At 34.0% G+C, this 144,179-nt stretch overlaps 4 protein-coding genes across 5 annotated transcripts; 1 reads left to right on the top strand and 3 right to left on the bottom strand.

Moving 5' to 3' along the window:
• Positions 1 to 31,665: 31,665 nt before the first annotated feature.
• Positions 31,666 to 35,844, bottom strand: LOC147063808 (uncharacterized). The gene is made up of 4 exons (XM_085958816.1): positions 35,728 to 35,844; positions 33,660 to 33,824; positions 32,830 to 32,946; positions 31,666 to 31,919 (listed from the first exon to the last, which is right to left on the bottom strand). The coding sequence occupies exons 1-4, from the start codon at positions 35,780 to 35,782 to the stop codon at positions 31,687 to 31,689; spliced, it is 570 nt and encodes a 189-aa protein (XP_085814942.1). The 5' UTR covers positions 35,783 to 35,844; the 3' UTR covers positions 31,666 to 31,686.
• A 17,312-nt stretch (positions 35,845 to 53,156) lies between these two features.
• Spase22-23 (Signal peptidase complex subunit Spase22-23) lies at positions 53,157 to 59,281 on the top strand. The gene is made up of 3 exons (XM_085958817.1): positions 53,157 to 53,394; positions 57,698 to 57,964; positions 59,004 to 59,281. Exons 1-3 carry the CDS (start codon positions 53,252 to 53,254, stop codon positions 59,131 to 59,133), a joined length of 540 nt encoding a protein of 179 aa, XP_085814943.1. The 5' UTR covers positions 53,157 to 53,251; the 3' UTR covers positions 59,134 to 59,281.
• A 5,698-nt stretch (positions 59,282 to 64,979) lies between these two features.
• Positions 64,980 to 76,026, bottom strand: LOC147063806 (FGFR1 oncogene partner 2 homolog). 2 transcript variants are annotated; one of them, XM_085958815.1, is made up of 5 exons: positions 75,911 to 76,026; positions 75,584 to 75,718; positions 70,695 to 70,943; positions 70,108 to 70,236; positions 64,980 to 67,922 (listed from the first exon to the last, which is right to left on the bottom strand). In XM_085958815.1, exons 2-5 carry the CDS (start codon positions 75,716 to 75,718, stop codon positions 67,788 to 67,790), a joined length of 648 nt encoding a protein of 215 aa, XP_085814941.1. In that variant the 5' UTR covers positions 75,911 to 76,026; the 3' UTR covers positions 64,980 to 67,787. The 2 variants fall into 2 exon arrangements, with proteins under 2 accessions (XP_085814941.1, XP_085814940.1); XM_085958814.1 differs by having other exon boundaries at positions 75,819 to 75,930.
• Positions 76,027 to 86,455: 10,429 nt separating this feature from the next.
• LOC147063805 (epoxide hydrolase 4-like) lies at positions 86,456 to 122,252 on the bottom strand. The gene is made up of 6 exons (XM_085958813.1): positions 121,439 to 122,252; positions 101,728 to 101,852; positions 100,937 to 101,049; positions 97,271 to 97,439; positions 93,533 to 93,690; positions 86,456 to 86,972 (listed from the first exon to the last, which is right to left on the bottom strand). The coding sequence occupies exons 1-6, from the start codon at positions 121,637 to 121,639 to the stop codon at positions 86,704 to 86,706; spliced, it is 1,035 nt and encodes a 344-aa protein (XP_085814939.1). The 5' UTR covers positions 121,640 to 122,252; the 3' UTR covers positions 86,456 to 86,703.
• Positions 122,253 to 144,179: the final 21,927 nt, after the last annotated feature.

The raw sequence follows: 144,179 nt of genomic DNA, 5'->3' as shown, positions 1-144,179 counted from the left end.
TGCCCTCCCAATTGGCATCACAAATAGCAGGTTAGTTCTGCTCCTCGGGATAACAAACAACTGATGCTCCCGATTTCTAAGATGGTTATCAGGGACACACAAGTCAATACTACCAAGAATGGCAGAGTTCTCATTTACACCACGTATAAGTCGAAAAAAATACGTGGCCAAATATTGATATCTTCTAGCACTTAAACTACAGTATGTAAGCATACCTAAGAGAAAGTCAGTTGGATAAAGCCACGGATAGTATCCATATAACCTCAAATAAAGGTAATAAAATATGTACAGTACATACCTACAAATACAGTAGATACCACGGTAATTATTTTTCAGTTAAACATTTTAAACACTCACCACCTAAGATTCTTAAATTCCTTAGTAATTTATAACGTAGGAATAATATATTTTTAAGATGTTTGAACATGTTACAGTAGGTAACTCTAGAAAGTAATTCAAATTAGATTAATGATTAGTTATTTTTTGGATTCGTTTAATCCCCGGTAGATTTTTAGTTTGTATTTAATTATATTGATAAGGTAACATTGCTTATAGTTTCAGTACGAATAGGAGAAGTCTCATAATTATATCTTACTAACTTCGCTTCTTTTAATAATTAAGAACTTAAAACCTGAAGCAGTATGGCATTAAATTTGTTCGACGGACTAATGCCACAACAACAAACCTTTATATGGATACATTTTACTAACCTAAATAATTCATCGTATAATACAAAAGGATGTCAATGCGACTAAACAAAGAGTTGCGTATTTTTAAAACTCGCTATAATAATTAGTTATAATCATAATACATTTCACCATTTATAATTCAGATTAAGAATTCCCATAATTTTATAGGTGACCTAATAAACTTTTATAGAATAACACCTATTTGTTTTTCAAGGTTCTTAGGCCCGTTTCAGAAGGGACACCGGTGTCGCGTTCGATATAATATAGGAGGCCTTTGTATTCGAATAAAGGGGCATTTGTATTATGTTTATGAACGCCTCAAAGCTAATGAGTCAACGCATAATTTCGCGTTATAAATTAGAACATAAAACTGGTTGCGGTAATAAAAACAAGTGTATCAGCGGCTTGAAAATGTAGCGGCCGACGGAAAAGAGTATCGGACACGCGTTGACTCATTAGCTCTGTGGTGTTTATAAACATAATACAAAGGCCCCGTCATTCGAATACAAAGGATTCCTTATTATATACGAGCGCGACACCGCAACGGGCCTTATACTCCGTTTTCATGGCTACCTGTATTACCAAGGAAGGATACGTCCATCAAAGATACGGCGAAAAATGACCACATTAAAGGAGTTAAGTATAAGAAAATTTTAAACAATGACGACATGACATACCGTCGGCTACCTGTATTACCAAGGAAGGATACGTCCATCAAAGATACGGCGAAAAATGACCACATTAAAGGAGTTAAGTATAAGAAAATTTTAAACAATGACGACGGACATACCGTCCCCACCAACGACGCGTCTTCGCTCAAAGAATCCTTTCTGGAGTACAAGAGAGGAGTTGTTTCAAATTGAGAGCAAGCAAGAGGATGCCTGGCAACGTGACTGACTAGCATCCAACTCCAGTCTATTTTTGAATCCGCAGGTCGAGCTTCAGAGTCATTAAAGGTTTTAGATTTCCACCTGTATGATACATATTATGACATTTCAAGTGTGCTTAAATTATGCATAAGTGTGGCTTGAAAAAGTCCCCACTTTGCGAGTGTGATGAGATTCAGATCATGTAATCATGTTAATACATCGTGGATTCATATAACATGTATGCCTTTCCCAAAGGAATTTCAGCCATGGAAACCATGCCAAACCGTATGCTATTGCACGGATTAATGCTTTACTGGTTATACTATGACCTGTTATGTGATTTGGTTTATCAATGACGGATAACAGACTAATTTCTTATTTAAACGCCTCTTGTTGATATTTTAACAATTTCACTTAGATTTGTGTAGGTACTACAGAAATCTCTTAAATGTAGTCAATTTAAATCAAGCATATTCTTAAATACATTCACATTTACGAGATATTAATATATCATTTACGAAATTTTGTATTCTATCCTACAATACACTTTTTTCATATTTTTCCATAAATTTATCACAAATTAATTGTAATGTCATTCTTTATACTCGATTTATCAAAAAGCATAACCCTTATTCTTGAAAACTATTTAAATCTTTAAACAGGGTAGTGGTGGACAAAAAAAAATAAAAGAAATATTTGCATATTTCCACACTAATTCCTAGAAAAATATCATTACTGCACTGCTAATTATATGCCAGAGTCATGTGTTCATTCAACTGTTTATTTTCTGTGAGAAGTTTTCATAATAAATATTCACAATTTAAAAATAACTAATCGTTTTCCCTTCAAGTATAATATAGCCCCCCACAGAGAGGAAGTTAAATTGTATTAAAAATACATTTTAGTAGAAATAGTTGTTAGCATTTGATTAATCCACTGGATTGTCGAAGTCATCCAATCATCTAAAATTAAATGTATTTTTTACTGCAAAAAACAAAATAATCCTCGATTATCTTATAAACAAGAGAAAAAATAATGTCAGATTGAAATATTTAATTTTTAGAAGTATCCTTCTAATGTAACCTAAAATATATATAAAAGATATATCGATATTCATCATATTCATTAGCCTTGACCAATTAACTGCTGAATGAATGCTTTTCAAGCTGATTCACTGCTATATTGAATAATTGCCGACTAGCGAGATAGCTGCCCGTAACCACCAGCTGACTGCGCTTGTATTATTATTATTAAATATATTGCATATATTTCCGCTTAAAGGAAATTTATTTTTTATCACAAGGTTATTTAGTTTATTTAGTAACGGAGAGTTTCACATGGATATAAAAGCAACTCGTAGTTGAGTAAACAAGGTTTGAGAATTGAGGAATTCTCACCCGGAGTTAGGCGGGGAATTATATTACATGAGAGAGAGAGGTCTTCTCACGATTCTCAAATCACATCGCAAGCCTCTCCTCCACCAAATTGGCAAATTATTATTTTACCAACATCACATTAAACTCTGTTCAATTAGAGTCTCTGGGAGACGCGAAATGTTTAGCAACCTGTTGCTTCAGTATGACATTTCGAAGAAGGCCTAATATAAATCATTTGTTACAACAAAATATTTCAGAAGTAAAGACGGTTTTTGTGTTCCGAAATTTTAAGGTGTTTTTTTTAATGTAACATTTTTACTTGATACACCGATTACTTATTTTTAAGCACGTAAGGCTTTTTAATGACAAATTTTCCTCATTTAGTAGTTGAATTGGTGTCGAATGGTTCGAATTGCTTGAATAAATTAAATAATAATCAATCAGTAGTGTGGGGGTCATGTATGGTAGATGATGAGGTCGAGATTTGGTGGTTGCTCAGCCGGTACAAGAGTATGTTACAGTTAGTAGTTATGTTACAATACTTATGAGTTATGATACTGTTCCGAGGTCAAAATCTCGGTAGGACGAGATGTTGTGCGGAGCAATACTGAGACTGAAATACTAACAGACCGGGAACGTATATTCGAGTGACATATCCGATGAAATATGATCCGCTATTTATTGACGTACTCACAATCAAAATAATACCTTGAAAAGAATATATTTAGGAAATAATTATTATAATGGAGTCATCTGCTATATGGAGTTTGCTTCATCGGATATAGCTGACAATGTGGGAAAATGGATATATATCAGTAAGCTATTTACTGAGTTTTCCATAATTTAACACTACGGGAAATGGATGTTAAAGAATTTGTAATTGCGGTAATGTATTTAATATCGCGATTGAGTTTATCCCTATAGTAGTATGGCTGAGATCGGTCGTCGCTTGACTGATAAACCAGGTGCGTTCCATTCAACCGAGTACCTTAAAGAATAAGCATATAGAACCAAAGAGGTACAGTTGCTTTTTTTGGGTACATTTGAGGTATCCAGGGGACTGAAAGATATATTTTATACTCATTCACTGTTATTTTGTTTAACTATTTTATTGCTATTATTACCTATGTATCTGTATATTGGTTCTCACATTATATAATTCTCTCTGAAATATATTATTTTTTTTAATCAAATTCAGAGATTCGAAATAAAGGAACAAGTATTAATTTCAAATTCTCTTTTGCAATTTTTCTGACATACTGCTCTTGGTGAACCGAAGAATTAAGAAAATTGGTAGTCTTGAATAACGGATTCACGGAATCCGAATAAAAAGGAACTGCGCCGGTGCATTAACCTGACAAATGAAGAAACTTACTGGGGACAGCATTAACTTCACTATGAGAAAAGGTAGAGTACCGCATCCAATGGAGAGACATTTCAGAGTGGTCGCGATCCTAAGCCATGAGGAAACAACTACTTAAAACTCGCATAATCGAATTTCATATTTAAATGGTTATATCACTATGTTGACAAAGTATATGATGTAAGAGAACAAAATAAAGACCTTACCAATCATTGGTGGGGGATAATAATAATGTGTTCAATCAAATCGCTTCAGGTATTGATTATGTTCAACATAAAAATGAGTTTAGGTAAGAAAGCATAGTTGGTCAATAAGAAACACTTTATGTTTCAATGTGTATTTGATCCATTGCGAGGATCCAATGTGAGATCTGATACGCCCATATTCTCCATTTAGAATCAACCATGGTAAGAAATTAATATAATTTTTCATCGATATCATTATATTATTTAGTTTTCTGAATAAGTTTTTCTTCACGTTGTTGACGTATTGAACTTGTAATTCGTAATGTTCTTATAAGTTTATAAATTAATTAATTTAACTTATCCTAAATTTAAATGACCAACATGTAAAATCCTCTGGGACATGCACATATTGTATCAAGCTCAGTAAACTATAATATGAGAAGTTACATTCATTTTAGTGTTATGCGTGTAATTTTGAATTGATAAGAGGAATTGTGTGAATGACTTATAAACAACTCTCGTAAATAGCACTTTTATTAAGCATGAGCATCACGTTTTTGCTGCTATAATAAGATAACATTTTTTATAGTTTATTACTCAACTTTGTAGGTATACCTACACCTATCTTTGCTTTGTATGTAATAATAATAGCGAAATATTAGAAAATACAATTGATTTTTATTTAAAGTTAATCTTGCCAAATATAGTATGTTGGTTTTCGCCATTTCGGTCAACTTTATTAACATTTCATAAACGTTGACAGTTCAAATGTAAAATCATATTATATAATATACAATAAATAATACACACACCTAATGCGTAGGCCTATGTTAATCCCTTTCCATACACTTTGCATATAGGTACTGATTATATCTATGTAGGCGTTTTCTACTAACCTTCTATTAAATTAAACTGTTTATTATACACAATAATTATATCGTTCCGTAAAACTGACAATGGCGTTTTCACTCACAAATTGTTTTGCATTATTGCAATAAACACCCTAAAAACGCTGGATTCGGGAAAAAAATATAAATTCTCAGTGGCCATATCGGTAACTGAACCTGTAGGTGAAACCAGTGGCCATTTCATGACTTTCTTATTGGACTACAAGTCATATTGCTCATTTATCTTGGGTTCTCTAATTAATAGTAAATCTGGAATACCACAATCTTATATTATCAGTTTTTTTAAGTGACATAAGGTTGATATGAAATTAGGGTGTTTTGACGGAGTTAACCACGTATTTTCAAAAATACGCATTGCATTAGGTATAACATAGTTGTGGGTGGTGGGAAGAAAATGTGATTTTATATTTTTTTAAAACACAGTTTTTTCAATATAAAATACATTAATATGAGTGGAATAATTTTATTCTGGCAAATAGCTATAGACTTGCAAGTATAGACACTCCTAATAATAAATTCACGAAGCTCCTCTGCAAACAAGGCTGCACTTAAGTAGGTATATCTAATGTCTTTGCGTGACAAACTTTTGTTCATTTGGCAAGACAAATTGATGATAATAATTAAATATTTAAACTAAATAAATCAACATAAAATACATTAAAAAAATTACATCTTTTAAAAAAGAGGTGGGGATACGGCGTATGACTAAAAAAGCACTGACGCAATGTCCGAAGAAACATCCCGTATCTATGACGATAGATTATACATTTTTATTTAACTCATAATAGGATCGTAATTTTATTTTCATTGAGCAGAATAAAATAATTAATATATAGAAAATGTTTGTATTAAAAAAAAAGTCACCAACAAAAAATAACAATAATATTTAAAAATAATCTTATATAGAATTGATGCATTATTGAATACCTAATCCTGTCTGAATCCACAATCAATATTTGAATCGAATTCACAGCATTAAACAAATAATATTGTTTGTAAAATCGTCAAGTCATTGAACCGATTGCAATTTTTGAACTTAATAATTTAAGGTTATGCACGACTTTCAACTTTTTTTAATACAAGAATGACACCCGATGCGGAGAAAACTTTTATTTACTGCAGGTACGTACCCTTATTTGGTTACTTCTCAGGCGTGATATTGTGCTATTTCGACACTTGGCCAAATATCATTTTATGTGTAGAATGACGTAAACAATATCGGTTCACCATATTTCATATTATATTTTTAAGATAAATCTTTTGGCTTGTATTTTGGAAACATGTTTGTCATACTGTCATCCGTTGAAGTTCTCTAGCACGTGATAACTTGTCTTTACAAACCATATTTTATAACCATTAAATGTAGTAAATTTTATTTCCGCATTTAATTTCGTAGGCAGCTATATTATATTTTATAAATTCAAAATAATTAATTATTATCAAATAAACAATATGTACCACGCTTCCGAAGTTTCATCGTGTTTTCAGTTCAGTATTATTCTCTTCGCAATTGCCAAGTGATATTGTGTCCGCTTGTGCAATCATGGGTCTCGCGTTCAAGCCCGAATCTACCAAATTAATATACCATTTGTTTTGCATAGTATGGATCTAATATGGTGATCAATTTGATAAAATTATTTTTTTGTATAAAAGAAACCTCGATCTCGATTTTAGACGCATCCCGATCTAAAATCGAGATCGGAATGTGGAACCCCAAAACTCCCCCAATTTTGAGCGACACACAGCTGCGACTTATACATGTGTTTGAGAACATTAGTGAACTGAAATACGTATGCCTTGGTATTTAGTAGGATGGAAGACCTCGGTATATGTAATTGTAAAGTTCTTCAACAGTTTTGGAATGAAGGCCCGAACAACGGATCCTCATTCAGAAAAATAATGTGTATATAATAACGGGTATCGGAATAGCGTTTTTCTTATTCCAGTGTATTTTAGTCTCCTCCAGGGCTCGAAATGGAAGATTTTACGAACCGGAGTGCTTGATAATTTTCTGAAAATATTTACACATAATAATAATATAGTAATAATAATTATGGTATGTATTATATAGAAATACTATAACTGCCTGGCTCAGACGGTTAAATGGGGTATCTAACTGTTTTTAAACTTATGGCATGCAAGATTGGAGCATAATTTAATGGTGTTACAGACAAAAATCGAGGTTTTCTTCACGTCATTAATATGTTCTTTTACTTTGATATCGTATCATTTTTTTTAAATATATAAAGTAAATTAATATTATTACATTTTAATAGTTCACATACCGGAACGCAATGTTTCATCAACGAGAAGGAACGATAATTTCGGGAATTTCACAAACAGGAGCTGCGCTCCGGAGCATTCCGGTCCATTTCGAGCGCTGGACTCACTCTCAATAAAGTATATTCCTTTCGGCCTCTGACTAGTTCTGCATGCCAAGAGATATTAAATAATTTTGTTAAGTCATCAAGAAAATATTATATTTTTGTTCGTTGAGGTACTTATATGTAGGTATATAAATTAAATGTTCCGTCAAAATTCCAAATAATCTTATTTTATGGCAATAACAAAATCATGTCCGCAAAACACTGACAATAAACGGTGTTGAATATTAAATTCAATTTATTCTAATTATTTTGTGAACAAGGAAAGATCATAATATAATATGCATTTATTTTCTTAGAACAGCCAGTCATAATATTATTATTATCGATCGAGCAGGTGTTGGATGAATAATGCAGCCCTGGTTTTTTTAATAATGTAAAATATGTCCCTCAAATTATGGCTATAGTAGATCAATTGTTTATCAAATTTTTAAATATTTTTTGTACCACAGAGGCGTGCAAATAATTCACTGTATATTTTGACAGTTTTTTTTATACAAACCATGCGCTGTAATTCAAATGCGATTTTTTCACTCCTTACCCCCACATAAAAGTTTCCAAATAACAAGGTGATAAATTGATAATTGTCGATCGAATAATTTTAATAATTTAGAAGTTAAAAAAAATTACACGCAGTAAGTTAAACATGTGTTATATTTATCGTTTTTTTTAAGTGAATTGAAAAAAATATCGTGAATTGTTTAATGTCTTTTCCTGTCATGCTATTATAATATTTTGACAATCTATGAATATATTATTATAAATCAATATAGTAATAAAATCAAATTTGAAAAAAAAATACCTTTTTGTGGTAAGGTAACATTGACATTTCATTTTGAAACGTTTTATCTTCAATAAATATTTATTTATCTATCTAATTTTTAACTTTACCATGTCTAAATCAATATTTATTTATTTATTTAAGAATACAAAACATTGTGGACATAACAAATCTAAATTCAAGACGTACACAACATTAGATTTACATTATAAGACAAACATAACCCTCACAAGAGAGAATAGAATATAGAAAAAGAAATATATATATATAATAACAATAATAACAAAAAAAAAAAAATTATCAAGACATACGTAAGTACAATTTAGTACAGAAAAATATAATTTTTGAGAACGAAAAACATACAATTTTATACAGAAAAATAAAGTTTCAAAAACAAAATGCAAAGTACATCATTGAAAATGTCTATGTCTTTAGGGAGCGCATTTACTAATCTTGCACCCCTCGCTAATGGTGCCTGATAGGCTTGACACGAGGAAACGGTTCCAATCCAGAATAAATCATGGCTGCGACCACGTAGGTAATTGACAGATTACCATTATTAGATTAGAATTATATCTCGGAATACTGATATAATATACTAATGTAAGTATTCCACTTCGTGATGATGAGTTTGGGTAAGCGTTGTTATATACATTCTTAAGATAGGGTCGGGTCTACTTAACTCATGTTGGTCTACTTCCGAGTAAGTCATTTTAAAGGTTTTTGTATTTACTCCCTCTACATGATTACATTTTTTCATGTCACGTAACGTCTTAAATTTTATATGTATGGTGTAAATTTCACTGTGTTTTACATACCTGCACTACAATTTATTTTAATTTGCATATACTTATAATTTAATTATCTCTTGTTTTCACTCCACCAAGAATCTCTGTAGCTTTTTAGACTTCTTTCATCTTCCCAGATTATGTTGGCATCCCATTGTTCTATTGTATAATCCATGTGAATAATATTTATCGACATTCCATTACGCCGGGATCCTGTTGGCCGAGCCTGGTTTAGCGTTACTTCTTCACTTTCTATATGACGAGAGGTTACATAGTCAGCTCTCCTAAATCTCCTCGATACTTTTAAAATTATTCTAGTATACTGCAGTATTATCGCAAGGCTCTGTTATCGAAGCTCAGTATACCAACATTTTGAGCCTTCATAAGATGGCACGCCTCTTTAGTATTTACTATAAAACAGCACCGTCAAAATATAACGGTCAAATATGTGACATTTGGTTTTACCGATTTCAACCGGAAGTCCCAGAAATTCCATATCAAATTGAACGTTGCTCCATCTTTTAGCATTCGGATAGCAAACTTTTGAATTTATCTCATGAAAATAACGAAGGCTGCATCATAATTGATGACACTTTCACAGAATGGTTTCGGGTCGCAACTGGAGGCAGACAGGATTGTATTCTTGCTCCGTTTTTATTCATTAACTTTGACCCCATATTATGAATCAATACCTCCTGACCGAGGCATATTTGACACCCTCACAGCTATGCGACCTAGAGTAAGTCAATGACACTATCAACAACTCTGTGGCATTCAAGAGGACATTTCTGGGGGTGGATAAATCATGGAAGATGGTAAGTACTTTGCAAAAATGGTCGCTTTCCGAATATTATTATATACAAGTATTTATTTTATGTAAAAAAATCAAATCAAAATTCCACACATAGAATTATTGAAAAAAATCTAAATACTCATCATAATCACATTCACAATTTTGCGTCAAGGCTGTATATAGATAAACATAATATAATAATAAATTATGATATACTATAGAGCTTTTAAACCACCGTTTTGAAGCACACGAGATCATTTTTCAGTCACAGGGTATGTTTTCTCGAGATTATAACAGAAGAAAAATGTACCCAATAATTTGAAACGGAACAAGTATCACTCACAACATCGACAGGAATATCTGTCACACTAAACCCTTCATTCTGCCGCGCGAAAGATAGACGAAAATTGGCGGGAAGTTATATTTTGTGATCATGTAGGTATTAAGTGTATCAGAGTACTTAAATAAATTATTAGAAGCATTAAGATTATCCACAAACAGCGCTGATGTGATAACAAAGCCACGTGTTATATTATGGGGATACGCGTACCGGCGTACATAATATTGTATACACCTCCTGTATCGAATTATGTGTATCTATACGATACTACAAGATCGCAAAAGTACATTATTCCTAATTTAAAATATAACCCAACAATTGAGAAATTTTGTATGAGAATTTCAACCTGGCTTGCCTACCCAACCAAATTCCAACGTCCTCGAAGGCCGTTAAATATATTATAGAGTGTATACGGTGGAGCTACAAGATGCTGATTTGACCTGGAACGATGCAAGAAGACTGGCGAGCGACGAGTATTCTTAGAGGCGACTCGTGGTTTCCATAATATGCTACAACTAAGGGGCGGATATGGCCGAAGAAAAAGGAGAAGAAGCGATTTTGTGTATCAAAATAGGTTTGTGTATAAAAACAGATTTTTGTTTTATACAATAAATGAGTGTTAACCAGTTGCTCAAGTTGTTAGCTCCATTCTCTGGGTCCAAACACAAATTGAAAAATAACATGTTAATTTTGCCAGACCTGGGAATCACATCCGGGACCCTCGTCATTATAAGCCAACTAAAATGCTGAACACAATATTTTTTAACTAAGATATTTTAATACTTAGGAATAATGCACTTTCACGATTCTTTAATTTAGTGTGTTGATTTTTTTTTCAACCATGTCCGATCCTAATAAGATCATATGGGTCTCCACTTAGTGAAGGTTTGTATTAACAGATTTTGTCTTTACGAGAAATGGATTTCAGCCACTTACTCAACCTATTAGGTCCATACCTTGACACATAGACAAATTGAAAAACAATACGTGTACTTGCCACACCCAGGATTCGCACCTGAGACCCACCTGAGGCCATCGTGGGAATAACTTATTTAAACATTTCAATCATTTCCAACATAACAATCATAATATAAATATTTTTTTATATCAGTTATCCTTTCGCAGTTGATTGTGCACGAAAACGCTGAAATGCGAAACCCAAGTTGCAGAAACGATTCAAATACGCGGGATTTAATACTATTTACAAGTTTTCATCCCCCGCACAGTCCTCACACAAAAATATTGTAAAAGAAAGTTTCTTTTGACAGATTTTAGTTTTGCTCGAATGCACGAAACCATCACATGCACAATTCTTCGACTCATTTCTCGGAAGGCGAAGGTGAAGTGCGACTAACGCGAGCACGCAAGTGAAATTTTACGTTGAGCGGGATCACTATATCCGTCCCGTTCTATCGCAGTGCCAAAGTATACGAAAAGAAGATATGTATTTTAGTGTTTATCAATGACCACCTCGGGAGCATCAGTTGTTTGTTCTCCCGAGGAGCAGAACTAACCTGCCATTGGTGTTGCCAATTGGGAGGGCAATAACTCTGTTCAACCAAATCGCTTCGGATATTGATATATTCCATCTACGTGAGGTTGAGTATAGGTGGACGTTGTTTTATAAATTCTTAAAATATGGTCTGCTTAACTCATCCGGTGTACTTTCTAGTACCTAGGTATATACTTAATATTTACATAATTACAGTAGTACATAATACTATTTTAATAATATTTATTTGTTTCTAAATGTCATGTGGTGAACGTCTTAAACTTATAATTTGTAATGTCTACAATATGTAAAATAAATTGAAATTGAAATTTCAACCTGCAAGTAACTTGAGTGACACCAACCCCTAGTTACGCCACTACTCGGATGCGGTGATGATCCGCACACACGATAGAAAAATTAGAGGGAACGTTGGTCATAGGTACCTATATTTTTTATGGTGAGTTCCACATATAAGAGAATAGCACTCAATGCGATTTGGATACTGTAATATCATAGGAAGAATAAGATGATTTATACATAATAGATATTATATAGATATCGTGTACATATTTGTTTAATATAATATAAGTACTATATTATTATAAATAATTTAATTATCAACATAATACCTTATACACTGACTTGTGTTAGTAAGCATGCGTAGTATTAGATTAAAAAAAAATTGATGTACGAGTAAATAATAATTAAAACCTTGATTGTAAGTGATATCATGAATGAACCGTATAAAAAATGTTTAATACGTAGGTATTATTAGTATCCATCTATTAATACGTTTCTAAAGATGTACAAACAAGTTAAGTCACTTCAAACTACAATACATGTATTAACTATTGTTGAGACGTCAAAATATATCCACTACTTATATGGAAGAAGTATTTTCGAATAGGTGGGTAGATAGATATTGAAACTGGATGTAAATTCATATGGTGGGTATGTCAATAACACATTGGAAAAGTTTATCTAAAGCCCCTTCATCAAACTGAGCACCATTATGCAAATACGTTCTATTCTGTCCCACTTTTAGATTCCTTTCCTCACAAACTGACACAATGGCGTACCAAAAATTCATATAAATAGGGTAAAAATTTACTACGATTTAAATAATATTTTATTAATCTACTTGTTCGCTTCTGTCTCTTGCCATTCTTCTCCAGTGTCCAGGCATTCCTTTATAGTTAGAATCTTCTTCTACAACCTCGGCAATTTCCTCCGAGCATTGTTCAAATTAAATCATTTTCTCAACACACTAAGGTTTACTTACATAGAACCTATCAGTATATTACAATATTAGAAGTAAGTAGGTACCTACTAATAATAATTATTCGCGGTTGTAATTAAAACACTAACTAAACTTTGAAATATACCTATTACTTCTTTTTTTAAGGACATGCTTAGATTTAAATACATTGCCTTTATTCAACATTTCTTTTATTCAGCAGGTTCAAGTCTAGTCGGGCGTCGTTTTTTTTTCAAATTATATATAGGTTTTCAATATAAAGAATTTTAAATTCTCAAATTGTGAATTATTTGTTAAATAAGAAAAATATTTTATTAAAATTATTAGAAAGTGCAAGTACGTTATAACTAAAATGTGGAGCGATCCGGGCGTCGGTTAGTAATTAGGGCACTCAATTGATACATTGATTTAAAATACAAAAACCGATAGCCAATATTAATGCAATTTGACAAACATTTCATGTAAAAACTACTAGTTAACTTCGTCGTAATTGAGTAGGACATCCGTAGCTTAAAATTGGTAAATCACATTGGCACAATGTATTTTCTTTGAGAATGTTGTCTATTATCTATGGTCTGCAGGTTGTGTTCTGTTATCTATGAATGTCATGCCGCATGTATTTTAACGTACGCACACGTAGAAACTGTAAAAATGAATTGAAATTAGCATGAATAATTCAAATTACTAATACATTATAGTAGGCACTCTTCGTCAGTGTCATTATTCAGTAAATTTACGAGATGGTGCACGTTCAAAATATTCTGCAAAATGACGAAACCATAGACATTTTTATCGCCGTGAGTTCACGTGATAGTCCGCGACATGCACCTCAATGTGGTTCTCGCTTCAATGACAACTGTTGCATTTCCGTTTGCGTTATTGTCTACCACGGTCTATCAATGATCATGACAACAACATCGCAGTTGTAGAGTTATATACAAAACCTCTACACATCATTGCCGAAAACAAAATGTACCCACTGAAAATGGTAGATATTGTATATTACCTAATAATTGTATTGGATAAAAATGCTTTCGGACATAATTTATAAGACGTGTTTTCGTACAATTTACCTGACATAGATATTATCTTAATCGAAAATATGTCCTGTCACTGTCCAAATTATGTGATACTGCGAATGGTAGAATCAATGCGATCGGATTTAATCCGTCAATCAGCTTCCGATGACGATCCGATAAAACGGAATAAGCTTCAAACTGAACAAACAAATAATATTAAGTAAACCGGTTCAAGGCTGTCGCGAAACCGTTTCACAACTCAACATAACTCAACATTGCGAATTTTATCACTATCTGCCAGGGGAACGTTTCTCTAAAAATATTAATGGCTCTTTAAAAAATAATAATTATTAATTCAGCGAATCACTCTTATCACGTGTATCATCAAATAATATAGGTATTATAGTATGATGATATAACGCTAGCCTAGCCCAGTTTTTCTATTACTTACTAAAATGTAGATACATTTGTTGGAAGAAAGAAAATGAGTTTTAATTGAAAACAATAGTATGAATGAACAGGCACACTTGTTCATCTGTACGGTTATGTATGATGTAATGTAAATATATGCAAATATATGTAAAAAATTCTAGTCACCCTTCACAAAAATATCTCTCAAGCCTTACAAAAACTATCATAAAATTATTAGTCATAAAGTTGTAAATATTATATTATTTACACATTCAAAAAAAAAGATTTCAGCGCATCTATTATAATATACACAAGACTGCTTTCGGCCGCTACGGCAGCTATCTAGGGTAGGTTTTTATCGAAGTATTAGCACGTATTGTAACAATACAATAAATTAGTTGTAATGGTTACAATAAGTGCTATGCTTTAACAACACCTCTCTTGGCTATGCTAAATTTTAGAGCGAGTTTTGACGGTTTAGACGACTAACTTACATAATTGTTACAATAAGTGCTAATACTTCGATACAAACCTATCTTAGATAGCTGCCGTAGCAGCTGAAAGCAGTCTTGTGTATAGAATAGATGCGCAGGTAGGTATATCGACTAAGCTCACTTTCACCACCCCTATACCAACCCATATACTATTTTAGTTTGAAACTACATTTTACAATACCTACCATCTATAATAATTAAGTATACCGATCTATCGATCGATCGCGACCTTTTTTGCGAAAAATAAGGAAAGAAAAAATAGACAATATTTTACAGAATAAAGAAATAAACTGATTCGATTCTTTTTGAATCAATGAGTTAGATAATGGTTGGATCTAGGCGTCAGTCTTTCCATTTTAGCCACATACATCATTGTCACACTCGAGTAAGCCCGCATGATTAACATCGGTTAGAATCTAACCTAACCTCAGAGAGAGCGCCTATTGTTCAGCAAAATGAAGCCGTGTTTCTTGCATATAACGCACAGTAGAACCTCGATTTTATTATTATCAACTTAACTATGAAACGTTATACCAACGTGTTGCTTCTCAGAACAGCTACCAAATTTAAACACAACATAGTTAACCATATTATGTTCTACCGAAATAACTAAAAATAATTACAACTTACTTTATATTAAACACAAAAACAATAAATTTCAGCAACACGTGCTCACAGTTTTTAAATTAATGTAAAAAGTCAAATCTATAATATTTACCAACGACGTTTACAAAAAATATTTAATTCAGCCGTAGATATTCTATCTTACTCTAACGCATAGTGCGGATATACAAGCATGCCGAATGCTTACTCACTCGCACTTATGGTTCGTACCTTGAACCTAACTAACCTTTAGTACCCTACGTCTCCCGGGCCTCACGACACCAACCCACCATACCGTTCGTTATTTTCAAAAAGTTTGTTTAAGTTATAACTCTAGTAAATTGGCACCAACAATGTATATATACCTACCTATTGTATTCGTCCAGTAGTTTTTAACGTAATAAAAAAACAGACAGACAATATGAAATTTAAGGAAGGTATGTCGTGCTTAGGTATACTTTGCAGTGGCAAAGGGTGGTGGTAGGCTGTTGATATCAGATAAAAATAGTGCACACTAAATTTTGTCAGTCACACGTATTTCCTTAATTTTGGTTAATTTTTTAAATTCATTGAGCTCTGCCTAAACCAAACAATAATAGATAAAAAATATTAATAAATCTATAAAATATCCAACATTATATATGATTTAATGGCATAGTTTTAGATATTTTATAGAATATTTTTTGACTATTATCTAATAATGGCTTGGTCTACGCCGGTTAGAATTAAATTTAAAAACTAATCAATACTATCTGGTTATTGTAGTTTTAGTTCAATGAAAAAAAATATGTATGACTATCAAAGTGTCCGATCTTAACAGCCTACTTTCAACCTTCGCCAGTGCTAGTCAATACTTTAGTTAAAATGTAAATGGTTCGAGATCGCTAACAGATTATTAATATAAATTTCAAATTAATCTTCAAAACTTATTGGATAAACCGCAAAATCTTTAAATATGAATAGCAATATTCAAATTACGTCTTTATGAAATATAAAAAAATATATAACTAATATAATATTATTATTATAGGATTAAACTACTCGCACTCCTTCAATTTCATGTAAGTATAATATTAAATCATAGACCATTGTTTGCAAGATACAACATCAACCAGTTACGTGATCTGATATCCATCGTGGAGCTTTATTGTTTGCACTAATGAGTGCTTAAAATACTTTGCAAAACATATTCAGTTACCCGCCCCAAGCCACGCATTATTTCTCCGCTATATTATTTTTGCTTTCATTAATATTGTTGGGAGGTAAATACCTTATCACTATATACTACATAATAATATATGTGCTTCTTGAACTGAAAGGATATCTTCGTCTATGTAGCTGTGATATATTTCAATCAAAATAAATAATCGCTAAGTATTTGTTCATCAAAAAGTAACACGGTTAAAAACCACAGTACCTAACTTGTTAGTAAATTTTACATGTCATAGTACCTAGTGGAAAGTGTAATGGGTGGAGATTCCAAATTTAAATTAAATGACCAAATAATGGAAAAAACATACAACAGAACTCCATAAATAAAAGGTAGATATTGTATAACAGGCTGTTTTTCGCAAAAATAAACTGACTTACAACGCATCTATTCTATACACAAGACTGCAATAGGCCGCTATCGGCAGCTGTCGAGTGTAGTTTTTCATTTTTTGTATCGAAGTGTTAGCACTATTATTGTACCAATTACATTAAGTTGGTTGTAATTGTTACAATAAGTGCTATGTTTTAACAGCACCTCTTTCGGCTGTATTAAAATTTAGAATGAGATAGACAGTTTTGACTGTTTAGACGGCTAACTTATTGTAATTGTTACAATAAGTGCTAATACTTCAATACAAAAAATAAAAAACTACCCTCGATAGCTGCCGATAGCGGCCTATTAGCAATCTTGTGTATAGAATAGACCCGTTGGATCGCTTTCGGCCGTTTGAATAGTAGTTTTCAAAAGTGACCTCCCAGTGTTTAAAGAACATTGCAGTAGCGAAGGGTGGAGGTAAGCTGTTGAGATCCGACATAAATAGTACACACTAAACGTATCTATGACTACGTATTTATTTTCATTGAACTAAGTCTATATTATATAGTAGTAGATAATGTTGTTTAGTTTTTAAAATTCACTTAACCCATGCGTAACCAAGCCATAATAGATAATAGTCAAAAATATTCATATATCAATAAATTATCTAAAATTATGCAATAAAAGCATATTATTTATCGTGTATAGTTTGGTTTAGACAGGGCTTAATGAATTTTAAAAAACTAACCAACTCCATCGGTAATAATATGTATTCTTAATTCAACGAAGACCAATAAGTGTGACTGAAAAAGTGCGCACTATTTTTATGAGATCGCCCAAAGCATACCTAAAATATTATTGTTTGGCTTAGAGGCAGTGTTGAATTGAATTTTAAAAACTAACCAGCACCATCTGCAATTCGTATTTTTAGTTCAATACAAATAAATAAGTATGACTGACAAAGTTGATACAGCCTACTTCCACCCCTCGTCACTGTTATATCGTAAAAAAGGGTTTAAATGAATCGTTAAATATACGAAATTACAAAATATTTAATTTCATATTTGCCACTTTGTTTTAAACAATAAGTATTACCTACCCTTCTATATAATATGTACCAACTTCATTATTTTTAATAATAACAGTCAGTCCTCGATTTTCCTTGTACGGCCTCTCTACCGTTTACGTTGTCAATTACTTTCTATTCACGTGGTTGGTTGAAATTTTGTAAGGCTGCGCTGCTCGAAATCCTCACAAAAGAGTCCAAGGTATTTACGGTACGTGATGCAGCAAATTTCCCACAAAATAATATATATCGTTGTGAGGAAGTTTTTTGGTTTCTGCTGGATGGTCTACTCTGCCTTTCTTTTTTCCATCAAAGCATAACGTGGGTATTAAAAATTCAATTTATGAAACTGTGTGTTCTTTTTATTGTTAACAACAAGTTTTCGTGTATTATTTCTATAGTACTATAATATTGTAATTGTCTGCCTTCACACCTATGAAAACAAATGACTTTTAAAATAAAATCAAACTGTCTTTATCATACATAGGGATTGCAATACCGGTATTTCAAAACCGGTATTCAAGTATTTATCAATACCAGAAACCACACTAGTTTACGTTTTTGACGATGAATTTAATGTTATTTCTTCATTAGTTTGTACTATAATATTTCCTATTCAATTGATTGTATAAGTTATGTGCTGATAAAATGCAAAATATTGACTCAATCTAACATAGGTAAATAATAATAAAACACAATTCATTAACTATACCCATTTATAAAATTGTCTCGATAAATTAACCTACTGATATTACTTCAAAATAAAAAACATCCGTGACAAATGTTCAATTATTCTATACCATTATTGATGATTGTAGAAGTGTTGAATTGAAGAAGCTTTTCCTGCAGCCGCGTTTATTTACACTTAATGAACTAACCTTTTTGAGGGCTTTAGTTGAAATTATCAATATGTTCAAATTATATTTTGTAAAAATCACCAATTCTACAATATTGCGATAAATACATATTTTTAAATGTCACCATAATAAATGTAGATCTGGTAGGTTTTTTTATATAAAATAATGTTTTAAAGAGATTGCAATAGCTATATAAGTACTTATGCTTTAACAAATACCGGTATTCAAGAAGAAATACCGAAAAACCGGTAGTGATATTTTCATTCGGTATTGCTATTCCTAACCATACATACCTAAATTCGTATCCGGAAATTTGTACGTATGCAGTTCGCCGTATCACACTTCACCGTGAAATGTTGTACCTATCGGAAATATATGGTCGTATATTAAAGAGCGCCCAACCACTTAGAGTCATATAGTACTGAGATAAAATTCATGTCTGAATAAAACACGGTTCTTGTAAGTTTACAAGAAACCAGCGATAAAAAAGCCGATATACTGGATTATATTTGTTAGATTGGGTAAGGTTAGGTTGTGTCCGGAAACTTGTACGTATACAGTTCGCCGTATCACACTTCACCATGAAATGTTATATCGGACATATAAAAGACCACCTAACCTCTATGGGTCGTATAGTACTGACATCAAATTCATGTCTAAATAAAACACGGTACATTGTCGGCTTACACTTTACAGGAAGCCAGCAGCAAACAAATTTTGAAAATAGCCGTTATTCTGGATTATTTGTTAGGTTAGGTTAGGTTTTCATTCTTGAATTCATGAATTTTGCCAAAATCAGCTATGAAAATTGAATTAGTCTTAATTGAATCTAATACAATTGGAGGCCGTATATTATACGGTCATCCCTTTCTGAAACTTACGGCGAACTGTGCCACGGTGAAATATTTTACGTATAATTCACATGTAACCACCCACATTAGGCCAAGATGCCAAGGGTTGTAGGGCCAGAAATGATGATGAATAAAAAATATGTTCAGTTGCTGATAGTAACATTAAATTAGCAATCATAATAAACACTATTGATTCTATGTAGCTGGTATGTAACTCACCTTGAAAACAGAAGATTTTTTGATATTTTAATAATATGTATTGAGTCTACAATAATTCGACATTGTTAACAATTATTGTTAACATAGGAATATGCTAATAACTACACACTGTTGCTTGTAGTAGAGACGATGTACTAAACACACAATATGTTCAACGATTATTTTGAATTCTCCCCGGGGCATACAAGTAGGCTGACATCTTAAATAAATTAAATAATTATAAATAAGTAATATAATGATTAAGCTAATTTCGCTGAATAAAAATATCATTTTATATTACTAATCTTATTTATTTTGCATACTTTAATATCCTGTTGACCTCGCATAACTCAAAAGAATCTAAATACCTACTCATATTGTTTGATTGACGTTCGCCTTTGCTATTGTATTAAAACAGCGGCTCTTAACACTTTTAATCGCCAGATCCCTCTGCACAACTAATTGAACTGCATTCGTCACTCTGGGTATGTAAAAGTAAAATTATGTACCTACCTAACTACTACCTTTTTTTTTTTTTTCTAGATGCCTTCATGGATACCTCGCATTTACTATCGAGGTTTCTTAAGGACTTTGGCACGCAAACTACTCTACTTGATGCTAGTCAAATGAAAATTGTGCCGGCTGAGAGAATATGCCTTATTGAAAACTGTTCTTCTACCCGCATCGGGTATTGCTAATTTAAATTCGGCCAGGGCCTATGAAACCGCCTTGCAAAAACCCTGGAAAATTCTTAGTAGCGCAAGGCGGAGGTGATTCTGATGAATATTTTGTCGTATTCATTGGGAACTGAGGACTGCGATTTGTAGTCGAGTTTTTTTTTTTTTTTTACCCCGTGGTAAAAGAAATGTCGCATAGGACTGATATTTTGAGCATATACTTATCCTATCTTATATGATTGCAGTCACTGGATCTGAAAGGCATGAATCGTCTTTACATGTCACCATTTATTATTTTACCTACATATTATAATATTTAGATAACTAATAAAGATTTTTTACACACATCTTACAATTCAGTGACTTAGTTGTGAAATATCGCGCACTTATATAAAAAATCTCCAAAATCAAAGTACTTAGTCCAATTCTTCCTTGCAAAATTTTCTCCGATTTAATTGGTTATACCACCCATTTTTTCTGTCCAATTCAATGCCCAAAGTGTTCCTTTATATTTAGCTTTATTTCTAATAATTGTTTTTCGTATTTCCTTGCGATTTATGTTTAATCTACATATGCAAACGAAGTCCCTGGTAATACGGAACTGGTTTGAAAAAATCAATATTCCTACTGTTATATTTCTAAAATGAATCTATTACACGGTATAAAATTTCAAGAAAGCCAAATGAAAAATAAAGCGATTATTAATTACTTACCTGTTGTTGTGTAGAATAGAATACCTACATAATCAATCACAATCACGTGTCTACACCCAGAACTAAAAGTGGAACTGAAACCGAACCCAAAGAACCCCTAAATTATTTTGCAACCAGAACCGGGACCGGAAATTTTAATTCCTAATCTTCAGAACCCCAAACTGTAATAATTAATTATCAATCCCTTAGAAATATCGGCCATACACATACTTTTTGAGTTTTAAGGCTATACCTCAGTTGAGGCATGGTCTAAAAAGATCATGGCTAGGCGATGCGCGGATTGCGGGTCGCGGGTGCAAATGACGCATGCCGAACGAAATATAATTTGTCATATAAATCCAACATACGTCCATTTAATGTTCTGTTTATTTACGGACTCACAAAACGGGGCTACTAAGGTTGCTCAAGCAATCCAAAGAGTGAAAGAATTACTCTCCGGCGACGGAAATATCCCCGCATCGACAATTAAGGCGATAACAATGGAACTGGAGGCAGTCGTCGCGGAAACTTGGTCTCTCGCAATCAAGCTTGAATCCAGCAAAGCCATACTGGAAGATCGTGCCTCCTACATAAACGCGGTTGCCGCTGCCACTGGTGACGCAGTCAGTGAAGGAACCAAGTATTCTTGGAGCGACGTCACTCGAAAAGGCGCCAAGCCGGTCAGACAGACTTCTCCGGAATGGCCAATTGTGCCACCAACAACCGCCGCAAGGCCCGGCGTGTTCTTTTTTCCTACACAAGAAGGAATGGAGTCTCCGGCCACTAAAGAGGTCGTCAAGAAAGCCATCGTGCCCGCGGAACTAAAAGTCCAAATAACGGGCTTGAGAATGGTACGTGGAGGTGGGGTAATCATTCACCCCAGAACCGAGGAAGAGGCCAAACGACTGGCCGCCGCTCCTGGTCTAAAGGAGGCCGGTCTCCGGGCTGAAATCGCAGGAAAAAGGCTCCCGCGGATAATTGTATTCAACGTGCCGGTCAAGACGACGGAGGACGACCTTAAGGAAGCCATTAAGGCCAACACTCAAGAGGTCACGGGTCTCCCCTCGGAGGCATACCGCCATGTTAAACTGAGCCACAGGGCAGGCCCCAGAATCGGAAAATGTCACATGGTGATATCGGTCCCGGCAAAGGTGAGGGAAGCGCTCATCAATGACGGGCGCATATATATGGGATGGGAATCCTTCCCAACCAAAGACTTTTGTGGCGTCGTCAAGTGCACAAGGTGTCACTTATACGGCCACATGGCAAAGAATTGTTCGGCGAGAAGCGCCACATGCGGCCATTGCACCGAGGAAGGACACGATAGGGCTGAATGCCCTAATATTAAGGCCCCCGGAAAGTGCCCGGCCTGCGCCAGGCACAAGAAGCCGCATCAACATGCAGCGATCGACCCTGATTGCCCAGCGCGCAAGTACGCAATGGCACAGGAGCGGAACCGAACGGATTATTCGATTCAATGATTCGGTTCGGTCAGTTAAATGCGGGCAAAGGGAAGGCTATAACGGCGGAGCTGATCAAGACGGTTCGGGAAATGGACATCGATTTGGTTCTCGTGCAGGAGCCTTACTCCTACGGCCCCAACCTGGGTTTCAGTGGGGGTCGGGTAATGCACCACGGCCTGGGGTCCATGGCCTGCATCTTCGTTGCAAATCCTACCCTAGTGGTGCTACACCTTGCCCACTTGTCGAGCGAACTCTTTGCCGTAGCGGAGGTCTCCGACCGATCGGGGAACTCCATTGTGGTGGTCTCTTCTTACTTTAAATTCAGCGTAAACATCCTGAAATGCGTCGAGCAGCTCGGTAAAATTCTGGTTGCATGCCGCGGCAAACAGATTATAGTGGGAGCGGACGTCAACGTTCAATCATGGCTGTGGGCCCCCCGGGGGCCGCGGTCTGGCCGGGACAGTCCGGCGCCCCTGGAGGAACTCGTGGCAACTCACGACCTGACGGTGCTGAATAACTCTAATGGTCCAACCACATTCTCTACCAACAATGGGGAATCTCACATTGATGTCACTTTGATATCCACTGGTTCTGCCGGACGCGTCGTGAACTGGACTGTCCATTTGGAAGCGTCAGCAAGCGACCACCGTCTGATCACGTTCGCCTACAGGACCGAGAGAGGCCACGCGTCTCTCGCTCCACTTGTGAGCGAGTCACTGACCAAGGGAACCGACTGGGTACGTTTTGACCGCGAGTTTGCTGAGGGTCTGGACAGGATGGCCTCGCGCCCTCCGCCAAAGGACATGCACGCTGCGGCTGAGGACCTCACGAATCTCATGATTGAAAAAGCGGAGGGCACTATCGGAAGGACGACCCCGAGACCATTGAAGTTAAAGTCCCTCCACCAAACCCGCCCCGTACCACCCTCGGTCTTAATCGAGAGTACCCCGAGACCGCCGAACCTCGCACCCTGGTGGAAGCCGAGACTGACAAGACTGAGAGACGCGATGAGGAGGGCCAGAATGGCCTTACAAGCAGCGCGAAGATCGCTGGAGGGGCCGCTGCACGCGGACCATCCGCTTGCGGTCACCTACAGGACCACTAGACTCAAGTTCAAAAAGGCAATCAGTAAGGCTAAGAAGGTGCACTGGAGAGAGTTCGTCACTGAAATGGGTGGCAATGATCCGTGGGGCCCCTCCTTCCGCGTGATGAAGCTGGGCTCACGGCCCGGAAAAGTCATGTCGGCGGTACGGCGCCCCGACGGATCGTTCACCAATAGCTCTGAAGAGTCCGCCACAGTCCTGTTGGATGCTCTTATCCCGCAGGACAACGAGTCGCTCGACATTGACAACGACCGATTTCAGCAGCTTCGCGTCTATGCGCTGCTCCCCTTAAGCACTCCGCGATCCGCAGCCACTACCATGTCTGAACTAGGGATCCTGTTTGCCAGCCTCCCGATTGGCAAAGCCCCGGGGCTTGACTGCATAGATAACGCGCTAGCGAGAAGGGCGTGGTCTCTTGCCTCACACGAGATCACGCAACTCTACAAAGAATGCATGAGTAGTGGCATATTCCCCGAGTGCTGGAAAAAGGGTCATCTCACGGTGACCCCCAAAGCCGGCAGTCGCCCTCCTTGTGACCCGAAAGCGTATAGACCGATTACGCTCCTTCCCGTCTTCGGGAAGATATTGGAAAGATTGATAAACAGCAGGATTGAGTCCCACCTGTCGGAAAACTGTCCAATCTCGCAAAGACAATTTGGGTTTAGACCCGGAAAGTCCACCGAGGATGCGATTCGCTTTGTGATCGATTCTGTGGAGAGCTCTGGCAAGGACCTCGTTGCCGGGATTTTTCTCGACATCGCGGGCGCGTTTGATACTGCGTGGTGGCCCTTGGTTCTGGCAAAGCTTAGGCTGAAACAGATCCCTGGGGACCTCTTTGCCTTAGTTCAAAGCTACTTCAGCAATAGGGAGATAACCTACGACTCCGGCCCCAGCCTGATTCATAGAAGGACCACCATGGGGCGTCCCCAGGGCTCCGTCCTGGGACCCCTTCTGTGGAACATTCTGTTTGATGACGTTCTGTCCCTGCCACTGCCTCCGGGCTGCACGCTCGTTGCGTACGCCGACGACTTGCTCCTGCTTGTTGGGGCGACGAGCCGACCGGCACTTGAGCGTGCAGCCACGGACGCCTTGGGCAGAATCCTTACTTGGGGGTTGCTGAACAAGCTGACCTTTGCCCCGAGCAAGACGGAAGCTGTCCTCCTCAGGGGTAGTTCTCGGGTCAACAAACTCGACGCCCACGGTTCGTTTTGGCCAGACCTCAGTGCGTTTCTCCGAAAGGGTTACGTATCTGGGAGTAATTCTTGATGACAAGCTGTCTTTCGTTCACCACGCCAAGACGGCCGTCTCTAAGGCCAATTCGGCCTATCAGAGAATGGCCCGAATGGCGGGCAGCAATTGGGGACTTAAGCCTAGAGCCCTTAAGGTTGCATACGGCGCAATTTTCATGGGAATTGCCGGTTACGCCTCCAGCATTTGGCATTCCCGAGTAAACTCTTTAACTCTCGTGAGACGCGCACTACTAAGCGGGCAGCGACTTGCGCTGATCTCGCTTACCAAAGCCTACCGCACAACTTCTACTGACGCGCTTGCCGTACTCGCGGGGGTGCTACCCCTCGATCTGCACGTCCAAGTCAGAGGATCGATCACCCTCCTCTTGAGGGGGATCAGCACAATACTCGCCGGTGTCCATCTGACACCACCGCAGAGATCCGAGGACGTTCCTTACAGGAAGACTGTAAGTGACATTGTGTACAAGACCGCATTTGCGGCATGGCAGGCGAGGTGGACCGCCTCCCCCAAGGGGCGGCACACTTACCGTTTTTTTCCAGACGTATTCTGCAGGCACCAAACTAGAAGACTCCAACCTTCGCACTGGATTAGCCAGTTCCTCACCGGCCATGGCAATTTCGCCGCCAGACTCCACGAGTTTGGCTTGATAGTAGATGGGCCGGGTTGTACCTGCGGGCATGACCACCAAGATGTTGAACACATCCTCTGGGATTGCCCGCTTATGGAATTCGAACGAGCGGAGCTGTTTGCCAGGGTCCGTCCTCACACGGGCCCAATTGGTCATGGAGATCTGGTAGCAACCGAGGCCAACTTTGCGGCATTTGAGAAATTTGCAGCGTCGTATGGGGAGCGGGATAGTCCCGACTCTTCTGTAGACTCATCCATTTCAATTCTTGACACTCAGTATGCGGGTACACAAAGCGCTTAATACTTTGGACGCGGAAGACGCACACGGTGCGTAATGACCAGGCGGCCGATCGATGTAATTAACGTGCATTTTAAAGGTGGCAATTAAAATCTCATTATCTATTCAGCAGCGAAAGCGTTAACGTCAGCGGACAGCAGAGCCAGTCCAAAAACAAACATTTTCTTTCTTAACTTTCTTCTTTAAGCACTACGGTGCATGGTTGCAGCATCAGTCCCGTGCGGCTCCGTCTCGGGACGGAATGAGCACTTAAAATCACTTCTTTCAGACACGTTTAAAGCGTCATAGAAAGCGGCCGTGCATATCCACGGTTGTGCATATATGACGGGTGGTGGTGGGCACTTTAACGTAATGTTCTATTAGTAACAATAGTAATATATTCATTGACATGTTTTCTTTTTCAATTAAATGAGTAACGTTTTTAGTCACCTTTACACGATTTAAGAATTAATTAATACCCCCGTCGCCATCACGAAACAAATTGACGTATTGACACCTCGACATTCGCTCTCCGAATGCCAGCGAGTCCAAAATTTCGTCGCGCCTATAGTTGAAAATTATTTGCCGTTTCACTGATGTATCGTCTTAATCTTAAAATTATAAATCCGGCATATTTTATGTACCTATAATATACATGTATATTATGTATAACTAGGTAAGTAGGTATAAGTAGGTAATTTGATTGATTGGGAGACATTTGAGAGTTGGAACCGAATCCTATAACCAGGGTTTCAATTCTTGGTGTGACGGAATTAAACCTGAAACCAAAAAAATGGGGTTCTACCTTATACGATCTCTATAAATTATAGGTAGGTATTCAAGGGAGGTGATTACTTATTAGGTCAAATTTAATAGTAGTCTAATAGTTTTAATTTTCATGAACTATGGATGCCACAGTACTTATAATAATAATTATCATTAATATTATGTATCTACACATAATAATTTGGCCAATTTTCATCCATATACTGACATCTAGGAAGAAACTCTTAAAACTCTACGACGACCTGTTAGCAGAAAATTTCAACCGGTAACAAACACATCTCATAATTTTATTTATCTGCTTGGATAATATTATGATAATATGATAGTTTTTGTCTCTCATTTTTCGTTCAACAATATTTTTAAATTGTATTATATAATAATAAATCTATATTTAAAAAATTCAATTCTATTAGAATTATAGAAAATCCTTGTAAATAAAAAAAAATATTTTGGTAAAAAACTCATATTATTATGTACCTAATTAAAATTTTGTGAATTTTTATTCACTCTAATAACATACTATGTATGTACAATTGAGGGGTATAAAAGCATAACCGCCACTATCCACAAATGCAAATTGCTCAGTATTTTAAAAAAAACTATTTTAATGTCCTGTTTTCACATTTTTGAGTGTTTTTGAATTTTTTTGTATTCACATCCTATTAGATTTGTTCTTAGATTCGCAATTCAAAATCAAGCAATTTTAGTTCTGTTACTGCAAAAAAAACAATTATTTTTTTAATAGTGGAGGTTTTGCATCTCATCTTTTCAAAGTGGCCCTTTTGTTATTGAATGTTTGTGGTAGTGGCTGATTTGCACTTCAACATACTTTTACTAATGACTTAACCATTTCGAGACCAGAACTACGAAATAAAACTAATATGTATGATTAATTTGTTTTTATTTTATTTTCTTCATAGGGTACAAAAAATGAACAGGTAAAAATATTTGCAAATAGCAATGATAAAATATTGTTAAATAATATTTACAGGCTAACAAAACCCAAAAAATTTGTCAATTATTTAAATTTATTGAATTTGACACGTTATTATGACAGGATAATACGCTACCTCTGCATTTATATGGAAATACATAATTTATTTGTTTTTGTTTTTTTAAGGAAATATCGAAAACGCATAAAAAAGGATACAAAAATTTTAAACGATCAAAATATAATTGTAAGATACTTACTTAAAATAAAGGATACAATTGTAATAATTAAAATGTAATTATGTATAACTGAAATGTGAGATATTAATAATATATTTTTTTAAACTAAACAGTTCAGAAAGATTCGTCAACTACACCGATTGTCCAATTTCTTCTGGGTAATAGGCACACAACATATTTTCATCCTCAGGTTCATGACTTTCTACAATGTTTTTTCTTTCAATTATATCGTCGTTGGTGTCGTCGAGGCAATTTCACTTTAAAAAATTTCTAAATGAATAAATTTTGATATACTTTTTCATGTTTTGCATAGAAGGCACTGTGAAATTTTCTGATGTCTTGCGGTCCTATTTCATTGCACTTCATCTTTATGTGTTTTATATGACGACAATTCCCAATTACTAACCGATTCGGTAAAATTTTTGATTTGTATCTGTAAAAAAAATTATTTATTAATAATCGATCCAGTCCTCCGGCCCATAAAGTGTTAACATGTGACAGTAAAAAGCAGTATTTTAATGTGAATAATAATCACCTATTTCGCTTTTGTAGGATCCGTTTCCACTGATCCCTGTTGACTTGGCGCTTTCTAGCACTAGTACTATTCACAGATGATACATAAAGATCCATTTTTAAAGTTAATTTTTAAATAATAAACAAAGCAAACACAACAGTTTTGTATGGTAACGGAGCACGGCGGCCATATTAGATTTGCGATGTTTATGTGTTTACTGGTTCGTGATTGGTGCATTTAGGTTGTGGCGCTTTTGAACTTCACTTATAATGTAAGAGAGGCGGTTATGCATTTGATCGCCGTTTTTGATGGCGATTTTAAATGGCTTAGAGGCATTTCTGCGTCGGTTTCATTAATCAATCATTATCTCAAAAATTATAAAGTATGGATAGTGGCGGTTATGCTTTTATACGCCTCAATTAATTACTGATAATGTTGTATAGTAGCTACATCAACTACCACTCCACCTAACACAGGCATCTGGCGAAAAAATACGAAGCTTGTAATTGAAACATTTTTTTTGAAAAACTGGTTTTTCAAAATATTTATTTTCTATAATAAAGAATCTAACATTCTTAAACCTTATGTAAGTAGGTATATTCGGTAGTTATTAAAAAATAATAGTACCTACCTACATAATAATATCTAAAAACGTTATAAAGAAAAATATTTCTAAAAGATTTTGATAGTTTACTCTGCATTCCTGTTATAGTCAAAGAATAAAATCGTCCAAAATCTTATCGCTGTGGTCAATGATTCAATTTATTTAATTATAATGTTTGATAAAACTTTAGATATAAATAATTAGGTATAATAATAACAAACTTTTGGCATCATTCTTTTTAATCGGAATGCTATATTTTGACAATGAAGTTTCCTATAAGAAAACCATAAATAAATGGTCTTACAAACCTTTTGAGGTACAGATATTTGTTAAAGTTTGGTAAGTGTCAAGTTACAAATTTTTCCCTGACTATCTAAAATCAGCAGTTACAAACTTTTATCAAGAATATGACTACCTGAAAAGGTATCCCATGGTCAGATCAAATAAGTTTTGGGCATAGATATTCATCTGAATAAACACGATAAATGATCATTAACTCAAAATACCTCAAATGTCAACTTGGTACCAACTTTTGGCACCACCTCCACGAATATCTTGACACCAATCTATTAAAAGACAAAGCAAAAATTCACTGATTGTAGTCTAAGAGCCGCATGCAGAATCTAAGAAATCGTTCTTAAGGATAAGTCGCCGAAAAGGATGACTTAACTTTAGACAATCCTGAGTATAGAGTTAAGGAATCCTTAACCATAGACTACTTTTGTTATGAACACGCCCCCTTCCGTATTACGCATGAGTGCAGGACCGTAACAAAAATATCGATATTTTGAAGTATCAATACTTTATGATATGATATTTTGCTATTGATAATTTCTTTCGATAACGATGGATATATAATAAAATTATAAATAATCCTTCGCAAACAACCATAATTTGACAACGATATTTACAAACATGTCCCCTGCAAGGCGGGGGGCTAACAGGGCTCTAGCCTGGGGGTCAATCAGATAAGTGAGATAAACACACATCACAAATTTGCTCTAATACTAAAAAAGTCGCCTGCGCACTATTTATTTCAACGATTTTAACAATAGTAGTACGATGAATTTTTTTTATAATCGTATGTCGCGATACTTGACAACTCCGCAATTCAAATAGATATAAATTCTAATGGTTTTAAGTTTTGTACTATTCCATTTGAATCGTTTTTTGCGACACGGGTATCGCCTTTCGGTATCTTCGGGCACTATGCACACTCACCAATGGTAAATACAATTGACACACCGACCCGGGTCGTATAAAAATGACCCCACTAAAAATACAGTGAATATCCTTCATTTTACCTCGAACACCATTTGAATGCTGTATTTCGAAAACGTTGCTTGACACGTCATTTTAAAAAACAGTGACATAAGTTGCAAAAATCTTCATATTACCTAAATACACAAATGTTAGTAGTTTTTTTTAAAGACAACGGTTAACATTTGCTATAAAATAGTATATTTTACATCTACCTACCTATTTATTTTTATACCTATAGGATTGTTTTCACTATGTTGACTAAAACACAATAGTGACTTATAACGTTTTCAAAATACAGCATTCATTTTGAAAACTCTAATATTGAGTGTCACATTGCTTTTAACCCTAAGTAAACTTAAAAATCCTGGCCTGGGGAGTGGGGGCCCGGTTCAGGTTGTGTGGGCCATCCTTTCCTTAAAGGACGACACTTTCTTTCGATACGATACCCATTCCATGTATCGATACTTTTTCATTCTTATTCTCCCCCTCTCTACTTATGTTCGCAAGAAACAAGAGTGTTACCATGTTAAAAAAATATCTTGCGGTGCCTGTAGAATCACGTATAATGACTTACAACGGAAACATTAGAGTATTATAATTAAATATTAATGTGTATTTATAGTTATTGCATTTATAAAGTGCAGTTGTCATATTTTTGTCATCGTTTAACAATTATAAAATAATTTACCTAAACTATAGGAAAGAGAATTTTTCAATATGGTATTATTTTCAATAGAAAAAACGACCGAAGCCTTAGACGAGGTGAACCATAGACAACATGATCTTAGCTAAGGACGATGTTTGTGCATAGTGTTTTGTCCTGAGGAAATCTTAGTTAAGACAAATGTTTCTGCATCAGGCTCTAATTCCGAGGAAAATACTAATATCGTAACCTACAAATTTAAAATTCTGGTAGGAATTTATTGTAATTCCTAGTAGGCATACAACACATACATTAAATGCAGATAAATAAAAAATGTCAGGTACTGAAAAACAAAATATTTTATTAAGAAATCATTTGGTATATTGTCCTCACTACAAATGCAATAATCATAGCTTGTATGGAAAATGGCGGAGAAAAACTGCCAAGTGCTGAATTGCACGGGGGGGCGTTAGGAAATGAGCGGCAAATGTTGACTCGGACTTCTCTGCTTCCTTGGACCATAGACAGACCTCCTGAACTTATCATGGATCCATCTTCTTCGACCACTCTTGTGCACATGTATGTCACGTTTTCAACTGGAATTAAATGACACCATCTTGTTAAATGTTCTCTTACTATCTGTCAATACGTTCAGCGCCCAATTAAAAAATGAGCCAATGTCTAATACACAATAATATCTTATTAATAAACGTTGTTGTGAAATCTGGAATTAGATGGCTTTAATTAATAATATCACTGATTTAAAGTCATCAGTTTGAAAGGTTTAAAAATTCAAACTTTCAAATTCTCTCCAGAGGTAACGTTTTGTACTCGCAGGCACCAATATGTTTAGTAGAAGCAAAGAACGAAATCCTGTTATTATTTTCTTGCGTCGGCTTGACAATATAGTCACAAAACCAAATCCTGATTCAATATAAATAGAAAAAATTGCTAGTAATAGACATTTTTATTTTCTAGAAAAATCAATGTTATTTTATTAATATTATAATTTCATTAATATTCTTGGAACTCTGTTATTGAAAAATCACTTTGACACATTCGAAAGAATTTATCAAACTTCATCTAACAAGTGAAAAGCTTTCAACAATGCAGTGAATGTAATCAAGCATGCAATCACAGTGATGTGTGAATTTGAAAAAAAAGTTTAATTATCTTTTTAACGATTTTAGATACCTACCAATGCATTGATCAATAAATAAAAGTAGGTACCTACTTTTAAATGTAAATTACCAGTGATTTGTATTAAAGTTAATGCTTCATTATTCTTGCACTAGATGTCCTTAGTTAGTAGAAGTAAAATAGCACTGCACTTCGATTAATATGAATTGTAATATAGGTAGGTACTTACTACCTACGCTACATACATATTATTAAGGATATGCTCACTTTTATTACAATTAGCGTTACACACTCAAAGCAATATAATTTTGTATTGTACTTATGATCAGAACATACCTAATAAATAAAAAAATTAAATAGTCTTACCGAATCCCTTAATTAAGTGCGTGTACGATACACACACATCGCCTTCTGTCAGTAAGCATGAAACTTGTGAATCATAATTTTCCCACAAATATTTTAAATCTGGGAGCGTGCCGTCATCTGCAAAGTTAATAATGTTTTAATAGCAGAAATATAAAGACTTAATCTTGCTACAACTTTCCTACTCAATTGATAGAATACCGAAGATCAATTATCTATATTTTCTTACACTTCTAAACTAATAAATAATGTATGTAATGTAATAATGTGTCTGATTGTGATGTCAAAATATTTAGAATATTTTACATGCTACCTAGGTATGCACAAAATACAGTTTTATGACGATAATAATGCGCAGGATATTTTTTAGACGGACAAAACAGAACAGTGATAAAACAAAACAGCCAGGGGAAAAATGAAACATTAATTTTTGTGGAATCTATTTAGGTTAGGTTAGGTTAGGTCATTATTTCGTTGTACCTAGTCACCCAATTATTTTGAACATAATATATTGATTAAGATGAGATATCCTAAGCTTGCCGGCAAAGTCCCGTTTATTTGAGGCTTTCTAGCGATTAGGAATGCAGATATTAGGTATATAATTTGATTTATTATGGCGTTTTGAAAATCTTTGCTATTAAAAATCTATCAACATAATAGAGATAGGACAATTTCAATATTAAATTTATATTTTTCCTGAAGGGTCATAGGTATATTTATCGTTGTTCTGTTTTGTCACTGTTCTGTTTTGTCATGTTCTGTTTTGTCGTGTTCTGTTTTGTCATGTTCTGTTTTGTCATGGAACCCTTATTAATTAATTTAGGATAACTTACATGTGACAACGAGGGGTTCCCTGCAGGCTACATTTTTGGCCAGATTCGTAATTTCATCGCATGTTTTGTTTTCAAAGTTACTCGAGTTTGTATACTTTGGACCGAGCCATGAAAAATTGAAACAATAACTACTATTTGGACTTATGACCTGCGTATGCACTGCTACTGAAAAAAAAAAAGTTTATTTATTAAATTACAGAAAAAAATTATTTGTCTATCGATCAGTTTTATCTTTCATAATGTAATAATCACAAATAATGCTCTTAAAACATATTATTATATTACTACATAGAATATGTTCTTTAATTTTGTATTATTCATACAAAGGTATGTACAGATAAACCACGTTGATCACGAGAAAATAAGTTTTGAACACAATCGTAATAAGTGAAATTTCACAATCAATATGAACAAAACTTTTTAAAATATGAATTACGTTCATTTTGTTCCACGTTGCAAAAGATATTCTACATAATTTACCCTGCTTGACTTGTCTACACTTATTATGTATGTAAATATTTTCGATAATGAACTGAACACATTTCCATCACGACACTTCCTGTCATTTTTGCTGTCACGCTGAGATAGAGATAGAAACGTTAAGATAGAAATCGTGATTCACTATCTCTACCGAAACGTTTCTATCTCTATCTAAGGGGGACAGCATCTGAAGTGATGGTAATGTGTTAAGTCCATAACAGTCAAACATTCCACTCATTATGATGATTCCTAGCACATGGTACATCTCAAAACAAGTGTGAAAGCAAAAAAATATTAAAAAAATCATCATTCATGATAATATACGCACTCGGGTTTGCACTCGCCGGAGTCACGATGAATGAAGGTTACCTGTACAATACATGTTGGATGACCCTCTTAACCCAGTCACACATTGAAAATTGTCTCATCCGGGATAATAGTCATAAATCAAAACTGAGCGCAACATGCCACTTTCTATATATATGTGCGTATAGTAAGGCCTTGCGAGAACAATGACGTCACTCACCAAGCCAAAATGAATGACGAAGTGTGACATTTTGGGATTATACCTGCTCTGCATGTCAGGTGAAAATAGTTGCACGTGTCTCCAGAAGTTTTTTTCAAACTAAAAAGTTGCATTCGACCAATCTGCGGAGCTCCATTTGGCAACGTTCATTTTGTGAATAATAATGACGTCACATTGACGTATTCGACATATTACAAGCGAGACGAGTTTTGATGTGAGAGCCGGCTAATGAAGACTGTGCTTCCTACGCTCATGCATGCATGCGAAACCTGGTCCATTTGATAACAAAGAAATCCAGAACCTAAGACTTGCATAACATGAGATGGAGAGGTGTATGTTAGGCATCACACATAAAAACATAACAATGATCGAAAGGATACGTGATAAAACTAGAGTGAGTGACGCAATTAAGTATGCCAAACCCTTAAATGGAAACGAACAGGACACTTGGCTTAATCCCGAGGAAAATCTATAAAACAACTGAAAGGCTACTACAAGCTATGCTAAATTGATAGAGTATTAATGAAGGTTAAGAAACCGAGAAGAGCAGAATAAATTTCAGGTAGGCCTCCATCATCATAACTACCCCTAAACCCCACAACACGTCTTGGCATCCTCCAGGAAACTTCTTCATTATCAACTGTGTGCCAAAAGTTACCCCGCCACCTACAAATGTTTTTTTTTCTTCTAGTATATTCGGAACTTCCCACTTTCTCAAAGAGATGTAAGTTTTTGACATCCTTGAGAAATTACCTGCACATTAGAATAATATAAATAATATGTATTAATTTCATTGCTGTGCTTTCCTCGCCATATTGTACCATGTTCACATTCGACAATGGTGTTCTACAATAAACAGAATGCTTTTCTAAGTGCCCATACGCACTTGCGGCTAGCCGCGGCGGCCTGCCGCCTATCGTTTTTTGTATGCCGACTAACCGCAGCGGCCTGGCGCATATCGCACTTTGCATACAAAAAACGATAGGCGGCCTGCCACAAGTGCGTATGGGCACTAATATTGAAAATTATTGGTAATTATTATTACATATTGAAAATACTTACATGCTCCAAAAGCTAACACAAAAATAGCAATTATATAAACTTTGCCTTCACCCATTTTAAACAATTTTCACTCTATTGTGTACAAGATCACTCTATTTTTAAATCAACATTTTTCGTATGTGCGTCATGTAATTATTAATTTAATTTGTCACTCTAGGTATTATCTTTGACTTAAAATTATATTTTATCTTTTAGAGATTAGTATATTGATACTGTTATATTCTCTTATCATCTTTATCAATAATAATGTCAGTCATTATCTTAACTCTTTTTTAGATAATACATTAATAATCTTAGTAGTTATCCACCAAGGAAATAAAACTACATTAATCATCATTACTGGTCATTTATATGACGTTTACTGCCTGGTTTCAAATTGGTAATAATTGATTATAATAAATTATTTCGATATTGTTCTTGTATTCAATGTTAAGCAAACATATTAATAATTAAGACATAAATTATAGGTACCTAGGTAATTTTACATTACAAAGACATTATCATGCTGTTTCTTCAACATGTGCGTGCTACCTGTGCTCCTATAAAGTTCTGAAATATGGCATCTTACCAGGGCTCAAAGGTATCGGCTTTTAAGATTCGAGAATCAATGTTTCCGCCAAATATTCCCAGTACATTAGTGCGACCACATTACAAACCCTCGAGTTTGTAAGCAAACATGTCAGCCCTCATTGATTGGAGTCGTCACGACAAAAATAAAAAACAAATATAAATACATACATACATATTATGTAATAAAGAAAGACATTTGATTTGAATTTGTATTTTATCCATGCATTATTATTTTCATAAGTAGCTTTAAAATGGCAATGAAATGATAAAAAATCAACTGAGAATCAAAGCCTGAACAAAAACGAACCATAAGTGCGAGTGAGTAAGCATTCGGCACGCTTATATCTCCGCTCTATGCGTTAGAGTAAGATAGAATTTCTACGGCTGAATTTTAAAAATTTCGAAACGTCGCCGGTAAAAATTGATTTGGCTGATTACATGCATTTAAAAACTGCGAGCATGTGTTGCTGAAATTTATTGTTTTTGTATTAAATACAAAGTTAGTGGTAATTATTTTTAGTTATTTTAATAAAACATAATATGGTCAACTATGCTGTGTTTAAATTTAGTAGTCGTACTGAGAAACAACATGATGGTATAATGTTTCATAGTCAAGTTAATAATAAAATCGTTGTTCCACTGTGCGTTACACGCTAGAAACACGGCTTCATTTTGTCTAAAAATAGGCACTCTATATATATTATCATAACTACGAGCTGAGAATACTTTTTCTTTTTTATTAGTGTCTTTAAGCACGGCATATGGTATCACACTCGACTAAGCCCAAGCCATCGACAATGGTCGTATGTAGATATGACGTGTCCATCTGCCTGAACTCCTATCTGACCTACTCGTATAGCGATCCACAGTGAATTGTTATGTGCTTAGTACCTACGTTAGTTTCCAGAAGTTTGATCTTGTAACTTCGGAACCATGAATTTTAAGATATTTACATAAAAACCCTTCTAATCTATCTTATTGTGCCATCCCCTAGCGGAGGTCGGCCACCATCAAGGCGATCTTATCTTTGTCGTCTGATACCCGGAACAGTTCAGTGGAGCTGCACTCGTACCAATCACGGAGGTTCTTAAACCACGAAATGCGGCGCCTTCCTCTGCTACGCTTCCCATTGATCTTTCCTTGAATGACAAGTTGGGGAATGCCGTATTTTTGTCCTCTCATAATGTGGCCGAGGTACTGTAGTTTCCTGGTTTTGATACTACGTAGAACTTCCCGGTCCTTCCCCATTCGATTGAGAACTTCAACATTTGTCACCCGGTCAGTCCAAGGAATTTTGAGGATGCGTCTATACAGCCACATCTCGAAAGCTTCAAGTCACCGTGACATCTCTTGGTTTAGCGTCCATACTTCCATATTCTAATCTATACAAAAAATAATTATAATGTATGTATGATCTGTGCAATAATTTTCATCCATATTCATTTCATTTTAGTTATAACTGAATAAACAGACAAACAAACAAAATCAAAACTATATTAATAATTTTATAGGTTAAATAATCAATAATACTCCATTGACAAAAATGTCCGGGATATTAACCAAACCGCCTTACATAAAAATAAAAACTTTAAATGAAACTGAGAGTGAAGAGACAACGTTGGACCTGGCTCGGCCATGTGCTGCAGATGCCAGAAGAGACCCTTAACTTGGCTTGCCTGTTCTTCAAGCTGACCGGATTCTGACGTCCTGGAGGCCAATTATTGAACGAAGCACTATCACACGGAGTAAAAAACCTAGTACCCAGCTTCAAATGAAGTATAGCGCTACGAACGGTGTCCAATAATGCAATGAAATTGTCGGGTGTACATTTATGATCGCAAGAGTTTGCATTATATTTTTGTCTATGCTCACATGACAGCGGGATTTACCATGCGAAAAGTTTTATAGTTAATGATAATTACAATTAATTCACAGATACCTCGGGATGCTTTGGCACGTATTGGTGCCGTTGAGTACCCCGGCAGATAGTGCACCCCGCAACCCCTCCTTCAAACACTGAGTCAATATGTCGAGTGACATATTCCGAGACATGATGATGGAAGCCCCCGAATGTGTAATCTGTGTGCGACACCACGGGTGACGGCTGGAACTGTTGCATAGGAAGACAGTGCCTCCTTCACAAGGGCCCATACTGCTACACGTGAAGGCAGCACTGTCTTCCCAGCAACAATGAGAGCCCGCACTATCCGTGCCCGGCTCCCATTGTACTAAACTTCTGTGGCAACACAGACGATGGGTCCGGTGCCCCTGGTGAATACCACCCTAGAGTTGGTGGCCCTCAATGTTGCTACCAGGTCAGAGTTGAGCGCACAAATGATAATGCTCGGTGAAAAAATCAATAATCTGGGCAATAATGCACCGTAATCACTCCTTTGGGGTGGTTGTTGCTATTTCAGGGGTTTCACTGAATCATAATTACCGTGTTGAGCCGAATATAAAATAAGATTTTACAGCATCGTGTATCTCAATATAAGTGATCCCATCTTATATCAGAATTTATGTTTAATTTATATGGTGATATTAAGCTTGTTCACTTGTAACATTTTGAACCATGAATGATTTCACCTGTTTATAATCAACTGTGAAACATTATCTTATATTCATCTCAAAAGAATTCCATTTCAAAGTATACATTCGTGTCAGTATCCTTACATTTCATTTTACAACCTTTTACAATGCCTTAAACCAATAATTATTTGTTTAATTCTGTTTCAATGCAATGATTAATTTAAATGTAATTGTTTAATGGGTATTTAAGAGTCTGCATCTGTGATGTTTCCATGGTGTAAATAATTGTTTGTTATTATGTCTTGAAAATGTTATACAAATCTATATCTTTAATGATTTTGTGTCTATTTGTAAATAACATTATTGATTGTATAATTGTATAATCGGTGTACATAAAACATTTTTTGAGAGACATGAAGAAATAAAATTCCACAGTATATTGAAACAATCATTTTTTTATTGCTTTCATATTTCACAGAATATTCAAATATTTTAAAAATAAGAAATGACCACGAAAATTAATACAACACCCAATATTTTGAAACCACTAGAGAAGCTACACATGTGGCTGCCCATCGTGAATCTCAAAACATTCCTAGTTTATTCAAGTAATACCTACCTAGCATTAAGTTGAACCTACAATGTAAACGATATTATTTATGTACCCTTCATCAAATCATGTTTCTTTTTGCTTCAGACGCAAGTCTGCAGATTCTTTATCAAATCGCTTAAGGGGGGGACATGCTCAGCGTACGTCAAAATGGAGCTTTTATGCTATTTTCAAAGCATGATCCTGGACATTCCTTAAACGTTGTAGATAATCTATTTACATAATTTTGAAGCCTTATTATCCTTTATATTTATTTTAAACATTTGATGACTGCATAAAGTATTTTTATTACATAAAATAGTATTCTTTTAAACCTCTCGCTCTAATGTTTTAGAATATAGTCATATTTCAGTACGTTCATGTGAAGTGGTGTTAAGTATTTATTAATTTTTAAAAGCATTTATAAAACCATTAGTAAAATTTATGTTGACATCATTATAGTGAAATATTTACAATAAAAAATTATATTGATAATCTCTGTTTGTTGATCGATGTTGAGCAATGTATGTTTAATCCAGATTAACTACCATCCTCATAAAAAGTCCGATAATATTAACCTCCATATGCTCCGCTGAGGAGATAATGGTATTTTAAGTACATTACCTAATTTATTATGTTATATACTAACCTCTAATTTGTTATTATTTTTCTTTATTATTTAGTTATTATTTTATTTTTTTTATTTTTCAGCCAAAAAAAAGTGTTTGCCATTTAAAAATTAATTGCGCATAACACGTATTCCACGTTCCCCGGTGCCAATGAGTGCCGCAAACGCATTATTATAGATACCTACCTACGTCTTATTTAAATGTAATAAATCAAACATTTAAAAAAATATATTTTAGTGGACAACCCTCATGCAATGTGTCATAATGGAGTGTGCGTTGGCTGCTGACAAAAAAATATTAATACATTTTAAAATCATGGAAAAATGAACTCTACTCACATTGTAGCGAACAGTGAAATTTGCAAGCGCATTAATTTTTATACCATTGAGGCCGGCCAGGTGTTATTCACCTCATTAAAATATCAAGTCATTCAAATGTTTTTTCATGTACTATAGGGAATTTATAATATATATTGTCCGAAGTTAGAAGAGGATTTGTATCCGAATTTGTTATTAAGTGTAATATGTGTGACTGCAATACCGGTATTCCAGTATTTATCAATACCGAAATACCGGTTTTAAAAAAAAAGAAAGCACACTCGTTTACATTTTTTTGAAAATGAATTTATAAGTTATATGCTGCTAAAATGCAAATATATTTAGTGAATCCAACAGAAGTGAAAAAATAATAAAACAAATTTCATCAAATATATTTATACAAGTAAATGTCACGATGAATTATCATAATATTATTTTGAAATAGAAAACATCGGTGACAAAAATGTTCAATTATTCTATAAGCGTTGAATTTAAGAAGCTTTTACTGCAGCCGGACTTTGCACTTGATGAACTTTTGAGGGCTTTGGTTAAAATTATCAATATATTCAAATTATTTGTAAAAAATCACTAGTTCTACAATTATGATATTATATACAATTATAATACATATTTTTATATGTCAACATAATAAATATGTAGGTATGTAGGTTAGACTTTATCTCGTATTTTCGACCAAACTAGAAGAGACACTTGTGGATAATATGCTTTAAAAATTAGTTAAACCTTTAGGTAGACATATCAGGCAACAGATCATAAAAATGTCAAGTAAAACACAAGGAAATATATTTTTGAAAAGAACACTCGTTATTCAGTCATTTGAATCGCGCGCCATTGCGAAGACGGGTGTACTCGATGCGTCACCAGGGTTATCAAAACAAAACATTGGTCATGCATCGAAAAGTGTGCACCGATATTATTTTTATTTACCTTTTAATTAATTATTACGATTACGTTAGTGTTATGTATTTTTTCTTAGTGATTTGTGATCTCGATAGAAACATTTTGACAATTTGTTTTTAGTATTTTTTGTCATTATAAATATATGTGAAATAATTATTTCACCCGCCAAAATGTCACTACCACATAATATTATCCAGCTTTCCAGTAAATTTGTATGGCTTTGTTCATTGTTCTACGAAGAACATTATTTTAAGGCGACGAAAATAAATACAGGTTCATAATTTGAATCGGTAATAAAATTTGAATTTACAACTTACTAAATGCGATAACATAACCCACTGATCATTCCACAAGTGTGATTTTAATTTAGTAATATATCTGTCATAGACTGTAACGAACTCTGGCAGCATGTACTCAGCCCTGTGTATTACAAAAAATACGAACGCGGCGGAGCGCTCGCTAGTATGTGTTAAAATTCGTGTATGTGACATTGGACGGCCGCCATACTGACCGCGCGGCCAAAGCTTGGATATTTTTTAGCATCTTCATTTTCTTCGATTTTTTTAGTGAGAATGTCAAGAATATAGTTTATTTCTTGGTATATTTGGAATAACTAATATATAGTTCATCTAGTAATCTATTTTTTAATTTTAAAATCGATCTGTTTTAGCTGTAGTGACCGTTTTAACAGATCAGTTGACTGAAAATAAATTCCCGCGAAAATGGCTCGCGTCGAAAGGGTTAATAGCTATATTTATTGATAAGCACCTACTTCTATTTTTTTTAATGTTAAAGAAATACCGGTATTGAATAAGAAATTCCGAAAAACTGGTATTGATATTTTTATTCGGTATTGCAATCCCTAGGATGAACCTAAAGCAAAGCAATTAAATCATGAAATTGTATCGGGCATTATGAGCACTGGCTGTGAATATTCAGGGTTGGTTGAAATGTTGTCTGCCATAAATATTCCACGCATGTCGTTTAAGTTTTACGCTAAAATTCACGCAGATTGCTGTGAATCATAACTGACAAGATTCTACATGAATTGTGTATTGCCTGAACTCGTTGATCCTAGACTAACACGGTTGATAGATATAAGAAACCCTCAATATATATTAGATGCTATCAATAGAAAAGAAAATAAAATTATAAAAAAAAAACAATTTATAATAGTTATTCTAATACATTACATACCGTTAAGCCTAGACACTAATAAAGGAATCAATTATTAATTTTCTATACACTGATGTTCCGAAATCCTCTGCGGCGACCAAAACGTAGTGCCGTTAAATGCACGATCAGTAAAACCTCGTTATTACGAATTCGAACCGACCGAAAATCGAAAAAAATTCGAATTACGAAATATGCAATGTATGGGGGGGAAATATTAAAATTTTGATTTTTATTAATTTCGTTTCCGATCATAGATGTGCCTACCGAATTGGGTCATAAAATGTCAGGATTATTTTTATTACCTTCACAATTTTCAATGATTGGCTCATGAAATAGTGTACTTCATTACGATTTATTGAATATTTTTATATGCCAGGGACTCTGAAATCATTTTGAATTACGAAATTCAAATTAAAGGTGAGGTTTTATATGACAATAATGTTCAAGGGACTTTTTTTTCAGGAAAATTTCGAATTACGGCAAATTTCGAATTATCAGTGTTCTTACTTACGAAGTTTTACTGTATAATATTGGTTTCTTAAATCTTAATTTTTGTGTACCAAATTTTAAAAAAATTGTGGCTCGACAAATATTCATTGAATAATTGCTTTCTTTTTTGAGTCATGTTTTTATAATTTAATAAAACCGCAATAACAGAATTTTTTCAAGCCATCTTGTGAATGTTTTAAACTTATAATTTGTAACGTTATCTCATGAAAATTAATAAAATTATATCTGTTCACACTTTCGTGTTTTTTTGAATTCATACATACCAAATTTAATAATTATAAATAATAAATAAATAATATAATATAAAAAATTATTATTTATTAATTACTTTCAAAACCTCTGATTACGTCTCCAACTCGGTCGGTGTGTGGCTTTGCGGCAGGCAAAATGCGCTTCGCTTATAAACCAAATATGTAACATGTTTATTTGTTCTGTGTCGCTTATATCAAATTTGATTCTTGTGAATCAGCAACACGCCTTAAATGTTATTATGATAAATATGACTTACATTTCACTAATGTTTCTCCCTAAGTAAAGAATTGCCAGACAAAGACGAAACCCATTGCGCTTTTTTGTATTAACCCGGCACCTGCCTCAAAAATCGTATGACGCACCATAACTACGCATGAATTTCATTATCGTCTTTGTTCTATACTAAGAAAAGCAATAAAAAATATGTCACAGCTCCAGTCGAGAACCCAAAGCCATTAAGATAATTTCGACACACTAAAAAACCGTAATAAATCAGTTATAATATCAGAAACACTCGAACCAACGAATGCTATCCAAATTTGAAAGAACTTACCGCAAGACGCCATTTTGTAGCCAATAGTTAGAGCTCTGCGCGGTGTGCACTATTTCGACACTTGTGCATACGTTCCCACGAATTGGAGCGTTACTAATTTTCAAGTGCATATCGATAAATCACATATCGATGTCTTCGGGTTGAGTCGTAAACAAATATAAAGGGGACCCTTTTAATATATAAATTACACAAACACTTAACTTATTGAATATTATTGATAAATTAACACGAACTCACATATTAAAAAAAAAACAAATACAATAATAAACCTATTTTAAAATTCTTTTGATGTGTGATATATTTTAAAGCAAGGTGACAGACATAACGCAACATCACACGTTGGGCACATATAGCGTACGAAACATCTTCTTCTAGGCTTATCGGTATTTTGTGTCGGTAAAATGTATTCTGGCAAATGTCCTGTTGCACTTTTGGGCAATAATCGTACGGGATTATCGCTAGTTGACGCTGTCGGCTTGGGCAGGGGTGCATTTGAAATTCTCACACAATATTTGTCCACTAGTTGTTTTATTACACAGAGTTGAAAATCGCCCAATGTTTTTTTGTCACATTTAATAAATTTATATAAATAAAAAGCATTTAATAAATATAAGTCGATCACTCTATAATTGAACTCTATAACAACATCCCAAAAATGTTATTCTATTTTTCTCCTAAATCAATATAATATTCATTAAGTAAACCAATCACAAAGACTAAAATTACATCAGTATCCATGAATTTTATGTTTTAAAATATCAGATTACTTTAAAACCATAAATGCATTAAATAAATAAAATAATATACAGTCGAACTTTGTTATTACGAAGAAGATGGGACCGACTGAATTTGCTCATTATAAGCGTTACTCGTTATATCAAATAGGTATTTTTAAATGAGCAGTCACATAACACAAAAAGTCGCAATTCAAACAAGGTAAGTACGAGGGTGGGTCAATAAGTCCTTAGAAAAGCCGACAGGTGGCGCGACTAGTACTGTAAGCGGTTTGTTTTCATGCAGCGGCACTACCGATTCAGTATGCTGCGAAGTTTCAATCAGATTGGTCAGGTTGTTGTGTGTTTCTCGTACATTTAAAAAAAAAAATTGCTTGTTTACAAAAAATGGAGAAAATTGAGTTTAGAGCTGTTATTAAACATTTTAATATAAAAGGGTTAACAGCAAAGGAAATAAAAAATGAGTTGGATTTAGTTCACGGCATATCTGCTCCTTCACTTGCAACTATTTATAACTGGTTAAATGAATTTAAACGTGGTCGTACATCAACAAAGGATGAACCACGCTCAGGACGTCCTGTAGAGGTGACTACACCAGAAATGATCAATAAAATCCACGATATGGCAGTGGCGAAGGGTGGAGGTAGGCTGTTAAGATCCGCTATAAATAGTGCACATTAAACTTTTTCAGACATACATATTTGTTTTCATTGAAATAAGACTACAATTTACAGATAGTGTTGGTTAGTTTTTAAAATTCAATGAAACCCTGAGAAACCAAGCCATAATAGATAATAATCAAAAAATACATGTCTATCTATAAAATATCTAAAATTATACAATTAAATCATACATAACTCTGAATATTTTATAAATAGAATAATATTTTTTATTTATTATAGTTTGGTTTAGTCAGGGCTTAATGAATTAAAAAAATTAACCAACAATATGTGTAATATGTATATTTAATCCAACGAAAACAAATAACTATGAATGAAAAAGTACCCACAATTTTGTCGTATTCCCCAAATTAGACCAAAACTATTATGGTTTCGTTTAGGCATGGTTTAATTGATTTTTAAAAACTAACTAACACCATCTGTAAATTGTAGTCTTAGTTCAATAAAAACAAATACATATGACTAAAAAAGTTTAGTGTGCACTATTTATAGCGAATCTTAACAGCCTACCTCCACCCTTCGCCACTGCGATATGGTGTTAAGTGACCGAAGATTAAAGTTGAGTGAGATAATTGAGGTTACAGGGATCTCAAAAGGTAGCGTCATTTCTATTTTACATGACAAATTGGGCATGAAAAATATTTCTGCAAGATGGGTGCCGCGTTTGCTCACAGTCGACAATAAACGCAATAGGGTGGTGGCCTCTAAAGCCCTGTTGTCGCTCATGCAACGCAATCCGGATGAATTTTTTCGTCGCTTTGTGACTGTAGATGAAACATGGATACACCACTATACTCCCGAGACGAAAGAACAGTCAAAGCAGTGGATTGCGAAGGCAAACCATGTCCAAAGAAGGCGAAAACCGTAAAATCAGCTGGTAAGGTTATGGCTACTGTATTTTGGGATGCACGTGAAATTATTTTCGTTGACTATTTGGAAAAAGGAAAAACAATAACAGGGGATTATTATGCATCTTTATTGGACCAGCTAAAAAACAAAATTGAAGAAAAACGGCCTCATTTAAACAGGAAAAAAATCCTCTTTCATCAGGACAATGCCCGTGTTCACACATGTTTACGATCAATGGCTAAAATTGAAGAATTGAAGTTCGAATTGGTCGACCACCCACCGTATTCGCCAGATTTAGCCCCCAGTGACTTTTTCCTTTTCCCAAACTTAAAAAAATGGCTAAGTGGACAACGTTTTTTTTCAAATGAAGAAGTCATCGATCGGACAAATGCTTATTTTGAGGACCTTCCGAAAACTTATTTTTCTGACGGTTTAAAAAAAATTGAGAAACGTCTAACCAAGTGTATTGAGCTCCAAGGAGATTATGTTGAGAAATAAAAAAAAAATACAAAAATAAAAACCGTTTTAATGCTTTTTTCTAAGGAATTATTGACCCACCCTCGTACCTAGTGACTTTACAAACCTTGGATTTTTTACATGCAATTTCAACCATATGCGTGTATACTTTTTCAAAATTGTCGGCGAAAACACCAATTAGGTAGGTACTTATAAACTTAACTAGTGTCATAAACGTAATCTGATTCCGGCGGCATCCTGTCCCGTCGGATTTTATTGCTTAGAGTCGAAATATTTTTACAAGATTGACACATTAACAATTTTAAGAAAATTTTTGACCATATTTTAGCTCAGTATAACCGATAGGTAGCTCGTTATAAAAGTGAATAAATGTATGGAGAAAATCATAAACTAAAATGTCAACGAATGTTTCCTCGTTACATCTGAGATCTCGCTATATCCGTGATCATAATAACTGAGTGCGACTGTATCTACAATATTTTTTCATACAATTAACATTATTTTTAATTGTTCCCAATTAGACAACCACAATTTTCCATTTTTATTTTAAATAACAATAATTATAGCCTAGATTTATGTTAAACAAGTAAAGTTTAAATTTAATTTTCCCAACAATGACCAAACCAGAATTATCTAGTTGTAGTATTGAGGTGACAATATATATTTAATGTTGGTTAAACATTACACGCTTACATATCTATACAAACTATTAATTGAATGTAAGTTGATTATTTTCTTAAACATTTATACTCCGTAAGTTCATCATATGAACACCACATGGCACCTCCAAGAATCCCCGTAGTTGCCAATCTTCTTGCAGCATCACGTGGGTTTTACGAACCATATGTCCTCATTTCTCACTTATGAACGCCATTGAGACCTCAACCTTAGGACGACAGCGAGCTCTGTGAACTGTAAGTTTATAATGATTAGTAAAATAATCAAGCCTAGTTATGACGTATCAATTAAGTTGAATTTGGGACACATTATGAAAAAATATCAAAATTATTCCTGGCAAGTAATATTGATTGAAACTTTTAATGATATTAAGTTATTGTGACAACCCCGTATGGTCCCCATTTGGGGAAGTCTTTGTGTATCTTGAGAGGCCCGAATCGGTATCGAAGCCAACAAATAATAACGGCTGATTGCGAAAATAATTGAACAATATGAACAATATCTGACCGGCAACATTGTCCAAAAAAAAATACGAATGGCAACGTCGCATTTGGCACGGCTCAGAAAAGGTAACCGTTTTTGTTTGAGCGGGAGAAGCTTCCTGCTGGGCAAATCGCGAACACGCCGATTTCGTCCTCTAAAAAATTTAATTATAAAAATGTAAAGATTATAATATTAACGTAAATAAACTCGCCGCTTTCCATCATAATTCCGGTGTGTCAATTATCTACCTCCAAATCCTAAAACGCAGACGATAAACCAGAAACTAAAAATAAAAGTGACAGTTGAGAAATTTTCACCCACAAAATGGAGGGGAGTGATAAGTGGCCCCAGTCAACGTGGGACTACGCTTCTTGATTTTGATCGTCTGGAATCAAGAAGCAGGTGGAATTTCTTTCACCCGGACACACCCTGAGATCCAAACACCGGAATAGGAAACGGCGAGGAAGAAACATCCAGAGGCTTGCCCTCTGGTGGCGCTCAACAAAGTATATTAAAAAGCAGTAGAAAGAGGATGCTGCCAAAGCCAAGCCAGTGAAGAAAAGAGCAGAAACACCCGGATTGCGAAGTCATGGCTCCCGATGTACTTCCGACCAACTGCATCCGCCAGCGAACTTGGCCCACGGACGAGTGTATCGGGCAAGACCCTGGCTCCAACGAGGGAAAACGGCATCAAATGCCCTGCATCATCAGCCGCTTGAGCCCTCTTCGTCAACAGCAGCGTGTCTGTGAGCCTTGCAATCAGCCCTGGCCCAGATGCACCATGATGAAGAGAGCTACAAAGCGGCCTTCTTCAGCTGAGCAAAGCAGCCTCCATCAGCGGAAAGCAGCCAAGCAGCATCCTCAGCCATTAGCATCATAGATTAGTTAGTTTTAAGTGTTTTGTGTTTGGAAGCGATGTATAATAAGTTATTTCAGTGCTCGAAGTGGAAAATTTTACAACCCGGAGCGGTTGTATGAGGCAGAATGGCGTTCCGGTCCATTTCGGGCCCTGATATATTTTAAAATTATTTTTATGAACTTTAAAGCCATTTTAAGTATTTAATTAAGTTTTCTGCATATTATATTAGTATAATATCAGTGCAGTGCGTGTAATTCGATAGCCGCGGCAGGGCAAGCGAGCAAAAAAGGGGGTCGAGTAATGCGCCGGTATGCATTTTCGTGAGGGATCGACTGATTTTCGGACGGTCGCTGTTGGGAAGGCTGGGTGCGACGTCCTCTCTCAGCATCCGCCCGTACGGTAGACATGGGGAGCCGCGAACCACTACGCCCACAAAGCGGCGTAGTGCTGCATCCGAAACTCTCCGGTTGCCGACGGTCCGAGGGTGTTGAGAGGGCTGGGCGCGACGCCCTCCTCTCTCAGCAGCTTTACGGTAGGCCTGGGAACCGCGAACCACTATGCTACAGTGATGCATCCGAGTCTCTCCAGCCGCCGACGTACCGGGAGGGCTTCGATCCTTCAACGTCTAGAGACGCAACCACCCCTTATCAAGCCGCCGCACTGTCCAGTTACACGCGCTATCGTAATCAGCCCTTAGTTGGCCCGATCCCCATTCGGGCCTTTCCGGAGAGGTGCGCTTGTGACAACCCCGTATGGTCCCCATTTGGGGAAGTCTTTGTGTATCTTGAGAGGCCCGAATCGGTATCGAAGCCAACAAATAATAACGGCTGATTGCGAAAATAATTGAACAATATGAACAATATCTGACCGGCAACATTGTCCAAAAAAAAATACGAATGGCAACGTCGCATTTGGCACGGCTCAGAAAAGGTAACCGTTTTTGTTTGAGCGGGAGAAGCTTCCTGCTGGGCAAATCGCGAACACACCGATTTCGTCCTCTAAAAAATTTTATTATAAAAATGTAAAGATTATAATATTAACGTAAATAAACTCGCCGCTTTCCATCATAATTCCGGTGTGTCAATTATCTACCTCCAAATCCTAAAACGCAGACGATAAACCAGAAACTAAAAATAAAAGTGACAGTTGAGAAATTTTCACCCACAAAATGGAGGGGAGTGATATTATACCTAATAATTAATAATTCATTGGAATCAAATTAAACATTTCCCCAAAAACATTTGAATTGAATTATGCTAGGTTATCAAAAACAATATTATTCTACGTACATTTCTTAGCGCATGTACCGCTGCATTATCCGCTCTCTGATAGCCCTCGCCTCATTCTGCAAGCGGTTTCTCGATGAGCCTTGTGAGCCTTGCATCTCTTCAGGCTGGATTTCCAGAGACTCTTCATGGTCGTCCGTGTAGATGGGATGTGCTGGCAAAGTGACTCCATAATTTATGCACATATTGTGCAAGACAACACAACTTGTTACAATTTTTATCGCCTTCAGAGGAGTGTAATGAAGCGCTCGGTGTTTAAGCAAGCACCTCCATCTTGCTTTGAGTACTCCATTACACCTCTCCACGCAACATCTGGCTGAAGCATGCACCCTATTGTAATTTTGCTCCATTTGGTTTCTAGGGCTACGGATTGGGGTCATAAGCCATGGCTGATGGGGATAACCACTGTCACCTGAAATATATAATAGGTAGATGTAGAAATAATCACTTTCCGTGGCCAACATAGCATATGATGTGGGGATAACGTAAGAAACTGTTTTGTGGGAACCGATGATCAAATAGATGGGTAATTGAATACAGGCAGCAGTCAGCAAACTCGCAAAACACCTTTTTTATTGTGGCTTCCAAAATAAATATAGATAAATATATTACTTACCGAGCAGCCACGTCTTTGGACTTTGCTTATGGACAAATTCCATGGCCATCCCAATTTGAGACATTCTCCAGATATGTTCGTCGTCAGAACTACCCGGAAACAGTGCATTGACATTTAAAATCTGCAACTTTGCATCACACACCTAACGAGAAAGGATATGAAATAGGATTAGACAAGTTTATACGATATTTTGATTTATATAATATGTTAATATTTTAAGATTTATATAATATCGAGGGTATACTGACAGAACGCATTATTTCAGTTATTGCTGTTTTTCTGTTTTAAATGCCAAAATGTATACAATTTTATGCTCTACGTCCTGGTAAAACGCACAAAGGCATAGGATATAATGGTGAGAAAATAGAAACATTATTATATCATATTGTTATTTTTTTATTCTAATAGAAAGCATGATAATGACCTAATGCGTTCTGCGTATACAAAATACAGGACTTGTAACATGTCGTATATTGTGTTTGCCATAAAGGTTAGTCTTTATAATGTAGAAAAAATGTTTTTAAATCATAAAAAAATCTACACGGGAGAACGCTTTGAAAAAAAAATTAAAGTCCTTTTTGCGATTATCTCAGAACTTGTTTTAATGAGTTAATGCTTTCTGTCAGTATACCCTCCTCGATATATTATATATTAATTTGAATAGTTAACTTACCAACTGCACTTTGATTGAGTGATACAGTTTCTTGTTTAGATAAATATACTCCGGGCGAAGCAAATCATTTGCATGTGGAGGTACGATTGCCACATGCATACACTCAATAACTCCACATACACCCGGGAATCCGTATTTGTTGTAAAATCTGAAAAAAAGTAAGCATTCATTTTTTTTAAATTTGCCACAAATCATAATTTAAGTGTGGATTATTAATTAATTAATACACTCACTCTCGTTTTATGGGCCCCATATTGTCAGCACGAAATACCACCCATTCGTTCACCAAATGATGACTAATGGCCGTCGTCACTTCTTCAACGGCCCTACTGACGGATGATTGGCTAATCAGAACTGTATCCTCATCGCCAACACTCGTTTGGTAATCACCAGTTGCCATGAACCGGAGGGTGGCTAAAACCTACACATAAAAACAATGTTAAGGGACAAACATTTAATATTTTTTTTCATTAAGTATATGAATAGATAGACATCAAAGTCCACCACTCACCTTAGTTTCGATGCTTAATGCCGATGATCTGGTTGGACGTGTCATTAACTCTTCCAACCTAGAAATTAACATGTCTGCCAATGGTTTCGATAACCGGAATTGTTCCACAAATGCATCGTCGGTCATTATGAAAGCATCTGACCGGTTACCAAATCTTGGCGGCGCGTCAATCACTTCCATTTTGGGGACGTAAAATAACCTAAAATATGGTAACGACATCATATTTAATCAGTACTTATCTGTTAACGTTGCATTATTAAATGATTCATCGTACATTCAAGTACATAGCTAATTAATCCAAAGAAACTAAGTACATAGAAGGTACATATTTTTTTTTTCTTTTAAGCTACGAAGTCTCAATTGAGTCTTATTTGGCTAGAAGGTACATATATAATATAATTATTATCGTATTCCTATGTTGTAATTCAAAATTACCCAAATTAAGAAAACTTTTACACTGGGTAACATTGAATAATTTTCAATGTTACCCCGATACGCGATCATTTTGAGAATAAAGCCGCGTTGACACAATCCAAGTTGACTTGGACCGAGCGCACTCGTATGAGACATCTTCATACTAATTATTCCTATCCAAGCTAGCTTGGATGAGTAGGACGCGGTCCAAGTAGCTTGGATAGGAGTAATTTGTATGAAGATGTCCCGTACGAGTGCGCTTGGATGGCGATCGGTCCAAGTGTACTTGGATCGTACTTAGACCGTGTAAACGCAGCTTCAGGTAATTTTTCAATGACTTTTAATAAAATAAATAAATGTGCCGCAGATCCCGTCATGAGATTTTATAACTTTCTTTTTAGACCAAACCAAACCAAACCTACCCCAACCTAATATAATCTTAGTTTGTGATAATGATGCATCAAAATGTATGAAAATTTCAAATAATAAATTAACAATAATTATTGGATCGAAAAGTCTATGCGCCCACAGAAAAGGGTATTTATTATAATCGTCTACATGGAATAAACTGTTTTCGTAAAAAAAAAAAAGCTCATGACTGCATCTGGGGCACAATTACCATAAAAACATATAAAATTACAAATTCTTTAACTCTTATAGTAATAAAGGATGATAGAAAGCAATGAGAGTAATAGCTTACCGTAAACACAAGTTCTGCTACTAAATAAATGTATGTAATTGAAAACACACACATAAATGACTCGATCAAACATCAAACAATTCAGTACTTTTTTCAATAAGCGGGAAATCTCTTCTGTTTGACAGCTATGTTATTCTTTCGTTTATGGTACATAGTGCGTTCAAAATATTTGGATCAAAAATTTAGTATATACCACACCAGTTATTGGGGAAATAAAAAATGTTGAATGAAATATTTCGACTTTATTCAATGTTACCCAAATATTCAAAGTTACCCAGGTTGACTGTACCTATCTATTTTTAAATGAATTTGGCAAATGGTAGAAAAATTTTTTTTTTTCCATAGAGGTATTATTTAAGACATTATTTATCTCTATTATTGTTTCTGCTACTTTTCATGATATTATTGTCTTTGGTACAAATTGAGTTTTGACAAGCAGCTTTCCTGACGTGTCCAAACTCCAAAAGTGGAAACAGTTTGCCGGCGTGGATATAATTCAAACCGCTTATCGCTTAAAAATGCATACATTTTTAACTCGGGGCAATGGCATCCTGGCATATACACTGAGTGTTTTAGCTTGCTTAACGTTTTTTTGTTTTATAACAACAGTTTTTATCGATTACAGAACTGAAGCGACTATGAATATAGCTAAGGTAGTTGTGTAAGTGCTGTTGTTTTATCTAAGATTACATTATTAATTTGTCCGCAAGAATGTTTGGATGTTGATTCTTCACCTTCCCACGTTGACAAGAAAAGTTAATTTTACTTTAGGAGCCGGAGAAGATGTTGACACCTTCCTTGACTGCTATGTCCAACTCTATTCCGGTCGCCTTTAAAGAATTTACCTGCCAGTGGCGAAGGGTGCCTCTCGGAAAGAGGTAGGCTGTGGAGATCTGATAAAAAGACCACACTTGTCAGGTATACTCACAAGAAATAAGAAGATAATACGATAGTACTACTAACGAATAGGTACACACTGATTTAATGAAACTTCAAAAACTCACAGACGACATTAAGTTAAGCGATCAGTTTAAATTAAGTACGTATTTTTTCAAAACATTTAGGTATACACATCAAAAATCATTAGATAAAAGTTCTTTTTATTTAAAAAAACAGTATATTTATTAATATTCGATTAAACAACATAGAATTTTTTTTTTAATTAGGATCTAATTATTAATTATTTAGTTTTAGGCTCTGCGATCGGAGCTACCCTTAGTTCATACGATTCTGTAGACTGGGCGGGGCTACGTGATGTAAAGTCCGTATGAAAAAAATTGAGAATTATCTGAAACATAATCTGACCTTTATTTACGTCAAGACAGATGGCGCGCTGTGGTATATTTTTTAAAACCTTTGCAGATTGTATTGTAAATATCTGTGTAATACATTCCTACACATACGCAGCGCTCGACAAATTTTCTGAAGATATTTACATAGTCATCAAATCTTATGTGTATTTTATAAAAATAAGTGTGTCAGATTTTCTATTCTATGGACTATCTAGCTCAGACGGTCAACATATTTTTTCCACGAGACGGAGTGATAATTTTACAAATTTCACGAGCCGGAACGGCGCTCCGGTGCGTTCCGTTCCATTTCGAGCCCTGCACATACGGCATCTGTCGTTGGAAAAATAAATTATTCTATAGAATATTTAATCAAATGATTATATAAATAAGTCAATATGCAATTAAAAAATATTTTTCTTAAGAAGGTAGGCTTTAAATAATCGCCTAGCAGTGGCGAAGGCTCCATACTAGGCGATTATTTAAAGCCTACCCTCTTAAGAAAAATAATTTCTATTTTCATGTTGACGTATTTATATAATCACAAATAATAATATATTCAATATGCCCAAAGACATCTATCGTATAATTGTCATAATTTTACGATATTTTCCCATATTTCAATAAGCACCATCTATGGCATCTATCGAAAATATAGAACACACCGCGTTTCGCTTCACATATTGTATAGGATTATTTTCGCGTGAACCGACGGGTTTTTCAATATGAAGTTTTTTTCTCATTATTTCAAAATGTCTGGCGTCCCGCATACAAATGTACAAGCTGTTTCGTTAGCGCTTACGTCGCGAGAGCACATTTATTCAAAATAATTAATAAGAAGATAATTTAAAAAATAATATCTATAGGATTCAATCACATAAATAAATATGTATTGATTGTTGTTAAAAATATAAAATAATTTATCTCGTGATTTTTATTTATTTATTAGTTCACTCATTAGACAATTTAGATATCTGATATTGTACCTACATAAGTCTGTGTTTTAAATATAGAAGTATTTTAAAATGTCTAGTTTTACGGGTTAAATTATAAATTGTTATGGAACATAATATATATACAACAACGGATATTTTCATAGATATAGGTAATATATTTCGAGCGTATGTTACGTTTATAAATGTTAAGGAAAATACATAAGTAATTCAAACTAATAGCTTATTTTTATGAACTAATTATAACAAACCAATTAAGCTTTTGAAATTTCTTCGTTTTAGCGTACCTATTCATCAGTAGTAATATGGGTTATCTTCTTATTTCCCGCAAATATATCTGACAAGCATGGTTACTCCCACAGCCTACCTCTTTCAAAAAGTCACCCTTCGCCACTGTCGCCTAGTATGGAGTATTCGCCACTGGTACCTACTACATTCATATCTCTAACTAGACATACTCAATTTTATAAGTTACCGAATGCTATTAGGATAGAGGATTATCTTAATTAAGATTAAAACGTACGCCAGTAGTCAACGTCATTTTCTGTCACTATAAAGGCCCCATACACGCATAGGCCAAACTGAACAAGTGTAACTGCTTCAGTTTGGGCTGAACAAATGCGTGGACATACACGATCCAATCGTGTCAGTTCTAATTGTTCGAACGCAAGGAGTGAATGCGCAAGAAGGTATATCTTCTTACCACAAGGCAGTGATCGCCAAACGGTCGCTCGCAAGCTACCGGTAGCTCGCGTAGGATATTTTACCATATTTATAAATTTGCCTCAAATTTTATTATTGGACTCCGAAATGAAATATTTCTTGTGGGTATTAATTACTATCAATGGTGCTCGAGCTTTTTGTGATGTCAACAATGGCTTCATTTCCTTATGCAAGAAAGATGAAATGTTTCCACCCTTTTTATCTTATCACTGCATTATTCACCAGCAGGCACTGTGTGCAAAATACCTAAAATTCAACGAGGTAATGAAACTTGTTAAAATTATTAACCAGGTGAGGGCTCATGCTCTCCAAAGACACTTGTTCAAGGCACACAGATGTACATCTTGATAATTGCATTCGGCTGGGAGTAACAAGGTACTCACCGAGAATTGAAAAAATTGTGGAGGAAAGTCAATGCCATTCTTTTCACTAATTATTTTTACTTTTACTCACACTAATTTCAAGATATTTTTCAATTATTTTGTTTATAAATAAACAATTAAAGTATGCATTTTATGGTTTATTGGAAGTCCGATGTCCTAATTTATTTATAAGTAATATAATAATATTATGTATGGTACGATAAAGGACGATGATAAAAAATTATAAAGGAATCTATTATTATCCTAAGAGATTTTAGCTCTGCTCTGCTCATTTAAGCGACGTTTTATTAATATTTTTAAATCTTTACTTGATTTGTCCGCCACCGAATTACCTATTGATTGAGTTGAACAGATTTGAGAAATATCCGATGATTTTACAGAAACGTGACATTTAAAATCCACATTTTATTACATATCGTATTCGATTCGCCATATTACTGTTCAAGTACATCAGAATGACGTTTTAGTCGCTTAAGACCCTCTAACCCTTATTGACAAATGGAACGATTATTTTAATTCAAATATCGTAGTGTACGCATTGGTGCACTTATTTTTTTTCTGGTGAGAAAACCACACTCTCGGTACAATTTTCACTACGTACATATATATCGTCTGACAGCGCTGTCACTGGTTTAATTCCATAGATAACGTAAAATTTATATTGGCAGTGACAACTTGCAAATCGTAAAACTGCAAAATATCAAACTGTCTGAAGTGAATGAAAATCCATCCCGAAGGGAAAACTATGGCGCCGTCTATGCATACTTCACAATTATATTAAAATCCAACATTATGTCATTAGGACGCCAAGCTGTCTGCAAGACCTAGCGAGACAGACTGGCGACCGCCAGCTGGCTCTGCTAGTATGTATAAGTAGCTCACGAGACAAATTTTAATTTCTGAAAATAGCTCACATCTTATTGAGTTTGGAGACCACTGCCATAAAGCAAACCAAACCATATTATAAAGTGTAAAAATGTTCTTCGCAAACAATATTTCGTTTGTACTCGTGCTAGAATGTGAAACTATCAATTATTTACGTTTTGGAACATGCCTGAAATTCTTTTGAGTTTGTAGTTTTAATTATTACCTTTTTGACAATAATTGTTGTACTTCTATTTATTTCCCAACTAAATTTTGTTTCACCCAGTCGAAACCTGAAGATTATTTTCTCTTTAAAAACATATTTTGCTGCAAGCCTGTTTGCTGTAAGCTGAAGCCAGGCGGGAACAGCGGCAATTTTCATAGCAGATTTTGGTAAAATTCAAAAATGATAACCTAACCTATAATCCAGTATATCGGCTAATTTTAAAATTTGTTTGCCGCTGAACAGTCCACTAAACAGACAACAACCCATATTTTTATATTTAACCAATTTTGTTTGGATTACAAAGGCCAGTATCATAATCATGACATTAACTCATTTAGTGCTAACACCGCGACTGGCGCGGTTTGGAACAGTTGGTCATTCAATATAATTATTTAAATGTGGTAATTAAAATGTAATTAAAATTTCAGCAGTGATTGTTCACTAAAGTTGGCTATGGTTTATCATCCTCTATTATAATTAACAATGCATATTTAATTACACCATTTGTCTATGTTATATCTTCCAGAAAGAATGTGCCAGACTACGGTGCGTCAAGAGAGAAAAATGACTTAGGATTTTTGACATTCGACTTGAAAACCGACTTAACTCACCTATTCAATTGGAATGTGAAACAATTGTTCTTGTATCTCACTGCTGAATACAGTACACCGAGTAATGATCTCAATCAAGTTGTTCTTTGGGATAAAATTATTCTCAGGGGAGAAAATGCATTGTTGGATTTCAAGAACATGAACACAAAATACTATTTCTGGGATGATGGCAACGGTCTCAAGTAAGTTCACTTTACACATTATCCAGGTCATTTTTCTAATTATATTATAATAAATGCTGAATAGGTAGGTACAACTCACTTGTCTAGTGGCCGTTGTGTGCCTATAATTCGACTGGAAAGCAAAAGGGCGTAATCCACTTGAATCAAATTTTACAGGAGGCACAAAAGCGTTAAATATAAAATAGACATCAACTTATTAAAAAGGATGATAATTAATAATTTGGTTTTTATATTCCTGATCTGATATTAATTAAAGTTAATTAAACAAAACATCAACAAAAATGATGGATAAATCGTTTTTCCCATGACACTTCCTTCTTTTTTAAAAATTGTTAGCTAAATTCAGATAATACATCGGCATTTGCAGCTTACATCCTTTGGACACGTGCATTTAGTTGTCTACAATATTATTATGCAATAAAACCTATTTTGAAAAAACTGAGGGGTACGCCCTTTTTCCTTTCTACCGTCGAATTATCATTAACCTGATCCGTGCCACGCACGAATTAACTCGCCAAATCATGCATGTTGCATCAGGCCACGGACGAATATATTCGCGGGTTCTTGTAAACGTCATAACTTCTGAATAAACATTCTGTGTATATTTTCTAAACAATATTTATCATTTTAGTGTGAAAATATTCACGATAAACATGTTGTGTTGCTAAGTTTTCAAAAATATGTATCATTCCGTTCCTATTTTATATTTTTTAAAGGATTTATTTTATTCCGAAAATAGCTGGCCTACAAGTGTCCACCTAGTAAAAATTGGCTGGCAGTGATAAGGTTAAAGAATCAATTATGTCACTATTGTATATCAACTCAAGTCACCAACTGTGAAACTATAAACATGACATAACTTTGGCGTATTACTGTATGGTAGTGTGTAGTATTCTACCAGAGATAATAATAATTATACCGATGACTCCAAAACCTTTAGTATTGCTCATTGATGAATTGAAGATATTATAGGCAGCTTTCGATCAGTGGAAATGGCAATTACCATATATTATATACTGAGACTACTGACTTTTTTCAGGGGCCACAAAAATGTGACTTTGACATTATCATGGAACATCGTACCGAATGCCGGATTACTGCCGAGCGTGTTTGCTCTGGGCCAACATTCCTTCAGTTTCCCAATGGAGTACACTCACTCCAGGGTGTGATCAGTTCTTACCTAACTAAAATTGCATAATATTTTGTTAATTTTGTTTGTAAACTTATTAATATTATGAACTCTGTGGTGTAAACTTACAATTAATTTATCCAATAAATGTGAAATAACTGATACATCATCAAAAAGCATAATATGAATTGCTTTTGTTTCTGTTTTAACAAAAAGTGTTGCCAAAATATACTTCCAAGAAAATATCGATCTGAAGGTACTTAACGCCATGCCGCATTCCTACATTTAACGCTTTCGCTGCTGAATAGATAATGAGATTTTAATTGCCCCCTTTAAAATGCACGTTAATTACATCGATTGGCCGCCTGGTCATTACGCACCGTGTGCGTCTTCCGCGTCCAAAGTATTAACTGTGATAATTTTGGTCGTAAGTGAACATTTAGTAGAGAAAATAAAGACATCCTTAAAATTAAACCATTGTCCACTTTTCACACATAATAATAAAACTAAAGCTACTTCCAATAAAACTATCATATCTTAAAATAAATCCACGTCCTATCAGTGGTAATAAAACCAGTGTTTCCTCTAAGCTTCTAAGCTGTGCACATATAAATCTTTATAGGAGCACACATGATAAATTGATTGCCATTCAATCAAATTAATAGCATTACAGGGGAGATAGTGCAACCAATCCTTTTAAAACCTTCATATTTACATGCATAATTGACACTGATTTGCCAAAAGAAATTCAAATACTCCACGAAATAGGTCAAATTATTTGTGAAAACAAATCTATATTTTAGCGAGGGACGGTGTATCGGAGAATTACCTCTGCAGAAATACTCCCGGAACCAATCTTAAGCAATCCGAAACAGAGTACTAGCAATCTTTGAATCCCGATCGCGCACTTATAACTAGTTATACTCTTAAGGTCAGTACCGACTTGGGCAAAATTGCACGCACAAATTGTTTAGGCATACAAACATTCGTGCAAATTAAAATTTTTGTACGCATACACAAATTTGACCTTGTACAGACATGGGCAAATTTGCGTGCTTAATATCCGTGTGCACAAATTTGCTCAAGTCAGTACCGACCTTTACATATTCTTCGTTGCGTTCTTTAGGGATTTACTTGACTCATTATTTCTTATTGTAAGCCAAAAGTTTTAGATATAAAAATGTACCCTCTTTCGGACTAGGCATTTTTAAATTTTTGACAGTATTTTTTTTAATGTACGGACATTTAGTGCTTTGTGCCATTTTACGTGACATAACATGATATTAATATGTGGCATGTGCATATTATATCACACACCTGGCGGCAGTGGCAAAGGGTGGGGGTAAGTAAGCTGTTAAAGCGTCAATTACACTGAGCTACTTTACGAGCTGTTTGTTGGCGAATTTACAATCTGCCTGTAAAGTCGCCCAGTGTAATCATCGAACAAGCTAACAAGCAGATTGTAAACATTCTACCGAGAAAAGTTGAAAGCCGGTCAACTTTACACTGCGAAGTAGCAACCTCCCGGTAAAAAAACGAACTACGTTTTGTCAAAATAGTCGCTGGCTTGTGGCTTCTCAGCGAATGGAAAGTTTTGTGTCATCATCATAATCGCAGTAGCTGAATCGCCCGCTATTAAATTCGCCAACAAACAGCTCGTAAAGTAGCTTAATGTAATTGACGCTTAAGATTCGACATAAATTGTAGTGCACACTAAACTTTGTTAGACATACGTATTTGAGTAGCTTAGTATCAAAGTGGGACATAAGCCATTTACAAAATTTTACAGGAGACTCACAAACATGTGTGAAAAGTGTCCGTTTTTCATATAACATACCAACTTTAAACTCAAAAATCTCTATGAAACTACCGTTTTTGATACTTTTGGTGGATTTTTTGAAAAGAGCATCACTTGCACTACCATAATCAATTAAAACATGAATTTAGTGGGAGGTGGCGTTTGTCCCACTTTGATACCAAGGTACTCATTTGTTTTCATTGAACTAAGCTACAATTTACAGATGGTGAATATTTAAAATTCAATTAAACCCTGCGAAACCAAGCCATAATAGATAATAGTCAAAAAATACTATCTATAAAAATATCTAAAATTATGACATTTTATAGACAATAATATTTTTTATCTATTAGGCTTCGGCCACATAGGTAGGTGCTTCGCTAGTTCTGAGCTAGGTGCTATGCTTGTCTACTAAAAACACTACTGCCACATTTCACGCTGCGTCCTTAGATACAAATTCATTTGACATTTGGGAGCGCTCAAATCAACAACGATATGTCACTCTCAAAACTAACCAGAAAGCAACTTCTCAGAGAATTTAACGAAAGTCTCAAATTCGAACTTGTTGGGTGCATAATGTCAATTCATCCCATGCGTCATTATTCATAACCTCAAAATATATAGTGTTTGTCATACTGAAGAAACATCCGCCATCTTGCAAAATCACTAGGTGATACAATAAAAATAACCAACCCGTTTGTTCGCCGGGAGACTCACGAGGTGACTAATAATCATGTAGCCACCAAGCAAGGCACCTGCCTTTTATGGTTTGGGCAGGGTTCAATGAATTTAAAAAAATTAACCAGAAAATAAATAGTACAAATGATATAGTGTGCACAATTTTATCGTATCACCCAAAGTATACTAAAACTATTATGGTTTGGTTGGGCAGGGTTTAATTAATTTTTAAAAACTAACCAACACCACCTGTGAATTATAGTTTTAGTTCAATAAAAACAAATACGTATGACTAACAAATTTTAATGTACACTATTGATGTCTCATCTTAACAGTTTACCTCCACCCTTCGCTACTGGTATATTATATTTATATATCATCACAATTAAAGTATACTTAATTTATATAAACCTCTGCAGAGCTACTCTAAACAGTTATCACGGCAACACGTTTCTGTTATTTTTATTGGTCCAAATGAACACAAAAGCAATTTTCATAAACAATGCTTTACCTATAATAATTATTGGTAACACAGTGAAAATTTAAGTTGGCACGCATATCACGTGAAATGTCTCTTGTGAAGCTCGGTTAAACTTGTTTGCGCTCGTATATGCGTATCTACAGCTTACCGACCCAAAGCAAAATTTTGTGTATAAACATCAAACGATAATCAAACATAACCTACAATCTTTGAGATCTCGTGGGTGCGGCGCCCACGCCAGTAGTGACGTACGTATTATTAATTTTTAAAATAGTCTCATCCCAATACGTAATTGAAGTACTCTATCTCGCTCTAAAAGTTAACAGGGTCAAGATGTTTTTTTTGGGATTCTAGCGAGGCTTTGACTAAAACTCGCTGTCATATTGCCTCTTCCTGAAAGAAGATCCGGCGATCAGACCCTCACTCCAATTAATTCTGTTAAAGAACTTTCATCGCAGAGCTGCGAATCGCTTCTTCCCATGAGAACATCAAATCTTTTACCCATTGTGTGTATGCTCAGTTCTCTTCAAAGGAGACTCCACAAACCAGGGCACCGAACTTGAGGATGGTACAATGGACTTATTCCATTCCCCCTTTTCTAGTATTAAAAGATAGCATATTAAATTTGACAGTTAATTTCCCGTGATAATTAACTGCCTGAATACATAAAGTGATATATTTATCACTTTTTGGGAGTTAAGTGATATGTTAGAATAGCCTCGCTGATGTAATGTAGACCATAATACCTGTTGATATAATTAATGTAGTTTTCACATCGGAGCTATTACAAATAATTGATATACAAATACATAATGAGCTCTCCACTACTTGTTATTTAGATAAATCAAGTTATTAACAGAGTCCACTTTTATGTTTGTGCTTCCAATGCAGTTTGCAACTATACAAAACGTTTTAGTGTACTGAAGTTTGATTGCAATATCTTACACTTCACTTCAAAATGCAATATCTTTCAGTTTTAATTAAGTATCGGTTTGTTTTTTAATCAATTCCTATTTTACAAATGTGATTAAATCAATGTACATTATGTGTGGAGAGAAATATTTAAGAATAATCCTTTTATCGTGATGACAGTTAGTACTTCAATGTCTTTTATTAAACTGGTTCTCAAACATTTTCATTTCATAGCGGCCATAATTTGCAGTTTTTCACAATGTAACAAAAATTACTAATCAGTAGGCTGAGCCCATCATTGTACAGTACATTCAGTTTCTTTAAAATGTATGTTAAATGATAGTGGTATTTAAAAACACCACTGTTTTCTGACATGGCACGGTGAAAGGTGTTAGTCAGTGATAGCTTGTAGAACACTGTGAGACAGAAGTAAAGTCACATCCTATTTAAACTTTATGTGTTTGTGATAAAAGAACAGCAGTATACTGCGAGACTTAGTAATCACCTGAAGAAATCAGCCACCGATGCATTGAATTAAGATTGCTAGTTTGTTCAATTTTTAAATATGATGCGGGGTACCCCTGGGAATTAATTGAGGCTGACACAACTTCTCTATTAAATGGTTGACATGTTTGATTTCATTCCTGCACGTCGTCCGGTACTATTCAATACGAGGTCTGTTAAAAAGTTTTTGTTTTTCTGCTGTAACAAATGAAGCACGGGCGTCTCCTGTGCATGTGTTAATTTTGTTCCACCCTGAAAGAAAGTCATTTGCCGGCACTTAACAATTAAGTGAGTGATTGTACTCAGCACTCATCAAGCTTAGCGATACCAGAGTAGAAGCCATTCGGAAGATTCAGCAGGCTTTCGGCGACGATGCCATAGGTATCACACAATTTAACTAGTGATAGAAACTGGCCAAAGTGCAGCACATCGGTGGAGAGTGCCTCAAGTTCCGGTAGCCAATTTTCGTCATGCAAGACCATCATGTCACAGTTTGAGAATTCGCATGTGAGGTAGGTACTAGTTCAGTAAATTCCATTTCGAATAAGGTATTAGCCTTGCGGACAACGCCTCAGCTCGTCCATTACATCCAATTCAGACTTTCTTGGCTCAACACAACACTCCTGTAATTCATCAGGTACTCTATTCCCCCGACACAGTTCCTCATGATTTTTGGCTGTTATCCGAACTGAAAATGCTGCTGAAAATTACGCGGAACACAGCCCAGATGTGAGTGAGGTGACCCAGAAATGCTTTCCACAATGGCGGGACCGTTGGGAGAAGTTTGTGCATTTCCGCGCAGTTTAGGATTTCAGATCTCCATGTGAGTGATTGTATTTTTCCCGGTCAAAGATCTTATGAGGGAACCCCATTCAGCCCTCGGTCCCCGGAGGAGTCAGGTGGATAATGAACGTCAAGAGGGAAGCGGAGAGGCCGAGTGTGACAGATTGGAGAGAGCTTTGGATAGAAATGCAAAAAACTGGTGGACGGTCGTGTCGCGGCCGTGGATCTGAACGGTCGGTAGATTAAAGGTCGAAACTTTTGTTGAACAGACCTAATAATTATATTCAATCAACAAATCCAGTCCACACAGCTTTTTTTGATACCATCTTCATCATTGAGAAGTGAGTTTCAGTGTAAAATATACTTTAATAACACAAAGCAATTCAAGTTTTTCCTAAGACTGATTTTACATTATTATATTATTATATACATTGAGATACATTTTGAACTTTCACTAAAGTTAATAATCATCAATTTTTTTTTATCCATTAAAAATCAAATCAACTTAAGTAAATTATAAAATGGAAAATACAAAACAGAATCAAAATGTATTATTAATGACTGCTAATAAAGAAAGGTATGTATGTGTTTTTTTTAAGTTCTCTCCAATTTTGTTAATATACAAATTGAAATAAAAATATAAATGAAACCACCTAAAATAATATTACATATATTATGTACCATTGTTTTGTTTTGTCCCTCAAATGTGGTATTAACTTGAAATAAAAAAGAGAAATTGTTGATTTATTATAAAAACGAGTTTTTAACTAGTTTATTGTACAAGTAAATCTACATTACGGCTATTTAGTATTTAATTCATTTAACAGAGAGCTTTCTTCTCACGGGGAATAAATTTCATCACGTTTAATACAGTATAACCTCGTTAATACGAATTCCATGGGACCGAAAATGGAAAAAAAATTCGAATTACGAATTACGAAATGTATGGTAGAAAAATTAAAAAAAAAAAATTTTTTTGGATTTTCATTAATTTTGTTTTGGATCATAGATGTGCCTACAAAATTTCCGATACAATTCTTTAAAATTAAAATCTGCAAATACCATGTGTCATTAATCCATAAATTGAAGTAACCAAGTACCTACTTAGCTAGAATTATAGAAAAATACTAAATATTTTTTATTTTTCCAATTTCTCAACACAATTGTTTGGCATTGGTTCTCAGTAAAACTATGTGACAATAAAACAATCGACAATTAAATACCTACAGCCCTGAAACATGTGAATTATTGTTTTTCCTTTGAGTGGAGTGCAGTTGTGCCTCTAAAGTTTGTCACAATCTTCAATGACTGGCTCATGAAATAGTGTACTTTATTACGATTTATTGAATATTTTTATATGCCAGGACTCTGAAATCATTTCGAATTATGGAATTCGAATTAAAGGTATGGTTTTATATGAAAATAATGTTCAAGGGACTTTTTTTTCGCGAAAATTTCGAATTACGGCGAATTTCGAATTATCAGTGTTCTTACTAACGAGGTTTTACTGTATTTATGTAGTATTAATACTAGTAGTGAATTTCAAAGAAAAGTCTTCAATACAAAAGAGCCCGAATTAAATTAATCTCATTATATTTCGGTCGTTGACATTATAAAGTTTATCACATAAGTTGGTAAAACATTAAAGCAGAACCGATACTGCCGATTTGATCATACTGTTAATAGGTAATAATTATTAATGGTTCTTATTAATACATAGTAAACAATACGCAATATGTATAGACGAAGAGTTAAATCTATCATTTTTACGAATTCAGTATTGCTATATATTTCGCAATCATAATATTATGATGTCAGTTTATAAATTTATAAAAGTCGCAAGAATAATATGATATTACTAATAAACGTTAAGCAAAGTTATTCATTTTTGTTTTGTTTTTTAGTGATTTTAGTAAAATGTTACGCTAATATTATGTATCGTATATTATAATATAAATTCTGGTTCTTTTATGAAATCCCTCCGGATGAGCTATATTTAGGAATGATACAAAAAAAAACTATTCATATCTACGTAATTTTAATTCTAAGTAGAAATCCATATAACCAGATCCGCTTAAAAAAACTTATTTTTTATTGGTTATCGACACAAGAGACACTTTGCATCTCGTGTTTTTTCTTCTATGATGTACAGATTTGCTAATAGAAGCTATGTATAATTTAGTGTTAGGGGTCGTTCATATATGATGTCACACCTTAATGGAGAGAGGGGGTCAGATATAATGCGATAATTAGTGATGGAGAAGATAGGATTTATTGACTATTTTTGTATCCCAGGAGTCTGAAATCATTTCGAATTATGAAATTCGAATTAAAGGTATGGTATTATTTGAAAATAATGTTCAACGGACTTTTTTTGCGAAAATTTCGAATCACGGCAAATTTCGAATTATCCGTGTTCTTAATAAAGAGGTTTTACTGTATACAAAATAATTATAAAATATAAACTTGTTTTTTTCCGAGAACATTATACTGAAATCAATCCTGACAGATTTTTTTTAACAAATGGGGGGCGAGTTAAAAAATGTTACGTAATTTAGACAGGAGGATCAAATATTTTGTAACAATGGGGGTGGGGTCAAAAATACCAAAAATTATGTGATGTCATCGATGAACGACCCCTTCGACCTCGGCACTCAGGACAATTTGTATTACACTCTAATTTGCCATGTTTCCTTGATGTCAATAATTATTTAATTGGATAACTTTGCACAGCGAGATTGGAATTGATCAAAATCGGATTGATACGCTCCACCATCACAATAAGCCAGACTCGATTAAGTTTGAATTAATTGTACAAGCCGATAATATTATGGATAATGAGATTCGCCTTCGGCACAAAATATTGCAAATATTTTCAATTCCCAATAATTTCAAATATTTTTTTTATATACTTCAAGAATTTACTTTTTAACAAATTTAATCATTGCTTTATGTACATTAATAACAGGCCTTAGTGTGACTAATTTTCAATATTCAGTATAAAAAATATGCTGAAAGTTGAGAAGATGTAACTCATTTAAGAATCTGTGTAAGGTAAGGTAACTTAACTTCAGTTTTCTACTGTAAACTGATTATTAATATAATTATTATGAGCTACATATGTAAACTTTAATATTTTTATAAAGCTTGAAACGCAATGCAGCTACGATCACTATTTATGAAATATACACTGACATCGGAATATTCCGTCACACGGTTTCTAATCCCGAAACAATACAGAAACAAAACCGAATCAAACAATCTGTCGCTTTACTGCGAAATTTACACGAGTCAACAATGAAGAAACAACTTGGTCTTTAAAAATACAAAATGACAACCGTTCGATTGATTAATAATCTCGACGGAGATCTCGAGGTCTCGTCTCAGCATCGCCGAAAGAAAAATCCCATCGGTGAACGATAAAAAAAATGTACAACACTCAAGAAGGCGTTTGCAGTTTTCACAATTCGAACGGGAGCGAGGGGTAATCGCGCGTCCTATTCTAAAGTTGACAGGAGCTAGGGGAGTTGTGTTTGCGTCATGTGCTCGCGTTGGCACTGCTGTTACTCGTCGCTACATCCGTCTGCACGTCCTTGTCCTCCGTCAGGATCGGCGATTTCACAACAATTTCATTGCCAAACCTTCGAGATATCCCTAGCATTTCTCTAAGTCCCTGGAAATAAATAAAAATCTCATTTACAATCCAATACCGTTAACAATGTTTGAAGGAAGATCATAAATCGAAATTTTGTTGTAACTGCTTGTGGAGATAATCGTACAGATTACACTGTCAGTTTTGACTGCAAAGTTAGCTGCATAAAATCTCATAGGATGCACTCAAATGGACGAAATCAACATCATTCTTAAGGATCAAAAAATAAACGCATAAATCCTATTCAAAATCAGCTAACAAAACAACCCTACACATAATATTATTATATCAATGATGGCTATCTTACAAGTGAAATTCATCTTTCAGCATAAATATACTTATTCAATATATAATATTTATGTTATATAATTATAATATACTGAATAAATATTATGTACATATAACACATTAATTTTTGATGTAAAAAAATGAAAATGAAACAATATATAATTATCTCAAGTAGGTACTAATGTTTTTTCATAATATTATGAGCCATATAATGTTTGAGACATTCACGCGGTGGAAACCCAAGAATCTATTACGATTATGAGCCATCTATACCATATATATAGCCTTATGAGCCATCTATACTATATTCCAGATAATATTATGTATGTCCCCTATGTGGTTAAAATGTAATAAAACGTTTATTATACATACATATTATTTTATATGTAATTTCTCACAATATATTTTAATGATCTATAACTTCCAAAACTCATCAAAATAATACAATTTTTTTTTTAGAAGTCCATGACTTGTAGAAACCAATAAATTATAAACATGTAAATGAAGCAGTAGCAGCATGTCCCTTTTTATTTTGCTTATTCATATATATTTATGGAGTTTAGATTATCAGCTAATAAAACTGGGCATATCAATTGAATGTAAAAATACAATACGATGGCAAAGAGAAATTGCGTAGCATAAAAACATATCGGGTTTTGGAAATGGACGCATCATTATGACATACGTTTAGGATCAAAAGACAATGTACGTAAAACCATGAGTGTCAACCAAATTCCTTCCATGAGGACACTCAATCTATCAAATGTAGCCATAAAAAATGTAGAGGTAAAAAAATATAGATAAAGAATACTTCCTATCAATGATCACATATGGCACGGTATTGCCGAAGAGTGGAGATGCAATGCATTCGCAAAGAGATGTAGGAATGCCTGATAATATATTCATAGGTAAATGTTATTCAGGATATTTATATAGCACCTAGAGATAAATACCTCGGTTGTACAAGACGTCTATAATTGAGGATTTTTTGATAGAATCAAATGTCTTTTCAATTAAACACAGGTAGAGTGTTAGTCTAGATTTTTGATATCGTTCTATAACCTGAATAACATATTCATACACATGGTCAAGGCGACATGATCTCATCCAAATTATTCACCGCTACTCTGGAAGATATATTCAGACGACTTGACTTGAGAACCGTGAAATCGCTACCAAAGGCAAATACCCCAATCACTTGCGCTTCGCAAACGACAGTGTCGTCTTTGCGAACGCCCCAGAAGACCTTCAAAACAGGATAAAGGAGCTTGCAAATGAAAGCCGCAAAGTAGGTTTAAAGATTAATGTCTCGAAGACGAGAGTGATGATAAACTGATTTGTTGAAACAAAGGCGATCCTCATTAATGGCACTCAAATCGAGTGAGTCAATCACTAAATCCATCTTGGACAAAAGATCTCAATCAACGGTGGTATGTAGGACGAGATTGCTCGCAAAACCAAAATGGCATGGAGTACATTTGGACATTTGAATAGTATATTCGAGTGACCTCTCATTGTGTCTTAACCGTGAATTTTTCAATCAATATGTGGTACCAGTGCTCACATATGCATGTGAAACATGAACTCTTAATGTAAGAGAAACCCAAAAATTACAAGTAGCACAACGAGGTATGGAAAAGATGCATGTCAGGCGTAATGCGGAAAGACCACAAATGAAACCAATTGATAAGGAATGGATGAAATGGTAATGGGCTGGATAAATGCCTTCATACAGTGGTACCCAAGGGCACTATACGACTACAGGGGTGTTTTAAAACAGCAGACGAACACATAAAGTTCAATGGATGTATACGTGGCAGCGAAGAACTTACGATCGAGAAGAAATGAGGGAGCTAGGAGAGGCCTTCATCCAACAGTGTATCGACCCCGATGATATTTATAATATAGAATCAATCACCTTATTTTCAATGATGAGCTGCGATATGACATCGGCTTGTGGATGCGGCGCGTTCTCATCGTCGATGTATATTGCTCGATGCATGATGGACGCCATTTCGTTTATCTTTTCTGCCTGCTGCCGAATGACCTAAAAACATATAAAAAGTACACTCAGAGGTGTTAGAGTAAAACCACTATGTACATATTTTTAAGCTAGCAATCTGCCACAACCTTCAAGACATTGCTATCTATGCATTTCAAACCATAAATATATAGACATAATTAAATTTTAAAGATTATAATAATAAAGATATTGACAGAAATTATAAAATAATAAAGTTTGTATTTTGGGCCAGAGCCGTATTAAAATCATGCACTTTTCAGATTATTCAGCCTATCGGATAAAGCAGCACTGTTTGGGGCCTTAAAGTACATATAAATACAAAATAAAACAGTCCACAGTCTGGTCTGTAAAATTTCAATTTGAAACCCCCGGCCAATAACTGATTTGGACCTTTGTCATGTGACTAACATAACCGAGTTCACATCTTTTAAAATGAAGAGTAAAATTAGAATGAACGAATGAGCATAGACATGTATGTTAACCTCTTGCTGTCTCTTATTGATGATAGCTTTGAAGTCGATCCTGGAGTGCCAGATCTGTCCCTGGACCTGTTGCCTGTACTTGCTCATGATGTGTTCGAGAGCTCTCCGGTGCTCATCGAGCGCCATCTGCAGCCGCTGGTTCTCCGTCTGCATGTCCTTCATCTCCGCAATGTCGTGCTGGATACTGGAGATCAGTGCCGCTCGCGGCTGACATGACGTTTTGTTCAACGAGTTCACCTCGCCTTCATACTGTACAGAGTGCATAACCATTTATTAATCTTATGTTTTCAAAGCATTTCTTTCATTTTCGTTTTGGCTTTGAATATAATTCTGATACAAAAAAATCTTTATGGTCTGCAGTAAGTAAGTACAAGGTTGAAAATGTCCACCTGTACATTGAGGGTGAGAACCAAGCCATATGGCGCTGTAAATTCACGCAAACTGTGGTACAGCAACGCCAATTGTGGCCCGTCTACAGAAGATAGAAGCCCAAACCATGGGATCAAGATCAGAATTTATCAGAAGCACTTTTGAAAAATAATTAACATCTCTTCTACAATCGTCTGGGCATCAATCAGACGATACATTGTTTCCGTACTGGTCTACGTATTACAAATACATATTAATTTATTATTAATGTGTAATACGGTATAATACAGAGATTGCTTAAAAAAATATTTACGATTACGAGGGTCAAACAAAGTTATAATTATTTATGTAAACATAATATGTTCAAAATTTTAGAATAAAACTAAAACATTAAAAATATTACCTAAGCTATTATGAAAATATAGACTTTGTACTGAATAAATTATAACTAAGCTAATAAAATAATAAGTATACTTAACTAATAATAAGTTTCCTTGACAAATGATATCCGTAAATTTAATTAAAATTTACGTATTATTCTATCTAAAACGTTGCTCAGACATAGTTGATGTAAAGATTGATGTAAATATAATTTTCAATGAAATGTTCAATTTGTGTATAAAATAAACGTATAAAGATAAATTTAACATTAACCTATTGTAAAAATATGACCAAATAGGTAAATGCTGACTCAAATGTCTACGGATACAGATAAGTAAATACACTTTTTATAGTGAATAATTTATTCAAAATAAAAGTAATTAGATAATATTCACTCGTAAATAATATGAGGCGCCGAGCGCCAAAGGAGCTCAAGCACCATTTAACAAAAGTGCTACAAAATGGCCGACAAGTTTTCAGTGAATTTATTTTTTAAATTTTAAACTTGTATGTTGAAATGGACAATTATTTTCTAAGCAAAGCAAATTTTAAAAAATCAAAGTATTATTTGCAATAATATTTAATGAAAAATATCTACTGGATTCCAAAAAAAATGGTGTTTGAGCCTCTTTGGCATATAGAAAAATGAAAAAAGGTGGCACTTGATACTTTTTTTTGTTGCATAAGCTTCTGTGGCATTAACATTTTCAAACTCAAATAATGGCGTTAATTTAAAAAAATAAATCATTTAAAAAAAATGTTTTAATGTAAGGGTTTGGATAGCAATAAAAAAACATTTTGATATAAACAAATTTTATTATGCCAAATAAACACTGAAAAAATGGTCATATTTGTTATGATTGTTACATGAGTTTGTTTGGCATAAAATTTGCCTTATAATATTAAATACGTTTTTGCCATTACAGCAATGATTTCAAAGCCTTTGGATTGTTTTTTTTTTGTAATAACCGTCTATATACCCAATATTATTAATAATACTAAATCAAATCGTTACTCCAAACTGGCCAAAATAACAAAATCATTATTCAAATTTAACACCATCATTTTTTCTCAAGGATTCGGGTGATTTTTTAAATACTTTTTTTAGTGTATATCAATCGTAATTGGATGTAAAATAAGATGAAATTAGAAATAAGAGTTATTTTCTTTCATGGAAGTAAAAGTTTAGTAGACATAATTACTAAAATGACGTTAATAACCATATTTCAAAAGTAATCTAAAATATTTTAAACAACAGCGTATGTGAATGAAAAACGGATAAAACATGTTAAACTTACCGCGATTTTCCTCATTTACAGGTTTAACACACATTGAAACTATTTTTCTTATCCTTCTTGAGCTCATTTTTAGTTTTTTTCACTGTTGAGAACGTATATTCAATAAGACAAATCTGACAGCTGTTTTGGTCTCGCGCTCTCCATAGTATAATGGCGGATAAGCTTCTGTGGCGTGCCGACATAACGACCAAAACAATTATGCCACAGAAAATAAATCTCTATTGTAAAATATCTATAATTATTTGAGCGATAAGACTTTGTGGCATGATACATATCGATTTATAGAAAAAACCTACATTCAAATGTCAAAAATCGTAAAGTTGGCGCTTGAGCTCCTTTAGCACTCGGCGCCTCATATGGTTTCGATGAATCAGTAAAATACATGAAACCATGATTTATTTTAGAAGTCATTGGTGTGTATTTTATATAAATTTGTTTATAAGTACTTAATAAAAACAATCATTATGTTATAATAATTAACAAAGAAAAATTGTTTGTGTATATTGTATACACATACTTAAACAAATTTCAGCACTACCCCTGTGTGTTATCTCCATGAACCTAACTTTCATAGTTTCCGACGCTCGGTACAAACATTACATATTTATGGACACGTCTGATGACATTTCGAAATATTTTAATGAACCAGTTTGAACTGATCCATGGTGTGCCAGACAACGTACAGTTTTTGACTGTGGAATGCTCAACCTGCAGGTTGAACTTGCCGTGTATGGGCAGTTTATCAGTGAGCGATGAGGATCACATTATCAATGAGGAGGTTTTGAAAAGAGTTAATAAACCAAACACAGAAAGCCGGAAACTTTTTTATATTGCCATATTTTCCGGAATGATAAGTATGATTTACTCTGATACGACTAACCCGAGGATAGGGAGCTGTACTATAATTTGATCGTCAACCAGTGAACCCAAAATGAATGTGAACTGGCTCACCCTACTGGGTGCAGTATAACAGGCTAGAGATCTCGAGTGTGGAAAAATATGGGATAAACTTAAACATATATTAAAGAATATGCTATTTTCAATAGTTACGTCTGTATCATAATATGCATTTTAGTTTGTCACGTTGATGTAACATGCTTTCAATCTTCGGGAACAGTCGATGCGGTTTATGGCGGTCAGGCCATAAACTACCAAGCTTCGGAACTTTGGTCCAAAGCGATGGCTTTTATATTTAATAATCTGTTCTGTGTCGTCAACCTTCAAGAAATGACCGTATACTATAACGGTCATCTCTATAGCACCTAGGTCCTAGATGAAAAAATTACACGCTGTTCGTGGAGCCTAAGTTACCTAACTTAGCCTAACCTTTTTTTTTCCGACCATGTCCGATCCTAGTAAGATCATATGGGCCTCCACAGAGTGGAGGTTTGTATTAACAGATTTTGTTTTTACAAAAAATGGATGTCAGCCTCTTGCACAGTTATTAGGTCCATACTCTTGACTCATACACAAATTGAAAAACAATATGTGTACTTGCCAGACCCAGGATTCGAACCTGGGACCCACGACGCGGTAGGCCGACGCAGCCTATCAAATAATCCAGTGTATCGGCTATTTACAAAATTTGTTTGCCGCTGGCTTCCTGTAAACCAAGAAGAACCATGTTTTATATCCTAGTACTATACGACCCAAAGCGGTTGGACAATCATTTATATACGGCCACATATTTCCGATACAACATTTCACGGTGAAGTGTGATACGGCGAACTGCATATTATGTACAAATTTCCGGATATTGTTTTTTAAATGCTCACTATATTGTGATGAAAGGATTAAAAGTTACAGTAGGTCATTGACATTGCCATCTAAGTCGTAAGCGAGAAGAGTATGTTGGTGTTTCCGTCTGTGTATGGACTTCAGGGATGAACAAAATACACCGGAATTGTGGTCGGAAACAGCGAGATTTTATTACGTTAATATCTACCAATGGTTACATTTTTATACAACTTCTTTTCAATTTAATTTTGGCGGAGGGCGAGCTTAACACTGTTTTCTGTTTTGTTGTCAAAATGCTTCTGCCAGCGCAAAATGCTACATTGCCATTCTTCTTAAATTACTTATTACAGCATTGCCGGTTTTATTATTTATTTATTCTCGCAATCAACCCTTACTATGCGTCGGCTTGATAATGGTTCGGGCCTCTTTAGATCCACAGACATCCCCAAATGGGGACCATTCGGGGGTGTAACATCATGTTATGTTTCGGTTTGATTTTGGTACGATAAACTCTACATTTACTCTAGAAAATATGACTGCAGAAATTTTAGTGAGTACTGCAGTTCTCGAAGGTAATATATTATTATTCCTTTGAATGGAATATTGGTAGGTACTAAATATGCAAATTATAAATATTATTTTTTATTTCTCATAAGTACTCGGTCTTTGTGCCACTTATTGTATCTATTATAATATTAGCAACTACTCAATTATTCAGCCTGAGGCGAGGGTATTCCATATTCACAATAAATCATTTATTTATATTTTGTTAACTACCTATTTATAAATTTGACGTCGCTGAAGTCACGTGATTTTTTAATAATTTACGATTCGAATAGGTACAAAGTAAGCAGTACTATAATAATAGGTGCATGCTGAGATTGTCTGTTGCATATAGTATTTTTTGACAGTTTTTTTCAACTCCCGTCAGCCAAATTAGAATAAGAGGAATTCGCATGTTTCAACGTTGTCACAATTTTAAAGAAGTATATTGATAAAAACTGAAAACAGACTGTCACATTATAAGTGTGTCGACCGTCTGTCCCGTTTGACAAGACCATTAATCGATTCATTTTAAATTATGACAGTATTGACACATCTTACTTGTTTTGACGTCTCCAGTTGCTTATTAATCGCCTGCGTCTCATTTATAAGGGTATCTGTCATATTCTCCCGTTCTTTTAGACGACCCGCGAGTCTTTTGGTGTCCATAATCATCTGCTCCATAGTAAGTGACATCTGAAAGAGGTGCCAGTTTGGCATTAGAAAATACACATCACACGGCGAAAACTACCATTGTAACGCAATATATTAAAGTTAGGCAACGAATATTACGTACATTAGAACATATACCCACGATTTATATTCCTACAATGATAACATCTACTAATTTTATTTTCTAACGCAGATCAACCAGTAAAACCAAATTACCTTCTACTAATTTATACAATACGGAACACTTCGTCTATTTTGTATTAGAGCGCTGAACGAACGGCGAACAATCGAAATATTCGCAAATGTATGCGAACCTAGTGGCCAAGTTATGTCAACACGATATTTTATTCATATTTCTATCTTTGCCGTCAGATGTCAACTTCAATCGTGAGATTTTTATCTCCTATTTTGTGAAATTTAGTACAGACTACAAACTTATCTGGAGAATGAGATGTGGGAGCTACTGTTGAAAACTACTCAATCACGAATCGTAACCGGCAAAATCTGACATTTGAATGACGTTTTTCAATATGGCATCCTATGATAGTTTGTAGTTCCATTTGTGGCTATTCTCCAGATAAGTTTGTAGGTCGTACGTAATATTATTATCTATGATTTATGACTGCAGAGAGCTGTTTATGAAATTATTTCTTTGCTGTGTAGACAAGCAGTGACTATATTTTTGTCTCGCCTTATTTCATTTGAAATAAAACAAAAATTTAGACAACAATATTTTTCTTAAATGTTAATCCACAAATTAAATATTCTCAGATTATAATATGAAAACAATATTTTGTCTATGATTTTTAAAAGAATAATTATTGAGGAAAATATTTTTCTTGATAAGATTTTCAGCAGACCATTATCAGAATCGCTAGGTATCGAGGTCATAGGTTTAATAGGTGGTAGGTATATTATAATAAAACCAACACAGTCTGTACATAAGTACCTACTTTATAAAAATACCTAATAAATGAGTGCATGGTAGGTAGATACCTAATAATGTGGTTAGTATTTAGCTTTTAATTAGCTAGGTACCTATCTACTGTACGACCACAAAATCTTGGCAGTTCAGGTAATGGTACAGTAAGTGCAGCTGCCGTACTGTAATTATAATATAATATGTAGGTACTATTGTTCTACTCCAAATAAACTAAAAATACTGGTGTTCTATAATTTATTCAGAAAAATTAAAATTTTAACTCACTCTTCGTAAAATGTTCTATAATTTAATGTGATAAATGATGGCAACACTGGTTGTAGTACATTTGGTCAGACAGCACTCAAAGTGGAAAATTTTCTGATAATATTTACATAGTAGTTATCAAATTTTATGTGTACCTACCTATTTTATAAAAAATAAGTGTGTTAGATTTTCTATTATATGGCATAGTTAGCTCAGACGGTCAAAATATTTTGCCCATGAGACGGGTGATAATTTTACCGATTTCACGATCCGGAATGGCGCTCTGGTACACTCGGGTCCATTTCGAGCCCTGAGATCAGAGCTTCCCAATCATACGCCCTGAGTGATTGGAAAGTGTACCTACCACAATATTATTTCTTTTATAATTAATTGTGTAAATTATGATAAAAAAATAATATTTTCGTACACTTTGCTCACAAATTTGTATGTAAGACCGAAGGGAGTTCCATAAGTTCACGGAATGGTGGTGAAAGTAGCAAGTATTGGGGTTAAAAAAAATTTTTTATTGTTAGGTACCTAATCCTTTTTAGGTAGGTATACTTGTGTAATTTCAAGTTGATTGTTACATTAAATTGCTTTCAATATTCAAAAGAACAAAAGAAATGCAAGTCTATGATAATTTAAAAAATGTCAAATTAATATTGAGCTCCGTGCAGTAATTAAATTCCTCACAAAACAAAAAAAAGTGTGGAAACCATCCAAAATGAAATGAAATTGGTTTATGGCACTTTTTATTGTGGTAAAACTATGATTTACAAATGGTCACGTATATTTAAACAAGGTAGAGAGTCGTTTTAGAAGATGATACTGTTCACGGTGAAATGGTATTGAAAATCGAAGATACCCTTACAGAAAATGGTCGGCTAAGACTTATCGCAATTGCAGAAAGGTTCAATCTATCCAAAACAACAATTTTCAGAATCCATGAAAATCTTGGGATGTCAAAGAAAAGCGCAAGATGGGTGCTACGAATGCTTATGGCACATCAAAAAAGTTACCGTGTGGAATGTTCCAAATAGTTTTTAAAGCTGTCTGGCGTCAATCAAGAAGAACTACTTATCAACAAAATTGTTACAGGAGATGGAACATGGGTTCATCATTATGACTCTGAGTTAAAACAGAAGTCCATGCAGTGGCATAAAAATGGTGGTTCGGTTCTTAAATCTATCGATTAATTATTTTTTAATCCTCCATAAAAATAATTTTCTGATTTGCCTTCAAAATGCTCATTTACGGCTGCCTGTAAGGACTCATCATCATCGAAATGTTTTCCATCTAAGTCTTTCTTCAAATTTGGAAACATGTAATAATCACTAGGTGCCAGATCAGTACTGTAAGGTGGATGAGACAATTTCTGGAAGCCACATTTTCTTAGAGCAGCCATTGCAATTTGAGCCTTGTGAACAGGTGGTCAGGATAGGTATCTAATAATAATTAATACTTCAATTTAAAATACAAAAGTGGATGGCCAATAATGAATCCAATTTAAGCACCTAATTATAGATGTAAAAACTACTCATTAATTTATTTGTATCTAGATTGGATGCTCATTCAAGTATCGTATTTTTCCGGGTAGGTATATATATGAAGTATTTACAAATTATGTAGGTATACCAAATAATGGCAAATTAATTTCAGTTTCAATAGATATTATCACTGTAGCAGTAGAAGGAATGTTAATTGATGTAATATTTATTACCATCATAAATTAATAAAGTTAACGGAATGTTATTTCAACCACTTAGTAAAAATATTACTATTTACTGAAGGTGTATCTAATTGATGTGTTGCTCGATTATTGAGTGAGCCAGGTCTTTGGCTAAATGCTCTTCCTTCTCATATTCTCGGTAGCCTTTCGAATGATGCCGCCTTACGCATTTCTGCTGTTCTTCGACTCGGTTTGCCTTTATGTCAAGTACACCAGTGTAATTGCGGACGACCAATTTACTGACCATATAGGTCGATATGGATTTGGTTGACAGAAGAGTGAATATGACATAATCATCATTCTGACATCAATGATGTGATATGACGTCGCTCTTTAGTTTGGTCAAGGCAGGAGCATCTTGATGTCTATCAACAAGATGGCAACCGGCCTGATGGTATTACGATGATTCCACGGAGGGAAGGGTAATTTAGGGTTTGGAATGCTACTACCTAAATAAATCAGTTGGATCATCAGGTTCAGTAGCTCTTTTAGCTGAATCTAACAAAGCAAAAAAATACGACTGTTACCAAATTATATCATTTGTTCCTTGGGTTTCGAGACATTTGGACCTTGGGGACTGATACACCCCTGTTACAGGCGGGCTTCTCCCGGTGTAAAATAATCATTTAGTAGCTTAAGTCGAAACGTAACCCTGACCTCTAGAAACGGCTTCATAAAACATCTAATCTGATTCCTTGCTCAACCACGTAAGTATTTTTTTATTCATATGTAAAGGCCTTCGTCCGGTGTGTGAAAATCGCATATTGGGCGGAGGTGTAATTAAGATAAATTTAATTTAATTTAGAAAGTATAAATGATGATGGATGAAAGCGATAATTTTAAGACTAAATATAAGTATTTAAATATAATAAATTTTGCCGCGCTTGTCGGCAACGTCCAAATTTCGACGCGCCTGCGCCAGGGTCAGGCTCGTGATTCGCCGAATCAAAGATCACGCGATAAAATTTGGCCAATCACGAGAGTCCTTTTTGCTGGAATGGCGTGGGTACGCGAAGTTTGAAAAAGAAAAAAGTAATTAGTAAGCGTCCCCTTTCCGATAGGATAGGACCTGCGAAACTTATTGTTAAAACAAAATATGTAAACGTTTAAAGAAAATGTAAAATATAAGAAGACCACGTTACGAGCACGAAAGACCGTGTTTTATTTACACTCCAACCGTTTGAATTTTTTTTTTTGTGAATCCGGGGTTCGATGGACTCCTGAGCTAGCCGCTGGAACCCCGGGGATCTCAATGGCGCCTTGGCAACGTGAAGCTCGAAGAATCGCATGGCTTCTTCCGAACCCGCGAAATAAAATTTACGCCCGCGAACGCTAAATAAAAGTTTATGATCCAGGAGCCGGAACAACCAAGAAATGGTTAACTAAAAAGCGGACTCCGACGTAACCCTTATCGAAGAAGAAGTGCTGTCTCCAACATCAAACCGGGAGAGCCCTCCTCTGGTGTTCGAAGACAGTCCACATACGGAGCTGACCGCGCCTAGCGTCGTGCTGGAGACCGTAGCACCAGCGCGTCTCCAGTACGACGAATGGCTGCACAAATCCCACCTATGGAGACCAGACACATCATCGACGGTATCCAGCGAGGAGGGCACGTAGAGGCCACGGCCCACTCACGACGAAAAACGGCGAGCAAAATGCCGATTTTCCTAGGATATCACTAACATGTCGTGTACCCTAGTCGACCACGGGATGTTCGATGAGGAGAGAAAAAGGAAACGCGAGGCCAGGGAGCCTCACAAGAGGGCTGAAAAGGCGCCCAAGCTGAGATGAATCGAATCTGTGCGGGCGCAGGCTCGACCACGAGGAGATGAAGCAGGACCAGTCGCCAACCCTCGAGTCAAGGGTGAACGCCGAGTTGCTGTTGGAAGTGAAATGTGTAGATTATACGAATAAAACATCCGGAAATTCTTCTAATTACGGATATAAAGTTAATTAAGGACCAACTTTCTGAGCCTTGTAATCTTAAGTTCATTAGTACGAAAAATGTACATTCTAGTTTTAAAAATAACACTTCGCAAAGTGACGCCAATTCTTTCCGTTCAAATAAAGTAAATATGAATGAATTCGAAAACATTAACATTGAAAATCGCAAACAATTTTATAAACGGGAAAAAGGATATTCTACAGTAGCGCGAAACCTGTTTCAAAGTTACGCCGTGTTAATAATTTGAATCCAAAGAGAAACGAGGAAAATAGTATACGACCGTCACTATTATTTCTTTACAAATTACCAATCGTAAATTTAACACAGCGAAAACGGAACGGGAATAATAAGGCATCACTCGACGAAAGTTGTTATGTTAAATTTTAATAAGTTAAAATTAGGTATAAGAGGATGAAAGTAGAGATTGTATGCTTGTGATAAAAAAAAAAAGAGTCAATAAGCCGTAAATTTCTCAACGGGGTTTCAATAATGAAAAAAAAAAAATAATAATAATAATACAACGTGAGAGGCACCGCAAATCGGCGCGGCGCGCCTTGGAATAGGATGTCGGGCGCGTAAAACGAAACAACAATTTTTTTTTTAAATAAAATGGGTTTCACTAAAAATAAAGTTAATTACACAGTTTTAAGTGTACTGATTCAGAAATAAATATAACGAGAGGGTGGAATATTTCAATTTTTAATATCAATGTGATTTATACAGTCAATACAATGTTGTAAAATAATTATGGGTATTAGGGTAAAATATTAAAAGTGATAGTAAGTACCATAAGTACAATGGGAATATTTTATATAAAATTAGTAGCTATTTAATGTATGGGGTAGGAGTAATTAATAAAGTAAATTCGAATAAATTTAAAGTACAGGAAGTCTAATGAACGAATAAATTACTAAAGAAAGAAAAAGAATAAATACAGATGAAGACAATTTGGAAGCACAAAGGGAGCCACCTCTCGAAGTAAGCGCATCCAAAGGCAGCGTAGCCGAAAATTCATGATACCAAAGCTTGATGGTGTGGTAAGTGCGCACTCTCCTTTCTCGCGCAGGTTCATGGAGAGACTAGATGTGACTGCGCTGTGACTGTGGACGTGATGCCTGAAAGATATCGTGAAACAACAAGAGGTACTTCCGAAGTGTAACCATCTAAAAAGGAAAGGGAAAGGGATACTTATTGTGAAAATCCATCCTAGTACCTGTGAGAAAGCCGTGCCGTCGTCAACGAGCCTGGCCGTTGTACCGCTATACGATGCCTTGCCCGCAGTAATAGGAACAGATGGAGACACAGTATCTGTCCGTGAGGTGATACTCCAGAGACCAGCAGATGAGTGGAAAACTTTCCACAGAAGGATATCCGCTGCTCGAAACGAGCCTGGCTCAATAGTAACGCCACTACCACGCCCTGGTTGCAAAGGCAGACGACGCCAAACGAGGTACGCTCCTATTGCACCAGAAGAAGAAAAACATAACACGAAATAATAATTCCGAACGAGGGCCAAACGTCTACAAATGTAGCCTCTCGGAATACAAAAAAACTGGACAGCCCAAGAGTCAAAGACTGCAGCCCCACGACCCCTTCGCTGACTAGTATAAAAGAACGAGAAGAATAACAAAAACATTACGAAAACAAAATAAACGCACGACATTACAGGAGAAAAATAAAATAATAATAAATTATGACAAATGATAATAAGAAAGGAAAATAAATCAAACTCTGACTTATTCAGGAGCATTGCTTTGAGCAGGAAAATAGTAATTAAAATAAATATAGAAACAATACGTAAAGTTAGTTGTTTTTTTTTTTTTTGTTAGAATAGTTAGATTGTAGTTGAATTTTTTTTATAACCTGTTATCATGCTATGTACTTAACGGATGAACAAGGAATTGGATGGGTGGCCGATGAGATCAGGGCGTACCTTTCGACTTTAATCCAGATGGGGCGAATTGATACACCCCTGTTACAGGCGGGCTTCTCCCGGTGTAAAATAATCATTTAGTAGCTTAAGTCGAAACGTAACCCTGACCTCTAGAAACGGCTTCATAAAACATCTAATCTGATTCCTTGCTCAACCACGTAAGTATTTTTTTATTCATATGTAAAGGCCTTCGTCCGGTGTGTGAAAATCGCATATTGGGCGGAGGTGTAATTAAGATAAATTTAATTTAATTTAAAAAGTATAAATGATGATGGATGAAAGCGATAATTTTAAGACTAAATATAAGTATTTAAATATAATAAATTTTGCCGCGCTTGTCGGCAACGTCCAAATTTCGACGCGCCTGCGCCAGGGTTCGTGATTCGCCGAATCAAAGATCACGCGATAAAATTTGGCCAATCACGAGAGTCCTTTTTGCTGGAATGGCGTGGGTACGCGAAGTTTGAAAAAGAAAAAAGTAATTAGTAAGCGTCCCCTTTCCGATAGGATAGGACCTGCGAAACTTATTGTTAAAACAAAATATGTAAACGTTTAAAGAAAATGTAAAATATAAGAAGACCACGTTACGAGCACGAAAGACCGTGTTTTATTTACACTCCAACCGTTTGAATTTTTTTTTTTGTGAATCCGGGGTTCGATGGACTCCTGAGCTAGCCGCTGGAACCCCGGGGATCTCAGGACCTTCCATGAAAACGGTGACTGAGATCGGCTATCGCTTGACTTATAAAACAGGTCAATGCAGTTCAAGTGAGTAATATTAATTGAAAGAACGATTTTTTTAAAATTGAAATAAATTAACATAACGTCGCTATAGTACTTGTTTTCCGAATATCCATTTTTGTCAAAATCGACATTTTAATGCAGTTATATTTCTTTTGTCTAACTACACTGAAATCATTTATAAAAATTGTATATTTTCATGTAGAAACAGAGATATTTTTTTAAAAACTCCGAATACGCCATGTTTCGCAACGATTGCTTTGTGCTTATTTTCCGAATGTCAAATAGAATAGCTCGGTCTCACTCTCGCATATCGCTTTCATATAGCGCTGTCTACTTCTAATGTCGCTCACTTCATATGTGACTGAAGTCTGTTTTTCGTCTTTCAAAGCGCGCGATTTTGACTACTATTGTGTTATTTTAAGTTTCTATCGTTTAAATATTGAATTTATGAAATTTAAAGTTATCAATCTTGGCTGGTACATCACCAGTTCGCTCTGAACTTACAGCAGAGTTATGGAAGTAAGTATTTTAACCTAAATTACTGTATTTTGTACTGAGAAACAGAGAAAATATCCCAACGGTCATATGAATTGTACAGTGTGACTCGGTAACTACGGTCTTAAAAAATAATTATTATTAATGTCTATAATCAAAACTTTTTCTGTTTTTAATTTACTTTTTATCTATTCATGCTAAAATGTACGCGAATATTTAATCTCATTTATTAATAAGATGTATGTTTATATCTATTTTTTTTTTGGTGGATTTCCATTGAATTACAGTACATTTGATTGTATTTTCATTAAGTATAATTATAATACTATTGGCTATCCAATAGATATTTTAGTTAATGTACGATCTATTAAGGTTAATTCTGGTTTCGTGAGTGAACTATTTTATATAATAATATTATACTCAGGATAGAATATTCTCAATCAATGGTTATTAAATAACACATGCCCCTATTTTTTGTTCCATGCCAATAAAACATAACACCTAATATGCAATATATGGTTTGTAATAAGTTTAATTGTATGAAGTTCGATTAAAATCCATAATGAAGCATTATTTGTGAACAATAAAAATATCATTGCCACCGTTTTAATATAGAAATTAGTAAAATTTTACTACCTACATTATTATTACGTAAATCTATGGATACAGTTTTTTTATAACTATAATTAGATATATAATTTTATGTTGATTCCCAATTTTGTAAACAGAAAATGGAGAATGGCATATTTTATAAATACCTATGAAATTAGATAAAAACGATCATTGATACAACTTGATCACCTATTTACAAAAAATCATGTACCTATCAGTAAATTTATTAAAATTTACGTAAATATATATTAAGTTTTTAAGTTTGTACTTTTTGACCACAAGGTATACCGTGGTCCATGCAACGATACGCTACGGTCTTACATTCCGAATGTCCTTGTTTTGTTCCGAATATCCACTTTTCGGAGCCAGCGCTGAGAATGATCCGTATATCCACATTGCTTACTTGTAAATAAAACGTATTTTCTCTTAGTTTAATGAATTATACTAATATATTATTCATCAAATCTCTTCTTGGATAATGCGGCAATCATAAAAAGGAGACAGGGTGCTTGATATATGTACTGATATTTAAATATAAGACAGGGAACTTTGTTTTTCGTTTCCTGAACAATCGACAATTGGTCTATTCGGAAAACAAGTACTATGGCGACGATAATTTGAGTTCGAATGTGTCACACAGTGTGCGATCGTCTGATTTTAGTTATATAAATAGATATACAATTACGTCTTTAACGTTATTAACGTTTAAAAATGAACTAAATGAAACTGGACAGAAAACATAAATTGTTCAAAGACTGATCGGGGCATTTAACACAATTAAGCCAATGTCGACTTAAAAAAAGTGCATTTTTTCAACATCAGGGAATTTTGTGTCTCAAAAGCGTACGCGATTGTCAGACGCAGCCATTGACAGTCTGTGTTTTTTGAAATCCTATTTTAATAAGTAATGTTTTGAATTATTTTTGTTTTCCTACTTTTATTTGTTTGTCTTCTTACTTAAATAAAAAAAATGATATTTTTTTGGAAATTGTTTGTTTTTACGCTGATTTTAGGATTTCTTACAGGTTTTTTTTTAATTTTCTCGATATCTCGGGAATTCTCGAGAATTCTTTGTGGAAATCCCGAATCTCGAGATTGATATTTTTTCGAGAAATACCATATCATAATTTTTAAAGTTACACTTTTACTCACCATTATTTAGTTTTACTCTCTTTTTGTTATTATTCTGCATATACTATTAATTCTCCATGTAATCCAATCCCGATATTCTAGAAAATTTGAATTTTTATGCACCCGTCAATTACATGTTACATGTTACATGGTCGCCATGACCTATTTTGGTTGAAAGCTGTTTCCTCATGTCAGGCTCCCCGGGCATCAATAGCGAATTGAAATTTAGCAATTTTGAATTATTGTTGATTTTTTATTTTATTTCTTTTCTATAAAATAATTTTTTGCTTTTTTTCTATCTTGTTTTCTCTCTAATTGATTTACTTGTACTATTTATTTTAAATGTCATTTTGTAAACATCTTGAATTAATAATTTGTTATGTGCTCAACTTGTCTTTTTTTAAATAAATAAATTATTTTAATAAACTGCTAATAAGCTGCTCGGAATAACTCCCCATGGGAGCAAAATGTGGTGTGGTGTGAGATTTTCTATTTACTTAAGAAAAATAGAATAATTCGTAACTATTTCCAGTGAAAATTTAGAATTTTGGTTTCAATATTACATAAAATTGGAATTTGTAAATAAGTTTATAACATTTAGCTTGCCAACTTCACATGCAATTTAGTTAGATGATATTTTTTAGATCTATGCTGGGCAAAATACCGAATGAAAATATAAAGTTGACAGAAAATTTTAAAAAATCTCAGGACACCGCAGGATTCGTTAATTAATAAATAAAAATACATTATAGAATTAATGACACTTTCCGACGTTAGAGTATAAATTGTCATAAATGTAGTTTGTATGCTAGTGGAGGGTGGTTGGGATGTTCGTTTGTGTTTTTTGATATGATACTCATGGCTAACGAACTGAAGCTCAGACAGATGGTTAAGAGTCACTTTTGTATCATCAAGGATGGATTTGTTGGGACGTACTCTAGGGTAATGAATAATTATTTATTAAAAACTGAATTGTTAGAGTTGTATTTCATTGTACAAAAATACAATACAATATATTATAAAATGATTATCTTATATCTTAAAAATTAGTATATTAAATTTCTAATATAAAATCATACTCATAGGTACCTCGGTATTAAAATATAAGATACAAAAATAGTATTAAAACTAATTTATTGCGTTCACTAATTGAACTCAATAATTTTAACAGTCAATTATTGTTTCATAATTATTATAGGTAAATAATTTATTAGGTACTTATTTTATCAGGTAGTCAAACACTTTTCCCTTCTAAAAATGTTCTCATAATTTTATTCACTTGAATCGGTTGATCCTGCTGAACGAAATGATTTGCGTCTTTCACGAGGTATGTCTGCAGATTTTCGACCATTTTTTTAGCCATTTCCAAAAATTCTTTGACTAGATAATCATCCTTCTCTCCAAAAATTAAAAGACCTTGTGGAGCACATTCGGGACCGGAATCTTGCAGGTACAGCCTGCCGCAATTCGCTCGATAATAGTTCACCGCATGAGTTAATGCACCTTGAAGTAAAATACAATAATTCATAGGAAAGATATACATTTATTGAAAAATATCAGATACAGTCAAACTTGGTTATTACTAGTAAGATGGGACCGACTGAATTTGCTCGATATAAGCGTTACTCGTAATATCAGAGAATAGGTATTTTTAAATAAGCGGTCACATAACACAAAAAGTTGCAATTCAAACAAAAATACACAATTAGAATTTTTCCCCGAAACAAACATGGCATACATAAACTACAAAAGAAGTTGTTTATTGTAATGACGCTGGTAGGTACCTACTTACTTCACAAACCTTGGATATTTTTTTTAACCATATGCGTGGATACCTTTTCAATCTTGTCGGCGAAAACACCAATTAGGTAGGTACTTAGACACTTAACTAGTGTCATAAACGTAATCCGAATCCGGCGGCACCTGTTTGGTTGGATTTTATTACTTAGGGTCGAAATGTTTTTAAACGATCCACACATTAACAGTTTTAAGAAATTTTTTGACGATATTTTAGCTCGGTATATCCGATAAGGAGCTCGTTATAAAAGTGAATAAATGTATGGAGAAAATCATAAACTAAAATGTCAGTGAATGTTTCCTCGTTACATCCAAGATCTCGCTACATCCGTGATCGTAATAACCGAGCTCGACTGTATACCAGATTGACCAGAGTGACATACATAAAAACAGTAATAATATAATACCTACAATAATAATATGTACACAATTAGGTAAAATATATATTAACAAAATAAAATAATAGAATGAACATCTATGAAAGTGTTGGATGGATACATTGAGAAGTTTGATTTTTTATGAAAACTTCATTTAAATAATGAAGGTCCTCCGTAATTTAAAGTCCTTATAGATTAGTAAGTTTTTAACTCACGGCTCTAATAGTATTTACAGCACTAAGTTCTCATAATAGGAGTTCCGGGTTCAATTCCCTGTGAGGTCATCATACATCTATCTGATTTTATGTGATGTGACCTACTATAATAATTCATGTCTTCGTATACTGCTGTAGTGTTAGAACTCAGTATAAAACTCAGTACGACCTTTGCAAATGTTTCTCAGAGTACAAGTGTAAAGTTTGAAGTTGAAGCTAATAAAATTAATAATCAGCCCTTCTTTCAGCTTTCAAGATTCATGTACATTTTCAGATCTTTCACTCACATCTTTCATATATTATTCATCTAGATTATATTATTCTCCCATTAGCAGCCAACATACTCTAACACGTAAGATACTGACATCTTATTCGGTGACTCCTGGTTCGATTCCCTTTGAGGTTGCAATACATTAATGTGATTTTCTTAAAGCCTGAATGTTTCTATAATTGTTTCATTGCTACTACTAACATTGGGGCTCATGGCCTATCATAGTGTTAATAAAAAGAAAGAAAGGAAGAACTCAAGAAAGTTGTTCTTAAATATCTTTGATTGTAATATTACAGTGCAGTGAAGTGAAATACATAAATTTAGAATAAATACAGTCGAACTTGGTTTTTACGATCACGGAAATAGCAAGATCTCGGATAAAATGAGGAAACATTTGTTGACATTTTAGTTTATGATTTCCTCCATACATTTATTCACTTTTATAATGAACTACTTCTCGGGTGTACCGAGCCAAACTGTTTATGTGTTGATCGTTTAAAAACAACATTTTCGACCCTAAGCAATAAAATGCAGTTAACTAGACCGATGCCGCCGGAATCGGATTACCTTTGTGACACTAGTTAAGTGTCTAAGTACCTAATTGGTGTTTTCACCGACAACATTGAAAAAGTATCCAAGCATATGGTTGAAATTGCATGTAAAAAATCCAAGCTTTGTGAAGTCAGTAGGTACCTACCAGCGCCGGCGGCTCAGCACTTCATTACAATAAACAACTTCTTATGTAGTTTATGAATGCCATGCTTGTTTTGGGAATTTTTACGATAGTTTTCAGACTTTTTATGTTCTATGCTTAAATACAACGCGGCGCGAAAAATATTATATAATGATATGATAAGTAATGATTATAACGAGCAAATTTAGTCGGTCCCATCTTCCTCGTAATAACCAAGTTCGACTGTAATATGTAATAAAAACAAGTATATATTTTTCGCTGTTAAATCTTGATGATACAATTATTATGTTATTACTAATAAAGACTTTAAAAATGTTTAAAATGTAAAAAGTTTAGTTATATTAGTACCTACTTATTTCACAATTCGCCAGTTTTAATACTACACGATTCTAAAAGCGCGATGCAGAATCATACTTTATTTTAAAGTTAGGCACGTACATCCCTAAGATACGTGCCTAACTTTAAAATGTCAATTTCAACGACCCAAGTTCAGTGAGAAAAATATATATTATTCTACGTGGAACAGAGAAAGAACATATTGTGATGTGTTTTTCTTGTTAGAACAGCTGCTTAACGCCGACAATTCTGCATTACGCTCTAAGTGTTTATTTTTGACAAAACAAACCTAATAATGAAGGAGTATTCTAAGCTGCCTCATTATTACTTTTGTTTTGCTAAAAATAAACACTTAGAACCATGAAGTTCTGTTAAATAATACTCACGAATTGTTATCTCGGCTGGACCGATTTTCACGATCTTTGATTTGTTGGATTTGTCTTAGCCCCGAATAGCAGAATAATAATTATTAAAACATCGGATAAATCACGGAAAAATTAAATTATGAAGAAAATTAATTTTCTCATACATTTTGACATTTTGAGCAATGAACTCGCGCATTCGAAAATAAAAGAAAATCACAAAAAATTTAAATCCATATACAACGATACATGACAGAAAGAATAAACAAGAAACAAACAAACAAATGAAAGGCGTTGTGTGCATTATCTATCCTTTGACTGTTTAATCAGTTCAGCCTCAGATAATCCCGAAAGACTTTGTTGTATACTCCTGCGAATTTTGGAGGAAGTTGTCCTGCCTGAATCTTTTTTACTTCTTCGACAGCGTCCAAAAATAAAGCCAAGGATAAAATTACATGATCTCATTGCTGGTATTGCTCATTATTTACCTACCAGTTTCAAAATCCATCCTTCGAACTTCATTCGACAATCGATCTACGTGAATAATCGAGCCGATTACCAGCTAGGTGCGCAAATAGCTATTTCGATCGTGATTTTCAAACGGTAAGTTGCCTTCGAAGATGTTCACTTTGTGAGGTTATCAAATTTGTGATTGTGTTTGCATCGATAACTGCGTCATTATGTAATTTTGAATTATGTGATTAATTTTCCAGTGTTTATCATTTGATGATTCGTCAAAATGCTGACCACTATTTGCTGCGATTTCGTCGATTGCTTAAAATCGAGACGGAGCGCCTCACTTTCATTCGGTTGAACCAAGCCAAACTGCGATCGGAGGAGTATATTCATTTACGCGATGCAATCAGCACCGTAGGAGATGCAGCTAATGTTGGTCGATTGACTATTCTATCGGCGATGTACATTGGCAGTCCATGTCATATGCATGAATATGCGCAAGATGTAATGACATATGTTCGTCATTACGGTCGTCCAGATCTATTCATTACCTTTTCATGAAATCCTAAATGAATAGAAATTGTTCATCTGCTACTCCCCGGACAAACATCAAGTGATCGGCACGATATCACCGCACGTGTCTTCAAACAAAAAATCCTGTCGCTGATGAACTACATTGTTAAGCATCGCGTCTTTGGGAAACTCGATGCTGGATGTATTCGATTGATTATTGAAACGAAGCTCGCCGCATGCACACATTCTTATTTGGTTAGTCGAAAGAATTCGACCAGACCAAAAAGATGACATCATATGTGCCGAGATTCCTGATCCCTAAACCGATCCAGACCTGCATGATGTTGTAATTACTTACATGATTCATGGACAGTGTGGCGCCATCAACCCCCAATCACCGTGCATGGTCGACTGCAAGTGTTCCAAGCGTTATCCATGAAGTTTAACGGCGGAGACTATCACTGCCAATGATGGTTATCCACTGTATCGGCGTCGATCACCCAATGATAACGGTAGAACTATCACAACGAAAATGAAGTGAAACGATATCGTGGTCGACAACACTTGGATTGTTCCGTATTCGCCACTTATTTTCAAAACATTCAAGGCGCATTGCAACGTGGAGTTTTGCAATTCAGTGAAGTCCATCAAATACATCTGAAAATATGTCACCAAAGGCAGCGATATTGTAGTTTTTGGCGTTCAAACTCCCAATACCAACGATGAAATCACGCACTATCAAGTTGGTCGATATGTGAGCTGCAATGAAGCGATTTGGCGTATTCTCTCATTTCCCATTCATGAACGTCATCCCACTGCTGTACATTTGGCGGTGCATCTGGAGAATGGTCAACACGTTTATTTCAACGCATCGAATGTTGCTCAACGTGCTGAAGTATCTCCAGCGCCAACATTGACGAATTTCTTTTCGATTTGCCAAAGCGATCCGTTTGCACGAACGTTGTTCTACTCTGAGATGCCACGTTATTACACTTGGAACGCTTCATCGAAGAAATTTCAACGTCGGAAGCAAGGCGATGCGGTTCCTGATCATCTGGATGTGCATTCTACTGATGCTCTTGGTCGCATTTAAACAGTTCATCCGAAGAATGGCGAATGATTCTACTTGCGGTTGTTGCTGGTAAACGTGGGCCGACATCATTTGAATCACTTCGAACTGTCAATGGTGTAGTGTGCCCAACATTTCGTGCTGCATGTCAAAAGCTCAATTTGATTGAAAATGATACTCATTGGGACATGACAATCTCTAAAACATTTGTTTCTGCATCTCCAAGTCAGATACGCACATTATTTGCTATCATTATTTCGACATGCTTCCCATCGACTCCACCTGAACTGTAGAAAAACTACAAGGATGACATGTCAGAAGACATTTTACATCGAATTCGTGTCATTTCAGGGAATCCTGATCTCGAGGTGAATAAGGATATACATAACCAGGTTTTCCTTTTGATCGAAGACATGTGTTACCTCATGTGCGGCAGTTTGTTAGTCAAGTTAGGAATGCCAATGCCACATCGTGGAGTGAATTACGATTTCAATCTAGAATTGGAACGTGAACGTGAAAATGGTCGAGATGCATTGAACTAATTAGTTCGAACGAATGTACCAATGTTGAACCCCCAACAGAAGGTAGTGCACGATACGTTAATGAAGGCAAGTGATGATGGAAATGGTGGCTTATTTTTCCTCGATGCGCCCAGTAGAACTGGGAAGACATTCCCCATGTCATTGATTTTGGCCACTGTTCGTGCGAGATCCGAAATTGCTGTAGCAGTTGCTTCTTCCGAGATAGCGGCCACGTTGCTAAAAGGATGCCGAACGGCTCATTCAGCGTTGAAATTGCCGTTAAACCTTCAAACGACTGAAAAACCGATATGCAATATTGCGAAACATTCAGCAATCGCCAAAGTTTTGGTAGCAAGTAAAATCATCACCTGGGATGAATGTAGAATGGCGCACAAACGCGCATTGTGAGAGATGTTTTGGAGGCGCAATGATTCTACTATCTGGCGATTTCCGCCAAATACTACCAGTCATTCCAAGATCGACCGCTGCCGATGAAATAAATGCTTGCCTCAAATCATTGACTCTGTGGCGCTATGTGAAGGACCTTCAGCTGACGACAAACATGCGAGTTACATTGCTAAACGATCCATCTGCCGAAGATTTCTCTAAGCAATTTCTGACTATCGGTAACGGCCGTGTTCCTGTCGACGAATCGAACGGATTGATTTTGTTTCCACTGAATTTTTGCAATTTCGTGTCAACAATTGGTTGAGTGATCGAGCAATTCTTGCGGCAAAGAACAAAGATGTGGATCACTTAAACTTCACAATTCAAAATCAAATCGTTGGTCTACTGCATTCCTTCAAATCTATCGACTGTGTAAGTGCTCGGCCGTAGTAATTTGGCGGGCGTGGTGCGGCGGCGTCTTGCGAAACTTAAACGTATAGCCATTTGTATTATGCCCGAAAAAAGACACTGTTTACGAACATTTTACACACGGTTACACGTTTGAGTTTCGCTAGATGTCCGCGCGCGACCACTACGTTCACGCACTAACAAACGAAGACGAAGCAACCAACTAGCCAACTGAATTTTTAAACTCATTGGATCTTCCTGGCTTGCCACCGCACAATTTACAACTGAAGGTTGGCTCGGTAGTCATCATGCTTCGAAATCTGAACCAACCAAAACTATGTAATCCATTTCATTTTGGTTTGATTTTTGCACATTTATTGAACTGAATTCATTTTGAATATTCATTTTAACTTAATAAAAAAAAAATGAATTTAATTCAGCTAATAAGTTAACACAAGATTATTGATTCTGAGGTGGTACGAAGTTCGCCGGGTCAGCTAGTATTATATACACAAAGACAGGTTTCATTCTGACAGATTTTCAATCAGTCATCCAATAATTGGTCATTAATAAAACTTATAACCAAGCACTGTTGTTTCTAATATAATTAAAATATAATTAAAATAAAAAGAAACGTAAAGATGAGAGAATATTTACCGGGTTTTGAGAAAGTGTATTTGAAAGCTTCTAGATCATCCTTGCTGAAGTGTTCGCTGCCTGAGTTGTGGTAATTGATGACTTTGTCGAACTTTGCGAAGTCATTCATAGAGAGCGCCAGCTCAGGCAACAAGGGAATTTGGAAGAAAAAACAATACCTGCAAAAATATAATCAAACGGAATCTTTGAATTGCTTCATACATACTCCCTTTCCTTACTTTTATAACAAACATCAATGTCGTATTTGGTATTTGGGCATTTTCGCCAAAGTTTGTACATGTTTGAAATTTGGGTAATATTATTTTTTCACTCAAATTAACCATTTTTATATAGCTAGCAGATTCCTTGTTCTATTGCTGAATTGGTGATAGCAATTTTTCAGCAAAATATTGATTAATACAATATTTATATCATTTTTATTATGAAATTGGGCATAATAAGTTTCCGTTCCGTGACTACGAAACTTAGCTTTTAAAACATGAATGAAACACTTTTTATCACTTAAAAGAGCTCTATTAGATTAAAAAAACCATACACTTCAAAATAAAACTACAAATAGTCAAAAAATATTATTGAATTTTAATTCTTGGGCACATTTCGTTCCCCTCCGTTACCCTATGTCTATAATGGCAGAGCATTTTTCCTTTAGTATTTGAAAAAACCAATCAATGTTCGTTCTGCTATTTTTTTAAAGACAATAATCACTTTTACTAAATTTTATTGGAAAAATAAATAAGTTTCGTTATTTAATAATCAAATGAAAAATAGTTAACGTTCAACTTTTTTGGGGACATTTTCGGAATGGAACGAAATGGTAACGGAGTGTAATTTGTAAAGCTTAAGTTACATGTTACCATAAAAACAAATTTTTGTTTTATGAAATTTATTTGAATTTTTTGATAGACAGATAAATATTCAACGTGCGTCAAAATAACAAAACAAATCAAACTTAATCACTAAAATAGACATATTTTATAATAAATTTCACAATACTTGTAAAATAAGGTAGGTAATAATTTTGACACACTATACATTACCATAACTTTATTTGGCATTTATATTATTTGTAACTCAGATAAAAAATATTTTTAAGCAAATTAACAATATATGAAAAAAAAAATCAGCAAGGGATTCAGACGCGAGTTCCTAGCGCGGCACGGAGTATATAACTTTTACGAAAATAATTATAGTCAAACTCGGTTATTACGATCTCTGACATAGCGAGATCTCGGATGTAATAACGAAACATTTGTTGACAATTGGTTTATGATTTTCGCCATACATTTAATTCTTTCACTGTTATAACGAGCAACTTATCGGATATACCGAGCTAAAATACTGTTAATGTGTCGACCGTTTTAAAACATTTCGACCCTAAGCAATAAAATCCGATTGGACAGGATGCCGCCGGGGTCGGATTACGTTTATGACACTAGTAAAGTGTCTAAGTACCTACCTTATTGGTGTTTCACCGACAATAATAAAAAAGTATCCACGCATATGGTTGAAAAATCCAAGGTTTGTGAAGTCCGTAGGTACCTACCAGCGTTAATTACAATAAACAACTTCTTTTGTAGTTTATGAATGCCATGCTCGTTTCGGGGATTTTTACGATGGTTTCCAAATTTTTTATTTTCGGCTTTTTGTGTAATGTGACATGCTCATTTAAAAATACCTATTCTCTGATATAACGAGTAACGCTTATAACAAGCAAATTCAGTCGGTCCCATCTTCCTCGTAATAACCAAGTTCGACTTTATGTTGTCTTGAAATTTAATTGTATTCATCAACATAAAATGTAGCTATACAGGTTGATTGTAATCAAGACGTACTTTTCTGACATTTCGTGAATACCTACAGTTCTAGGTATTAAATCTAATCGAGTACACATTTCTGTTAAACGTGACAAAAAAATACTTTTTCATACATTTTTATAAATTTCTATGCCTAAAATGTATGGAGAAGTTTTAAAATTTTGGTGGCGTATAACAGAAAGAGTATGACAGAGCCAGTGCCTGTCTCGCAATTATTTCAGTCTGGTGTTTTTTCTTTTCCTTCTGTTGTTTTTTTTTATCTCCATACTTTTATGTGCGCTATTTTTGCGTATTCAGACATATCACATACTTTTTTAATCTTTATTATATTATTATATTATAGTCAGGTTATTTTTTATATTTTTTAATGAAAATATTTTTGTTTTTCATACGAACAGACAAAATAATTTTTTTTATAATCTATGAAGAACTAAACACACACTGTAAACCCAACTTTATGCATGCCATTTCGTTACTTTTACATTCCACATATACGTTACCACCAATATAGTTTCGGAGTGGAAGTAACGGATTCTGTTTCAGAAGTGTTTGAAGCCAAAATTTAGCTTAGTTTTATTGTTAAACCTGCGATATGTTTTATTATATCTGTAGTATGAAAGATAAGCTCCATATGTGTAGTATGTGAAATAGAAATATGTGTTTTCTTACCTTATAAATCGTGGTAACAGTAGTGGAACTTCTTAAATGACCAACCCAGAAAGCAACCTGTTCCGATAGCGATACCGACACACACCAACAATTTAAAGTGTACATGGCGATCAGTGTTATACAAAAATGTTGCTACATTAAAAAAAAACATATTTATAGTGAAAATTTTTCGCCTTCATGCTAAAATCGTGGTAACGGAATGTGGAGTTCCACTTTTTCAAATATCCTGGGACACACTTTAAACGTGATTTTTTTTCAATATTGGTACAAATTTACGAAAAAACTATATATTTTCCAAAAATATATAATGTAAGCTGTTGAAAACACTACGAATTTAATTTTACACACTCAAAATTAATGACGAAATCAGACTTTGTTTATTTGAATTTATGGGTGGGACATGGTAAAAACGCACTACCTTTCGATCTAAATAATCAATTAAAAATATATACAGGTCAGATAGTTGTATTTAACTGATTGAATAGAGTAAATTAATAAATTTGCATGTTAAAAGTACATAACTTTCCAACATTTTATAATATAATAACTATGAAAAAATCAATCAAAGTCATGGGACATGCCAAAAACGCAATGTACAAACTTTGGCGAAAATGCCCATTTGGTTTATCGATACCTACACCTACTAGCTATAAAGTGTTCAGCACATCAAATTTGAATACAAAATTGTGTATTAAAAATAATTAATATCTAGCTGCAACTGCATGCTATTTAAGTATATAACTATTTTTGAAACAATAAATTTTCAAATGTCAAGTTACATAATATTTTGACTGCATTTTACATGAGGGTTATCTTCACCCGATTGACTGCTGCCTGGAGTAGTTCCATGAAACTGCATTCAGTATTCACAACAATCACATAGAGTCCTGAGTCTCAAAATCCGGTGTCTTCTTCGTCTTCAATCTTTACGCATTCATTTTAGGACATCCACATTAGTCACCCGATATGTCCAAGAGATTTTGAGGACACTTCTGTATATCCATTCTCTATAATAGTTCTTGGTGCAGTCCCCCCCCATGCCATAGAAATGAATTGAGAAGATAATACAGCGACACATATTATTATGTAACCTTCGGCTTAGGTTGAGGTTTCTATTGCTATAGATACATTTTATTTTCCAAAAATCACACCTTGCAATCGTAATATTATCTACGAATGTGATGTTACCTATAATATACCTTTATAAAAATTTGACTATTTTTACTTTGAGCATTTACTGTGTGTGTTATCTTACCATGACATTTTGAATTGCCTTGGATATTTAGCCATTGCCGTTGTCCAATCTTTGTGATGAGGGGAATCCATGATGATGTACTTGTCGATCATTGATGAATGGAAGTCAATAAAGTTCCAAACCAGTAGGCCGCCCCAGTCATGTCCAACCAATGTGAACTTTTCCCTTCCTGGAACATTAAACAGTGATCTATATTATTATGACAATAAATTATATTTTGTAATAATTGTGTAGTGTACGCGAAACAAATCGCTAGGGTTGCCGCAAGTTGATTGAATTATAACAATTCCAAACAATCTTAATTCAATGTACTGATGCATCGTGACAATGATACATTCCATTGTTGAACAAGGCCTCTAATAATCATATATAATTTAGAAATACCTGCGAAACGTGTCCATTATAGAAAATCTTGCAAAAAGTATAGTAACAGACAGGACTCAAACCTGCATCCATTAAATTCCGGCAAATGTGCTTCACCAATTTGGGCGCAGGTAGAATATGTTTCTGTGGTGTTTCCAAATTATGTATTCTCAATAAAGACTATTATATTCTTAAATCTTGAGATTTATTCAATGAATAAAAAAAAATGTTTGAAGCCTTTAATGTTGCCTCTCAGAATACAATTTTGCTTTTTGAACGGGACCTATCTTCTTCGTCTTCTTGGTCATTCTCTCATGGCTGAGGAACGTCCACCTTGAAATTCTGTCACCTTTTGAGCGACCAAGACATAGCAATCTCAGCTTAGCAACTGGTTTAAAAAAACTAAGATTCAAAATCTGTGAGAAATTTGGATAGCTGTGGTGATATTGTATATGTGTAGCCAGGTTTGTGTCGCTTGGGGGTGGCACATTTAACTGGGAAAATGACAGCTTCTGAGAGTACATTCGCCGGAATTGTCAAATTTTAATTGTGGCTCTAGCGAAGTCATCGCGGTCGTTTCTGGAACTTAAACCATTGCAATACCGCCAGCATGCAAAAAGCGCGTGGCGTAATACTGTAATCGCATACAGCACCATGACGTAGGTAGATATCAATATATAGAAGGCGCACAGTATTATATATTAGTGAATGTGTATATGAAAATAATTTAAAAAAAAACCTTTACATGACTACATTAATTAATATTCTTTTTCTTTCGACCGTGTCCGATCCTAATAGGATCATATGGGCCTCCATAGAGTCGAGGTTTGTATTGACAGATTTTGTTTTTTACGAGAAATGGATGTCAGCCACTTGCTCAACCTGTTAGGTCCATACCCTGACACCCACAAATTGGAAAACAATATGTGTACTTGCCACACCCAGGATTCGAACCTGGGACCCACGGCGTTTTAGTCCAACGCTTAAGCCGCGCGGCCACCGTGGTGGAATATAGTGAAATAATAAAAAATGTAGTAGAAGTAAGTAGATATTGATTGTGAAGAAAATCTTCATATACTAAGGGGGTTATGACACAAAAACGTTTTTAAGCTATTGTAATGACGATAAGATTAGCTGTATGTACTCGTATAAGATACTACCTTCATTATTAAAGATTGGATCAGTTCACAATGTTCGCCTATAACAGGGGCTCCCAGCCTACGTGTGAGATGACATTTTAGGGGTGTGACAATTTTCGATTCCATAGATTGTCACGATTAGAAGCTTTAACACGTTTATTAATTGAACTGGCATTTCCATAGTAGAACTCTATAATAATTGTTTTGAAACATAGTTAATTTTGTTCATTCAGAAAAAGTAAGTAATATTTAAAAACGTCACGATTTAAATGTGGCATTTAAAGTAAAAAATAATCTTGTCACTCTTTTGAGAAGTAGTCAGCGTTCAAAATGGAAAATCGTATGAACCGAAGCACTCGAAAATTTTCCGAAAATATTAAAATGAGTTTGATTTCGTTTTATTATATACTTACATAATATTTCTATCATGCTTTCTGTATTAAACTTTAAGGAAAAATATGTACATAATGTAAATGAATTTAATTATTTTATAAATTGTTTACGAATGCAATTTATCCTCGAAATGGATGGATAGTTTCGAGAATTTTAGGAACCACAGTCCACTCCGTTAATTTTTAGCCCTGGAAATAGTAAAGACCGGATAGACCTCCTTCAGAAAAAGCAGTGTATATTTGTTGGGGTGTGGGACATGTCCTGCGGTTTATTTTGGTCAAACAGGCAGACATTTTTCTACCAGATAATATAAAGAGCACATGGCGGATTCCCACTTTGCCATGCATAGAGAATCTATTTTTATTTAATACCTCTACGATATTATCGTAGAGGTATTAAATGTAAATAGGGACAAGTAATCGGCTTTCTCATACAACTGAATGAAGCAGGCCAACAATAGCCGACAACGTACGAGAAATAGCGACGCGATAAAAAAAAATGCAGGGCATCACGGAGGATTTACTTTGATCATTATAACGTACCCATATAATACAATGTTAATGTGGAAATTTTGCCGCAAATTGATTACCAGCCTGTCTCACCATACTTTCATATAACCTGCCACCCCTAGGAGAATATCTATACTGTAAATGTAGATCCTAGCGAAGCTCCTATACCTGTAGGTACATCTATGTGACATGGGTCACGGGTACGTGGGTACGTAGATGTTAACCTCTCCATAAACTGTTAAATTTTATTTTTATTATTTTATTTTATTTTATTTATTTATTTATTGGGGCATAGCCTATCTGAATTCTATTTATTAATCTGTTCTGTGTAATATGTATTATGTATGTACATTTGTGTATATTTATGCAAGCGGATGTGTGATTGTGTGTATACATAAAAAATAAGAAAGACGCACAGTGTGGTGTTCATATACTCCAGCTAAGGGGTGGAATGGCAAAAGAAGAAGATAAAGAATATGATTTTTTTAATTGTTACGTCTGTATCATAATATGCATTAAAATTTATCACGTAAACGAAAGGCGCATTCAATATTGGTAATATTTGAGGAAACTCGGAGCACTTTGGATTTCCTGTGTTTTATGGCCTGACCATCATAAAGTACCAAACCGTATCTGGTTTCAAATCCTTGGGCGATGGCGACACTGGCGATTCTACCTTATTAATCTATTCTGTGGTTATTACGTTTTTATATTATCTTTTTGAAATTGAAAACTTAATAAACTAAATTTTAATAATAAATATGACCATAAAACAGAATGTAATAATAACGTAATTGTGTACTTAAATATGTAACAAATTCACATTTTTTCACAATTGTAAGTCTATCTTCGAGATATATCGTCTATAATATCGTCTTCAGAGACATATTTATTAATTAATACAGTTTAAAATGTAAATTATCGAAAAAATGTCTCAAATTGCAAGCTTCGTATTTTTCCGCTAGGTGCCTCTGGTAGGTAGAAGCATGCCCCTACGGCAAAGTGCAACACTGAACATAGTAAAGTTCAGTCAATCTTTCAATTCTGTTTGTAAAGTTTTAATCATAGACTAATACTATATTTTTAATCTTAATATTAGTACTAAATATATTTTTTTTTCGACCATGTCCGATCCTAATAGGATCATATGGGCCTCCACAGGGTAGAGGTTTGTATTAACAGATTTTGTTTTTAATATTAACGTTAACTTTAACGTTTAATGTTAATCTAATATTAGAAAATCAATAATATGTTATTCTTACCGAGGGAGAGAACAGCTTGTCGCATGTCTTCGATGATATTCTCCATGATGTAGCTGGACATGGAATTCGGTTTATCGGATTCTCCATATCCTCTCAAGTCAAGAGCGACTGTCCTGAAATAGTGATAAAAATAGTATTAAGGACCCATGTGCAGTATAAATGTCAAAAATTAATAATTTAGGGGATCTATGGGAGTATGTATGACTGAATTATGAGTATTGAATTAAAATATAATATGTAGGTATGATCTTTTGTTAAGTACATAAATTATTATTAAAAATTACATACTAGTGAAAGGAACAGCTGATAAATTTACAGATTGTAATAAATTGAGTGGAAGGGATAGGATTTTTTAAAAGGGAAATATAAGGGTGAGGCATAACAACAGTTTAATCTGTATTATTAATAATAATATTATAACAACATAAATATTGTGTAATACTTATAGCTTATAATGATAGTAAAATGTAAAATGAGTGTTCAATTGAATCAGATTCGAGTTATAAGGATTTATTATTGCCCTCCCAATTAACATTGCCAATGGCAGGTTAGTTCTGGACCTCGTGAGAGCAAACAACACCCCAGATGAATACCTAGGTAGGTACTAGAAAAAAATCCTGATGTGTATTCAAATTATATATTTAATATTACATAATATTAAATTCTCAAATCTTGTGAATTATTTGTTGACTAAAAAAAATCCTTTATTAAGTATTTTATTTTAATGATATTACGATAATCAAAGACGATGACGTACAATAGAACAATATTTTTATTAAATAATTATATACCAATAATCTTTGGAAAATTCTCGTAGTTGATACCGCCACGAGTACCAGAATTCCGGAAAGCCATGGATGAACAGCATCAGAGGTTTACTTCTGTCGCCATTTTCAACGTAGTGTAGTCTCACATCCTGGAAACACAAATTCAACAGTTTGTTAGATCAGGGTTTCCCAAACTGTGTTCCGCCTAACCTGAATAGGTGTTCCGCGACCATTTGGAAAGATTTTATACACTGCAACACATTTAAAGATTTTCTACTTAGTAGAAGTAAAATAAGTAAAACTAAAATAATTAAAGAATCTACTTCATATTGAAAGGCGAGTGATGATCAATCTCCACTGATGTTTATGACGTCAAGTATCTAGATAGGTCATGGCTCCCACAAGGGGGGGCTGGCAGGTCTCTAGCCTGGAGGCCTGGGCTTGGGGGACCTGGCGTGAGAGATCGACCAGCCAAGTGATATAAACACATCACAAACATGCATTAATAGTAAAAAAAATGTCTGTAATGTTTCACTTCTAGCATACTAACATTTGATAATACTTATGTGGTTTTGACATACTTAAAATTTTTGATTATTGTCGATATTTGACATGATCGTAATAATTGTGCATATCAACATAAAAGTGGGTGTGTTAAAAATATAAAAATACCCCTAAATTTACCTCAAATACCATTTGGAATATGCAACTGTAGATCGTCACATTGGCTTTAACCTTAGCGATAAGTAGGGGGCCCGCCAAAGATCCTAGCCTGAGGGTCCGCTTCGGGATGTGGGGACCATGATCTAGGTACACATGGAGGACCATCTTTTCTCACACCGTGCGCATGAAAAATATGGGCTATATTGTTTTTAACTGACCGGCTGACAAGTCTTGTCAGTTTAACAACAGTTGCCAAAATTGGCGGAACGGTTAGCTGCGCTAATAAATAACCTACAAAATAAACGAAGTGTTCCGTTAAAATTTCCAGGTTTGCGAAGTGTTCCATTGCAGAAAAAGTTTGGGAAACCGTGTGTTAGATAATTATACCTATTTGAAAGGAATTAATAACAATGTTGCGTTCTGAATAAACTTAATATTTACGCTGGCGTCCATAAAAAGGGACGGGCTGTCCATGGGCTCGGGATAGCGCAAGAATAAGCTATATTTTGAATGAAATAAGTATATACATGATAATATGATATGGTAGGTACTACTGGTGATTCTACCTCTCTTTGGTTGGAAAAAAGTCTTTGGCAAATGCTGTCACCGGTACTAATCCCGGGCAAAAGAAAAAGATTAAGGATGGGACTATCGACCCAATCCTGTAAAATATACCTGTTAGGAATAGGCTTTACATATATTAAATTCTGAAATAATTCCGGGTGTACATTAGAGCTGAAAGTCTGGAAGTCACATATTCAATATTTTGCAGGAGAGCAGTTTTAACATTATTAATCTAATATAGTTAAAATACTCACTCGCGTTCGGACTAAAACTACGTATGTTGGACTTCCACACTTTTGCAATTCATCTTTTTGCTATAGCTTAAAGAAAAAATGACATCCACTCTTTCAGCTCTAAAGTATAATGATCGGACTACCGTCGTTTTAGAAGTAAGTATTTTGAAAACCATGACTACTACTACCACTAAAAAAATTAAATTTCGAAATACTTTTTACGTTGCGGATATAATCAAACCAGGATCGTTAACATGGACAGTTTTACCGAAACGATCCGGCCAATCCGGGACGGTTGGTGTTGGTACCTAATCCTAATTAGACCATCAAAAAATTCATCAACCACAATAATACGCAAGCTTTCATATTATTAACTATTTGATTTTTAGATGACCTAGATTCTAGAACAGGCTTGGCAAACCTTTTTACGTACGCGTGCCAAATTTCCCAAATATCATTTTTCAAATGTCAGCAGTTTTTCATGGCGAAAAAAAAGTTTTTTAAAGTTTTGTTAAAAAATACTTTTTAAGAATCCTATTAAAATTGCTTAAAAAATACAACTGAGTTCTTAATATTCTATCTTTCATCGTATTTCTAGCTGAAGGCATATCTTTTATTCTTTGAATATTTTGTTCTTTGTTTTCAAAATTCTCAAAGAGATCATTTTCAGATTCAAGAAGCACTTTAAACCACTTTTCTTTCATATTATATTCTGCATCACTGAATTGTTTTCCATTTTTAGAGATTACGTTTGAGGCAAAATAACAAGCAGTTATTATATTTGAACGACTGCTGATAATTGATTTTATAAGGTTTGTTGATTGAATATTTTTATTTTTAATTGCCCGATCTTAAGGACCGACCTATGCAATTGTATATTTACATTAAACGTAATGATTATTCTTGAAAAGGATTTTCCTGCTATTTTTTATACAATGCGATTTGTCATTTATGCATGAATTTCTTCGTTTCCGTTTGCGCATCGATTGGTAAACATAATATGAAAAACCGAAGAAAATACGCATGGCTATACTTATCATCACTTTTTTTTTAAAAATAAGTATTATATTATATAGTTAAGTAAGTACTCATTTATTTATGTGTAAAACTTTTTTTATAAAAAAAAAACATTTTTTAAATATAGGTATATAAAATAGTAATTTATTTTCTCTTTAAAATGAAAAATTCACGTGCCATGCAAAATCATCTCGCGTGCGATTGGTTCGACATCCCTGTTCTAGAACATATAATATACATTGTATAATATAATAATATGTACCATAAACGTAAGCACACGGTTATCATGACGTGAAGTGATCTTATTAACCATCAATAGACGTAAATTCTGCGGTCACTTTGTTAGTAGTGAGGCTTATATTAATTCTATGAAACCTCAGCTGGATTAAAATCGAACCAAACAGAGCATAGGTACTCATTTAGTATACATTAGAATATTTTACATGATTAGGGTGCTTAAAACAGAAACTTACAAACTTTTTGGACACATGCCCGCCTTAATTTATACACCGTTTGCATATCTAGTATTACCGACTATTTGTGACATCAAGCAAATGGAAGTAATCCCGAGTGCACAATTTTTTGAAAACGAAGGTTTGTTAGTAAGTACTATCAAATACATACTTTTCAAATCAAATTCTTACAATGAAAGTAGCGAACAAATATAATTTAAATATATTATATATAGAAGAATTATTTTTATCAATTATGGTTTGGTTTACGCAGGGTTTAATGAATTTAAAAAAAAAACAGCCTACACCATTTGCCATATCTATTCTTAATTCAACGGGAACAAATATGTATGACTGAAAAAGTGTGCATAATTTTTGTCAGATCTCCCATAGAATACCTAAACTGTGGTTTGGCTAGGTAGAGTTAAATTGAATTTTAAAAATTAACTAGCACCATCTGCAAATTGTATTATTAGTTCAATGAAAACAAATATGTATAACTGACAAAGTTTAGTGTGCACTATTTATGTCGAATCTAAACAGCCTTCCTCCACCCCTCGCCACTGGTATCCACAGATTTAGGTATTTCGAATATTTTCTCTGAGTCAGATATTAAATGATAATTAATTCAAAAATAAATTATTATACTAATATTAACATAGTTTAAACGAAAAGTAAATTGGAAAACAAGCAGAAATTTTCTTCGAAAACCCAAATTAATATTTAGATAATTTAAATTTCGTTAACTCTCCAAAGCACTGGTTTCAAAGTTTTCCGTAATTGAGTGGCTATAAATAATTACTATCAATATTGTATTGAATGGGTTTATCTTCATTAAAATAAGGAATCGTTTCATTTAAAAGATATATATTGGAATGGGGGAGTGGATATCCGCAGTATGATAAAATACTGATATGAAAAACATTGAATGTTTTCCAATTTAATTTTTGTTTCGGATGAAATTCAATTTATTTTGCTATACCTATCGGTTACTCATTTGCTATTCGAAGTTTTCCGTTATCTACCACATTTAAATAACATGCTAATTATATGTAATGGCCACCTGATGGGCAATGCACCAGTTCATTGCCCACTGAAGAAGGAAGCCAATAAATTACACGATTGGTCCTACTTTTTGCCCCTCCCGTTGTCTATGGATGACTTGTCATTGTCTATAGAGTGCTCATACTGACGCGTCTGTCGTGTTCACTTGTCGGAGTATTCTTAGTTTCAGATTTTTTTCAGATTATTTTAACGTACCTTGGAGTTTATCTGATTTAGTGGTTATATGTTATTAATAATTGGAAGAAACGATCAAAGTAAGAAAACTTCTTCTGTGTATAATAATATCATAATACACTAGGACGTTTGTCAATGTGACAGTCGATTCTAAACGACAATAGCTAATTTATTTATACTCTTCAGTCATTATAGAATACCAAACTCTGCTTGCAAATACGTTATCAATGAATAGTATGGCAGTGGACCACTCGTTGCTTGTGCAAAAAGTTATGCTCAGGCTTTATTAATCTAAAGATGGCGGTGACCAGTAAAAAAATTACGATTTCCACGTAGATATGTAAATAATAATTATAATGCGTTAAGTTGTGATTCATCAAATATTATCAAAATAAAAAGTCAACAAAACTCACATGGATTATTATTTATTATGTAAAATGAAATTTAATATAAATTACTCCATAGATACGGTAATAAGGACAATAACTCATGTGGGAATGAGTTTACGCGGACATTTTTTTACGATTTCTTAAAATATGGTCTACTATAATGGTGTTCTTTCGTAACCGATCTTTTTTATGAAATTTCTACTAATAACTACTAATTTTACTAATAACTCCGCCCGGCTTAATCATTCGTGGTGGTGCTCGGGAGTCCTGCATTTTCATATTAGATTAGAGAAGGGGGGAAAGATGTGTTAAATATCGCATTATGTAACAGCATATTATATTTAAACCATTGATATACTACTGGATGAATCATATGCTTCTTAAAATGACGTCCGAATTTCAGCGAGTCGGCCTTTGTTAAAACTTACTGGGTAAGCCCGATCTAGCTTGCATCTTACTCTAACTAATAGTCAGCGCATGACGACTTGCTCTGTCTGCTTTGCGTTGCAGCCACCCGTAGGTTCACTATTCCAAGAACGCAAATTTAGTTTTACAGCCAGGGCAATACGGGTGAAATTCGGGAATCCATGTTATCGGTCTTAACGCATTATACCTACAAGGAAATATTATAAGACGATATTCATAATATCTTTTGTGGTACACTTTTAAAATGACACTTGTATGGGAACTGCTCATCTAGTAGTATATCAATGATAGTGGCATTCATATCTCATTTTTGCTGTTTTGTGACTTACCTGACTATACATCCCGACCCACGAATTTATCTATCACCACGTGGTATTAAATTTAAAAAGATACCTGCTTACTTAAATACAAATACCGTATGGAATTATAAAACAGATTTTTTTTTACCATGTCCGATTATAATAATATCATATCGGCCTACACGGCGTAGATGTTTGTATTAACAGATTTTTGTTTTTACGAGAAACCATTATCTACTATAATATTATATTATCGGCAATACAATTTAAACACAGATATTAGGGTGGAATGTCGCCCGCAACGAAAATCACTAAGATGGGCAGAAATACATGGCAAAAAATGGCCAGAAAATCAAGATGAATCACATCTCTATCAGCTAACAGTGAATGGAAGAAAGTTAATGCATAAAAATACAAACAATACATAATTTATCATTGAAATTTATATTAAAACATTGAGAATATCACATAATAATACTTTAGCAGGGATTAATATTAATCACTTAAATAAAATTGTACAATGTACCAAACTATTTTTATTACATAAAATATGATGTTCTTAATATGTCTAGCCACATATTATTATACAATTAAATATAATTTAATGATTATAAAAACCAGTATAAACTGAAACCATTGACCTTCATGCGGTGTTGGTCAAAACTCAATTGCAAACAGGTCAAACAAAGACATCGCTAAGTGATTTTTTTTCTACCATGAAGTTAAATTTAATTTAATAATAAAAAAAATCGATGTGTGTACTTTACATAAGCGCGTTAGAAGTTATACTTCTTTGGCGTAACAAAACAATAACAAAACTTGTGATAAACTAGATTCTTTGACTAGCACTTAATTATCTTGTTAAATTACACACTCAAGAAAAAGGACCGCTTATTAGAACGCCGTTGGCTTATTTCTATACACTTTAACTTATATTACTAAATTATATAATGGTTTCTCGTTGTTTTTATTTTTAAAGTACCAACTGTCACTCTGACGTTTAATAGTTTGTTTACGTAAGGAATTGCAAATGGCCGATAATAATAAATTCGCTGCCTAGGCAACGGAACAATTTTAAACTATAATATTTTACTGTATAATCGTCACGATTGCATCATCATACCTACTGTGGTGTAAAGGTAGTGCGTTCGGCTGGTAACCGAAAAAATAAATTAAGTATGTGTTACATGTCACACGCCAAAAATACACTCTGATCTGATTTTTCAAACGCGCCTAAAGAATTATAACTTCAAAAATACTTTGTAAAGATAATGATCAATATTTAACACAATTAATAAAATAATTCAGTAGACATAATATAAATAATACTATTATTAATTTTATTGTTTATAGTAACGGGTACCTACAACACAAAGGCAGTCAACGGATGTGTGTTTGAATCAGATTTTAGAATATTGAACCGCTTGGAGGGTATTAAAATGTAATAAACACATCACGACCAGGCGCTAAGAAACATTGTGTATTACCTTATTGAGCAGGTATTTTTTTATGATATCATACTATTTGGAATCTATAGGTATGTATAGAATATAAATACAGTGTATAGGCGATCCTCGTAGCCCAAAGTAAAGAAAAGTTTTCTCATCATTCGATATCCGTTGAGGTCACGATACATTTATGGGATTTTATTAAAGCCTTCGTAATTACGTGATTGTTTCACTATCACTACATGATTGTCATTGGGCTTCACGGGATGATGTAATGGTAAAAAAATCAGTTTTCCATAAAAAATATTTTGGAATTTTGATGCTTCGCTGAGCTAATCCGTCTTAATAAAGGAGACGTGATGCTTGAAACCTACTTAAGTAATATTCGACGAAGACAGACTTGCAACTTTGACTGAGAATGATAAAAATAGGCGTGTCCGGAAACTTGTACGTATGCAGTTCGCCGTATCACACTTCACCGAGAAATATTGTATCGGAAATTATATGGCCTTATAATAAAAACAGTCCAACCTCTTTGGGTCGTATAAATAGTACTGACATAAAATTCACGTTTAAATAAAACACAGTTCTTGTCGGTTTACACTTTACAGGAAGTCAGCAGCAAACAAATTTTGAAAATAGCCGATATACTGGATTATTATTTGTTAGGTTAGGCTATATTTTCATTCTTGAATTTTGCCAAAATCAGCTATAAAAATTGAATTAATGTTGAATATTCAATGTAATAAAATTGGAGACCGTATAGTACCTATACGGTAATCTCTTTCCGATAAAAAAACTCACAGCCAACTGTGCCACGGTGAAATGTTTTACGTAAAATTTACATGTAACCAAAAATAGGATGTAGGAAACGAGCTAATTCAAATGAATCATGAGGCTGGATATAAATTATTGTGTATGGTCGGCATCTGGGGTAAGGAAGTCGTGACGATTTTCTTGAAATTTTTGTGCATTAAAATGGGTGACAATACTATTAGCGGACCGGCACCGGTCCACGAACTAGTAATTGGTAAACACTGGTCTACATTATTATACATTGTTGTACAATAATTATAGTGAGAATCTGTCGTGGAAAAGATAAACGTTCAAATATTGACCGTTGTTTATCACTATTTACTTGAATGAAAATGTAAATTTTCCAAGGGTTGAACACATTTGACTAAATCATTGTTCGTTGCAGTCACCTCACGTTCAGTTTTATTTTCAATTTCATTATATGATGCATTCGTTTGTTGTAATATATTCAAGGCGTGTGCCAAGTAGTTGGGTATTATTATCAGGTAAGAAAACCTCCCTTTATTGAGTTTATTTCGACTTTTCAATAATAGTATCAAATTTAATCATATATTATTAAGTCACCCTTTGACTACAGATGCTGACTACGAATTGCTTCATTATGCTCGAATCGAATTAACTGGAGATAATATACACTAATAATAATACACTTAATCAAACTAAATTTAAAATCTATAGCTTATTAACGGATGCAACTAATCCATGTGTAAAAAGCAGACTCTTTCTACAATCTATACCAGAATATCTCAACCTGAGGAACACGAGCAAAATTATGTCGATTAGCATATTCAATGGGTCGCAACCACTGCCTTCTTGTGAATTTATAGTAGGCATTGCTCACAACATTATAATTCACAATAACAATATTAAACTATACGGAATAAGTACTTCATAGTTATTCTTTATTTTAATACTGTGAAATATGTTTGCACACTAAAGTATGCACATGGGTTGATACGGGAGGTGGCGAAAATTAGCTTAGTCGATATACCTACTAGATAAATTTTATTTTAAATGTGTAAATATTTATAAAACGACCACGCTAACACAGATGTTTTACGGTTGGTCCATTATTTTCTATAATAGTTTTATGGTAATTTTTGTTCAACTTGCGATGCGCTATGATCACTAACTTTTAAACATTTTAATATGTAGGTACTTGACCTGAAATGAAACTAAAGCCCGAATTTTGGCTGTCCTAAAAATTCGATCACCCTTGCGGAATGCACATATTGTACGTATGGACGGTGAGGCCCTGCACCTAGGTATAATTTTGTTTCACTCAGTACCTATACGATAATAAATCTGCTGTCATGTTCTTGCAAATAGTATAAGTATAGGTATTAATTTGTGACAAGGACCCATAATCAAAATTCAATGACATGGTTGGATGTACAAAAATTCATGAAACTGAGTTATCGTGAAATACAGAAAATCAATGCTGAGCGCAATCATTAAAGTGTCAGTTATTTAATTCACGGATGCATTCGTATATTCAATGCAATCGATATATAAAAAAAAACTATATGCGTATAATATTTTATAGTTTGCCCCTGTGATGACGATGGTCTATTTTATGTTTTCCATAATAAGGCTGGTGGTGATGACAACAATGTTACAAGATAATTATGTTAATAATAAAACTTTTTATGATTAGCGATTAGATTACCGATTACAATCGAACAAAGAAACATCGTTGTAGACATATTAAGTAATACAACACAATATTATTTTATTATATATTTACAAATGATTATCTCTATATAAACTCTCCTTTTGTTAACATACTCGTAAGTTTGTAACACTCAATGACATTATTAAGTCATTGGTAACACTAGAATGGTAATTTAACATTTCAATAATGCGATTGCCATCAAAGATCATTGTTATATTTTACTATTGTTATTAGGTTTCCAAAAAAAATGTAAAGAGTTCATAGCTACTTTTGCTTCTGCCAGGACATAGGTCAATATTCTAATGTCTGTCTAATATCATCTACAGGTACAATCTACTAGATATTGTTTATAAGGTAGTACACCAGGGAACACAGGATTAATACACGTGCTAAAAGTGCAGGTAGTAAAGTGATTAGCATTAACTGCGAATCATATATTAATAAATATAAACATAAATCGTTATTGGGTTTATATTATTTAAATCTGAGGTTTTTTTATACACCAGGGGTTCCTTATTAAGTTCAAGTTGCCATTGGTGCATCAGGATTTTTCCACACGTACCAAAAAGTAAAACATATATATCTATTGTTACCGCCTAAACCATGGCATCCTCAGACGATCCAAGGCCATGAGGCCTGAATCATCATTGGGCGGATTCATGCGAACATGAGCAGATCGACTGCGAGACAAATTTCTAGCCCGTAAGCTTAGATGTATGAAAATTTATAGTCATCCTTTTGCAACTTCAACAAATGAAATCATTCTAGCCCTTAATGTATGTAAAATCCTGCATTTTTCATACCTACATTAATTCTAGAAGCAAGCAAAGTAAAACCTAGCGTCATTATAAATTGTATACTTATTCAATTTTAAACATACAAGTAAGCTGTAATTTTAATGCAGTAATAATAATCCCAAGATGTGCACAGCCCCTTTTCAAAGCATATACCTAGAGAAGGTCTGGTTGAATATTTCTGTGGTTAGCAAAAATTCACAGAAATATGAGACCCAAGGTACCTACCTATAAGCCAGGTACATATGTCAGAGGGTGTTTTTGTCATTTTTCAGTGACAGAATTTGTAAGTAATATTTTTAATTCATGCCTAGAGTTAACCTACTATCAAAAAAGGTTGATTGTCATTCGGGTTTCGGACTCTCGGGCGAGACGTCGGCCGCGGCCCGGCGTCTCCTTTTTTAAATTATTTTTGTTAAATATTTTCTACGCTGTAACTGTATTCCGAACAATAAAACGCCCTGTTTTCGCCTGTAATTCCGCGTTGTCAATCAATAAGCATGTCCCCGAAAGAAGAAACCAGCAGACGATCACCATTCACCGTGACATTACATCATCAGGGAGGGGTATAGCGCATCATCCTACACCCCCCCCCCCCCTTTCGGAGGTGACACTATATACCAGTTGCAAAAGCAATAAAAACACAAAATAGCCATCCTGACTTCCTTTTCTACGTTGATATTCGCCCGATAGGTAGGTATTTGTTTTAATTACATTACTCGTATGAGTCGTATGCATAAGGGGAAGCTTTTGATTTTGTTTATAGGCATATTATGCTGAGTCATTTGCTCAGGAAATGTGGGCATTTAAACTATTAATTGAAAATATTATTATTATTCCTACCCCAAAGTGCAGCGGCGCACATTTTATAAGAATAAAAGTAAGATTATTAATAAATAATATGTTGAAAAGAAACGAATTCTTAACGTTATAAATATGACGTATTATTAATTTTATCTAGTGAGTTCTGTAAGTAAAAACCTTTTTTGGTGTTTGAGCTATTACCGTTCATTCATCTCGTCAACAACTATAATTATTAATAATGGGTCATAGTTAGACAAAATTCATAGTATTCTATTTCTGAAAACGACATCTTAATATTACAACCATCGACTAACTAATGGTTATTAAATCGATATGACACTATTAGAATTCTATTGAGAGTGTACTTAGGTTTATTAAGAAGTTAACTTCATACTCAGGTATTTGCTAGAATCTCTATGAAGTAAGGCTTTTAATAGAAAACCGTTAGGCTAGCCTCAGAATATCCTCTTACTCATTAGTTAAGTTGAAAGCTCACTCGGAAGACAAAGCCAAAGTTTTCAAACAAAAAGCCCTCTCGATTGAATAGGCACAACCCTCAAAGCTCTTGTTAAGCTAAGTGAACTCTTTTTAATCAACAAAAAGCTTTAGCAAAAAGCTACACCAAATAATAATATTATGTAATATACGTATACAGAAAAATCTATCGTATTAGAAATGTTTATCGACTATTGCGAAATTCAGTTGTATCCGGGCTTAATTTGCTAAAAATCATTAGATACTCTTATAATATATTAGAAATCTAGGAATCAATGATTTTGACGTAATATTTACGTTTATGTTTAAAATGTTACAAGTAAAATTATTAATTTAATTTTCTTTGTAGCACATAAATATATATTAATTAGTTTTGTGTTTATGAAATGAGTTATCACTTGTTATTTCACCACATATATGTGGATATTGTTTCTATAAGTCTACGTTTACACATGAAAAAGCTCACCATATGAACGAAACACGTGTTTTAAAAACAATATATAATATATTTGGTGAATAACAAGTTTAGTGATAACAAATTTTATAAATTTTCATAAATTACCACCAAGTAAACGCTAATAGAGTTTTGTATTTTTCCATAAAACCTTTTTTAACGACCCCTGTTCTTCGTTTTAAGAATCGCTCTCAGCTTATGTAGACGCTCATTCAATATTGGTGTATTTGAAGGTTGCAGCACACACTATTGCACGTATATAGTGTGTGTTTCATTTTCTAATGACACTTACACATTCAAAACTCTGGTTCAAAATGTAGTGTATTGCAGTGGCGAGGGGTAAGCTGTTAAGATTCGACATAAATAGTGCATACTACACTTTGTGTTTTCATTGAACTAAGAATACAATTTGCAGATGGTACTGGAAAGTTTTTGAATTTCAATTAAACCCTGCCTAACCAAACTATAACAGTTTGTGTATGCTATGGGTGATCTGAAAAAATAGCGCACACTTTTTTAGTGATACTTATTTGTTTTCATTGAATTAAGAATAGGTACGTATTACAGATAGTGTAGGTTAGTTTTTTGAAATTCATTAAGCCCTGCCTAAGCCAATTCATAATTGATAAAAAATATTCTTCTATCTATAAAATATTTTAAATTACGTATGGTTTAATGGCATAGTTTTAGATATTTTATAGATAAACGAATAATTTTTTGACTATTATCTACTATGGCATGGATTAGGTAGGGTTTAATTGAATTTTAAAAACGAACAAACAATATCTACACATTGTAATATTTGTTCAATGAAAAAAAATACGTTTGGCTGACAAAGTTTAGTGTGCACTATTTATGTCGGATCTTAGCAGCCTACCTCCACCCTTCGCCACTGGCTAGTGACCAAGTTGCATTTGACCCAGCCTGGTAGATGGCAGCGTTTTCGGTCAGGCTCCGGCCTATTTGTTAAGCGATTGCCTAATATCCAAGTTTAAGTATTTCGCGCCACTGTTGGTAACGATGACAATCAGTGACGTCCCGTGGGGGTAGGCAGATTGAGCGTCGCTTGGGGGCGGCAGTTATACAAAGGGCAGCAAATCAAGGGGAATCATTAGGTATATATAGAAATAGGTACCTAAACTTAGTAATGACGGAAATATCTTTTGATTAAAAAAATCAGCTCAATGGTTAGAAACAAAATGTATTAATTAACATAAAAGGTTTAACAGGACTGTATTTTTTGTCGGGTTCGCGATGTCTAGTTTACTTCCGTTGTCATTGGACGTCACGTCCTTGATAACCAGCAATGACACGTGTAGATTTGCGAATTATAGGTAGGTACAAGGTACAAATTTACCTAATTAATTTTATACACGTATTTTTGCCAGTCACTCGCGAGTTTGGAAGGTGTCAGGACTGTCAGGTGTATTTTTAAATGTACCTATCTGAACCCGTGGACTCGTAATATTGTCTATTGAAGTAGAGATGGCATTTAAATTAGATTTATTGGTATATATTTTGTTAGCAATGTATCCTTTCTTAGATATTAGAGTCATGAAAGGATGATAAAGAAATACTTTATAAAAAAATGGGGCGGCATTTTGTCTAGGGACGTCACTGACGACAATATTTCTTGAGTACTTGGAGGCCACATAGATATGGCGGGATCTACATTATTTGTCTAAGTCAGAGTCGTGCAAAGGTATCTATAATGCACACAATGTTGGCAGTCCTCGTAGTAGTTACAATGCGCAGGGCTCGATTCTCGATGAGGTCACAATACATTAATGTCATTTATTAATTCCTGTGTGTCTATCTAATCGTTTACTACTATTAAAATATTGCGCACAGAACAGATTTATAAATAGAAATGTAAAAGTCATCACGATGGACTGAGGTTTCGAAGCAGGGTACTTTTATGACGTAGCCTGTTATATCACACCCAGTAGGGTAAAACAGTACCTATTAATTTTGTGTTCCCTGGTGTTTTTGTGTTCACTTGACACACTACTTACTGTCACTAGACTTCATTGCATGTTGTAATTAAAAATAATATCATAGCTTTGAGCTTTGGACATCGATATCACCATCGCGGGCTATACTGATATAACCGCGTTACAAGCATCGTAAGCTGATAACCTCAATTCCTGGTGATGGATGTACTCACGAAGACGCATTTCTTGTGGCTTGGACATGTTTTTCGGATGCTCTACAAAATGAGCAACACTACGCACCCTTACGGAAAATCTGCACGGACACCACTGCCATGGCCGACCTTACAGCACGCAGTAGTGCTATGAAAGCGATCTACGCGTTCCATGTTTTATACAGAGAGAAACGGCGCTACTTCGTGCTTAATGTTTTGATAACGAGCGTGATAGAGTAGTAGTAAGTAATGTAATGTTTTATTTAATGTTATGAACATCCATCAAGAATTGTTAGTTAACTATGCACAATGTATTTCAATTTATCAAAAGGGTATTTACTTAAACTGACATTAAGACAGAAAATATTTTATTATCGTTGATAAAATACATAAATACAATTAATCAATAATTGATAAATTTCGAATAATTATTTATGTATTCAGCACAAAGCAAGACTTACATTCCTGATATAATACTAATAAATATCCATTCTTGTCACGGTAATAGATTATTATTATCAATTGAAAAAAATAAATTAATATATAATAAGGTCAGTGGGTCTAATTTAATCTTCAACAGCGTGTGTTGCATCGTTGAATGGGACCCCTTCAATAAAAATATTAATTAATTAATTGTAAATTGAACATGTAGGGGTGTTTTAAATCATCCAGTATGCATTCAATATTGACACTAATATACTACTTGGTTAATTATTATAAGTACCAAACTACTGCTATTGAAATGCTACCTATTTTGAAATTTCAGTTCTGATGCATTGTTGTTTAGGACATTTCGGCATTGGTAGAATTTTGGTTAGGGTGTCTTAATTATTTGTAAAGCTGCTCACCCCACGGAATACAAATTTATTCGGTGGTTCGACTAGTTGCGATGAATGCGGGCTCAATTCCCATTCGGTATTATTTTCTAGGATGTTCCTATTAAGTATGTTTTTGGGGTTGTTATTATTTGTGTTCCGTTCGTGTTTAAAATATTGTTAAATTTTGTGTATGGTATAATAAATTCTTTCGACCATGACCGATGATAATAGGCTCATATGGGCTTCCATAGAGTGAGGTTTGTATTAACATATTTTGTTTTTACGAGAAATGAATGTCAGTCACTTGCTCAACCTAATAGGTCCATACTCTGACTCATACACAAATTGAAAAATAATATATGAACTTGCCAGACCCAGGATTCAAACCTGGGACCCACGACACTATAGGCTGACGCTTAAGCCGCGTGACCATCGTGGGGGTTAGGACCATAGATAATATACGTAAAGTTAGGACCCCACGTTGTATAATACATAAGCTTATTAAATAGTAAATTGTATTTTCGAGAGTCGAAGGTCTGCACCACTGTAACCATCTTTAATAATTATTAATAATATTCTTATATAGACGACGTTGAAATAATTAAAAGAACCAAGCAAAACTTAATAGATATTTTCAATGTTCTGAAATAAGTGATAATGTAAATTTGGGTCTCGAAGTAAATATGGTAAAAACTCAAATTTATGTCCAGTACCCGTGCAAGACTAAAAACACAGCCAAACTTCTTTAACATACCGTCGCTATAGGATTTGTTTCCCGAATATCCATTTTGTCGAAATCGACATTTTAATGCAGTTCAATTTCTTTTATCGAACTCTACCGAAATCATTTATAAAAACAATATATTTTTATCTAGGAACAGAGATATTTTTTTGAAAAACCCGAATACGCCATGTTAAGTTACAATTACTCCGTGTTGTTCTCCCGAATGTCCAACTATTCGTACCTGAATATCCAAGTTAATTTCGGTCGAAATAAATCTCTGGCTGAGTTTTTATTTCCCGAATATGACTTTTAGCCAATCAAACCGCGCTGACGCCGTGCATCTCGCTCCCACATTCACGCTGTCTAGCTCTAAAACAATCACGCCCACTTTCATATTTTTTCGGCCGTCCGGAGTGCTCTTTCAAATTTCGTCTTATTGATATTGTTTTTAAAGTTACTATTGTTTTATAAGTGAATTCATCAAATTTGAAGAGATCATTCATAGCTGATACATCACCAGTTTGCCCTGAACTTACAGTAAAGTTATGGAAGTGAGTATTTTAACCTAAATAACTGCATTTTGTTTTGAGAAATGACACAAAATTCCAACGGTTACATGAATTCTACAGTATGACCCGGCAACTACTATGACGTAAAAAATAATTATTATTTCAAATTATTTTTAATCAAACATTGTTTGTCTTTATTTTACTTTTGATCTAGGTATTTCTATGAAAATAAAGGCGATGCTATTATTTATTTTTGAATGCGCTGATAGTTAATTTAATTTAATATGTATGTTAGTAATTATTTATTTGGTGAATATTATATACTTAGGATATTGGTATCTACCTAATATTAGCAGCCAATGGTAATTAATTGTTTGTAATAAGTTTAATTGTTAATTATAGAAATATATAGATATAATAATATACAGATATATTATATACATAGTTTTTTTTTTTTTTTTTTTGAAAAAGTATTAATATAAAATTGTTAGCAAGTACGACTAAGTACCATCATAAAATATTGGAGAAATCCGTGACGTCGGTTAGTAATTGAAGTAGTAGATACCTATTTTTATTTAATAAACAAAAACCGATCGCCGATAGTCGCTTGATTTTGAAGAATACTGATGAGCAGGTATTAAAAGGCCAATAGTTAAAGTTTGTCGTCATAAGTATGTCACCTCGTAGCATAGTGGATAATTCGTGGACAGGGTCGTAAACCCAGGAGATGCAGGGACGACTCCTGCCGGGTGTCTTACTTTTTTCAAAAAGATTTTTTCTATTGGTTATAATATATTTTCTCAGAAGTGATTTTCAAAATTATGTATGTTCAATAATTAGAATGGTACATTCTTAAATCTTGTGAATTATTCGTTGAATAATAAAAAAAGATTATTAAAAACTATTTTATTACTTATTACGAAAAAAACCGAAAAAAGCGAATGCCGCATGATATTATTACCTATGAACTTGGGTTATTACGATCATTAGGTATTTAAATAGTAAAAGTAATCATTAACAATTATCGAGTAAATAAATATAACATTTGAGGTGCGTACTTTTTGACCACTCAGTAATCCGTGGGCCGTGCAGCAATACGCTACGGTCTTAAGTCCCGAACGTCCTTGTTTTGTCCCGAATATCCATTATTCTGAGAGAGCGCTAAAAATTTCCCGAATATCCACAACGAGTACTTGTAAATAAAACGCATTTTCTGTGCATTTACTGATTTATACCAGTATATTATTATTGGAATCTATTCTTAGATAATGTTGCAATCATACAGTGTAGAAAGAATGATTGATACATCTACTGATATTTCAATATACGACAATGAAATTTGTTTTTCGTCTCCTGAAAAATTGACATTTGGTCTATTCGGGAAACAAATCCTAAAGCGACGATACATCGATGGTAGCTATTTTAAAGATGTGAATGCAGGGCTCGAAATTGACCGGAGCGCCGTTACGGTTAAGACATCCCCAAAATTATCGCTCCACCTCGTGGAAAAAATAATTTGACCATCTCAACTAGTTACGTCATACACACTTATTTATATAAATAATAATAATATAAATTTTCGGAAAATTATTGAGCGCTCCGGTTGGTAAAATTTTCCATTTAGTGTGCTGGGTGAACGTATTTTTGTACACAGGCTCGTTAGTAAAATAGATGTCGATGATAAAGTGCGTGATAAAATCAAACGCAGACTAATAATCGCTAATCGGTCTTCCTATTGTCTACTCTAGAACAAATTAAAACGATTATCCAGGATAACAAAGATATGGCATGGCTATGGAAACAAAACTCGGAGAAACAAAGGAGAACGACGCTGACATACTTGGCTGAGATATAGATCATGTGACACGCTGATTACCAGAAACTGGTGTTTGAGGGTAAGGTATTTAGATTTGGCTTGGGTCAATATCCTGTAAAAAATGGGTGTGGTGACGCCGGATTTACTACGAACTATACAGTGTCTGCAATGAGCTGAATATAGTGAAATTTCTAAAGATTAGAAGAATCCATTAGGATTAGGTGAAACTGGATGGAATATAAAAGGATCTCCAGACTTTCACTATGTCCAATTGGCGTTCCAGAGCAAGAGAGAGCAAATGGTGCATACACCTAAATGCAAGAAATGGCCGGACCCCACACTGTTTTATTAATTATCAGAAATATTATGTAACAAGTTAGAATCGTCCTTACATTCGCTGCGGACCTTTTAAACGCACCAGTTGCGTTGGACGCAGCGTTAAACCGTTCACTTCTTGCTATTATTTGTAGTTGCGTTTATATCTCACAACGTTGTTGTTTCCACACGATCATTTGACAGAGAAATTCACATACCTATCCATCGTTCGGTATTTTGTCACATTTTTCAGAGGGCAGCACAGTAGAATATTTAAAATTTGGAACATTCCAAATTAAGTTAGAAGTAGGCTACACTTTTAATAAAATGATTGTTATCTAATATAACAGCTGTGATGATGAGATGTTACAGTTGCAATAGTTAACTATTTGAATACTTTGAGAGAGACTTGCAGAATTATCTTTATCTCACAGCTGTATAAATAAATAATCAATTTCTTGCTGAAATCAAAATTTTAATTGATAATATTTATATTAATACATTTAAGATAATTGTAAACACTTCCATCTTCTGCCAATTATGAGCAATAATAATTAATAATTTATTAACTACGCGTGCTTTTAAATTAAATTATTATAGCTATATCATAATATAGGAATAATAAGCTACGTAGTAATTATATGTTTTGTAATTAAATCATATGCGGTGAAAACTTCGTGAATGGCCACTTGATACGGGTATAATATAATATATCAATATGTAATTCAAAGTAACTTTGTCAGACTAAAAAGAAAGAAATAAAAATTCCGATAAAATGATATTCTATTACTCTAACTTTACCCTTTGTTGCATAAGATTGATGACAGACCCCTTAATAAAATCACAAGTTTTCGGTGATAAGAAAAAGTTCAGAGTGAGCTTTTGAAACTAATAAACTAGTTTATAAAACTCTGCTAGCTCTCTTAGTCAAACTGAAACTAGGTACAAGCTTTTTACAGTAAATTTATACGGAGTATATAATAAAACTAAGATACATTCACATGCACTTACTAATTATGTAAACGATATAATACATACTCAATAAGTCAATACTTATATAAATATTAGTTTGACACATTGATACTAGACGGTTATTTGTTCTCTACCTATCTACTTAGCTCATTCAGTGTCATTCAGTGTATTTCCATGTTTTTTTAATGATTTTTCTATAAACTCTTATGATTTGTATAAATATTGTTAATATCGTAAATATTTCTTATTTTTCATCTCGTGTTATGAATGTCGTGAAATTACAATTTTAATATTCACTGTATGTAAAATAAATAATTTTGAATTTGAATTAGATACTAAATCTCAAGTGCAACAAAGCAACACTAAAACATTCAAGTATTATTATGTTTAAGTTATAATATACCAGTTTACAGTAAATAAATTACTTTTTTAGTAGTATGTAAACAAAATTTAAATTTTTCTTTGTTGACTGATAGATATTATTTTTCAACAGTCAATTATTGAAAAAGAGTTTTGTTTAATAAAATTAATCAACATTTAGGCACGGTCATGCTAAATATTGTACAATAGTGAAACATCTTACTTTTAAAATCGAAAAATCAAACCATCGAAAATTTATTCAAATATGTATTTAAAAATATATTGAGAGATTTAAAAACAGACTCACTTTGAGTTGAAGATATCCATGGGTTCCCCAGGAAGGGTCCAGCAGGCAGGCCGGTGGATGCTCTCGATCCTTACGCTTCCAAAACTTAGTTCTAGGATGCGTCACAATGTAAAATAATAACCACACACAGAATCCTATGCTGTATATAAACGTGAAAAAATAGATGAAGCCTTTGTAGAAGAAGAAACACACGGAATTCATGTTTTTACGATGAGATAACAATAATTATAATATATAATTTTATTATTATTTTTTAAATTTAATATGCTTAGTTTGAATTATTATCGGAAAGTACCTACGCACGTATTGTAGTCGTCGTAACGAGACGGCTATTTTTATTTGAACATTTTATCAATTATTTTTTTGATACATTAAAATATTATCAATTATTATTTATTATGCATTTCGCATGTGCATTATGCACTCACTTATCTGTTTTTTTTTTAAGTTTTATCTGACAATTGTTACCATATTACTTTTATATTATCAAAAACACATAGGTACATGGTTAGATATTTAAAAAAATATTTTAAAATATTATAATATTTTGTACAGTAAGTTGTGCTTTAAGTAATAATTTATTTTCGTTTGTTTTAAAAAAATGTTATTTGTTTTAATTTAAATAAGTATAAGGTATTGTTTATTATAAAAACACCAAAGTTTTAACTTAAGCAGATATTTACGATTGTCTATTGTTTAATTTTGTCGTTTAAAGATACCAGAAAATAAGTTTAACCGATATATTAATCGCAGTACAGCGATAATAATATTATTATTATTGGAACTGCGATGGTATGAGGCACAGTCGCCGACAAGAAGTCGGCAAGTGACGGACCAAATCGGCAATCCGCGGGGAGGTAAGGCCCACCTCCCACTTTCCCTCACACCCTGTTTTACCGACACAACTCACACTTCGGATTTCACACAGTAATATTTCAAAAATTGTGACGCCCGGAAAAAAATGGGTAGTATAGATTTATGTACCATACTAGAAAAAAACAGGAGTTTTACACTGTTGTAAACAGCTCAAAACTTTAAAATGAAATTCTCTTAGTGAATACATATCGTTTTAAGGGTGTGGTGGGGGTGATAGCAAGATACTTATTATTAATTAACGCTTACCTTACAAGAATTTTTTAAAACTGTGTACGGTGGTACCAATTGGTTTATTATTCCAATTCACGACAGAGTGAGAAACGAGTGACATCTTTAAATAGTATTAAATTATTCGTCTATAATCTTTAATAGTTGTGAGGCTAGATTTCAAAATCAGCCAATTCCATAATGGATGAATAGGAGAAAAACAGCTTTTTTGTTATCTCGTGTAGGTACATAGTCAAGAGGGTGAAAGTTTAGCAATTACAAATAAATAAACTTAAGAAAAATATATGAAATAAACCAAACTAAAAAATGATAGAACCAGATATCAAAAATATTTATGGTGTACATCTTTATAGGCTTGTATTATAAGTATAAAGGTTTTCATAAATACTTATTTGTCAAAGTTGTTTTCACATTTTAAAATATATCGTTTCTAATACTGCTTATATTTCTTTGTTTGTTAATATCAAATTGTGAACGTCTTGAATTTATAATTTGTAAATTTAGTAGGTATATGTAAATAAAATAACTTTTAATTTGAAATTCTTTGTTTTCGTTTTGTACTGAACATGTGCTGAAATGAGTATATCTATATAACTACTTGTTAATTGAAAATATATTGACTTGATAAACCAGTTTTCGAATATGGAAATTTTATAACTGGTGTTCAACTGTTGCAATTAGAATAATATTTAGGTATTTCGCACATCAAAATATCAATGATTGAAATATATGGATATTTAAAATGTGCAAAAATAAATCATTTAAAATAATATGTACTATGTTGTATTGAAATATATATGAAATTACATGAATCTATCAGAAAAAATCTAGATAGAAAGTTGGGATTCAAACAAACGTCATTCACTGTCCAGCAGAATGCTATGCGAATTAATCCTAACAACTACATTATCCGAGGTATTTCATATTCTACCAATGGAAGAGCAACTAGCTTTTGTAATTTATTAAGCAAAGTAAAAAATATAATACTAACACAATTACAGATTGAAACGTTAGTAAGACGTCACTTGTGACTAATAAATCATTAGATTAAACATTTTTTTTATAGATTACTGAACATAAGATTTAATAATGTTAGATTTTCATTAATAACAACCTAGTAAAGGTACTTAATTCATGTGTATATTTAATAATAATTTAAAAAAAATGTAATTCAATCCATAAATGAAATTATTGGATTAGGGAAGAAAAAATAAGAATAATAAGGGTATGGTGTAATAGAGTTAGCGAAAAACCTTACCTTACATAAAATGAATGGGAAACATAGCTCCAAGAAGAGACCAGAATAAATCTAGCCATACAGTGGTAACCTGGAGGTTGAAAACATTCGATGGGTAGATCTCGAGTTGCGAGAAAGTGGAGAAAGTGAGAAATGTAATCAAGCAGTGGATTGTTCCAAGCTGATACATCGGATGTGTCTGCAGTATATGCAGTTTAGGCTTACGATGTTGGGCTCCTGGAAGCTTTACCATTGGGTCTATCATCAGATGTGAGTTCCTTACCTCAGATGCCTGCTTTCTATATTATGTTAGTGTCACTGTGTCGAGCATAGTGCTTCGGTATGGTTGTAATATTTTGAAAAACTATACATATTAAGAAAAAAAAGTGGACCAAGTGGGGCTCGAGCCTCACAGCGTTCACTGTCCGGGTGAGTGCTTTCACGATTTTCCCCGGATATTTCTGCATTTCTGTGTCTTCGGTATTGAATAAAAAATAAGAACATTCAAATTGCCAGGCTTAGGGCCGTGAAGGTCCACTGACTCATTTTGAGCCCCCACTCTCGATAAAAATAAAATAAAAATCGTTAATTCCCACTATCATTTTTATTTTTATAAAATGTTGTCTTACTGCATTAATAATTGGATGAATGGCTTAAACTGTCGAGGCTCACTTTCAAAAAATATTCTGACGAATCGATTGCGTCATCTGCATCAGAGGAACGTTAGTAATATTTTTTATTGATTAAAATTAACATTTATTTCATTTTTAATAGCTAGGTAATAACTTTCGCTCTCACGTGAATTATTTTTTATAATTTACTTGAAATACGAAAACTAATAGAGAAATGAACTATTTTGTTAAAAATAGCCATAATTCTGGATTGAGGGAGTAAGTTTGTATTTTTATTGAGCAGATGTTATGGTAATGGGCCGGCTGTCGGTTGTAGCTCAATGCTCGTTCCCGCGATGTCAGTGGGTTTGCATCGCTAGTGATAAAAAATAAGATAAAATAGTTATTTTTTTGGCAAATGTGTCATTATTTTTTTAATCTTATTATATTGCCAATTAGATAATTTATTGATAGCGGTCGTCACATGCCGAGTGCAGCTCGTGGCAGGGTCACCAATTATGTCATGAATTGTCAAACTTGATTTTAATAAAATAACAATTTATTTTTAATTTCGAACTTCAGATATTCATATTTCCATCAAAAATTGCATACTCACAAACTTGTTGGAAATTAATTTTACATAATACATACCTAATATATTTGAATTGTTATTAATTATATTATATTCAATAATATCTACTTGGAAATACAAAAATAACCATTTATCGTCACTAATATAACTATACAACCGAACTGTTCGTTTATACACCCTATGTTTAGGACTAAAAGCAATTATTAGTAATTGAAATACCCATCTAGCATTTCAATTTAAGATATAAAATTTCACAAAGCTGGTTTTTTAGTCGATAGCTATCTCGGTTGTAACACCGTTGTATATTAATCAAGACTTGGGAATCCAATCCCGGGCAATTTTCGATGCCTATGAATCCCGGGATTAGTAAACAAAATCCCAAAACCTTCGGGATTGATTTTTTATCAATCATAATCAATTAGTATGTGTACAAATTATGTTAGTGAAGTGTATGCACCTGCACATTTCACAAGGTGAATCGCCGGAGACTCACGGATAATAAAAAAAACATTTTTTGTTGTTATACGCAATCGTAAGAACATCAGAAAAATAATAAATTCGTTCATCTAGATAGACGCCACGGACGTTCTGGCACGCGAACGGCGTCTAACCGCCAGTGCCACGGACATGCAGGCAGGCATTTGTTTCTACGCCGCATTTTATGAATGTTATCTTTTCTTAAATAAATTTAAAAAAAAAAAAACTGTTTTACTTTCACATTATTATCTATATTACAATATTATAATTTACTCCATTAAACCCATGTATTTCCATGATTGAACGTATAAAATATTAACATTAAAACAAATGTTTTAAATAGTATAAATTATTCAAGACATTTTGACTGATTTTATCAGTGCTATATGTATAAATGAAAAAAATATTAACTATTGATAAAAACGCCAATCCCGGGCCCAGTCCCGGGATCCCGGAATCGTCAAATTGTAATCCCGAAATCCCGGGATCAAAATTTTGGCTCGGGATTGGATTCCCTACTCCTGACCCACCGAAATAGCCATTGGTAAAAAATGATTGTGCGGAATTTAATAATATTATCTTTACTAATAATATTATAAAACAAAAAATATAAATTATAGCTTATATCTTCAAACGTTATTGATGATTTAAATGTAACAGTTTTTTGGACATTAACTGAATACAACGACGCAGTTCTAAGTCAATTTTAATTTACTCAACATTTTAAATGAGCATGAGTAGGATGCGGTAAAAGTTTAAAACTAAGCTTTTCCTGTTGGATCAGGACGTTGGTGCGTAGGTACTGTAAACTTTATATGGAAAACTTTTTCATTAACTTTCACATGAGATGAAATTTACTGCGGATCGGAAAATCTAGACAGAGTAAAGTTTTTTACATTTCTCTTGTTGTTTTTACGTATCTATTCTAACTTTTCATTTGACTGTTTAATCTCGTGCCAAGTTTTTAAGGTAAGACAAATTATTTTTCTGCAAGAACAAAAAAAAACACTCTTTCTCGAAGAAAAGGGTCTTTGTGATTAGATCCGTTGGAAAGCAATACGAACACACTAGCCGAGAAGCATAAAAAGTTTTCCTTTTTTTCAAATAAAATAGTTGAGATATATCAACTTGAACGAACAAGCGCAATTTGAGTTCTATGAAGAAAAACTACAAACCATTAAAACTGGAAGAATACTCCATATTATTTTCTCTCTTTAAATGAGTTAGCACAATGAAACGGCAAAGTTCGTGTGATAAAAAGGTCATAAAAGTTATGTCTTCTTTCAAAATCATCGAATGTCGAAGGAGTCAAGTTTTACGATAGTCGTCCATGGGGTGTTAGATTTAGGCGTAAATGGAAACTCTGCCATTCTTGGTGGTATTAACTTGTGTGTCTCTGAGTATCTTAGGAATCGAGGACATCCGTTGTTTGTTCTCCCAAGGTGCAGAACTAACCTGACATTGGGAATGCCAATTGTGACAGCAATAACTTTATTCAACCAAATCACTTTGAATATTGACGTATTCCATTTGCGTGAGGATGTGTATAGGTGGGCATTGTTTTATAAATTCTTAAAATAGGGTTTACTTAGCTCATTCCATGTAATTCCTTGTATCTAATTTATATTTTTTTGCATACACACTTTTTTACTGTTTTTTTTATATAATACTGTTTTATTAATATTTCTTTTCTTCTAAATGTTATGTTGTCAACTTGTCAATGTTGCCAATGTTATGTTGTCAACATTGCAAATTGATAATTTGCAATGTTCACTATATGTAAAGAATAAATAATATTTGAATTTTAACAAAATTATCCACTGAAAAAAAAAATAATACTTACAGTCGGGGCATATAGATATATTATAAGTACATGATTTTGATACTTTTATATTATTATAACCAATACGTATTCTTGTTTCTAAATTGCCGTAGGTATACTTCTTGACAAAATATTAAAGTGAAATGAAAATCTATGAAATATAAATACAAAAATAAAAAGAATAGAAAAATACTTACCTATAAGTCGGATGAAAAAAAAAATTGTTCGATAATACTTTACCCCTGTTTATTGTCTATTACTCTATTACATAATAAACATATGGCAAGATATAAAAAATGCAGCCACATATTATTATATATTGAGATTTTATCACGAAATGTATTTCGCTTTTTTTGACCGCGTCTCCCCCATCGTCACACTTCGTTACAAAATTTTGGAACCCCTCTATTCCCTTGCCTAAAATCCTCATGTCATGATTCCTCCCCCTTAATGGGATATTACGTCATATTTGGGAGCTCAAATGGTGCATATAAAATTTGTCTTTTCATTAATCGTCTTTGGGATATTCTGTGTTTGGCGTGTTCACTAAAATATTCAAATATTGCATATATGCAAGCATCAAGTTAATTTTATTGTTGATGATCATAATAATTATAACATAATTATTTTAAACAAAATAGAATTCAATTATATTGTTTATTTTCTGTATTATGTGTTAATTAATTATTAGTGAGTGTTCTTTCATGCTTTTGAGACTCGAGATTATTTTGTCTACAATAACTTTTCATACATCGACATTATTATTAATTTTACGGAATCATGAATAAATTATCTACGAAGACAGTTGTATTTTCAAACTAAATATTGATTTTCAATGATACTAAAACAATATTATTATTATGATCAATGATAGTGAATTTCGAATCGATGTAATTACTAAGAATTTCTCTACGTCAAAATAAATACTCACATTTTGATTCGACATAATATTTGATGTGTAAACTGTACACTTTTGTTTTATCTTATATTTTTATTTACCTTTGCATAAAAGTCACTTACATAATTTTTTTGATGTCATAATAATTAACTAAGTATATAATGTATTAATTATCTAACTTCTCGTATAATTTTAAAGTCTTCGGTAAATACTATAGATTTTTTTTTTCATTTGAGGGATCTATTTTACTCGTATTTAAAGATTGACGATGTTGCGATTCATTAATGCTCGCGCGCCGATGTAAAAAAATACGGAAACGTTATGATGTTTCAAGTACGAAATCTAAATTAAACATCCTTTTTATCACCACTTTCGTGAAGGTATAACTTTGAAGATTTATTTTTCATTTTTTATCAATGGTTTTAAAATATTTGCCTTCGATCAAACTAATGAAAAAAAAAATGCATTATCATAATGATCATTTTCGCAAAGGAGAAAGTATTTCGGTATTATTAGAATACAATGAGTTTAAAAACCTAATATCACCGCTATTATTTATATCTTCAATATCTTGACGCATACTTTGGATATTTTGTTAAATATACAGTCGAACTCGGTTATTACGATCTCGGACATAGCGAGATCTCGGATGTAATGAGGAAACATTCGTTGACATTTGGTTTATGATTTTATCCATACATTTATTCACTGTTATAACGAGCTACTTATCGGATATACCGAGCGAAAATACTGTTAATGTGTCGATCGTTTAAAAACATTTCGACCCTAACCAATAAAATCCGATCGGACAGGATGCCGCCGGGGTCGGATTACGTTTATGACACTAGTTAAGTGTCTAATTGTTTTCGCCGACAATAATGAAAAAATATCCATGCACATGGTTGAAAAATCCAAGGTTTGTGAAGTCCGTAGGTACCTACCAGCGTTCATTACAATAAACAACTTCTTTTGTAGTTTATGAAGGCCATGCTTGTTTCGGGGATTTTTACGATGGTTTTCAGATTTTTTATTTTTGACCTTTTTTGTTATGTGACCGCTCATTAAAAAATACATATTCTCTGATATAACGAGTACCGCTTATAACGAGCAAATTCAGTCGTCCCATCTTCCTCTTAATAACTAAGTTCGACTATAGTTTTAAAAAACCTCTAATAATTAACCAAACAAAGATTTGAAAAAAAAAATACACTAAGTACCTACCTACGATTAAAAAAAAAGATTTTTAAAATATACATGTGTACTTTAAATCAACCTCTGCACATTTGATAACTAAATAAGGAATTGAAACAAAAAATTGGCTTATCAAATTAATATTCATATTTTATATGTGAAAAATTGTCCGGAAACTTTTTTCAACGCATTTCACCGATGTTTCCACCGAGTAACTAAATGGTCAGATGTGTTATATAGAGGTAGAATCGCGTACCCAAGAAGAATTTGATAGAGCAGTTGTTGCCACAAGTACACATGTTCATGGCAAGATAATAAAATGTGAGAGATATTTTACCGAAAGTCTTTTTTTACTTAATAAACAAAGATAACGTGGAGCAGTGACGTCCCTAGACAAAATGCCGCCCCTGGGCAGCGCCAAAATGTCGCCACATTTTTTACACAGTAAGTTTTTTGTATCATCCGTAGATGGTGTCGTTTCTCGTCACTATGGACTTCAAAAAGCAATGGAAGTAAACTAGACATCGCGAACTCGACAAAAAAATTACAGTCCTGTTAAACCTTTTATGTCAATAAATACATTTTGTTTCCAACCAGTGAGCTCATTTTTTTCCCCAACCATGTCCGATCCTGATAGGATCATATGGGCCTCCAAAGAGTGGAGGTTTGTATTGACAGATTATTGTTTTTTACGAGAAATGGATGTCAGCCACTTGCTCAACCTATTAGGTCCATACCCTGACACACACAAATTGAAAAACAATATGTGTACTTGGCCAGACCCAGGATTTGAACCTGGGACCCACGGCTTTATAGTCCAACGCTTAAGCCACGCGGCCACCGTGGGTGTCGTGGGTTATGCACTCTAATTCATTCATACTTATTTGTTTTCGTTGAATTAAGAATACATATTATTACTTACACATATTGTTGGCTATTTTTTAAAATTCATTAATCCCTGTATATAAGATATTTCCGTAATTACTAAGTTCTGGTAGCTATTTCTATATATACCAAATGATTCTCTTCGATTTGCCGCCCTTCGAGTAACTGCCGCCCCCAAGCGACGCTTAATCTGCCTACCCCCACGGGACGTCACTGACGTGGAGCTGAAATATGTAGGCATCTACATATTATGAAAAACATCTTGAATCGAGTAGGATTTCTAACACACACCTCCGGCTTGTTGGGCGAGTACTCAATTGCTTTCCTTTTGGATTTTGTCAAATAATTAAAAATTGAATAGATAGTTACATTTTTTATGCTTTAAATATACCTAATTTATGAATGGCGGCAAAATTTCTCAAAATGTTTGTTTTATAAAATTTAAATAATAATAATATAATAAAAATCAGATATTAACGTTATGTTTAGTTATGATAGGCCCATACCGTAGTAGTGTTTTTTATCTGTTCAAAACATCGAAAAGAGCTGCAACCTATCTCGTTCGCGTCGAACGTCGATGTTCTTGCTAATGGTGAGGCTATCCAAATTATCATTATCTCTTTGGGCTGTATGCAAACCTGTAGAATCAAATGGATACACATTTTGTTTCTTTTCAAATATTTTGTGTTGACTATTGAGTTTCGCCCACTCAATTATGGTAAAATTAACCACACAACGATCATAAAAATCAAAACACCTAAAAATGAACGACATCATGCCAGATAATTCAAAGTACTTCAAACACACATACACTGTTTTAATAATTTGTATGTTTGTACATTATACTTGTCTTTTTTGCCATGTTTGCTATTTCATTGAAGCCTACTACACCTAAAGCATTATCATTATTCATGGATGCTGCCAAAAAAATGATAATTAAAGATTAAATATTATGTATTACGGGAAATGTGGGGGATTTTATGATCGCCAGTTTTTATCGTGATATTTAGAAAAATATTAATTCAGTTAAATCTAATATATTTTCTAAGCCATTATTATTGATTAATGTATACATATATTATGTTGTTAATTGGAGATAATAATATTCATTAAACGAATAGACAAACCAGAAACCGGACTCTGCAATGAAGGGCATATTTTTTCAGATCACGTAACTATGTGTATGTACTGTGTACTGGTAGATTGAACTTGACATCGATATTTTATTAAATACAATGTTTTTCCTACACGTGGAACTATTAGATAATGATTACTTCTGACTCATATTTACTTATATTTTATTAGTATTATTGCTTACATAATCTTAGAAAACTATTTATAAATAATCATCAATACACATGAGGGGACTAGAATCAAAACCAACTTTGCCGAAACGCCGTCAGATCTAATATTAAACTTCCTAATAATGCTACAGTACGTTATAACTACAACCATACGTATTATATTATTTAAGGGTAGGTTTTATGTTTAAGTTTCATACTTAATCTTCGTGTATTTTATAATTTCTTTTTGAAGTTTAAGTTCATCAAAAGTGGTTTTAATTATGTATTGTTTTTATTAATTTTATTATTATCAGTCATCGTGGATCCATGTATTTTATGTTTCTCTACCATCACAGTAGATATGTGATATAATATTTTGACGTATTTTATATATGTATGAATGGTGCCGGCGATGTACAAAAATAGCCAAATTTAATATCCTCATCCTGTCAAAATTCGCATAATGTTTTTTCAGTGTATAGCATGAAATTAAAGAGCTCAGCAAATAGCTACCAACAACAATTAGTATTTTAAAAAATATCTTTAAAAACATTCTAGAGATACGACTTAGGCCCACTTCAGATTGTCCATTAATAGTTCTGAATTCACTCTATGAACATCAAAATGAAATATACAATAATCAAACTTGCATATCGATATATTTAAAACTAATGAATCGTCTCTTATGGTAAGATTAAACTAAAGGGAGTGTTTTGTCTTATATTTATATTATTTTATCAATTTATGATACCTAAATGAAAATTAATAAATTCGAGACAGGTATAGTTCTAATAACCACGATGGCCGAGCAGATAATGCATCGGCTTAAAATATCGGGAGTCACAGGTTCGAATCCTGAGTCTGGCAAATACACATTTATAGTTTTTTCGATTTGTGTTTGGAGTCAGAGTATGGACCTAATAGTTCGAGCAAGTGGTTAACATAAAGTTACCATTAAAACAAAAAAATCTTTTAATTAACACCTTTACTCTGTGGAGGCCTATATGATCTTCTTTATCTTACGATCGAACATAAGTTTAGTGTGCACTTTTATTAGGCCAATTAAAAATTCTAATGATAGTAAATATTTGATAGTTATTTTGATAATATTTTTGATTGCAGGTTTTTATGGTCTACAGGGAGAAATGTTGTTTTAAACTCTTCTATCAAAAAATATTAATTTCGCGCTTACCATGAATTTACTAAAAATCACACACATATATGCGGTTTTGATTTTAAATACCTCATTTTCATATTATAGAAACTATGGAAACATTTCCATAATCCAATGTTTGTCAAACATCACTGCATTTTTATAATATTTATAAAACTTAGAATTTTATTCTCAACACGTATAAACAAAAAATATTGATCGGTAACTGAAAGGGCAATCCGGATTTGATTTTCCTGCAAAAGTCGTGCTGAATCAATTTTATATTTTATGCAACACACGCGTCGCGTAATCTTGACAAACTCTTAAACGTTTTACGCTGCCAATCATTGAACCCGTTTTACGCGTTTCACGTGGGCAATTTATTTTTATATTATGTTTCTCATCTTGCAATCTTTTCACATTATCGATAAACATCAATGGCTGAAATAAAACTGCAGCAAAAAAAAATATTATTATTAAGTATGAGTAACTAAACTCTAACCAGACCTTTATAGGCAAATGGTAATTTACTATTCATCGATAGTAAAACCCACTATAGGTTTGAACTCTACTCCGCTTTTATATGCTGCAAGATTATTTTTTAAGCCGGATGCAATGTCTTTTCTACACCGTCCGATCAGTCTAGGTTGCTTGACCCTCCATCTTTTAACATATTGTTTTATAAATCCCTTCGATTTATTGAAGAAAAACTTCTCACTGAGTCACTAGTAAGGAATCCAATCCCGAGCCAAAATTTAAATCCCGGGGTTACGGGATTACAATTTGACGATCCCGGGACTGGTTCCGGGATTGGCGTTTTTTTCAATAGTTAATATTAATTTTTTTATTTATACAAATAGCATTGATAAAATCGGTCGAAATTAAAATTAAATCGATCGGGTTTGAGTAAATAATTTTATAATATAGATAATAATGTGAAAGTAAAACAGTTGTTTTTTTATTTATTTAAGAAAAATAACATTCATAAAATTCGGTGCAGAAGTAAGTGCCTGCCTGCATGTCCGTGGCACTGGCGGTTAGACGTCGTTCGCGTGCCAGAACTTCAGTGGCGTCTAGCTGTTTAAATGAACGAATTTATTATTTCTCTGATGTTCTTACGATTGCGTATGACAACCAAAAAATGGTTATTTATTATCCGTGAGCATCCAAAGATTCCCTCTGTGACATGTACAGCTACCTGTACTTCATTAAAATAATTTTGTACACATACCAATTGATTGTGATTGATAAAAAAATCAATCCCGAAGGTTTCGGGATGATGTTTACTAACCCCGGGATTCGTAGGTATCGAAAATTGTCCGGGATCCCGGCATCCCGAGATTGGATTCCTCAATCACTAAGTGTCTTTCAGCCTTGATATTCCTGTCCACTGGATTTTCCCGAGTTTCATGTATATGGGGAACACTGTACAACGCAAATGGTTCGTGAATTCGAAGAATTTTTAAGCTTTGTATCCCATTGATTGTGAGTAAAGGAGCCTTATTAGTTGCTTAATATTAATGTAGGTACATACTAACATATTTTTTACTCTGTGCCTATTTCATGAAGTTGTCTAATTCAGTGTTTCTCACCTGTGTTGCCCACGCTAGTTGCTCAGAGGAAAAAACAATTATAAAAAACACCTTAAAGATTTTCATATTAAGAATCTTACTTCCAAAATCCCGTAGTTTAGTTACTTCGTATAGTATTTAAATTGTTTTAATACGCTTCGATGAAGTTTAATTTGTAAACTGAAAATTATTTTCGATATTTTAATTGGTTTTAAATTATTTAATTAATATTAACGAAGTACCTATACTCTGTTTTATAAAACATAAGCGTTACTGATAATAATCATTTAAAATGATATTTGGAAAAATTATTTCATTCACATATCTAAAATTAAACCCATTTATTTTAATCAAGTAAAATTTTTCAAAGCTCGGTCTTGCCAAAACTTTTGTGACGTCATTTTTATTTCTTGCAAGCTTCTTGACCTTTCTAACATAATTATTTTACTATTAATAACTCCTGTATCTATTTATATGTGATGAATAGATGATAACATGTTATTATTAATCGAGGAAACCGGCGGGACTAGAAAAAATGTCATATAACTTTTGCGGAAATCGTTTGTTTGTGAATTATGGAAAATTTTCTCATTATGAAAAAAAACTGTAGGACATAAAACAATTCCGTAGTGATTTTTTCTTTGTATATATTTGATATACCAACTCCTGTTAAGTTTTATTTTATGGAGAATTAACAATAAATAAATATTTTTTTATTAACCACTCTCTTTACCTAGTGCCGGTAGTACTAGTAGCTACTCAATTGTTCCCTTGTTTAATATGACGGTATCTCATATCAGCCCTTTTGACGTTATCGATTGATTACCTTGGTGAAGCATTTCTGGCATGTGCTATATGAGACAGTTCCTCGACCCTCTGGATCCTTATTTTTCCATAATTATGTTATGTAGAAAATATTTTTTTCAGCCAAAACATGCCTGAAAAAACCTCCTTTCGCAGTTTATGTACAGACATTTCACACATAGCGATTTTAAAATCAGACTGGTGAGTATATCTTCCATATCGGATACGCGATATTAGTCGATGCAACCACATTTTAAAGCTTCTAGACAGCTATCATATTGCTCCCATTTAGGGTACATATTTTGATATCATGGTTCATTATAGCAAAAAGGCGCGACGTAGCATTTAATCAATGTTTGTTGGAGATTTAAAGATGTATCCACTATCATTGCAAAAGAATGGCTTGATTTTATTGAATGCTAAAATCAGGATTTTGTTGTGTTTGATTAGGATCATATAATGTTTTTTTTTCTTCGTCGTAACCTCATCACCGAGGATCATGCCCCAATGATTTATCAGTTTGACAGCTTTTTCTATGGGTTGCTTCCAGCCCTCTTGGTATTCAGTGGTACACCGGGGAAACTTGGATTCGGTCCTTCTAACTGGAGGTAGCTCTTCCTAATCCTCCAAAATACCGCAAAATTTTTCTTAATTATCTGTTTCTCCGAAAGCTATATGTTTAAATTATTTATATTTGGCCACGTATTTTTTCTGACTTATACGCGGTGTAAAATGAGAATTAAGCCATTCTTGGTAGTATTGATCTGTGTATCCCTGATAACTATCTTAGAAATCGGGAGTATCAGTTGTTTGTTTTCCCATGGTGCAGAACTAACCTGTCAATGGTAATGCCAATTAGGGGGTAAATAACTCTGTTCAACCAAATCACTTTGGAAATTGACATATTCCGCGTGAGAATGAGTATAGGTGGGCATTTTTTTTATAAATTCTTAAAATAGGGTCTGCTTAGCTCATTCGATGTAGGTACTTCCTTGTATCTTATTTATATTTTTTTGTATTTACACTTTAATAACTTAATACTGATATATTTCTTTTTTTATACTATACTGTTTTAAAAATATGTCTTTGCTTCTAAATGCCATGTTGTGAATGTCTTAAATTAATAATTTGTAGCTTTCCCTATATGTAAATTTTTTTTTCCATTGAATTTGAAAAATCTGGTCAAAAAACAACAGGCAGTCCAGCGCAGGCAAATCGAGCACTCGATTCGAATCTAGAATTCGCCTGTGAAGAAATCGTTGATTTATTTGGCCATCCACAAGACTTTCACATCTTCAGCGCCACATTTTCTCTTCTTATCGGTCATTTTCTCATGGCTGAGGATCGTGAACACCCTAGGATTCAATTCAGTCGTAGCATAGTATAACTTAAAATCATATGCTAAGGTATTATAATATTATATTGTAGACTTCCTCAACAATATGAAGTTATTGTTTGTTAAATTTACGATTTATATTTTGACACCTGCCTGAAAATAATGTGGTTCATATTTTTAATGGAAATTAATTTATTGCTACTAAACATAATTAATTGACTGTGGTATTACACATTGACATAAACTTGCTAAGCTAGTCTTATCATTTTCTAGAAACCATCACAAATGATTCTTCGTAAAGATGTTGGCCTTGAATAATAAATAATTATGTTTGATGATAATTAGTTGCTACTGTTAAATAATTTGAAACATATTTTAACAAGTATCAAATTTGTTGAAATACAGGTTTTAATATAAATCACCTTATATAATCGTTAAATTACGTAATAATTCAGTCACGTGCGACTCGTATTAAAATGAAGCTAATGGGTCACTAGTTATAATTTTGGTCCAAATCTACTTGAATGTTACACGATTGTTCTGGAGTCTCCACTATTTTCATAATATAGGATAGCGGATGGCAACGGGCGGTCTACGGCCTAATAAATGACTGACCATACTGACATAATATACGAAATTTTATAATGTTTCAAACCAGTGTTTATAGTTTAATGGTAATTACAAAAAGGTACTTTCGTTTTTTTTCGTATTGCAGATTCACATATAGGTATAAGGGAAAACAGCCAATAAGTCACATTTAAGGCTAATGCCCAACGTCTTTACACTATAACCAATTACACGCAAGGATTCGATCGCGTTGGCTTCTTTTGATTTATTTAAAATTAACATAGTGTTGCTATTGTTAAAAATATAGGTTGTCCAAAAACTATTTTTTGTTAGATTGGTGGCTACACTAAATAGTTTTCCCTCGCAAATTTACGTGAAAACTCAGTTGTCAAAGCTAACTATAAATATATTTTATGCAAGTAGAGAGTTTATCGTTGCCAATAACATCTGCGATCTCTTCAAATATTCTGTCTTTTAAGTTGTTTTTTTTTTTAATATGATTGATTTTTCCATCTTTATCTCTAGTATGCACTAATTCAACGAGAAGTGTGTCCTCAGCGCTAGTCCACACGGTTTTTTGATTTTTCGCCATCTTAAGCATAGTTATTACTGGACATAAATCTGTTTATAGTTGAATTGATGAATTATTCAGAATGTCACGGCTAACTACGGCCACGTGATTCGACAAGCGAGCGGTGACTTCGGAAATTTTCGTACGTTCTCATCAATCTTCGCTTAGGCTGTAGGTGAATCGAGGCAGACGGAAATAGAATCGGTTCCAATTTACTCACGATCGTTCACGATTCCAGAAAACCATATTATAGCTTTTGGCAATCGTGGCAGACGGTCGGGCCAAGCGGAATCTGCCGATATAATTTGAACATAAGAGCTTCTACACATTATGACGGCAAGCCGCTGGTAGGTAAACACAATCACATGCAGTCGATTGTGTATCGTTTGGGTGTGAAGAGAAAGGAAGTGTGATAAAACGGAGCTACCACTGTGAAAGTATTAAGACGAGGTAAGGTACGCATGAGGTCGTACAGGGGTAAAAGGAGTCACTGTGTGTGGAAAACGTCTGGTAGTTAGCCCAACCACCAGCTGTTGCGTCGAGTTGCAGCAGCTTACTTCTGTATTAGATGGGTGCTTAGCAAGGAGGAAAGACAGTTTTTTGTACTATTTTTCTTTTTGATCGGCAATATATTTGTATTCAATTCGTTTTTTAAAACGTATTAGTTTATATAAATCTTAAATAGTTGAATGTGGTTCATTTGTTTGAAAATGTTGCCGACCTCTGAAGGTACTTACATTCTGGGATTCCGCAGCGATCGCTGGTGAAACTATGTAGCTTAGACACTTTATTGGAGTCACGATCTTTAACGACGAGGAATGGGATAGATAGCGATGCCATGTATTATGTGAGCAGAGGTGGTGAAGATACCTTACTAAGCGATTATTTAGCGCTTACTTTAAAAGACTATAGGTGAAAACTCAATAGCAAACATTTATTAACGTTTAGCTTGACTTAAAAAGAAATGTGTACTTATAGGGTTATAAATAATGCAAATTGCCTAACTATTTATCGAAATGATTAACTTATGTATAGCAACACATATATTATTGTAATCGCAATAAAATGTGGATTATTACAAACATAATAGAAAAGAAAAAAAGATCTGTGCTCCTAACAAATCGCTTGCCGCATATCGAGATAAATGAAACTATAATATGTTTGCAAAGAGACAATATGTCTATGTTCTATAAGCAGCGTTGCCAACTTAGCGGTTTTCTTACCATATCTAACATTTTAAATAGCCATCTAGGCAAATAGCGTTCAATCTAGCATTTTCGACACGTCAAATAGCTTAAAATGGTACACAAAAAGCTACAATATTACACCAATTTGTTTGAAAATCAACATGCAGGCCACTTGTAGATACATACATACTTTATCTTTAAGTGAAATCCAAATTTGGTAACTTATTATATTTTGGTTGTATGACTATTTGTCATATTTATTAGTTGCGAACCAATTAATTCTTCTTCAATATAACTATTATGTTCTAGCAAAATAATTTTAAATGCTAGTTTCTAGATGTTTTTGTGAGATAGCTAGTTACCAGTTTATTTTATTACCCAATAAAGCAAATTTTTGTCAATGACAGTTGGCACCTGCACCTATAAGTATTATATCGCAATCCAGTCTACCGCTGAAAGATATGGAGATGGTCAGCGAATATGTCTATTCCGGGTCGAGCATAACTGAAAAAGGTGGATACGTTACTGATATCAAAAGGAATATAGCAATGAAAAAAAATTCTATTTGAAATGTGGTGATGGAGACGGATGCTGTGAACTGACAATGCCTCCATAATCAGCGAACTCCAAATTCGAGACAGACTCTCCTCGGTTTGCTTTCGCCGGACTCTTCAGCTTTTTTGTCATATCGCCCACTGAGTGACAACCTGAAAAGAAGATGGGTCGGAAGTGGCAGGAAGAGCTCCCTCCAGATGGATAGACGAAATCATCTCTGAATGCCAATCGGGACGAAGGAATGCTACGGAGAAGGCTGTCAGATGGCCAAATCGTTCCAAAGTGATAAATCCCCGATGAAGAAAAGGTATAGCTGACGAAATATGTACTTCTTTTTGGTTAGCCATTGGGAGGTCCTCAAACAGGCACTTTTTGACAGTGATAATAATTAGACAAATATTTTTTTGTGATCTTTGCGTACTAGGTAATATTTACCTACTGGATTTCTTTATTATAAAAAAGATTTTGTAAATAAAATAGTTTTTTTTTAGTTTAAAAAGAATGTTAAACGTACCTACATAATAAGCTGTATTGTATTTAATATTTATGTACATATCGACTGTGTTTAGGAAAAAGGGCGTAACCCTCGATTTTTCGAAAAGTGCTTTTATTAGATATTAACAATATGTACAACTAAATACACATTCTATAAAAAGGAAGTAAGCCGCAAATGCCAAATTATTATCTAAATTCAGGTTTTAATTGAGATTAATTAATTTTTAAATTATGAAAAAAAGCATTTATCCGCAATTTTAATGATTTTTTTGTAATAACTTCTTTAATTATTATTAGATCGAAAATATATTACACCAAATCATCAATCATCATGCACCCAATGTCTGTGCTTATTTAAAAAAAAATATTAAACTAAAAACTCTCAAAATACGTTTTTTGCCTCTCCTGTAAAATTTGTTCAGTGAGGGTTACGCCCTTTTTCCTAAACACAGTCGATATGTATAAATGGTACACAAACTTTAGAATGCAAAATTATCATGGATTGATTTCTAAAAATATTTTAATAGCTAATTTTTAAAAATGGTATTGGATACAGTTATCTAAGAATGTATTGTTAAAAGCATTATCCAGTAAATGTTGCAGTGGCATGACATTAGTTGGCATTGGCTATTCTAAGCCAGCCAGCAAGCCACTAAGTGCAACAACTTTTGAAAATTGCTTCAATTATGCCGTCGCCATTTCCTGCAGCCGCGGAAAGAAAGTGGTTAGCTTCTATTTTCACCAAGTGCATTTACATTGTGCCGAAGTACGAGTATTTACGGTCTTATGCAACATTCTTTCAATGTTATTATATACACGAAAACATATATTGTATTATTTACCATTTACCATACAATAATTCAACATGACATCACAGCATATCAGATTTCTTCCCCTTTTAGGGTCTGAAATAACGTTTGGATAATTGAAATGGTATTGTAATGTGCCTACCAGTGGCGAAGACTCCATACTAGGCGATTATTTAAAAATTTGAAAGCCCACCTTCTTAAGATATTTTTCAATTGCATATTGACATATGTATTTATATTATGATCACTTGAATATTTTATATTCGATATAAATAGTTTAATTTGCCAACGACAGATGTCTTATAATTATGTAGGAATAATTATTCAGATTACAAAACTGCAAAGGTTAAAAAATATAGGTACCACAGCGCGCCATATGTCTTCACACAAATGTCGATTATTTGTCAAGGAATTGTGATATTTTTTGTATGGACCTTACGTCACGTAACCTCAGTCAGTCTATCGAATTGTATGAAATATGGTAGGCTTCTATCACTGAGCCTAAAACCTTTGCGCATAACATTGTTGTCATGACTGCACTTTGTCCAAAATAATTAATAATAAGATTATTTAAAGAAATATATTTCTATGGCGTTTAATCGCATATTAAGAAATTAATATAGATTGTTTTTAAAAATAAAAAGAAATTTTATCTAATGATTTTTGATGTGTACTTATAAATGTTTTGAAAAATACGTAATTTAAACTCATCGCTCAATTTCATGTCGTCAGTGAGTTTTTTAAATGTCATCGTATTAGCGTGTCGTTATCATCAGTGAGTACCTATTCATCAGTAGTAATATCGTATTATATTTTTATTTCTCATACCTGACAAGACAAGTGTGTTCCTTTTCTCTGGTCTCCACAGCCTACCTCTTTCCAAAAGTCACCCTTTGCCATTGGTGCCTACTTACAGGTTCATATTACCATTTAAAATATTCCATGGGTTCATGGGTCCGGGTTCTCGTTCCACAATAATAAATTACACATAATATTATGTATAACTTTATATTATAACCATGTTTGAGACTTTCACTGTTGTTTGTTATCGTAATAGATTTTTGGGTTGTTACCTCGTGTTTTTCCTCTTTCTTTCTTCGACATTTAGATTGTTTCAGTTGAGACGGCCAGAGATGCCAGATCGGATATCGAATTTTGCTGAATAACTTGTCACAACTGATACAATACAGTCACTATCATCTCCTTTTTACTGAGCGACGGTTACTCTCAGCTAAACATATCCCTTTTCGAGATACTTAGAGTGGCGTTCGCATTTATACACCTTTCAGTACGATTCGATACATCATCTAAACATTTTAAAACGCTACTGACTATACAAAACAAATCTCTTAGAACAATCACAGATGCCCCATGTTATATACGCTACACCACTTTTCATACAAACTTGAACGTAGAAACCATTCACGACCACTTCTTGAAACTTTTAAAAATTCTACAGATCCATGACAGTAGACTTCCAATAGCAGTCGATCAAAGATCTAAACAATTACGATCCAGCCACCCCCACCGAATTTTCGAGACCACGAGCAATACTGCTCTTAAATTCTTCTTAGTCTATATTTTGTCCCTACAGTAGGAGACAAAAAAGGCCATTTGGTTCCCTCCTCATCTACATAGATATAAAAAAGTATGCCGCAGTGCTGACTCCATCGATTCGAAGGAGAAACTTCTGTATAACGCTATAACCCCATAATTTATCCCAGCTCTTTTTCTTTTTATTTTTTTTCCTTCAAACCTACGACGAAGAGCCATGCACTCTTCGTTAACAGGTATGCAAACGCCAGTACAACAGATGACGAAGATAAAATGCCGTGACACCCAAAATATATATTGCATAATTCGTGGTTTTCTATAGTACAGAATTTGACCTCTGCTCTGGTGACAACACTCCATCTATTTGTTCCTGATTCAGTCAATTTCGATGCAAGATTGAGAAGAAAATTATACACATCATTATAGCAAACATATTTATGAAAATAACTATTAACATACTATTATATATATTTTATTTATGTAGCTGTAGGTAATCACTTCTAAATATTAGCATTTTTTTATTTTTAGCAAACAACGCGTGCGAGGACTGCAATCACTATTTTTAGGACAAAATAATAAAATAAACCGATAATAAATTTTGACGGCACGTGTGAAAATAATAAACAACATTCTCTGTGTGTATTAAAAATATAGACACTGCAAAACTGGTATTGTCTACCGTTTGAAAGAATATTAATATTATAATAATATTATGGTTTTTATGAACATCTTTGCAGTGTAAATGTGTGCCTATCATTTTTATTGTTTTTTTGAACCCGCGAACACGTGCCTGGTTATAACATTTTGCAACATTATAAATAAATTATTATAACATTATAATAATTATTACTTACATACTTATATCAATAAAATAATCATCTTACCTAGCCCAGACCGACACGACGGATAAGTAGGTATACAATTAGTTAATTAATGTTCTTATGATAATGACCCTGATTGATTTCGCCGGATGGAAAACATGTGCACATAGGTACTTGTTGTTTATTTTAATAAAACGCATTTTTTTGTAGTAGTTATTCCACTTTTAATCAATAAATTAGGACCGGTTTCGTCCGCCTCAGAGGGACATTTTCAACTGAATACAGAATACATTTCGAAACCGGTCTTAATTTATTGATTAAAATTGGAATAAGTACTACAAAAAAATGCGTTTTATTAAATTAAACAACAATACAATGCAGTTCCACCATGAATTGACAGTTAACAAAATAAAAGAAATGTGCACATACACTGAGAAACAAATAAGTGTGGCCATGTTTCCGTTTTTTTTATTGTTTCATCGGAAGTAGTGACGTGTGGTCTTATATAATGTTGTTTTGATTAAGTGCACCAATTTTCGTCAATGTTAAGGCTTTACTTCAGCTGAGGCATGGTCTAAAAAGATCGTGACTACGCGACGCGCAGATTGTGCAAACGACGCGTGATGAATGCAGAGTATTGATTGGAATGCTTTATATAGTACCGATGATATTAATAGTGCAATTGATGTTTTCTATGTAAATATTTATAGTGTATTTTCCAAGTCTTTTCCCATTAAGAAGTCTTCAGGTACTTCGCGCAGCCACCCTAAATGGTTCACTCATAGCATTATTAAATCCATTGACTTGAAAGCCATCTGTCATAAACGATGGAAGCGCTCGAAGTGCCTGAATGATTATGGTGCTTTCTCTGATATACGCAGAAGAGTTCATCGCGCCATTGACGCTGCTCACAAAGCGTACATTGAGAAAATTTCCTTGAATTTAACCTCAGACCCGAAAACTTTTTGGACGTATGTTAGGAGCTTACGTAACTCTTCTGCACAGCTATCGTCTATGTCTTTTGGGGGTAGTGTATTGAATGGCTATAAATCCATCGCTGACGGTTTTGCTGAATATTTTAGGTCAGTTTATTCCACGATTCCACCAAAACTTCAACCTCAACCTGAATACTTTTCGTCTTCTTGGCCCATACTAAATATTGGTCCTCTGGATGAGTCAGATATGAAATATGCTTTTTCTAGACTATATCCGAAATCC

This window comes from Rhyacophila brunnea, unplaced genomic scaffold, assembly GCF_057557595.1.
Source record: "Rhyacophila brunnea isolate RB1 unplaced genomic scaffold, BYU_Rbru_1.0 scaffold_8, whole genome shotgun sequence".
NCBI lineage: Eukaryota > Metazoa > Arthropoda > Insecta > Trichoptera > Rhyacophilidae > Rhyacophila > Rhyacophila brunnea.
The sequence above is the reverse complement of the archived record's forward strand: the minus strand, read 5'-3'. Positions and strand labels throughout refer to the sequence as shown.

What these genes read in the sequence shown, in the direction of transcription:
- LOC147063808 (XM_085958816.1), bottom strand. Translation starts at nt 35,782, where the DNA reads ATGGGTGAAGGCAAAGTTTATATAATTGCTATTTTTGTGTTAGCTTTT. An exon ending in GGAACCCCTCGTTGTCACAT is followed by an intron (nt 32,947 to 33,659) that starts GTAAGTTATCCT and finishes TTAACTTTGCAG; the next exon opens with ATGACGGCACGCTCCCAGAT. An exon ending in GCACTTAATTAAGGGATTCG is followed by an intron (nt 31,920 to 32,829) that starts GTAAGACTATTT and finishes ATTTAATTCCAG; the next exon opens with TTGAAAACGTGACATACATG.
- Spase22-23 (XM_085958817.1), top strand. Translation starts at nt 53,252, where the DNA reads ATGCATACATTTTTAACTCGGGGCAATGGCATCCTGGCATATACACTG. An exon ending in AATATAGCTAAGGTAGTTGT is followed by an intron (nt 53,395 to 57,697) that starts GTAAGTGCTGTT and finishes TATATCTTCCAG; the next exon opens with AAAGAATGTGCCAGACTACG. An exon ending in GATGATGGCAACGGTCTCAA is followed by an intron (nt 57,965 to 59,003) that starts GTAAGTTCACTT and finishes GACTTTTTTCAG; the next exon opens with GGGCCACAAAAATGTGACTT.
- LOC147063806 (XM_085958815.1), bottom strand. Translation starts at nt 75,718, where the DNA reads ATGTCACTTACTATGGAGCAGATGATTATGGACACCAAAAGACTCGCG. An exon ending in TCAATAAGAGACAGCAAGAG is followed by an intron (nt 70,237 to 70,694) that starts GTTAACATACAT and finishes ATATGTTTTTAG; the next exon opens with GTCATTCGGCAGCAGGCAGA. An exon ending in AGCTCATCATTGAAAATAAG is followed by an intron (nt 67,923 to 70,107) that starts GTGATTGATTCT and finishes ATTTATTTCCAG; the next exon opens with GGACTTAGAGAAATGCTAGG.
- LOC147063805 (XM_085958813.1), bottom strand. Translation starts at nt 121,639, where the DNA reads ATGAATTCCGTGTGTTTCTTCTTCTACAAAGGCTTCATCTATTTTTTC. An exon ending in ATGGATATCTTCAACTCAAA is followed by an intron (nt 101,853 to 121,438) that starts GTGAGTCTGTTT and finishes TTGTGTTTCCAG; the next exon opens with GATGTGAGACTACACTACGT. An exon ending in ACAAGCTGTTCTCTCCCTCG is followed by an intron (nt 97,440 to 100,936) that starts GTAAGAATAACA and finishes TTAATGTTCCAG; the next exon opens with GAAGGGAAAAGTTCACATTG.